The sequence below is a fragment of the Hyperolius riggenbachi genome, chromosome 3, assembly GCF_040937935.1.
Source record: "Hyperolius riggenbachi isolate aHypRig1 chromosome 3, aHypRig1.pri, whole genome shotgun sequence".
Classification (NCBI taxonomy): domain Eukaryota; kingdom Metazoa; phylum Chordata; class Amphibia; order Anura; family Hyperoliidae; genus Hyperolius; species Hyperolius riggenbachi.
In genome coordinates, this window is record NC_090648.1 from 147295278 (window position 1) to 147433724 (window position 138447).

Consider the following 138447-nt stretch of genomic DNA (forward strand, 5'->3'; position numbering starts at 1 on the left):
GTTTGGTTTTTTTTGGCCCCTGCAGTATTCCGTATCCAGCTATGGTGGAAAGTGGGCGGGTGCATACGTTATATGTCAGTCCGAGGCCCATGAACTGTGGTCAGTGGTCGGGCTGGCAGCTACTTGTAGCCTGCTCGCTATCTGCACACTACACTGGGCCAACGTGGATTATATCAAAAGCACCAGCCAATGAGATCTATGCCTCCTCTGTAAGCTGCTCCCTGATTACTGAGGGAACTGCCTGTCATCTGTGACTCGCTTGTGCATGGCTGCAATGCTACAGTATCATCCAGGCTGCACAGAAATGTGGACAGAGGAGGATGCTATCAGTATTGTATCTGCAATAACTGATTAGCAATTCTTCCTGAGCAAGCTGTTATGCAATTATTGCATACAAATCCCTGTATATTGAGCACTGTGCATTTTAATCTAACTTACATACTTTCTGTGCTCACGAAAAAATGACTCCAAATTATTAACTGAATTAAAATACAGTACTACAGTATACCTTATGTGCTTAAGTATGCCAATTTCTGATATAGTAAACTTCTGATATAGTAAACCTCTTGTTCCTGTGCCTTGGAGTTTAATATATAGGGATTCTTCTGTACTGTTCACACTAGAGCGTTTTGCCGTGATTTCGGCAAAACGCTCAAACGCTAGCGCTTTTTAAAAACGCTAGCGTAATGAAACCCTATGGGCCCGTTCTTACTTGGGCGATTTGCGCTAATCGCCGCAAATTGCCCAAAAACGGGCAAAAACGCCAAACGCAAACACGTAGCCTGCACAATTTTCAGGCGATTTCCAGGCGATCGCGTTTTAGTGCTATAGAAGCGCAAAACGCAATCGCGCCAAAATCGCCGCAGGGTTCAGTGATTTTTCCGGGTGAAATCGTGGAAAAATCGCTCCTGCAAAACGCTGGCAAAAATTGCCGGCGTTTTGAAAACGCAGGTTTGAATAGAGCCTCATGGTAACATTCTCTCCGAAAGGCAGGATTCTTTGCAGAGGATATTCTCAACAAGCACTTAGAGTCAAGTGATTTTTAATCATTTATTTTTTAACAAAATAGTGCATAGAAATGAATATAGAAAAATGACAAAAAATATCAAACAGTAGAATGAGATTTGCTATAGTAAAATAACAAGAATTAAAAGTTGAAATATTAACTGGATAAAGTCTGAGCAGTCCATGGAATTACTGCGTCTTTTTGGAAATGATCCAAAGAATCCAAGAATGTTGGTAGATAGTTTGTTGTTAATAGTCCAAAGTACAAAGGAGTTGAGCTGGGTCCAATCGACTAGCAGATGGATCCAGGGATGGTTGGATCAGAATTGAAGGATATAACAGTTTGTGTGTCCAGACTTTTAACCCCTTCTCTCCTGGGGTGGAGATTGTAATGAGAGATGGGTAGACTCTGATAGCTGATACAGTTCGGCCCCTCTCATTAGAGGGAGAAAGTGATATGAAATGTCTGTAAGTATCATATCTGTAGCAATACATCATATGAATAATTTTGGATTCATCAGGTTCTCTGGTGTTCATATACTGTATACCAAACAAACAATTATTTTCCAATCAAAATTTGATGATTTGTATGCATCCTTAGTTGTAATCTTTATGGTAAACTTCCTATAGAAGGGTCTTGAGATTGTCATTCCTGACAGAAATACCCTCTTTCTAAGTAAAACTCAAACTCTGGGAAACTCTGCGCTACTTTCAGGCAAACAGCGAATCCGCAAATGGCAGATGTGGTAACGTACTGCATGCAGTGTGTTGGAACACTGCAGTGCATTGGATCCCAACAAACCACATTAATTCTGTAAGCTGCATAAACATACCATTGCAGTGTGACTTTCTATATTAACCACTTCGCATCCAGATCTTGTTTTCCACTTTTGGACCAGAGCATTTCTGACAGTTTAGCTATGTCCCTATTTAATCAGCAACAACTTTATCCCTACTTATGACACCTAACTGAAATATATTTCATTTTTTTTTCAAGACAAACTAGACTTTCTTTGTATGGTATATTTCCCCTCAAACCATTTTGTTTTCTATGAATCTTATTGGGGAAAATAGAAAAAAAATAGAAAAAAACACATTATTTCTTATTTTGTTATTTTTTTACCAACTCGGTTTAAAAATAAAAAATGCTACTGTAAATAAAAAAGACAAACTTTGGCTATTTCTGCCGTTTATCAAAAAACTTTGATTGTGTTCCTGTCACAATTTATGGTGAAGATATTTCAGTCTGAAATAATATTAGAGTGTGTATTTTTCACTATGAACTGAGAAAATAAAAGTATTTTTAATGGTAAAAATGAACATTATTGGCTCAGGGAACATACTGTATATTAACTTTCACATTTAGTGCGGCATCAGATAGTGCTGGAGGTTCGCACAGGAGCAAGCCCAATCATGCACAGTTGTGCTTCAGCTACAAAACATATATTTACGCCCTTGTGGCTTAGATGAAGTCACAGAGGACGAAGATATACTGTAGTGGTGGATAAAGTGGTTAAGATGCCCCACACAAAGTCACAACACACCACTGTGAACACAGTGTGCTAGGAGCCCAAGAGTTTTAGGCTAATTGCGTTGCATTCTGTCACAAATTCCACAATATCATCACATCCCAGCATAAAACAATGAAATTCCTATGGGGCTATCACACTGATTACAGCGTAACGTGCGCATTCACAGTGCTGTGAAGCATCTATTTAATGGTACATATGCATCACTGTATTTGCCGTTAATGTGTCATATTGCTGCTCTAACGTGCAACTTTTTTTTGCATTGTGATTCTATCACAATGCAATGTGCATAGTGTGCAAGGAGCCTTTAAACCTCCTGCTCACTTGAAAGGGCAAAACGCCGGTGCTTACTGAACACTGCGGCGATTTTTCCCCGATCGCTTTTAGCGCTTCTATAGCACTGAAATGCGATCGCCGGGAAATCACCTGAGAATGGTGCAGGCGATGCATTTGCGTTTCGCAATTTTGGGCGATTTGCGGCGATTACCGCAAATCACCCAAGTAAGAACGGGCCCATAGGGTTTAATTACACTAGCGCTTTCAAAAGCGCTAGCGTTTGAGCGTTTTGCCTTTGAGCGTTTTGCTGAAATCGCAGGTAAAACGCTCAAGTGTGAATGGGCCCTCAGGCCATTGATTTGGGTGAACGAGTATCTGATTTTACTATTATGTAGGACTATTTCACTGTCTGTTGTTTGGTTTACCTTGAAAAAGGAATGCTCCATGGTTTTGAAACATGCTGATTAATAAGTTATGTTTCTTCACCTAACACATATAGTGCTTTCTTATACGTATTTTGAACTACTGGATGGCATCATCCATCCTCAAGTTCACAGCACCTTCATCATGGGTTTCTTTACTGATTGGTGCAATGTTCTACCACATTCCAATTCCAATCACACCTTCCCCACACCTACTGTTACATGTGCAAAAGATTAATTTCTCAAAGTACAACTGCCATTTTCTTCTATCGCTAATTTTTCCTTTATATCAGCATTTGGAAAAGAAAGACAATATGGGTTGGACATGGACATTTAGCACATGAGTTTTCTCCTAGATGATTTTTTCATATCTTGTCAACAAAATGCCTTTCAGATCGCCAGCAAGCAAGAAAATACTCAGAATAATGTTGATAGTACTTTTTCAGCTACTTTTTAAATTGCAAAGCGCTGAAAAGTTATTTTAAAGAAAAGATTAAAAATTATCTCCTAGGTGAAAACTCAGGAGAAAAAGTTAAAGGAATAGAACTTAACCCGGGGCTTCTAACGGTCCCCCTGCAGACGTCCTGTGCCTGCGCTGTGACAAAACTATCCTCCGGGCCCCGCCACGGCTCACTTCCTGGCTTTTGCGATTTTAAAGTCTCAAGCCACTGCGCCTGCGCAGAAAGCTCCCGACGACGTCAGCGGGAGCGAGGACACGTGCAGGCGCAGTGACTTGCGACATTAAAGTGTAACTGTCGGGCATAAAATCAAAAATCAATTCTTTATTTTTATCTGGTAAACAAGTAATAAGGATGCTAATCAGGCAATCCAAAATTTTAAATCTCTATTACGTTTCTTGTTTATAAATGATCATTCCCCAGTTTACATGACTCTTATTTGGTACGTTGCCGCAAAAGGAAGTTGCAGGGCATGCTGGGTTGTCCTTACTTACTTCTGTACATTAGTTAAGTCTGAGGGAAAATAAAGAAGCAAAAAAAAAAGACAACCCAGAATGCCCTGCAACTTCCTTTGTGCAGCAACGTACCAAATAAGGCCCGGTTCACACTTGCGGTTTTGCAAAAACCGCACCGGATGTCCGGACCGCACCGGAGCCGGATCGGACCTGAACCGTACGGTTCCTGTCCGGATCCGGTCCGGTTGCATACGGTTTCCGTGCGGTATGAACACGGTTGCGGTCCGGATCCGGATTCTTAAAGAGATAACAACCTGTAATTAAAACAAAAAAAAATGTTGGGGTCTGGGAGGTCAGCAGAAGGGGGACCTGTGGAATCAGGCCCTCCGCTGTTTAGCACTCACCTCCACCTCCAACATGCTGCCAACATCTCCAGCTCGTGCTGCTCCACTCCAAAATGGTTGCCCATGTGTCCCCGATACAATATCGCCGCAACAATCCTCATAGGAAGTGGGGTAGAACATCCGGATTTTTTGCCAGTGTGTTGTGCGCTCTCCGGTTCTCATTGGTTTCCATTGGCCGGATGGTGCAGTCCGGCTCCGCCCCGGATACGGCTGCAGGAGGAGCCGGACCAAAAAATAGCGCATGTTGGAACGGACACCGGAGTCCGGATCCGGTCCGGCTCCGGTCCGGACGAAACGGACACATGTGAACCCTGGCATAGACTTACATTGCTATGCCGTGCGTCCGTTTCGTCCGGCCAGCATGCGGTGCGGCTCCGGCACGGCTATTCCGGATAGCCACCGCTAATGTGAACCGGGCCTAAGGGTCAGGTAAACTAGGGAATGATCATTTATAAACAAGAAAAGTAATAGAGATTTTAACTTTTGGGTTGCATGGTTAGCATCTGTATTACTTGTTTACCAGATAAAAATAATGAAGTGATTTTTTATTTTATGCCCGACAGTTACACTTTAAAGTTACAAAAACCAAGAAGTGAGCCGCAGCAGGGACTGGAGGATGATTTTGTCTCGGCGTGGGGGGTCATTAGAAACCCCAGGCAAATGCAACCCCGACCCCCCTCTCCTTACAATACTCCTTGAATTGCATATTGGTAAAAACGTATCACAAGCAGCCCAGATAAGTAAGCACAATCGTTTATGTAAATACATATGTGAGACCAATAAGAGGTAAGTGATTTTAATTCCGAAAAGAGACAGTTTCGGCCTACAATACTGCTATTCTTTAGGTTTAGGAGGACACGTAAGAATCACTGACTAGGATCCAATCAGACATTACATTTACTAGACTAGAGAATAACTGCAGTCAGTCTGCAGTGGGGCGGGCTGGTTTAGCCTCAGCCTGTAGGACGTGACGTACCGGAAGTGAAGTGTGAGGCCTTGCAGAAGTGCCCGGAAGGCGGCATTTGGTGATTGTGGACGACTCGTGGAGTGGCAATATGGTGAAACTCACAGCTGATCTGATCGAGCAGGCGGCGCAGTACACGAATGCAGTGCGGGACCGGGAGCTGGACCTGCGGGGTAAGGAGCGGAGGGATGAGGGGAGGGAGGTGAGCTTGGTACAGGGAGACAGCAGCTTGAAGGAAGCCATGGAGTATTGTGCAGGGGGAGCTCCATACACGGAGCATCAGCCATCTGTTAAACAATCATCTAATAGTTTACATTGGTTCCCTTCTGCAGCCTGAGCGTTGTGGTGCACTACAGCTGCCAGCAGGCATCATATAGCATTCTAAATATGTGAGGCCAGCAATCATCCATGGTTTCCCCAAAATCTTCCGACCAGCTGTGACATGAAAATGGTCTGTTCAATTAGATTTGGAAACTAGTGATCACAACTATCGGTTAGGTTAGTGGGCATCAGTCTGCCGATTATGATAGTTGTATGGTATGTGCAAGTTCAGCACAGCATAGTTGACATGTTGAAAAGTTAAATAATCTGCGTTTAGTATTACATAATCAGTGGCGTAGCTAAGGAGCTGTGGGCCCCGATGCAAGTTTTACATGGGGGCCCCCAAGCACTCTATACGTAACAATTGATACGGAGCACCAAAATCTGCCAATGGCTACTACAGTGTCAGAGGTGCAAGCAGGAGATGGGGAACAGTTTGTTAATGATTACCACCATTCAAAGTATCTATAGAAGTGATTATTATGAGCACAGGACCAATAGAGAGCTAATACTGCAGTTGAGGGAGGGCCCTATGGGGCCCCTCTGGCCCAAGGGCCCCGATGCGGTCGCAACCTCTGCAACCCCTATTGCTACGCCCCTGTACATAATACAAATCTTTACTACTGATTAGTCTATGAATGTTGCAGACTGTTTAGGGTGTAACACGGGTAGCTGAAGCTTAGTACACTACACGCATCCAATTTTGATTGTTCCGTGACAGGCAAATTTAACCACTTGAGGACCCAGCCTTTACCCCCCCCCCTCCCCCCCTTAGGGCTCTTTCACATCAGAGCTTGCGTTGGAGAACGCTCAAAGCATGCGTTTTTAATATGCAATAGTTGCACTGCAGTGAGTGTGCGTTTTAATCCGTTTTCAATGCGTTACAGCACATAGGAAAACGCAGGTAATTTTTTTCTTTAGTTTTCAACTTTCTACATTGTTCCTCTGTTGCATTCTGGGACTGATTGCCTGCGTTAACGGATTAAAAACGCATAGTGTGCGTTTTACATTGACTAACATTGTAACGCATAAAGCTAGCGTCGGCCGAAAAACTGCGCCTGGGTGCAGTGCAACGCAACGCACAAAAGGCTGCGTTATATGTGAAAGCTAAAATGAAAGTCTATGGACTTTCATTTCACCTTGGGTAACGCAAACTTTACCCATTGCGTTGAAACGCAGAAAATCTGCCCTAATGTGAAAGAGCCCTTAGGGACCAGCGCTGATTTAGAAGATCTGTGCTGGGTGGGCTCTACAGCCCCCAGCACAGATCAAATAGCAGGCAGAGCGACCAGATGGCCCCCCTTTTTTCCCCCACTAGGGGGATGATGTGCTGGGGGAAGTCTGATCGCTCCTGACAGCGCGGGGGGGGGGGGAGGGGGGGCCTCAAAGCCCCCTCCACCACAGGATTCCCCCTCTCCTCCCTCCCTGCCCCAGAGATCGGAGGCTGCACAGGAACGGATCTGTCCTGTGCAGCCTCTAACAGGCTCCTGCCTGTCATGTGACAGCGATCCCTGGCCGCTGATTGGCCGGGGATCGCTGATCTAGTACAACGCTGCTGCTATAGCAGCTTTGTAAAAATGTAAACAAAGCGGATTATTTCCGCTTGTGTTTACATTTAGCCTGCAAGCCGCGATTGGCGGCCCGCAGGCTATTCACGGAGCCCCCCGCCGTGAATTGACAGGAAGCAGCCGCTCGCGCGAGCGGCTGTTCCCTGATTAATTAGCCTGCAGCCGGTGACGCAGATGTGCGTTGCTGGTCCTGCAGCTACCACTTTGCCGACGCGCGTTATGAGTGCGCGGTCGGCAAGTGGTTAAAAGGGAATCCGAGGCGAAAGACATATTGAGGCTGATAAATGTATTTCCTTTTAAAGTGAGTCTGAAGTGATTGGAAAAATAAAAAACAGAAACCTAATGGATAGGGAAGGCTCTGTTACCTGGTCCTATAGAGCCGGGGTCCCCAACCTTTTTAAACCCGGAGCACACTATCCTGATTAAAAATTTCTCGTCGGGGGGGCGTGGTTAGTGGCGGCAGAAGCCCCCCCCTTTTTTCCACGATTTTGAATGTAGTATGTAGCTAAGTAGGTATCTAGGTATAGTTGCCTCCAGTATAGGTAGCTAACACAGTTGCCCTTGTATAAGGACTATAGTTGCCCCAGTATAGTTAGTTAGGTAGTATAGTTAGCCCAGCATAGCAAGTACAGTTAGCCCAGTATAGCTAGTAGTTACCCCAGTATAGCTGCCCCAGTGTAGCTAGGAGAGGTGCCTCCCCTTCGATTGCTGGAGGCCGAATTGTGTTTTTTAAGCAACCTCGGCTCAGTCTTCTGACGGAGCCGACGTTACTCATTGAGCGCTGCAATAGGAGTGATTCCTATTGTAGTCTATGGAGGCGCCGGCTGCGCCCAAACCTAGCAGCGCTGAAAAGCACTGCTCCGATTTTGGGTACCCGGAGTTGGAGTCGGTGGTTTCATAAACCGAGGATTTGGAGTCAGAAGATTTTTGTACAGACTCCACAGCAAGTGTACTGGTTAAGGGCTCTCCCTTTGACATGGGGGACCAGAGTTTGAATCCTGGCTAGGGTCAGCACCTATTCAGTAAGAAGTACTTGGGCAAGACTTCCTAACTCTGCAGGGTGGCCTCTTGAGTGTGCCCTTAGTGGCTGCAGCTCTTGAGCGCTTTGAGTCCAACAGGAGAAAAGCGCTATACAAATGTTAGAAATATTATAGGACCTCTCCTTAGGTGAGTATCTGTTTTTTAGTTTGCTTTTTTCTTTAAAGAGGAGCTGTCAGCCATACTATGCCAGATAAAAAAAAGACGTATATAAGTAGATAGCCCGGGATGCTACAGGGTTGATTGTAAATGCAGGGAATCCCTAAGAAAATTGTAGCAGGAACGGGGGTCCCCATGGATGTGATGAGGTGGTGGCGGCCACTGCCCACATGAATCGGCAAGGATGCCCGTCGGGCTGGGGTATGGGGAGGGGGCAGACACGGACAGTCATGGGAGGCAGCCAATGAGAGGAAAAGGAGTGAGAGTGACACAGGCTGCAGCCAATCAGGCCTGCACTGCAACTTATTTTTTGCTGCCGATTACTGGCTGCATACTAAGGAGCTGGGGACATGTGGATTAATCTCTGCAATAAAAGTGTAAGATTGATTTTAAAGTTATGAAATTGCCTTTTTTAGCATTCCTTTTATATGATCAACAGATAGAAATAGAGAATTGATTTTGTTTTTCATGCCTAACAGTTACTCTTTAAACAATGCACATTGCCTGCCTCTAATGCTTTTAGCTACAGACCCTTAACAGGGCTGTGGAGTCAGTCTGGGAGTCAGAGCAATTTTGGGAACTTGGAGTTGGTGGTTTCATATACTGAGGAGTTGGAGTCGGATTATTTTTGTACCGAATCCACAGCCCTGCTGAACAAGCATGCACATCAGATGTTTCTGACAAGATTGACTGCATGCTTGTTTCAGGTGTGAGTCAGACACTACTGCAGCTAACGGCTCCATTCGCACTTAAAGGGAAGGTTCAGGGAGGGTGGGTTAAAAATAAAAATCAAATTCCACTTACCTGGGGCTTCCTCCAGCCCGTGGCAGGCAGGAGGTGCCCTCGCGCCACTCCGCAGGCTCCCGGTGGTCTCCGGTGGCGCGCCCGACCTGGCCAGGCCGGCTGCCAGGTCGGGCTCTTCTGCGCTCCAAGGCCCGGAACTTCTGCGGCCCACGCCGGCGCTCTGACGTCATCGGACGTCCTCCGGGCTCTACTGCGCATGCGCAGAACTACTGCGCATGCGCAGTAGAGCACGGAGGACGTCCGATGACGTCAGAGCGCCGGCGTGGGCCGCAGAAGTTCCGGGCCTTGGAGCGCAGAAGAGCCCGACCTGGCAGCCGGCCTGGCCAGGTCGGGCGCGCCACCGGAGACCACCGGGAGCCTGCGGAGCGGCGGCGAGGGCACCTCCTGCCTGCCACGGGCTGGAGGAAGCCCCAGGTAAGTGGAATTTGATTTTTATTTTTAACCCACCCTCCCTGAACCTTCCCTTTAAAGGGACACTTAAGTCAAACAAAAAAAAAATGAGTTTTACTCACCTAGGGCTTTCAATAGCCCCCTGCAGCTGTCCGGTGCCCTCGCCGTCTCCCTCTGATCCTCCTGGCCCCGCCGACAGCCACTTCCTGTTTCGGTGACAGGAGCTGACAGGCTGGGGACGCGAGTTATTCTTCGTGTTCCTAGACACATTAGCACCCTCTATGCTGCTATATGGTATATGATATATGCTATAGCAGCATAGATGGCGCTATTGTGGCCAGGAACGCGAAGAATAACTCGCGTCCCCAGCCTATTAGCTCCTGTCACCGAAACAGGAAGTGGCTGACGGCGGGGCTAGGAGGATCGGAGGGAGACGGCGAGGGCACCGGACAGCTGCAGGGGGCTATTGGAAGCCCCAGGTGAGTACAACTCATTTTTTTTGTTTGACTTAAGTGTCCCTTTAAGCGTTTTAGTGTTTTCAGCAGCACTTTAACTCGCTGGTGATTGCCAGTGTTTGGAAAAGTGCTTCTGTAGTGTAAAGTGTATGGCAGTGCTCTCACTGTACCGATCACCAGAGATTGGCAATTTGTTGAAATTGCAAATGTGTAAGCATAATTTTTTAGCAATTTGAGAGCGATTACTTTTTAATGGTAAAGAATCACACTGCCCTTGCTCATGCAAAGCAGAAATACTTTACCAAGCTCATCGGAGCACAAGCTTCCAATCCCTGGCGACTTATTGGCACCTTCAATTCTCTGCTTAAATCCACCCCCCCACCTTCTGTTTCCTCCCTCTCTGCCACAGATTTAGCCACCCACTTCACCAACAAAATAGTCTCCATCCGTCAGGAAATATTCAATCTTCACCTCCCACCCCCTCCCAACCAGCTCCTCCTCCACCCTATCCTCCCCTCACATCCTTCACTCCTACTACCACCGAGGAAGTCAACCACCTACTGCAGACTTCCCATACCACTACCTCCCCCCCCCCCTTGACCCTATCCCTTCTGATCTACTTCAGCCTCACTTCACGGATCTGGCCCCAGTCCTCACTACCCTGTTTAACCTCTCCCTATCCACAGGCACCTTCCCATCAGACTTCAATTTGGCCACAGTACTGCCCTAGCTCAAGAAACCCTCCCTCGACCCCGCGCTACCCTCCAACTACCGCCCGATCTCCCTCCTCCCCTTCGCCTCAAAACACCTTGAGCGTCTGGTTCACAAACGCCTGACCCAGTACCTAAATGCCAACTCACTACCAGACCCACTGCAATCTGGATTTCGGCCTGCCCACTCAACCGAAACGGCTCTCACCAAAGTGGTCAATGACCTTGCCTTAGCTAAAGCTGAAGGTAAATACTCCATCCTCCTTCTCCTTGACCTTTCAGCAGCTTTTGATGCAGTAGATCATCCCCTACTCCTCCAGTCCCTCCAATCCATGGGAATTCACGATCTCGCCCTGACCTGGCTTTCATCCTACCTCTCCAACCGCTCCTTCACGACCGCCTTCAATGAGTCCTTGTCCACCCCCAACCACCTCTCAGTGGAAGTCCCCGAAGGCTCGGTCCTTGGCCCCCTACTGTTCTCCCTATACACATCCTCCATTGGCAAGGTTATCTCCTCCATGGGTTTTCTTAACTATCATCTGTATGCAGATGACACCCAAATCTACCTCCACACCCCTGACATATCTACCACTACCATGGACAAGGTCTCCTCCTGGATGTCCGCTAGGTTCCTGAAACTAAATCTAGACAAAATGGAATTTATGATCCTCCCACCCCGGTCATCCCTGGACCTCCCAGATGTGCAGGTCACTGTTAACCACACTACCATTCGCCCTACCTCTCAAGCCCGCTGTCTGGGTGTCACCCTGGACTCCGCACTCTCCTTCACGCCCCACATCCAAAACCTCACAAAGTCCTGCAATTTCCACCTTCGTAACATCTGTAAGATTCGCCCTTTCCTGACCTCTGCCACCACCAAACTCCTCATCCATGCCCTCATAATTTCCCGCCTCGACTACTGCAATGCCCTTCTGTCTGGTCTCCCTATGACCCAAATAGCCCCACTGCAGTCCATCATGAATTCGGCAGCCAGAATTATCCACTGCTCCCATCGCTCCACCAGGGCGGCTCCCCACCGTGAATCCCTCCACTGGCTTCCTATCCAGTCCAGAATCAGATTCAAGATATTGTGTCTGACCTACAAATGTATCCACAAAACCTGTCCAACCTACATTTCTGATCTTACTCAGAGATGCACACCAAGCCGCTCACTCCGCTCCAATGAACTTCGCCTGTCCCTCCCCCGCATCACCCAGTCCCATGCACGCCTCCAAGACTTCTCAAAAGCCGCTCCAACACTATGGAACTCCCTACCTCCACCCATTAGGGCAGCCCCCTCCTTCAACACCTTCAAGAAGGCCCTCAAAACTCACCTTTTCACTATGGCCTACCACCCCTCACAATTGCTCTTAAAGGGAATGTCCAAGCAAAATAAAAAAATGAGTTTCACTTACCTGGGGCTTCTACCAGCCCCATGCAGCCATCCTGTGCCATCATTGTCACTCACTGCTGCTCCAGTCCCCCACTGGCAGCTTGCCGACCTCGGAGGTCGGCGGGACGCATTGCGTACATTTTTACGCATTCCCGCTAGTGCAGGAACATTAACGCATACATTTTTACGCATTACTGGTTCAATGCGTAAAAATGTACGCATTAAACCAGTAACGCGTAAAAATGTACGTGTTAATGTTCTTGCACTGGCGGGAATGCGTAAAAATGTACGCAATGCGTCCTGCCGACCTCCGAGGTCGGTAAGCTGCCAGCGGGGGACTGGAGTGGCAGTGAGTGACTACGAGGGCACAGGATGGCTGCATGGGGCTGGTAGAAGCCCCAGGTAAGTGAAATTCATTTTTTTATTTTGCTTGAACCTTCCCTTTAAAAGTCTAAACCCACAGCTGAACTCTGGTCCCCTACCTCTCGTGTCTCTACCTCTCCCTCTAGATTGTAAGCCTTTGGGCAGGGTCCTCCTCCTTTTGTGTCCTACCTGATCATGCACCTCCATTACTGTGCACCCATGCTATGCATCTGAGTGAACCTAACTTGCCTAATCTCCATGCTTCATCCAGTGACTAAGCATTACCTGGTACTCATACTGTGCTGTGTGGTCTGGTTTTCTTGTATTCCTGTATTGTCATATTGCTGTTTGTCACCCCTAAATATTGTCTGTAACCTAAATTAATGTCCAGCGCTGCATAATATGTTGGCGCTTTATAAATAATAATAATAATAATAAAATGCAATTGCTCCAAAATCACTTTACATACAGCGAAAAATAGTGGTTAAGTCGCTTCACAGAATGCCAGAAACTTGTAATTCCAGGCAGGATCACGTGTGTGCGCACTGTGATGCATTCTGGAAGATGCGGGTACAGCTCTGTACTCTTTACAGACGCGAGGTGTCAGCCCCAGTGCGGTAGAGTGTACTCTGTCTGGCTCAGCTATTTCCACCAGAGCCTGAAGGGAAGCTGATACTGCGCCCGACAAGCAGATCTTCGCGGGTGCCAGCGCTGGTTCCCCTCTGCTGAGGGATCTTTAGGATCCAGAGGCTTCCCCCTCCTGAGAGAAGTACCCCCTGGGGCACTTTTTTCCATTTAGGTACTCTTTCAATTTATATACAAAAAAGTTAGATACTTACCCATGGACAGGGAAGGCTCTGCCTCACTTTAATGTAACTGAAAGTTCTGAAAGAATTGGCAGGTTAAGACTCCACCAGCTTGCACCGTAAATCATGTCAGGTTTCCCTGGGAGGCGCAGTTTCTCAGGGCTGTGGAGTCGTGGAGTCGGGCAATTTTGGGTGCCTGGAGTCGGAGTCGGGAAAAAATGCTCCGACTCCTAATGAATTTGTAACTGTAATTAAAATAGAAAATATGATAAAATGTTCTATTTCTCAGATAATAGTCATTAAAAATAATGTATATATACAGTAATAGCTGTGCTTAGTCCACAAAAATGAAATAAACCAATCAAAATTAGTTACTTGTGCTGCTTCAATAAAGCAGTCCCCGTATTTTTAAGGTCAGATATACATATCTGATTGTGACTGTATATATGATGCGTACACAGGAATCTCTTATATATACTAAATAACATCTATGCTGTAAGAATAAAGCCTGATGTGTAGCTGTGTCACTAATAGAGATGGTCAATGAGATGGAAATAATTCTGCACTGATGCTGATTTATGCAAATGTATGCACTCCCTTTGCTGATGAAATCAAATAATTTGATATGTTATTAAAATTTGGTTTGGTGACTACAAATTAAAGGGTACCTGAGACGGATGAAAAGTAAAGTTTTATACATACCTGGGGCTTCCTCCAGCCCCCTTCAGGCTAATCAGTCCCTCACTGTCCTCCACCACCCGGATCTTCTGCTATGAGTCCTGGTAATTCAGCCAGTCAGCGCAGTCCGGCCGCATGCCACTCCCACAGCCAGGAACATTCTGCACCTGCGCAATAGTGCTGCACAGGTGTAGTATGCTCCTAGCGGTGGAGTGTGTTCATGCGCACTACGCCCGACTGGCTCAAGTACCTGGACTCATAGCAGAAGATCCAGGTGGTGGAGGAGGACAACGAGGGACTGATTATCCTGAAGGCGGCTGGATGAAGCCCCAGGTATGTATAAAACTTTAATTTCATCTGTCTCAGGTTTACTTTGTTACACAGTAGTACTATACTCTACATATGCACTCCTCACAGAGCTGCAGGGAATCCACTGAGAATGCTGTGCACATTGAACACAGAGGTGTTGTCTGTTTACAATCTCCTCATTCCCCTGCAGAGTACCTGCACATCATTCTTACATGTACCCACACTTACATTGCCTAGGGCCTGATAGATGTTCTTTGTTCCGGTTTGTACCTTTTACAAGTACTATTACTAAGGACTAGTTTTAGTCTAAAGGGAATAAATATAGTAGTCTACATATCCTTCTCACTTCAGTTGTCTTGTAAAATTCCTAAGCGTTGGCAGTTATGAGACGAATTTCATGTTACATACTTTTAATCAACAAAATTGTAATATGCAAATTAGAGGAGTCGGAGTCGGTGGAATCCTAAACTGAGGAGTCGGAGTCGGTGGATTTTTGGACCGACTCCACAGCCCTGGTTTCTGACTTGATCTACAGGCGAGTGGGTGAGTTATTAACCCTGGCACATGCTGATTCCTTCCGAACTTGAGGTTTACATTAAGTGCTCTTCATATTACAGTTTTGGTACCCTTTAACCACTTCCCGACCGCCTAACGCACAGAGGCGGCCGGGAAGTGGAGCCCTGAAGGACCGGCTCACCCACAGAGGCGGCGGTCCTTCTAAGGGCATGGGCGGAGCGATCGCGTCATCCGTGACGCGATCCTCCGCCGGCGCCTGTCACCGTTCGCCCGCCGCAACATCCCGCCGGCTATACGGAAGCGCCGGCGGGATGTTAACCCCGCGATCGCCGCATACAAAGTGTATAATACACTTTGTAATGTTTACAAAGTGTATTATACAGGCTGCCTCCTGCCCTGGTGGTCCCAGTGTCCGAGGGACCACCAGGGCAGGCTGCAGCCACCCTAGTCTGCACCCAAGCACACTGATTTCTCCCCCCCCTGCCCCAGATCGCCCACAGCACCCATCAGACCCCCCCCAGACCCCTGTTTGCACCCAATCACCCCCCTAATCACCCATCAATCACTCCCTGTCACTATCTGTCAACGCTATTTTTTTTTATCCCCCCCTGCTCCCTGCCCCCTCCTGATCACCCCCCACCCCTCAGATTCTCCCCAGACCCCCCCCTGTTTACTGTATGCATCTATCCCCCTGATCACCCGTCAATCACCCGTCAATCACCCCCTGTCACTGCCACCCATCAATCAGCCCCTAACCTGCCCCTTGCGGGCAATCTGATCACCCCCCCCCCCCACCCCACACCAATAGATCGCCCGCAGATCCGACATCAGATCACCTCCCAAATCCATTGTTTACATCTATTCTCTCCTCTAAACACCCACTAATTACCCATCAATCACCCCCTATCACCACCTGTCACTTTTACTTATCAGATCAGACCCTAATCTGCCCCTTGCGGGCACCCAATCACCCGCTCAGATTGCCCTCTGACCCCCCCTTATCAATTCACCAGTGCATTAATTACATCTGTTCTTCCCTGTAATAACCCACTGATCACCTGTCAATCACCTACCAATCACCTATCACCCATCAATCACCCCCTGTCACTGCCACCCATCAATCAGCCCCTAACCTGCCCCTTGCAGGCAATCTGATCACCCACCCACACCATTAGATCGCCCGCAAACCCGCCGTCAGATTACCTCCCAAATGTATCGTTTACATCTGTTATCTTCTCTAAACACCCACTAATTACCCATCAATCACCCATCAATCACCCCCTATCACCACCTGTCACTGTTACCTATCAGATCAGACCCTAATCTGCCCCTTGCGGGCACCCAATCACCCGCCTACACGCTCAGATTGCCCTCAGACCCCCCCTTATCAATTCGCCAGTGCAATATTTACATCTGTCCTTCCCTGTAATAACCCACTGATCACCTGCCAATCACCTATCACCCATCAATCACCCCCTGTCACTGCCACCCAACAATCAGCCCCTAACCGGCCCCTTGCGGGCAAACTGATCACCCACCCACACCAATAGATCGCCCGCAGATCCGACATCAGATCACCACCCAAGCGCAGTGTTTCCATCTATTCTCTCCTCTAAACACCCACTAATTACCCATCAATCACCCCCTATCACCACCTGTCACTGTTATCCATCAGATCAGACCCTAATCTGCCCCTTGCGGGCACCCAATCGCCCGCCTACACGCTCAGATTGCCCTCAGACCCCCCCCTTATCAATTCGCCAGTGCAATATTTACATCTGTTCTCCCCTGTAATAACCCACTGATTACCTGTCAATCACCTATCAATCACCCATCAATCACCCCCTGTCACTGCCACCCATCAATCACCCCCTGTCACTGCCACCCATCAATCACCCGCTGTCACTTCCACCCATCAATCAGCCCCTAACCTGCCCCTTGCGGGCAAACTGATCACCCACCCACACCAATAGATCGCCCGCAGATCCGACATCAGATCACCACCCAAGCGCAGTGTTTCCATCTATTCTCTACCCTAAACACCCACTAATTACCCATCAATCACCCCCTGTCACTGCTACCTATCAGATTAGACCCCTATCTGCCCCTAGGGCACCCAATCACCCGCCCACACCCTCAGAATGCCCTCAGACCCCAGCCCTGATCACCTTGCCAATGCATTGCTTGCATCTATTCCCCCCTCTAATCACACCTTGAGACACCCATCAATCACCTCCTGTCACCCCCTAGCACACCTACCCATCAGATCAGGCCCCAATTTGCCCCGTGTGGGCTCCTGATCACTCGGCCAAACCCTCAGATCCCCCTCAGACCCCCTTCCGATCACCTCCCCAGTGCATTGATTGCATCTATTTTCCCCTCGAACCACCCCCTGAGACACCCATCAATCACCTCCTGTCACCCCCCTAGCACTCCTATCCATCAGATCAGGCCCAATACAACCTGTCATCTAAAAGGCCACCCTGCTTATGACCAGTTCCACAAAATTCGCCCCCTCATAGACCACCTGTCATCAAAATTTGCAGATGCTTATACCCCTGAACAGTCATTTTGAGACATTTGGTTTCCAGACTACTCACAGTTTTGGGCCTGTAAAATGCCAGGGCGGTATAGGAACCCCACAAGTGACCCCATTTTAGAAAAAAAGACACCCCAAGGTATTCTGTTAGGTGTATGACGAGTTCATAGAAGATTTTATTTTTTGTCAAAAGTTAGCGGAAATTAATTTTTATTGGTTTTTTTTTTCACAGTGTCATTTTTCACTAACTTGTGACAAAAAATAAAATCTTCTATGAACTCGCCATACACCTAACGGAATACCTTGGGGTGTCTTCTTTCTAAAATGGGGTCACTTGTGGGGTTCCTATACTGCCCTGGCATTTTAGGGGCCCTAAACCGCGAGGAGTAGTCTAGAAAACAAATGCTTCAAAATGATCTGTGAATAGGACGTTGGGCCCCTTAGCGCACCTAGGCTGCAAAAAAGTGTCACACATGTGGTACCGCCGTACTCAGGAAAAGTAGTATAATGTGTTTTGGAGTGTATTTTTACACATACCCATCCTGGGTGGGAGAAATTTCTATGTAAATGGACAATTGTGTGTAAAAAAAATCAAACAATTGTCATTTACAGAGATATTTCTCCCACTTAGCATGGGTATGTGTAAAAATACACCCCAAAACGCATTATACTACTTCTCCTGAGTACGGCGGTACCACATGTGTGGCACTTTTTTACACCCTAAGTACGCTAAGGGGCCCAAAGTCCAATGAGTACCTTTAGGATTTCACAGGTCATTTTGCGACATTTGGTTTCAAGACTACTCCTCACGGTTTAGGGCCCCTAAAATGCCAGGGCAGTATAGGAACCCCACAAATGACCCCATTCTAGAAAGAAGACACCCAAAGGTATTCCTTACGGAGTATGGTGAGTTCATAGAAGATTTTATTTTTTGTCACAAGTTAGCGGAAAATGACACTTTGTGAAAAAAAACTGTTAAAATCAATTTCCGCTAACTTGTGACAAAAAAATAAAAACTTCTATTAACTCACCATACTCCTAACGGAATACCTTGGGGTGTCTTCTTTCTAAAATGGGGTCATTAGTGGGGTTCCTATACTGCCCTGGCATTTTAGGGGCCCTAAACCGTGAGGAGTAGTCTTGAAACAAAAATGACCTGTGAAATCCTAAAGGTACTCATTGGACTTTGGGCCCCTTAGTGCAGTTAGGGTGCAAAAAAGTGCCACACATGTGGTATCGCCGTACTCGGGAGAAGTAGTACAATGTGTTTTGGGGTGTATTTTTACACATACCCATGCTGGGTGGGAGAAATACCTCTGTAAATGACAATCTTTTGATTTTTTTTTTACACACAATTGTCCATTTACAGAGGTATTTCTCCCACCCAGCATGGGTATGTGTAAAAATACACCCCAAAACACATTGTACTACTTCTCCCGAGTATGGCGATACCACATGTGTGGCACTTTTTTGCACCCTAACTGCGCTAAAGGGCCCAAAGTCCAATGAGTACCTTTAGGATTTCACAGGTCATTTTGAGAAATTTCGTTTCAAGACTACTCCTCACGGTTTAGGGCCCCTAAAATGCCAGGGCAGTATAGGAACCCCACAAATGACCCCATTTTAGAAAGAAGACACCCCAAGGTATTCCGTTAGGAGTATGGTGAGTTCATAGATTTTATTTTTTGTCACAAGTTAGCGGAAATTGATTTTAATTGTGTTTTTTCACAAAGTGTCATTTTCCGCTAACTTTTGACAAAAAATAAAATCTTCTATGAACTCACCATACTCCTAACGGAATACCTTGGGGTGTCTTCTTTCTAAAATGGGGTCATTTGTGGGGTTCCTATACTGCCCTGGCATTTTAGGGGCCCTAAACCGTGAGGAGTAGTCTTGAAACGAAATTTCTCAAAATGACCTGTGAAATCCTAAAGGTACTCATTGGACTTTGGGCCCCTTAGCGCAGTTAGGGTGCAAAAAAGTGCCACACGTGGTATCGCCGTACTCAGGAGAGGTAGTATAATGTGTTTCGTGATGTATTTTTACACATACCCATGCTGAGTGGGAGAAATATCTCTGTAAATGGACAATTGTGTGTAAAAAAAAATTAACAAATTGTCATTTACAGAGATATTTCTCCCACCCAGCATGGGTATGTGTAAAAATACACCCCAAAACACATTATACTACTTCTCCTGAGTACGGCAATACCACATGTGTGGCACTTTTTTGCAGCCTAACTGCGCTAAGGGGTCCAAAGTCCAATGAGCACCTTTAGGCTCTACAGAGGTGCTTACAATTTAGCACCCCCCAAAATGTCAGGACAGTAAACACCCCACAATTGACCCCATTTTGGAAAGTAGACCCTTCAAGGTATTCAGAGAGGGGCATGGTGAGTCCGTGGCAGATTTCTTTTTTTTTTGTCGCAAGTTAGAAGAAATGGAAACCTTTTTTTTTTTTTTTTTTCTCACAAAGTGTCATTTTCCGCTTACTTGTGACAAAAAATAATATCTTCTATGAACTCACCATGCCTCTCAGTGAATACTTTGGGATGTCTTCTTTCCAAAATGGGGTCATTTGGGGGGTATTTATACTATCCTGGAATTCTAACCCCTCATGAAACATGACAGGGGGTCAGAAAAGTCAGAGATGCTTGAAAATGGGAAAATTCACTTTTTGCACCATAGTTTGTAAACGCTATAACTTTTACCCAAACCAATAAATATACACTGGGTTTTTTTTTATCAAAAACATGTTTGTCCACATTTTTCGCGCTGCATGTATACAGAAATTTTACTTTATTTGAAAAATGTCAGCACAAAGTAAAAAAAAATCATTTTTTTGCCAAAGTTCATGTCTTTTTTTGATGAATATAATAAAAAGTAAAAATCGCAGGAGCAATCAAATAGCACCAAAAGAAAGCTTTATTAGTGACAAGAAAAGGAGCCAAAATTCATTTAGGTGGTAGGTTGTATGACCGAGCAATAAACCGTGAAAGCTGCAGTGGTCTGAATGGAAAAAAAGTTGCCGCACCTTAAGGGGTAGAAAGCCCTAGGTCCTCAAGTGGTTAATAGGCTGCTAGATTTAGCCTGTCCACTTTCTAAAGGGGTTCTCCGGTACCTATAAAATAGCTAAAACTGACACTTACCTGGGGCTTCCATCGCCCCCCCCCCCCCCCCCCCCCTGCAGCTGTCATGTCCCGAGCCGTCCTCCTCCAATGCTCTGTTCCCTGCTGCCGATAATCTGCTAATTATTTGTTTAGATGAATAGAACTGCGGCTGCGCAGTAAGCCCCCAATTACGCGCTCAGCCGCAGTTCTATTTGTCTAGTTACACGAATAAATAGCAGAATACCAGCGACGGGGAACGGAGCATCTTAGGAGGATGGCGCAGGACATTAAAGCTGCAGGAGGGGGGGGGGGGTGGATAGAAGCCCCAGGTAAGTGTCAGTTTTAGCTTTTTTTTTTTTTTTTTTTTTTTTTTTTTTTTTTTTTATAGGTACCGGAGGATACCTTTTTTAAAGCTGGAATGTCCCACTTCTGAGACTGGAGTCACATTTGAATATAAGAATAATAGTAGCCACAAGCTATTTTCAGAAGTCTTTGCAATAACTGTTAATGTCTGTGCTCTTTCATTATAGGCTACAAAATCCCTGTTATTGAGAACCTTGGGGCCACACTGGATCAGTTTGATACAATTGACTTTTCAGACAATGAGATTAGGAAAGTAGATGGGTTTCCTTTACTGAAAAGACTGAAGACGTTACTACTGAACAATAACAGAATTTGGTAAGTTTCTGCTTTTGTTGTCTGTCACCTGGCGGATCAAATGGGAACAGACAAAGCTTGTGAGTAAAGGTAGCAATGCACATCGACTTTTCCCATCAATATCTGGCAGATTCGATCACTGTGATCGAATCTGCCACAAAATGATGCCTGATCGATTTTTTTTTTTTCTAAAATTGGTGGATTTGGTCAATTGTACCAGGGGGAAGGGTCGGCAGGCAGGCGATTTCTCTATTGAAAGTGTGTGTGTGTGTGTGTGTGTGTGTGTGTGTGTGTGTGTGTGTGTGTGTGTGTGTGTGTGTGTGTGTGTGTGTGTGTGTGTGTGTGTGTGTGTGTGTGTGTGTGTGTGTAAGGATTCCATTACTCTCAGATTAGATATATGAGAGGGATCGATATGCTGATTGAATCACGTTACCATCTATTAGTGTATGTCCACCTTAACGCTGCCTTTATTTTCCATGTTTATCATGAAAGCTGAATGCGCTTAAAGGGAAGGTTCAGGGACGCTGTGAAAAAAATAAAAATCCAAATCCACTTACCTGGGGCTTCCTCCAGCCCGTGGCAGGCAGGAGGTGCCCTAGGCGCGGCTCCGCAGGCTCCCGGTCTCCTCGGGTGGCGCACCCGACCTGGCCTCCAATGTGCGCCTCACTGGTGCACGCTGACGTCATCGGACGTCCTCCGGGCTGTACTGCGCAGGCTCAGTAGTTCTTTAAGCGTCCCTTTTAACATGTTTAGATGTAGCTTTTTTTATTTTATTTTTTTAAATAATTTTTATTAGTTTCAAGTATTAACCACTTAAGCCCGAAGGGTTGAAATTTTTTTACATCCGAGCAACTTTCACCCCCCATTCATTTGCCAATAACTTTATCACTACTCATCACAATTAATTGATCTATATCTTGTTTTTTCCGCCACCAATTAGGCTTTCTGTGGGTGGTACATTTTGCTAAGAGCCACTTTACTGTAAATGCATTTTAACAGGAAGAATAAGAAAAAAATGGAAAAAATTCATTATTTCTCAGTTTTCAGCCATTATAGTTTTAAAATAATACATGCCTCCATAATTAAAACTCATGTATTGTATTTGCCCATATGCCCCGGGTATTTCACCGTTAAAATTATATCCCTATCACACTGTATGGCGACAATATTTTGTTTGGAAATAAAGGTGCATTTTTTCCGTTTTGCGTCCATCACTGTTTAGAAGCCCATAATTTATTAAATAATATTGGTATACTCCTTTGACATGCATATTTAAAAAGTTTAGACCCTTAGGTAACTATTTGTTTTTTTTTTTTTTTATTATTGTAATTTTTTTTTTTTTTTTTTAATTTAAACTTGTATGTGGGTATTTTTTGGTGTGGGAGGTAAACAGGGTTTTTTTTAATATATTTATATGTTTATTTTTAAAACTGTTTTTTTTTTGGGTGTAATTTGCTATTTGGCCACAAGATGGCCAGAATCAAAAAGTCCTGGGAGCGATCGATCTCGCTCCCAGGCAGAAGAAAGGAGCCCAGAGCTCAGAAAAGCCGCAGCGTCTGAAGAGACGCTGTCGGCTTTTCTGCGGGGGGGGTCCGATCAGCGAAAGGGATTTATAATCCCTTTCACTGATCGGTGGGCTAGCGGCCAGCAGCGGGGGCGCGCACGGGGGGGCCCGCGACCCGCGGGAGTGCGCGCAGCCCAACTGGACGAGAAATCTCGTCCAGTTGGGCTTAAGTGGTTAAAAAACAGTAATACAGTAGAACATAAGGTACGTTTTCATAATAACAAAGGAAGTCAAAACGACCTTAAAATTGCAACTTGATTACATACAGATAAACATAACGGTATATATCCAATAGAATAAGATAGAATGACAACATTTTTAGGCCTACAGGGAAGGTCTTTATATAGAGTAATACTAGAAAACAGAACTCGTGAGGACAACATCCACCCATTAACTAGACCAATTATGGTTGGGTAGAGTTATTCTGTACTGAATGATTCGAGAAGCTTGTGAGATCAAATCTCCAGCGAGGTTGGAACTGGATGACGAACTGGAATGGGCTAAACTGACAGGGTCAGAGAAAATAAAAACCTTGTCTGCAAGATTTAAGCCAATTCTATCAATCGCAATAGAGGCACAGTAAAGGCCTATACCTGTCTTTCACGATATATGTATAGTAGCAAAGATCAAAAGGTAAAAGAAAAGGAAGAGAAGGAAGGAGAGAAGACCACCATGGGAGCGAGGAGCCTGTTAGTGTCTACTTAAGATAAAGAGACTTATCCTTTGCCCAGGTTAAAGGTGTCTTAGTTATGCACTTACATCTCTACCCAATATATAATTGGACAGCGGAGACCAAATTTTGTCAAATTTTTTTTATAGTCTGTAAGCCTGGCTTTCAATTTTTCAAATAAGATGTGGCAAAGTCTGCGTTTGACATGTTCGAAAGAGAGTATGGCGAAGCGCCAAGAGGCCGCTATTAACTTAGTAGCGGTGAAGATATAATTGACAAAAGCGGTTTGTGTGGATGACAGGTGTGGGTAGATGTAGCTTTTTTACTAGAATGAGCAGTCATTACAAACCCTTATTGGTATGTTCTGTAAGTATTTAATGCTGGGCATACACGGCACGTTTTATATTATCAATCGAGCCGCTGATGGCTCGATTGATAATATTCAACCTGTCCGATACCCCGCCGGATCGATACTGCGCTCGATACCGGCGGGGAGAACAATGGGAAGAAACGAGCGGCTGATTAGCAGCGCCCGTGGGGACGAGCGAGAATCGATCCATGCGCGGCGAGCGGTGACGCGCCGGCATTGAGCCGCTGGCTCAATACCGGCGCATAAACTGTCCGTGTATGCCCAGCATTAGACATATCAGTTGTTTTACTTCCCTGCATTGCTTGATACTGATTGGAATACAGATAGCTTTGTACCAAATGCCTTGCAAAGCTGTGTGATTATTGATCAGAGCGGTTTTTCCTCTATTAATGTATAATTGAATTTCCAGTCTAAACTAATCAAGAAAGGCCCAAGTTGTAATAAACATTTGCTAAATACAGTCTTTATTTTCACTATAGTTCCTCTTTAAAGGACTACTGAAGCAAGAGGGATATGGAAGCTGCCATGTTTAATTGCTTTTAAAAGAACCTGAGGTGGGGATCTTAGAATGAAATCTATACACAGAGGCTGGGTCTGGCTATAGTGCCCAGCCTCTGTTGCTATTTGAATCCGCCTTAAGTCCCCCCTGCGCTCCGTTCTAGCCCATAAATTACAGCCGCGCTGTCGGGCAATGTTTACCTAGCTAATGTCACTCACGCCACTCCCCCGCCTCCTGCAGAGCGCAGAGCCCTGCCCGCGTCCCTTCACTCCAATCAGCGATGAGGGAAGGGACGTGGGCGGGGACTGGCGCTTTGCAGGAGGCGGGGGAGTGGCGTGAGTGACACTAGGGAGGTAAATACAGCCCGCTGCGTGTCGCCAGCGCGGCTGTAATTTATGGGGGAGAGCGGAGCGCAGGGGGGGACTTAGGGGGGATTCAAATAGCAACAGAGGCTGAGCACTATAGCCAGACCCAGCCTCTGTGTATAGAGTTCGTTCTAAGATCCCCACCTTGGGTTCTCTTTAAGCAATACCAGTTGCCTGGCAGTCCTGTTGATGCTCTGCCTCGAATACTTTCAGCCATAAACCATGAACAAGCATGCAGAAAATCCGGCGTTTCTGACATCGTCAGATCTGTAAAGATTAGCTGCATTCTTGTTTCTGGTGTGTGATTCAGACACTACTGCAGCCAAATAGATCACAAGGGCTGCCAGGCAACTGGTATTGTTTAAAAGGAAATATATATGGCAGCCTCTATTGTCTTCTCACTGCACTTGTCCTTTAAGTATAACTATATTAAAAGATACCTGAATTGGGGGGGGGGGGGGGGATATGGAGGCTGACATTTATTTAATTTAAGAAAAAATGCAAATTGCTTGGCTGCTCTTCTGAACTTCTGCCTTCAACCTGCCTGGCGGTAGCCACTGCAGAGAATCGCATGGCCCCGGGAGGAATTTTTTAAAATGTGTTGTATATGCTTAAGCTAGCTCTTGGCTAGCTAACTGTCCCCCAAGTTTTGCCGCTTTCCACCAATTCACCCCCGATCGCCGCCGTAATACGTACCCCCAGGGATCCCGCCATGGCGCAGCCTCCCAATCAGCTCCAGGCTTCGCTATGGGGAGGATCTGGACTGCGCATGACGTCAGACGTCATGTCCGATTGTCTCCATAGCGACGAGTGAAGCTGCGGCTCTCGCGGGATCGCAGAGGGGTAAATATTGCCGGCGGCGATCGGGGGGTTTAGTTAGGTGCAGCAGGGCTTGGGGGACATAGTTAGGTAGCGAACTGCTAGCTAAAACATAAAAAAAGCATTTTTTTTTTTTTTTAAATCCTCCCGCGGACGCAGCCTCTGAAACTGCGTACCGACAGGGCGGTTAATATGTTTGGCCATGGGCCCTGAACAAACCTGTAGATTAGATGTTTGACTGGATTTGCTGCATGCTTGTTTCAGGGGTGTGATTCAGACACTATTGATGCATGATGCCAGGCAAGTGGTATTGTTTGAAAGAAAATAAATATGGCAGCCTCTGCGTCCCTTTCACTACAGATGTCCTTTAAAGACCAGTACTAACGCTAGACTGCTTGGCTAAGGCAAATTGGTCGGGGCCATCTCTTTCGAGAATCCAGCGTTATTACAAGTGTCCGCCAAAGTTGCTTAAAGGGACACAGAGCTGAACATGGTAAAAAGATTTCTACATACCTGAGGCTTCCTCCAGCCCCATCTGCTCAGATCGCTTCCACGCCGCCATCCTCCGCTACCTGCAGCTTCGGGAACCGGGTCCCCTCATTTCCGGTTCCCGACTGCAAAACACGAAAAACAAATGCACACTCCCAGCTAACGCTTACCTACCTTTATCTGATCAGCAGGCAGCCTGTCAGCCAATCAGGTGCAATGGTATACACCCTTTGTCTGCCGTATTAAATCTAGCAGGAATTGCATAATTGTAGCAGCGTTCAGGTGGGAGGCTTTGGTTGGACATAACCTTGCATTATGTCACTTAGCAGGGACACCACGTGCAGATTTGATACGGCAGACAAGGGGTGTATACCATTGCACCTGATTGTCTTAGGGCCCGTTTCCACTATTGCGAATCTGCAAGCGTTTCCTGCATGCAGATTCGCACAGCCAATACAAGTGGATGGGCCTGTTTCCACTTGTCAGTTTTCCTGAGCGTTTTTCTGTGCAGGATTTTTCTGCACGGTAGAGCCCTCAGAATTCGCCTGCGTGTGGAATGCATGCGAATCGCCGCTAATGTATTTAATAGGGAAATCGCCTGCGGCTTTGGCATGCGAATGTTCATGCGAAATCGCATGCGAATTCGCATGGAAATCAATGGAAAAGCACACCGGCACTGCCATGGTTAAATTCGCATACAACCGCATGCGAGATTCGCATCTGCATGCGAATTTTTACCGCGGCGATTCGCACCGCACAAGTGGAAACGGGCCCTGACAGGCTTCCTGCTAATCAGATAAAGGTAGGTATGTGCTAGCTGGGAGTGTGCTTTTGTGTTTTGCAGTCCCCATTATTAGTCTATGGTAGCAACCCCTATTATAGTAAACCAAATATAATAAAACTTTTATAGTAAACATGTTGTTCTTATAATAAACCACTTTTCCTGGTCTTTTGGAGTTTACTCTAACGATATTACTGTATTGCAATGATTCCTGTGTCCTCTCTAGCTTTGTGTTCCCATCTCTGATCGCACATAAACAATCTCACAATGGGGCTCTCTGCAGCGAGTCCTGGAAAAGGCATTACTGTATCTGTAATCTGTTTCCACTTTATTTTTAATTAGATGCCTGCTGTGTGTAATCACATTGCCAGGCATAGCCTAAAATGCAAATACAGGCGTGTGGAAGGAAAACAAGTTATGAATTCTGTGTATATCAGTTATGTCATATGTGGGGGCAGAAATAAATGAAACTCTAACATCCTGAAGATGGAAAATCTCATACTTTTCTATTACAGCTGTATAATTCATCTGTATCCCTTAGCTGTCATTCCAAGATATTGCAAATGAAATTTCAGTTTACAGTGCTACTTTTGAATACCTTTGGCAAAATAGTAGCGAATGTTGTAGTATCTGTGTGACTATAAAATTGTGAAAGCTGAATTCCAGAGATGGAGGGCTTAGTATGCAGCCCACCTAATGTACACTCTAGACGTTAAACATGCTGTGTACATTTACTGGGAAAAGTCCTTAACAGATTTCTCTACAAAAAAAAAAAGTCATTCCCCCCCCCCCCCCCTTTGATTGTTGGCTTAAAGGATACCAGAGATGAAAAATATAGGGGGAGGGGGGCATGTATGGCGAGCTGTCCTGAGGCCCTCTGCTCCTCCAATTTTGATAATTGCCCTCCGGCACCCTCTTCCGGGTCACAAACGCCGGTTATCACTACGCCTGTGCTGGCCTGGCTGCTTGCATCCCACAGCGAACAACCGGGAGTGCTCTGCTCATGCATGTGACGTCATGCGCAAAGTGCATGATAGAATTTAAATGCATCTCGTGGGGCCGGCCTGCTTCTAAAGGAGGCTCCTTTGGACGCGGGCCGGACCCGTGAGATGCGATAAGGCGACCGGTGGTTGGTATTCTTTTCATCATCCTTCTCTTTCTCACGTAAGTGTTCCATGGTCTTGCATGCATTCTCTTATGCCACCTTCACTACTTAAAGTGGACCCAAATTAAAAATACAAGATTTCAGAAATCTATTTTCTAAAAATAGGGGGGGCGCGGCAGCTTCACAGATGGTGAATAGATTTCTTGCTGAAATAGATTCACAATCTGTTTGCAGTAAAGGCAGCCATACGATCCCTCTCTGAACACATTCGATCAGAGAGGGATCTATCTGTTGGTCGATCTGATGGCAAATCGAACAGTGTATGGCCATCTTTAAAATGCATTAGATTTACGAGGTGTGAAAATATAACCATGGCGAAAACTCAGGAGAAAAAAATTGAATAGGGGCCATATTCTTTCTCTGACATAGGACGTGGAGCAGGAGGAATAGCAGATAAAATTCTAGAGCATGTCTAGGCGGCATGCTTACTGCCTACTGAGATTGTAAGGGGGGGAGAGACTTCTTAATTTGTATTCATTTATCTTAGGAAAATGTTTTTTTATATTTGTTTTGTTTTTTTGCACCTGAACAATAAATGTAGCGCTTAATAAAAAATGTTCATGATTTTTTATGGCTTGTTTCTTCTACTTTCAGTCGTATAGGGGAAGGTCTAGAGCTGGTACTGCCTAATTTGAAGGAACTAATTATCACAAATAACAGTATTATGGAATTGGTAAGTTTCCATCTACAAAGTACTTGCAATCTGACTTCCTTCATGTTTTATTAGACTATCTTGCTATTAGTTCTAACTTGTCATCTAACAGCATTGTTCTTCTTCCTGTGCATAGGGTGATCTGGACAATCTTTCAACTCTCAAAAACCTCACCTACCTCAGGTAAATATCCATCAATATCTTACACGTTGAAAGATAACTAGCCTGAAACCTGCATAGCAAAATCTATCATAAAGCAAACAATCATGCTAACAAGAATGCTCCCAGGATGACGCAGGGCAGTTAGTTTTTATCTATCCTATATAATAAACCCTATCTAGTGATAGTATCTCACCTTCTGCCATATGTGCAACTGAGTTTCAGCATTGCTGCTAATTTTTATACTACAGTAAATGTGGCTGATAAGGAAATGTAAAATACAATGTAATCACCACCTTATTATTGAAACTAAGCATTTCACTGAAGAAGAAAATGCTGTTTAACTGTTTGAATATAGTTCTTCTTCCAATTTTTTTTCTGGTAGGTTTTATGCTGTAAATTTTAGACCAAAGAAGAAATGCTGAGTTTCATAACATTTAAAATTTTACTGTATTTTTATATTTTAGTCTGTTAAGAAATCCAGTCATTAACAAGCGGCATTACAGACTCTATGTGATCTTCAAAGTTCCGCAAGTCCGTGTTTTGGACTTCCAGAAAGTCAAACTGAAAGTGAGTTCCCATTGTTTACGGATATTACTAGCTTCTTAATTCATATTCTATGTGGCACGAATCACTAAAAGCTGCATTGCTCTGTGCAGATTAATATTCTAATTGATGTATTTATCTTAAAGCTCCATTGCAGGAAGAATTTTTATATTGGATTTGAATTGTAATAAGGGATTAGAGCCTGTTGGATTTTTATTCCATTTTCCATCTATAGGAATTTTCACACAAGAAATTGAGAAATCAGTCTGAAAGAGACACAAATCAAAAATCTCCTGGAATGGAGCTTGCCATTTATGCTGTCATCTAGGCCTGACCGATTTTTGGAAAAAATTAAATTGAGCGATTTCTGTCTGAAATTGCGATTTCAATTTGATTCACGATTTCCTTCAAATCGAGCTTTGTTCCCCCTCTGTAACCCCGTCTCTTTGTGCCCCCCTTTGCCTCTTTATGCCTCCTCTGGATCTCTTTCCTCCTCTGGATCTCTTTCCTCCTTTGTGTCTCTGTGCCCACTCTGTTTCTCTGTCTCTCTCTGTGCCTCCTCTGTCCCCCAAGTTGCATCAGTTCTGGACATAGCTTCAAGCACGAGTCCAGTGATGCCCGTCTATCCACTTCGCCTCCTGCAGGCTCTAATGCACGGAATACTTCCTGTGTGTCATGTGACATACAGGAACCCGGAGTTTTGCCAAGCACAAGAGCCAGCAGACGGCGATAGAGGATGGACAGCATTAGACTCATGCGGAAGGTAACGTTTAAAGCTACTTCTTCAAACTTCCCCATGTGAAAATGACGTGATCGCGATAATTGCCGTTTTGACAATTCCGAAATTGTGATCTTGGTGATCACGATTTCTGTTTAAATTCGATTTATCTTTCAGGCCTACTGTCCTCTGTTGTGAAGGTGTTTTAGCTTGTGTGGTTTGTAGTAGTGTTGTGGAATATGCACTTTTGTAGGGTAATAAGGTTTTTCATGGATCCTAGTTTGACAGTTCAGTTAATGTTTTAAATGAGAACTCCAGGAGGCAATAAATAAAATTGATTCCATTAGCTACAATGGTTCTTTTTTTCCATTGATTAAAATGTATCTTTAAAGCCGGACACAAGCAGCTCTTCTGGACAAGATGTCTGGGCTGACACTCCTCAGTTTGTTTGGTTCGGCAGGCTGGAAAGTGCTGTGGTGGGACCCGGGGGAAGCAAATGAGCAAAAATTGCCTAGTCATGGCCAGCCTCAGTTTGGGTGCAGAAAACTGGGGTCCCTGTACAGACATCAGTTGTCTAAAACCATTATCTGTCATTCTGGCTATGAGTTTAGATGTCTGTGATGATCTCAGATTATTGGAGTTAAAGATCTTATCTGTATCATACTGCGTTTTTAAAGCGGTATTGTCACCATAAGAATCAAATTTCAACAGCAACTGGTCTGAGTGTATTAAGTGATACAGATCCTAATCCTGCATTCAAAACTTGCAAAACTTTTTCTGCTGTGCACATACTTTATGAGCATTGGCCCTAGTGCCAAACAGTGCCAAAGAGTTGAATGCTGGGAGTTCTTTTTATCTATAATATATTCCTCCTCTTCCATTTATTTCCCTACCTAGCTCCTTATCAGAAAAACCCTCTGATTACTTGTGTTTACAAGCAAGCCTGAGGTGACTCAGTGATTGGATGTGTAAATAAAAAAGACAGTGCACTTCCTAGTATACACATCAGTGGGAGTGTCTGAAGACTCTTGGAGGAGGGCAGCTAATGAATATACAATGAGCAAGAGATGGGAGGGGGGAAAACAAGAGTCAGGGAGGATATGATCTCAGCATTAGCTTGGCAAGATGGCCACTACCTAGAATAGGATTTTCTGCTTTTCCTTTATAAAATTCACAGGTATCATTATGTGGATAGCACAACACATCTGTTATGCAAGTAGAAGTAGTATTTATCTACTTATATATGTGTTTTTTATTTGTTCTTTAACTAACCCTGAAGTGGCTTATAGCATGAGAGAGATGTATGTGTCTGACTATAATGTACTAATTTATATAACTTGCCTGATTTTCACATTTTTATTTTGATTGTGTTAAAAGAGAACTCCAAGATGTTCAATTATCCCCCTAGTTATCTGTTCTTGCATTTAATATTTCAATGTGGTTTTTCTTTGCTTATAAGCTTGGACAGATTGCTGAAAACACAACGCACCAACCAATAAATGTGTAGGTGAACTTTCCAACTGCCCTGATGTATTAACAGTGAGGAGCACCTTCTGTGTCTAAAGTCAACTGAATTGTCTTTACAGTTGTAAATATTCTATCTCCAGACTCATGTTAATAGGCAAGTTGGCCAGCTGAGAATTGTATAAGATACATTTCAAATCTTCCTACATAGTTACCACTCCAGTCACAGTTCATGGAGTTCTGCTATCATAAACCTGCGCCATAATTCCAGGTCTTTCTCCAGTTGGACTCTAGTATGTCTGCAGTGCTATTCATCCCTTATTCATTTTCTGAAGTCACGAAACATCTGTGCTGCTGTGAGAAGAACTTTTTACTGTGGGGAAGGAGCAGTGTCTACAGTTGTCTAGATTCTAGACATAACTGTAGACACTGTTTCTGCCCTCTAGACTCTAGATGTTTAACCACTTGAGGACTGCAGTGCACACCCCCCCCCCCCCCCCCTAGTGACCAGGCCATTTTTAGCAAAAGAGCCCACTGCAGCTTTAAGGCTAAGCTGCAGGGCCGCACAACACATCACACAAGTGATTTCCCCTCCCCCCCCCCCCCCCTTTCTCCCCACCAACAGAGCTCTCTGTTGGTGGGGTCTGATCGCTCCCCCCCCTTTTTTTTTGTGTTTGTTTTATAAACCCTGTTTCTTTAAATTTCTTCCCTCCCTTCCCACAGCCAGCCAATTATGGCGATCAACTGTCATAGGCTTCTGCTATGAGAGCCGATCGCTCTCTTGTCCCCCAGGGGGACAGCCGTGTCACACGGCTGTCCACAGTGCAGCGCTGCACCAAGTAAATAGACGGCGATCACGCCGTCTAACAGTCTCCCGAGCGGCAATAGATGGGGTGGAGCTCCGCCCCCCCCAAGCAGGAGATGCGCGCACAGCCTGCGCGCGATCTCCTGCAAAACAGAGTCCCAGGACTTTACGCCAATCGCCGTTAGGCGGCCCTGGGGCTGCCGCCGTGGCCACGCCCATTGGCGTGCCGCGGTCAGCAGAAGGTTAAACAAACTTAAATACGGATGACACTTAATGTCTAATTTGCATACTTTTAATTTCATGATTTTCTTGATTGGTTCAAGCCAGTGAGCTTGCTCCTAGAGTAACAATAAGCACATGAAGTGCTATTTGTGAAAAGGTTTTTTTTTTTTTTTGTTTCCTCCCCTATGTGGCATAGAAGCCTAATTGTGTTTTAAAAGGTCTACATGTGGCCATACAGCAGGTAATTTGACGGCCATCCAACCATGCAATTTGGTGCACGGCGCGTGATAATCGCAAACTACAGATGCAACGGAACCCCCTGCTGCTGTCCCCCTCTATTGTAAATGTGCCCCCTCATGCATAGAAATGTCACCTGTCTGCTGTCACCCGCTACAGTGCCCATACATCTTCCGCGACCGCATTGCTTCCCCATGTGGCTCCCAGCTTGTAGTACAGGGAGGCGGATGCGGCGCCACAGTCTGCAGTGTATTTTAAAGACACAAATTACATGTTACTCTCATTCAATGTCCATCGAATTGACATGTCATGGAGTTCTCCTTTTTGTGTGTGAGTCCAGGAGCCAGTATGAGGTTTATCTGTATAAGACCGGCCAGAAGTCTGTACCCAGTGTTCACTTTGCTCTGTCTGATTCTCTTATTAACTGTGTATGTGATATCGCTTCAGGAGCGAGAGGAAGCAGCGAGTATGTTCAAGGGCAAGCGGGGTGCGCAACTTGTAAAGGATATTGCCAAGAGATCGAAAACGTAAGATACAAATTTCTTTTTGAAAACAAAAGGCTTTTTTGACCAGCACCTTTGCACAGAAACATGACCTGCTGTAGAAAGCAGATATTGGCTTGTAAAATTGTTAGCATTGTGCTGCTTTTTTGCTCACATTGTAAACTTCTGTTATAGTGGTGTATATGGCCAGCCGTTTGCGTCATGCTAGCACAAGTCTTCTAAATAATAATAATTTTATTGAATTGCAATAGAGAATAAACAAAACTGTAATTGTTAATTACATATAGAGAATGCTAGGCGACTATTTTCCTGTGCTCGTTTTTATAGAATTTCCTAATTTTCTGTGCAATGCTTAGTGCTTGTGAAGAAGCCTTTGTGTTTAAATTCTTTTTGTTGTATCAGTTATTAACCAAGATAAGATACTACACTGGTTTTAAATCGCTTTCACAGTGCTACCTGTGAAAGTTGAGAAGCTGATACTGGCATGTAAAATATTAAGGACACCACTGGATTTTTTTGCTTGTCTGCTTTCAGATTCACACCTGGTGCAGGTTTGGTAGAGAAGAAGAAGGCTGGACCTTCTCCTGGTGACGTAGAAGCTATTAAGGTATTGAAATGTTGTTCTGGAGACTGAAAATGTCCTCAGGCTGTACTAGAATGTGCTCAGTATGCAATATTTATGTAAATTTCTACAGAAACAACCATGTGTTACTATAACTAAGGGGTTGTAATTAGTGGGATTTAAGGATGTCTTTAAAGAGAATCCGAGGCTATATAAAACTACAGAAAAAGCATGCCACCTAAGGGGGGGGGGGAATCAACTTTCTCTTCTGTGACCTCTGGGGTCAAGATGCTGCAGAAGTACCTCTGTGTGACGGAGAGCGGTGATTGTCATGGGGGGGGGGGGGGGGGGGGGGGGGGGGCAGGGAGCACACAATGGAGAACCAGTGACAAGGCTCTGATAGGCGGGGAAGGGGCGTTCCTCTCCTGCAAAGGACTATCCTTCCCCATGGATTTGCTGATGTTCTGCATGTCTGCAAATTCCAGGGGGACTAGCGGGGCACATGGGAGTCAGAGAGCCGCATGGAGGGCACACAGGCATGTTCTGGAGACAGGAACATGCCTCTGTGTCCCTTTTCTACATTTAAAAACCACCTCTGGTACACTTTAATATCTGTGCACATATAGGATCTTATTCTTCTAGGTCAGGGGTCGGGAACCTATGGCTCACGAGCCACATATGGCTCTCTGGCTCGCTAAAAAAACGTGTGACAGTGCGGCCAGAGAGACTGTGGTTAATTTTAAAATCAGTGCGCCACCGCCTCCTCCGTGCCCGGCCTTCATCTTCACATGTCCGCCTCCTACTTCATCAGCACCGCCTCCCCTCACATTGCCCGTGCTGTGCGCCACCTCCTCCAGCCGTCGCGGCCAGCGTGCTGTAAGCTCCACCCCCATTGCAACGCAGCGTGCAGGGACTGGTGGCCTGAGTGTTGCGGCCAGTGATGACGTCAGCTTAGCCCGCGCTGTGGAACTCCGCGGGGAAGCTGACTGGAAGCTGCCTGGCCTGGTGAGTGTGCGCTATTAGCATTATAAAGCCTGCCACCCAGCACCTCCCTTGTTTCCCCCCCCCCCACCAAGCAATATCTCGCCTGCCCACCCAGCACCTCATCTGTTTCCTCCCCCCACCAAGCAATATCTCGCCTGCCCACCAGCACCTCACCTGTTTCCCCCACCAAGCAATATCTCGCCTGCCCACCCAGCACCTCATCTGTTTCCTCCCCCACCAAGCAATATCTCGTCTGCCCGCCCAGCACCTCACCTGTTTCCCCCCGACCAAGCAATATCTCGCCTGCCCACCCAGCACCTCACCTGTTTCCCCCACCAAGCAATATCTCATCTGCCCACCCAGCACCTCATCTGTTTCCTCCCCACCAAGCAATATCTCGTCTGCCCACCCAGCACCTCACCTGTTCCTCCCCCCCCACCAAGCAATATCTCGTCTGCCCACCCAGCACCTCCCTTGTTTCCCCCCCCAACAAGCAATATCTCGCCTGCCCACCCAGCACCTCATCTGCTTCCTCCCCCCACCAAGCAATATCTCGCCTGCCCACCCAGCACCTCACCTGTTTCCACCACCAAGCAATATCTCGCCTGCCCACCCAGCACCTCACCTGTGTCCCCCCCCCCCCCCCCCCACCAAGCAATATCTCGCCTGCCCACCCAGCACCTCACCTGTTTCCCCCACCAAGCAATATCTCGCCTGCCCACCCAGCACCTCACCTGTTTCCCCCACCAAGCAATATCTCGCCTGCCCACCCAGCACCTGACCTGTTTCCCCCCTCCCCCCCCACCAAGCAATATTTCGCCTGCCCACTAAGCACCTCACCTGTTTCCCCCACCAAGCAATATCTCGCCTGCCCACCCAGCACCTCATCTGTTCCTCCCCCACCAAGCAATATCTCGCCTGCCCACCCAGCACCTCACCTGTTTCCCCCACTAAGCAATATCTCGCCTGCCCACCCAGCACCTCACCTGTTTCCCCCCACCAAGCAATATCTCGCCTGCCCACCCTGCACCTCACCTGTTCTCCCCCCCCCCCCCACCAAGCAATATCTGCCTGCCCACCCAGCACCTCACCTGTTTCCCCCACCAAGCAATATCTCGCCTGCCCACCCAGCACCTCACCTGTCCCCCCCCCCCCCCACCAAGCAATATCTCGCCTGCCCACCCAGCAACTCACCTGTTTCCCCCACCAAGCAATATCTCGCCTGCCCACCCAGCACCTCACCCATTCCCCCTCCACCAAGCAATATCTCGCCTGCCCACTAAGCACCTCACCTGTTACCCCCACCAAGCAATATCTCGCCTGCCACCCAGCACCTCATCTGTTTCCTCCCCCACCAAGCAATATCTCGCCTGCCCACCCAGCACCTCACCTGTTTCCCCCACACCAAGCAATATCTTGCCTGCCCACCCAGCACCTCACCTGTCCCCCCCCCCCCCCCCCCCCCACCACCAAGCAATATCTCGCCTGCCCACCCAGCACCTCACCTGTTTCCCCCACCAAGCAATATCTCGCCTGCCCACCCAGCACCTCACCTGTTTTCTCCCCCCTCCCCCCACCAATATCTCGCCTGCCCACCCAGCACCTCACCTGTTTCTCCCCCCTCCCCCCACCAATATCTCGCCTGCCCACCCAGCACCTCACCTGTTCCCCCCCCCCCCCCCCCCGCAAGCAATATCTCGCCTGCCCACCCAGCACCTCACCTGTTTCCCCCACCAGCAATATCTCGCCTGCCCACCCAGCACCTCAACCTGTTACCCCCACCAAGCAATATCTCGCCTGCCCACCCAGCACCTCGTCTGTTTCCCCCACCAAGCAATATCTCGCCTGCCCACCCAGCACCTCACCTGTTCCTCCCCCCCCCCCCCCCCCCCACCAAGCAATATCTCGCCTGCCCACCCTGCACCTCACCTGTTTCCCCCCACCAAGCAATATCTCGCCTGCCCACCCAGCACCTCACCTGTTTCCCCCCCCACCCCCCACCAAGCAATAGCTCACCTACCCACCCAGCACCTCACCTGTCCCCCCCCCCCCCCCCCACCAAGCAATATCTCGCCTGCCCACCCAGCACCTCACCTTTTTCCCCCACCAAGCAATATCTCGCCTGCCCACCCAGCACCTCACCTGTTTCCCCCCACCAAGCAATATCTCGCCTGCCCACCCAGCACCTCACCTGTCCCCCCCCCCCCCCCCCCCACCAAGCAATATCTCGCCTGCCCACCCAGCACCTCATCTGTTTCCCCCACCAAGCAATATCTCGCCTGCCCCACCCAGCACCTCACCTGTCCCCTCCGACCAAGCAATATCTCGCCTGCCCACCCAGCACCTCACCTGTTTCCCCCACCAAGCAATATCTCGCCTGCCCACCCAGCACCTCACCTGTTTCCCCCACCAAGCAATATCTCGCCTGCCCACCCAGCACCTCACCCATTCCCCCTCCACCAAGCAATATCTCGCCTGCCCACTAAGCACCTCACCTGTTTCCCCCACCAAGCAATATCTCGCCTGCCCACCCAGCACCTCACCAGTTTCCCCCACCAAGCAATATCTCGCCTGCCCACCCAGCACCTCACCTGTTTCCCCCACACCAAGCAATATCTTGCCTGCCCACCCAGCACCTCACCTGTCCCCCCCCCCCCCCCCACCAAGCAATATCTCGCCTGCCCACCCAGCACCTCACCTGTTTCCCCCACCAAGCAATATCTCGCCTGCCCACCCAGCACCTCACCCATTCCCCCTCCACCAAGCAATATCTCGCCTGCCCACCCAGCACCTCACCTGTTTCTCCCCCCCCACCAAGCAATATCTCGCCTGCCCACCCAGCACCTCACCTGTTTCCCCCCCCCCCCCCCCCACCAATATCTCGCCTGCCCACCCAGCTCCTCACCTTCTCCCCCCCCCCCCCCCCGCAAGCAATATCTCGCCTGCCCACCCAGCACCTCACCTGTTTCCCCCACCCAGCAATATCTCGCCTGCCCACCCAGCACCTCACCTGTTTCCCCCCCACCAAGCAATATCTCGCCTGCCCACCCAGCACCCTCACCGGTTACCCCCACCAAGCAATATCTCACCTGCCCACCCAGCACCTCACCTGTTCCTCCCCCCCCCACCACCAAGCAATATCTCACCTGCCCACCCAGCACCTCACCTGTTTCCCCCCACCAAGCAATATCTCGCCTGCCCACCCAGCACCTCACCTGTCCCCCCCCCCCCACCACCAAGCAATATCTCGCCTGCCCACCCAGCACCTCACCTGTCCCCCCCCGACCAAGCAATATCTCGCCTGCCCACCCAGCACCTCACCTGTTTCCCCCCCACCAAGCAATATCTCGCCTGCCCACCCAGCACCTCACCTGTTTCCCCCACCAAGCAATATCTCGCCTGCCCACCCAGCACCTCACCTGTTCCCCCCCCCCACCAAGCAATATCTCGCCTGCCCACCCAGCACCTCACCTGTTTCCCCCCCCCCACCAAGCAATGTTTCGCCTGCCCACCCAGCACCTCACCTGTTTCCCCCACCAAGCAATATCTCGCCTGCCCACCCAGCACCTCACCTGTTCCCCCCCCACCAAGCAATATCTCGCCTGCCCACCCAGCACCTCACCTGTCCCCCCCCCCACCAAGCAATATCTCGCCTGCCCACCCAGCACCTCACCTGTTTCCCCCCCACTAAGCAATATTTCGCCTGCCCACCCAGCACCTCACCTGTTTCCCCCCACCAAGCAATATCTCGCCTGCCCACCCAGCACCTCACCTGTCCCCCCCCCCACCACCAAGCAATATCTCGCCTGCCCACCCAGCACCTCACCTGTCCCCCCCGACCAAGCAATATCTCGCCTGCCCACCCAGCACCTCACCTGTTTCCCCCCCACCAAGCAATATCTCGCCTGCCCACCCAGCACCTCACCTGTTTCCCCCACCAAGCAATATCTCACCTGCCCACCCAGCACCTCACCTGTCCCCCCCCCCCCCCCCCCCCACCAAGCAATATCTCGCCTGCCCACCCAGCACCTCATCTGTTTCCCCCACCAAGCAATATCTCGCCTGCCCACCCAACACCTCACCTGTTTCCCCCCCCGACCAAGCAATATCTCGCCTGCCCACCCAGCACCTCACCTGTTTCCCCCCCCCCCCACCAAGCAATGTTTCGCCTGCCCACCCAGCACCTCACCTGTTTCCCCCACCAAGCAATATCTCGCCTGCCCACCCAGCACCTCACCTGTTCCCCCCCCCCCCCCCACCAAGCAATATCTCGCCTGCCCACCCAGCACCTCACCTGTCCCCCCCCCCCCCCCCACCAAGCAATATCTCGCCTGCCCACCCAGCACCTCACCTGTTTCCCCCCCACTAAGCAATATTTCGCCTGCCCACCCAGCACCTCACCTGTTTCCCCCCACCAAGCAATATCTCGCCTGCCCACCCAGCACCTCACCTGTTTCCCCCCACCAAGCAATATCTCGCCTGCCCACCCTGCACCTCACCTGTTCTCCCCCCCCCCCCCCCCCCCCACCAAGCAATATCTGCCTGCCCACCCAGCACCTCACCTGTTTCCCCCACCAAGCAATATCTCGCCTGCCCACCCAGCACCTCATCTGTTTCCCCCACCCAGCAATATCTCGCCTGCCCACCCAGCACCTCATCTGTTTCCTCCCCCACCAAGCAATATCTCGCCTGCCCACCCAGCACCTCACCTGTTTCCCCCCCACCCCCCACCAAGCAATATCTCGCCTGCCCACCCAGCACCTCATCTGTTTCCCCCACCAAGCAATATCTCGCCTGCCCACCCAGCACCTCACCTGTTCCTCCCCCCCACCAAGCAATATCTCGCCTGCCCACCCAGCACCTCACCTGTTACCCCCACCAAGCAATATCTCGCCTGCCCACCCAGCACCTCATCTGTTTCCCCCACCAAGAAATATCTCGCCTGCCCACCCAGCACCTCACCTGTTCCCCCCCCCCCCCCCCCCCACCAAGCAATATCTCGCCTGCCCACCCAGCACCTCATCTGTTTCCCCCACCAAGCAATATCTCGCCTGCCCACCCAGCACCTCACCTGTTCCCCCACCAAGCAATATCTCGCCTGCCCACCCAGTACCTCACCTGTTTCCCCCACCAAGCAATATCTCGCCTGCCCACCCAGCCCCTCACCTGTTTCCCCCACCAAGCAATATCTCGCCTGCCCACCCAGCCCCTCACCTGTCCCCCCCCCCCCCCCCACCAAGCAATATCTCGCCTGCCCACCCAGCAACTCGCCTGTTTCCCCCCCACCCACCCACCAATCAATATCGCCTACCCACCCAGCACCTCATGATCCCCCCCTCCCCCCAAACTAGCAATACCACCTAACCACCCAGCACCTCACTTGTTTCCCCCCCGCCCACCAAGCAATATCATGAAACGTTATTAAAAATCAGACACTTATTGTTCTTTAAAGTGTTGGTTTTGCATAAAATGCACACATTTCCTTGTATTTAGTTATTGTATGGCTCTCACGGAATTACATTTTGAAATATGTCGTGTTCATGGCTCTCTCATCCAAAAAGGTTCCCTACCCCTGTTCTAGGTGATATTTTTCTGCTTTATCAGTAAAATGCCTTTTAAGCCACCAGCAAGCAAGAAAATAATTTTGACAGGTCTTTTTCACCTACTTTCTGGTACGTTTTCAATTGCAGAGAGCTGAAAAGTTATTTGAAACAGAAGATATAGATATAGATATAGATATATATAACTCCTAGGAGAAAAAGTGATGGAATAAGGGCTGTAAAGTCTGTTAACCTCCTTGATGGTAACCCTAAGCCAGGCTCTGGGTGAAAAAAAGATGCTAGGTGCGGTAATCCCAAACTCTGGCATGGGGTAGCAGTTGAGAGGTATAGAGACAGTTATAACTCACGCAATAAGTACAGTAAAGATAGGCCGGGCACTGTCTCTTTAACTTGCTTCTTAATTCCGTTTTGCCAAAGGTAGTATTAACACAAGGAACAGCAAACCTTACATCAGTTGCGGTGCTCGGATGGGTGCGGGAAGGGTGTCCAGGGGATGGGTGGACTGCACGACAGCAGTTTCGCGCTATGCCAGCGCTTGCTCACGTGTTGTCAAGGGTCAGCGGCGTGCGTTCAGGCAGGATGCTCGCAAGCCCCGCCCTCCCTGCACGCTGTTGGTTCCAAGTGCCATGACGAGAGAGGGTGAGAGGTAAGTGGTTGGGGAAGTGGTTATGAGGCAGTGCAGTAACCAAAATATGTGCAGAAGTGACAAGACATGTATAATGCATGACAGAACAATGCACCATTTGTAAAACAGGTGCATTACATTGCATATTGTGTAGCGGGCTTATGCAACAATTGTGCTGCAAGAGGGAAGCACGTCCCTCTTGCAGCAATTTCCGCCATTGATGTATGTGCATGGATGGGGTCTTTTTGACAAACCGTTACTGGATGTCGGTCTAGGCTTCCTTTCCATTCAGCCGAGGTGCCGAGAATTCTTTTGTTTCTCTTTTCGTACGGTTATAACTCTCCTCCCCCAGGGTCTGGACACTCGCTCGCTGGCTGCCTTCTTCTGCTTCTCTGAGGCTCTCAATCCCTTGGGTGAAATGGTTTGTCGCATGACAGGCTGCGATCTCACTATAGGAGTAGAGCTCCCCCCAGAGGAAAGGAGGAAGAATTGCAGTGGTGGATCCCAGGGAGGTGAGTAATGTGTAGGACTGCTACAGATCTCACTACAGTATGATTCCTTAGTCTAAAAGCTAATGAGAAAATAGAACTGCTTTTAGACCCTAAAATAGGGAAAGAATCATACTGCCAGGGAGGTTAAACTGCTTGAGAACCACAGGCTTCACACCCACCCTAGTGACCAGGCCATTTTTTACAATTCAGCACACTGCAGCTTTAATAGTGTGCTGCACGGCCACACAACTTACCACCCCAATGAATCTTGCCTCCTTTGCTTGCTGCTGTCTGTTGGTGGCATCTGATTGCTATTGCGGTTTTTTTTTTTTTTTGCTTTATCCAATCATTATGATCTCCTCTTATAGGCATCAGCCTATGAGAGATCAGATTTTAAGCCTCTCCTGCGGACAGCTCAGTGACAGAGCTGTCCCCCTGCTCTGGTCGTGGCTGGCAGGCGCTCTGTAACTCAGTGAGGATGCGCGCGCAATCCCTGCTAATCTCCACCCCCGGGACTTGATGCCGATCGGCGTTAGGCTCCCTGCACACTGCAAATCCGATTTGCGATTCCGATTTTACCTGAATGCTATCAACAGAAAAACGCAACATGCTGTAACGATTAAAAAACAGAAATCAGAATCTCATGTAAAAAAATGATTAAAAATTGGATTCGCATGCATGCAGGGGGCCTTAGGCGGTCCTGGGGGAGGCACTCTGCGCCTGCCGATCGGTGTTATGCGATCGTAGAGTGGTTAAGTACCTGAGAGCATTCATGAATTCTTAGCTGGGTCTCTGTTACTGTTTTTAAGCAATAATTGTCTTGTGTGTCTACAGAATGCCATAGCCAATGCCACAACCCTGGCAGAAGTAGAGCGACTCAAAGGCATGCTGCAGTCTGGTCAGATCCCCGGCAAGGACCGTACAACTGGTAAGAGGGACAGGTTTTTCTTTATCTAATTCACTTTAATAAAATGCTAAGTGTGTAGTGGATAGAACCTTGCAGCGCTGGGTTCCTGGTTAGAATCCCAGCCAGGGCACTGGCATATGTAGATACAAAATAATTAGTGCTCTTAGGGCAGTTTTCCCATTTTGCACCATGCGTTTTTGTGCGTTTCGATATTTATGGTCAATAAGTTGTTTTTTTCGCAGATGCGGTTTTCTATCAACAATACCAATTGCCTGGCTGTCCTGCTGATCTCTGCCTCTAATACTTTCAGCCATAGACCCTGAACAAGCATACAGTAGATCAGGTGTTTCTGATATTGTCAGATCTGACAAGATTAGCAGCATGTTTTCTGGTGATATTCAGACACTACTGCAGCCAAAGAAATCAGCAGAATAGCCAGGCAACTGGTATTGTTAAAAAGTAAATTAATATGGCCGCCTCCATAGCTCTCTCATTAGTTGTCCTTCAAGAGAAACTCGTGAAAATCTTAAAATTTAGAACACCTACAAATAAGTACATTTCTTCCAGAGTAAAATGAGCCATGAATGTCTTTTCTCCTATGTTGCTGTCACTTACAGTAGCATTACCGACAGGTTTTAGGTTAGTCCATCTGTTCATGGGGGATTCTCAGATTGGCCTTTATTCTTTATAAAGACATTCCCTGAAAAAAGATTTATACGATGCTGGACAGCCTCCCTGCTCACCGTACACTTTTTTGGCAGTTGGACAGAGAAACCGCCATTCGCTAAGTGCTTTTAAAAATGAAAAAAACCCTGAAAACCCCCTATAAGAAGATGGGTTAGTCCAAAATCTGCCGGTAATGTCAGATTTCTACTACTTACTGTAAGTGACAACAACATAGAAGAGTAATTTATGGATGATTTAACTCAGGAAGAAACGTTCTTCTTAATTGTATATGTTAATGTAACGAATGGTGTCAGCAAGAACAGATTTTCTGATTATTGGTGATCTGCAGTATCACCAATAATACAGATGTTATACCTGATTATGTGGTGATCTGCAGAATCACCAATAATGCGAGTATAGCAAGGCACAGGACAACCAGGTGTAAGATAAGTGTTTGGTGCAACAGTAAATATAGATAGAGATACTCACTTTCCCAGAGGAGCTGGTAGAAGGGGGTATCTCTGAGGAACACAGTAATCAGTACTCCAGCAGGCTGGAGACACAGAGCAATAGTGATAGTTTCACCCGAGGAGCGGGTGATGCACAGTGAGACAATGTAGAGTGATCACTCGAGGGGTGAGTGATTCAGACTGTACTGCAGCAGGTGATTCCCTGAGGGGCAGGGAATCCCGACTGTGCTGCATTAGCTAGTCACCTGAGAAGCAGGTGATTAAGACTATACTGCAGCTATCAACCTGAGGAGCAGGTGATTCAGACTATACTGCAGCTATCAACCTGAGGAGCAGGTAATTAAGACTGTACAGCAGCTATCAACCTGAGGAGCAGGTGATTCAGACTATACTGCAGCTATCAACCTGAGGAGCAGGTGATTCAGACTATACTGCAGCTATCAACCTGAGGAGCAGGTGATTCAGACTAAACTGCAGCTATCTACCTGAGGAGCAGGTAATAACTAAACTGAGTCTCTCACCAGGACTAAGCTCCCTGGTGAGGGCAGAAGAGTCAGACAAGCAGGTAACACACAGACAGATACGGTACAGAGAGAGGAAGCTAAATCAGAGTAGTAGTTAAGGCAGAGTCGGCAACTTATACCAGATAGGCAAAGGTACCGAATCAGAGAGCAGAAGAATAGTCAAACTAGCAGGTGGTCATAACAAATAATACAATTCAATTAGTACTTTAAGCTATCAACAGAATCTGGCTAAGTGTGGATCCCCAGCTCCAGCTGGTTCTAGCACACTTTGGGATCTGACTAGGTCTGAGTGCTAACACATACCATATGCAACAGCAGACGCGGAACAAGTGACAGTCAGGTCCTATATATACTAAACGCACTCTATAGCGCCGCCCCAGTCACTCAGCCAATCCAGAGCATAGCTGGAGTCAGGTGACCGAGTGATCAGCTGACTCCCCTTCTAGATGCATAAAGGTCCTTTTGCTCAGCGTGCACGCGCGTAGCCCTTAGTCTATGAGCAATAGGACCAGGCAAAGCACCAGCATGTAACTGTGCGGCGGAAACCGCCGGCTGTGACGCGGAGATAGCTGCCATGCTGCTTGCTGTTGCGGCGGTATCTCCGCTATCCATTACAGTTAACATGTATTTTAAATTTGAAGATTTTCGCGACAGAGGTCCTTTAACATCCTGTGCGTTACGCATGGCGGAGGGTTTGCAGCCGACAGTCCCCCGTTATAATTTTAAGCGATCGGATAGCTGTAATAGCTTCAGCTAGCGCCAGGCTAGCTAGTAGTGGTGGTCGGCATCCTCAGATTACTTTTGATTTCCCCCTAAACAACCCCCCCCCCCCCCCCCCCCCCCGATCACCGCTAAATAAATTACCCAACTTGGATCCAGCAATCGGTGCTGCCTCCCCGGACAGCTCCGCTCTTCTCTATGGGGAGGATTGCACAGGACGTCGGAGACGTCATGCGCAGACCCGATCCTCCCCATAGAGGACCAGAGCTGCACCGATGGCTGGATCCAGGCTGGGTAATTTATTTAGCGGTGATCGGGGGGGGGGGGGGGGAGGAATCAAAAGTAATCTGAGGATGCCGGCCACCACTGCTAGCTAGCCTAGCGCTAGCTGAAGCTATTACAGCTATCCGATCGCTTAAATGTATAATGGGGGACTACTGGGGACAGCCGACAGTGTTGGGCATACCGCTGAGGAGGTTAAAGCTAGATAACATTAATGTGGATATTTTTACCCGCTTACCGCCAGTCTCCTTATTAGTATATCTCTGTTGAAATGCGGATAACATCTGCAAACACACTTAAAGTGTACCAGAGACGAGAAGCGTCTCTGGTACAATACTTATCGGGGGCTTCCTTAAGCCTCCTTAGAACAGGGGTGAGGACAAATGTGGGTGACAGAAGTCACGAGCAGCGTTAACAGGACTTAAAGGAGTTATCCGGGCATTATAAAGAAAATAAAGGCTACTTACCGGGGGCTTCCTCCAGCCCCAAGCTCCCGGGACCTCGTTCGCCGGAGCTCCGTCCTGGTCCCCGGCGACGTCAGAGCAACCTCCAGGTCGCTCTGTACTGTGCCTGCGCGTGCAGCGCTGTCAATCACCGCCACGTGGGCTGGAGCGGACTGCGCAGGCGCAGTGGTTTTGCGCCTGCGCAGTCCGCTCCGGCCCACGTGGCGGTGATTGACAGCGCCGCTCGCGCAGGCGCAATACAGAGCGACCTGGAGGTCGCTCTGTCATCGCCGGGGACCGGGACGGAGCTCCGGCGAACGGCTGCACGCAGAGGTGCGGCGAGGGAGGTCCTGGGAGCTTGGGGCTGGAGGAAGCCCCCGGTAAGTAGCCTTTATTTTCTTTATAATGCCCGGATAACTCCTTTTAAGGAAGCCCCTGGTAAGTATGGAACCTGAGACACTTCTCTTCTCAGGTTCACTTGGACATGAACTCTTGCACAGGACAGAAAGAAAACAGAGAAATGCACCCTGTATGGATTTAGAGAGTTCAGCATGTTTAATTCCACCTCATTTGTGTCTAATCACAACTATCATTTGATCTGTCAGCTTCCACAGAGCAACTAGTTTGTAGATACAGGATGTTAAAGCGGACCTGAACTCAGAACTCCTCTCTGCTGCTCTAGAAGATAAACAGCATAATAACCTTTAAACAAAAAACATGTATTTTGTTACAGCCGATACAAATCCTAAAATAAATCTGCAGTTTCTACTTCCTAATTCATGGAAACAGACATATCGATTACAGCCTGTGCTTTTGAAAGAGGCTTATCTGCCATAGGCAGTCATGTGACACAGGGAGGATTAAATTATAACTTGTGATTAGACACACATGAGGGGTGATTAGACTGGCTAAACTCTAAATACATTCAGCGTGCATTTCTCTGTTTTGCTTCTGCCCTGTGCAAGAGTTCAGGTCCACTTTAACCTTGTCTGCTTCCATGAAAGCAGGAAATCACCAGGCAGATTTATTGCAGGATTTGTATCAGCTGTAACAAAGAAATGTTCATGTGAACTGACACTTAAAAGTACACCTGAAGTGAGGTACATAACTGCTATATTTAATGCTATTTAAACAGTACCAGTTGCCTGGCGGTCCTGCTCATTTCTTTGGCATCAGTAGTATCTGACTTACACACCTGAAATGAGCATGCAGCTAATCCAGTCAGACTTTAGTCAGAATCACCTGATCTGCATTCTTGTTCAGGGTCTATGGCTAAAATTACTAGATGCTCTTCAGGAGTACTTTTAAAGCGATCCAGAGCAAAAGCGTGGGATCCAAATTAGATACTCACCTAAAGAGAGGCAAGCCTCAGGATCCTAAGGCGGCTTCCATTGGTGATCCAGTGTCCCTCTCCACATCGGGGCCGCGCAGCTCCTCTTAGCGTGGCCGCGCAGTAGATAGCGGCTCTGGTTTGCTGCGCATGGGCGGGCTCGCTCGCATGGCCACACTGCAAGAAGAGGAGCTGAGCGATCTGATTAGTGATAATGCTTTGACGCTTATCTTCCGGGGGGCGCGCTCAGCGACTGGGGACATCAGAGCAGGTAGGGAAGCCTTAATAGGATCCTGAGTATTTCCATTTGTACCTGAGCTTTGTGTAATCCATGATAGTTAAAGGAGGTATAACTTGTTCTTATACAATCCTGCTGGCTGTTTCTTCTAAACCCTGTTTTCAGCTTCTACCCCCTGCCCTGATACTACATGTACTGGAAGCTTAGGGCTCTTTCACAGTAGGAGCTGATCCGTGCGTTTTGACGGATCGCTCCTAGGATGTGGTTAGAAAGGTAATATGAAAGTCCATTTTACTTTCATGTTACCTTTCACATTAAAAGCGTTCTGGGAGCTTTTATCCGCCCAGCGCCGGCGGTTTCCCGTCGGGTGAATTAGAACTAGCGTCGCTGATCAGTGTCGAACCGCAACCTCCCGACGTCACGCCGTAGGTCATAACACGTGCGAGAAATCTGGTTCCTACACAAGTTATCTAATGTGAAAGATCCCTTAGGCCACATACACACATCAGACTATAGTCTTTTGAAAATGAAAGATCACAGACCAATTTTACCCCCTTCCATGTAGTATGAGAGCCATACTCTACACAGTCTATTCTATGGATCTGAACTCCCCATCAGACAGGAATCTTTGCAAGATGCTGCACATAAAGATGCTGTAGACATTCAAAAGATCAGTATCTGCAAAAGATCCGTTCCTGCAAAATGCATTCATAGTCTATGATATCTGCAGATCATCATACACACCTTGTTTAACAGACATTCATCTGCAGATCAGATCCACCAGGATGGATTTTCAGATCTGCAGATGATTGTCTGATCTGCAGATGAATGTCAGTTAAACAAGGTGTGTATGATGATCTGCAGATCTCATAGACTATGAATGCAATTTGCAGGAACGGATCTTTGGCAGGAACTGATCTTTTGCAGATACTGATCTTTTGTGTCTGTACAGCATCTGTGTGTGCAGCATCTGTGTGTGCAGCATCTTGCAAAGATTTTTTTTCTGATGGGGAGTTCAGCTCCATAGAATAGACTGTGAAGGTATGGCTCTCATACTACATGAAGGGTGGCAAGGTTGGTCTGTGATCTTTTATTTTCCAAAGACTAAAGTCTGATGTGTGTATGAGCCTTTAGATTAGCTAACAGATCAGCTATTCCTTCTACACCGTTCTGTAGCAGCTGGGAAAACTAAGTAGGCAGATTCAGAACATAGAAGCAGCATGCAAACAGAACACTGTTACTGAATTACACATTCTCCTCTTTCACCTTCGTGTTAGAGTAGTGTATAGGGAAGGACCGAGGGTGCCAACAAAACTCACTGCAGATAAGCTGCATAAAAACGAAATCTGCTGCTTCTGGCTAATGTTATCTTTCTAGAGCAAAATTAACCGTATATTTACGGACTGCCTTTTCTAGCTTTTTGTAATGAAAGCATATGTAGTTGTCTGTCCTGTCTACCATTTCTGTTTACATCTCTCGACAACGCAGTAAGGTAATGGGCTGATATGATCGTAAAAATATATAATGTAAATACATAATTTTTCATGTTTTAATGACTTGTTTGTTCACTATGTACAGGAAACGAGGTGTACATTTCGGAGGAGGCTGATGACGATATGGAGGAAGAGATGGCTGCAAATGGGTCCTAAACTGTTTCTCGGATTTTGTATTCATGCCTGACCATTGTACATGTTCTTTTGTAAATTTGTTTCTATAATAAAGATTTTTTTTCTAAACCTATGAGCATTCTTTACATAAACTACTGACACAGGTATTGGAGGATATTTTGTCCCAGCAAATACTCTGCAATCCAATTATTCACATACAGCCAAGCTGCCTTATGTACTCTAGGTTCTCAGTTGTTTTTTTTTGTGTTTTTTTTTTTAAACTTGATGGTGAAAAATTCACTGAGGCATCTTTCAGGCGGGAGGCTGAGCTTGTGGCTTGCTGAGCAGTTCAGCATCCCGCCTGACCCCACTAGTGCAGTTTAAATGCAGCTGAATTGCAGCAGTTGTAACACTACGAGTGTCAAGTGCTGACAAGCGGTGTTGTTACCATGCGGCAGAGGGCCGCGAAATATCTCAGCTGTGGCCCTGATTAGGTCTGACTCTGGGGGTTGCCTGACTAGCGCTGGTACCGATTGCTAACAAGTGCCTGGACGGTGCAGGAGAGCAGCTGAAAAGCAGTGAATTCACCGCCTGTTAGTTGCACGTATGAAAGAGACCTAAAAGTAACAAACATGACATTTCGCTAAATGAGCCCTGCGAGGCTCTATTTACAGTAGGACAAGCATTTCTGAAAAAAATGGCACTTTTTCACATTTATGAAAGGGGAGATCAGCTGAAAGGGGCACAGTCCTGCCATTTTCAGAATTTATAAAGTGATGGCGATTGCCATATTGGTAGAGGTGTATCCGTTGGTAATAGTGTGGAGCTCAGTGGTTGAGTCCCCTTTAACACCTGGCACATTGCTGCAGGGTAACTACAGCAATGCAAGTTTGTAGGGAATTTCTTACATGATGTGATACTCCCCAAGTCAATAATTTGATGCATGAGCAATAGTGCGTTTGGGGGCTGGCTTGCGCGGTGATGTGCAGCGACCGTAAGTCATGTAAGTCTGTGGCGATGTATCTTTTTTAATTTTTCGGTGTTAGCGTTGCAGCACACGTGCAGAAGTGTATTTTACCAATACACTTCTACGCACTTCTAATTCGGCCAACAGGAAGTGAGCGCTGGAGAGCCTGACCTCCTGCTTGGTTTGCAGCCAGGAGGGCAATTGCGGTGGTAATCTCCGAAAGTTATTTTTAGCATTGCGATCATCACACCGCAGCACTCCTACAATGCCGGTTGCCACGTCTGAAACCGGGCTCAGGCTCTCTTTCCACCTGCTTTTGCTGCAACTTACCACTTTTAGAAAGTAGTGGTAAGTTGCATCCACACGTGAAAGGGCTTCTGACCCTTGCATACAGACACATGGCTTGACTCTGCTGAGCAGTCTGCTCTATAAAGATGAAAGGACAAGCACCTTGTAATGGGAGACCACAATAAGGGTGCATACGCTCATCCAACTGGTACATACACAATGGGTCGATTCATAAAGCATTACCGCATTTGGTGTTAGTAGATTGAAGTCTGCACACTTCCTTGTTAGAAAAGTCCAAAGGATTTTTATTATACAAAACATAGGTACAGCAAAACGGCTAGTCGTTTTGCTGTACCTGTGTTTTGTATAATAAAACTCCTTTGGACTTTTCTAACCAGGAAGTGTGTGGACTTCAATCTACTAACACTTTAGTTTGCGGCCTGGTTTACAGCACCTTCTTTTGGTGGAGAGGTGGAGTGGTAATTTCTCCTTTTATGCTTCATTACCGCATTTGGTAATGCAGAAAACAGCTGACTTTACCGAGCACTTAGCAAAATGTCAATTCATAAAAGCAGTTGCCGCATGACGAGCTGAAATTCCTGAGCAGTGAGATAAATGTTGGTACCTCAATACATGTCAGTAAATGTGAATTCATAAAGATTAGAGCAGGCGGTAATGGCACGAAGAATACCGCCTGCTTTGAAGAGGTGATGAGAGCGAAGTTAATGGAGACTCACTAGCAGAAGCAATGAGATCTCCCCCAGGCAGCAGCAGCGAGAGCAGAACAAACAAGGCTTCCCCTAAATACCTTAGGCTGTGTGTTTAAAGGGAACCTTAACCGTGGAGCAAAAAAAAGTTTTCACATCAGAAAGCCTGGCATGTGTAAAGTTTCTTGTTCTTCTAAGCTGTGGCAAGTAGATTGTTTAGAAAGACTTGGGGCCCATTCACACTTACTGATTGCAAAACACTAGCAATTTTGCTCTGGCGTTTAACGCCAAAAAATCACCATTCACACCTGGCGCTTTTTTTTAGCGATCGCGTTTTGCGCTTCTATAGCACTAAAACGTGATCACCGGGAAATCGCCTGAAAATGGTGCAGGCTACGCATTTGCGTTTTGGGCGATTTTGCTGTGATTAGCGCAAATCGCCCAAGTAAGAACAGCCCCATAGGGTTTCATTGCACTAGCACTTTTAAAAAGCGCTAGCGTTTGAGCGTTTTGCCGAAATCGTGGCAAAATGCTTAAGTGTGAATGGGCCCTAATAGACAGATTCAGGGCAAGGAGAGGCAGTATAACAAAACATGCACATCTAAATTGAACTTGGGATGCCTCTTTTATTGTAATGTTGTCTCTGCACGGTGAACAGCAAATGTAACAACTCAGCCAGCTACTCTTCTCATGTTACCGACAGTTTAGTTTGGTAAATTCCCGCATTTCTATCACAGCTGTGAAAATGTTTTTTGGAATAACAATGCAAAATCGTGATTGCTGTTCCGCGTGTGCACTGGCCCTATGTGGTTTTGGAGAAAACTCTGCAGTTAGCTCTGCCCACACCCTGCCAAGGGAGAGCGCCGCACTTTTTTGGAGGGAGGTGTCTAAATTATCAGCACCGGGTGCCAAATAAGGTATGCTACTGACGAGCACCTCTATTAAATGTATGCATATAACCATGGCTCACATTGACCTCAATTCACTAAGATCATGCTGCAGATAATAAGGCAAGAGAAAACTTACCTCCACACGTGAGTTATCTTACCTCTTCATTCCTTAAGTTACCTCCTCTGTAGTTATTTACCTCCTCTGTAGTTATTTTCACATGCAGCTAATTAACAGCCTGTCTTTAACTCTGGAGTTATTTTAAGGATTGGAGAGTTAATTTAAAGACAGAAGAGTTAACTTTAGGTTTGCCTGAGGTAAAATGTTTCCTGAATACTACATGCCTTATCACCATGGTAACAACTCTAGAAGAGTTATTAAAGACAGGAGATAAGTTTAGTGAATTGAGGCCATTGTGTGGTGACAGATGATATCGCCTATACAACACCTTTGACAAGTCTGATGCGGAGATGGAATTACTGTATTGGAAAAGGTAATGCAGGTCATCAAGAGCTGGTTTCTGCCACAATGTTGTGGTACCCACAAACGTGGCATCCCAAAGTTTCTATTTTCTAATAAACTGGTGGAATTGACTGAAAATTCACAGCTTTTTTTTTTATTATATATAGCGTTTCTCTTTTTAAACCTTTTATCCAAGTAGCAAAATAATAGAGAGCGGCAGTTGGGGGACACAGAGCCATGTCATTAGGCAGAGAACATAGCGCTGTGTCCCATCTGTCCCCGAAGATCCACCACTGGTTCTCTTTAACCACTTCAGGACCACAGTGCTAAAGACCAGGCTATGTTTAGTTAAATTGGCCACTGCAGCTTTAAGGCCAAGCTGCAGAGCCGCACAACATAGCACACTAGTGATTCCCCCCCCCCCCCCCCTTCCCTCTCCCCACCAACAGAGCTGTCTGTTGGTGGGGTCTGATCGCCCCCCCCCCCCCCGTGTTTATTTTATTTTTTATCAATATTTATAGTATTTTTTTTATTTTTTTTATAAAATGCCTATATTTTTTTATCTTGATTACCCTGCTTCCCCCCCCCCCCAAAATCAGCGTGATCAGCTGTCATAGGCTTCAGCCTATGACAGCTGATCACTCCCCAGCCCTCAGGACTATTGGGGGCACTGGATTATTTAAACTGGTGCATTGTAAAAATGTGTAAGCTATGATTAAGGGGCCATGAGCTCCGATACGCGTGAGCTTTTTTAACTTTTTGTACCCACTGATGTAACAATAAACGGAGAACTTTTTTCACCCAGCCATAAGTGCAGCGGAATTTTCTTTTCTACAGTCTGACTGCATTGTCATGTAGAGCCCTGGATTCTTTCATAGGGGGAAAAAAGGGAGCCACGCCCTAGTTGATATTGTACATATCTCATGTCACTTCCGGTATCCTTCAGGCAGTTTTCACACGTATACTTGGGAAATCTGGACGTGTTTTTTTTCCCCATTTACGCAATACTTAATTTTATGTTTTATTGGTTTGTTTTTGGGGGTTTTTTTATGCTAATTTTCAGTCATCCATCTCAGCAAACCTCAGGACCCATTCGCTCTATACGCAATTTGGTTATGTTTATTCAGAACACATCCATTACAGTCTGCATAGTCCTGTCTTTACCCACAGGAAGCCCATGTTACAGTTTCCAGACCGCATTAGCTAACAAATGCAATAATAACTGATAATTCATTGGGCTTAAAAACCTCTCTTCAGCAGACCTAAACGCAGAACTTCCTCTCTGCTCTAAAAGATAAGCAACAGCATCATAACATTTAAAGAAAAAACATTTCATGGTTGCAGCTAATACAAATCCTGCAATAAATCTGCAGTATGTCTACTTCCTGCTTTCATGGAAGAAGCAGACATAAGGTTAACATCCCGTTTACAAATTAGCTGCTCTGCTGAAGCAGCCAGCTGACACAACTGAGAGATCAAATTACATGGGTGATTAGTTTCAAGGGAAGTAGACAGGCTAAACTCTATAAATACATACAGGGTGCATTTCTCTCTGTTTTCCTTCTGTCCTGTGCAAGAGTCCAGGGCCCATATGCAATTAACTTTTTCTTTCGAGTTTTCTCCTAGGTAATATTTTCAAACTTGCCAATAAAATGCATTTTAAATCACCAGCAAGCAAAATAATACTCAATATAATTAACAGTATTTGTTCACCTACTTTTTCCATTGGAAAGTGGCATTGCTGAAAAGTTATTGTAAATTGCAGATGACAAATTATAGGAGAAAATTCAGGAGAAAAAGTTAATTGAATATGGGGCCAGGTACTTCTGTTGAGAGGAAACCCCCTGAAACATGAGTAGATCACACAAACCGTGCCGATAGCATCCTGTCTGGGAACCAAACCTGGGGCTCGCTAGTGCAATGGTATAGACCACTGCTGTCCACTCTAGGTGGATCATAAAAAGTATTACGTAGCCCCTTTACCTGCCCAATCAACATTTTGCTGAAAAACCATAGCCTCCAGTTGTCCCTTTTACGGTATATTTACTCAGTTTGGCCATATAAACGCCGTCTTTCGATTGTCTCATGAGTCTTATTTCGAATCCCTTAGCATCTATTCTTCCGCCACCTGCATAACTAACTAACCAATCACTGCGAAGGGATAATTTTCAAAGCGAGTCTTGGAACGCTGCACTGATGCGGATTTTGATTGGCTGGAATTCTGCGCTTCACACACGCAATTTGGGACACGTCATTTGAACAGCAAAGTTCCGGATTTGGCCGCTGAAAGAAGCGGATCTGGTACCGGTATGGAGCTGGGGGACCGGGAGATCCCGGCTGCCGCCGCTGCTGCTGCTAAACCAAACATAGAAGTGGAATGGAGCGCCTTCCTGCAGGAGACAGGTGACAGCCGGATGTGTGCGGCAGAGCTGCCAGTGACAAGGCGGAACTTGTGCCTAAGGGATGACTGGAGTGACAGAGCAGTCAGTCTGTACCTCTGTATTGGGGCTAACCGCAGCTCTAACGCTGCAAATTCACCCAGCTGTTCCTGTAGCCAGCTGTTGCCTTACAGAGCCTCCTAGAAATACACTACCCTTAAAATCATATCTCTTGATCTTATAAAATGAACTGATTTTTAATATATCTATTTGACATTGTCATCTGCGTATATTGTTTGGTATGATCAATCAAAATACAGTCTGTATTCAAAATAGGTGCCTAGTGAACCCCTTCTCTATGCATTATACCCCAGTATGAAGAAGCCTAATAGAGTATAGCCGCTCCATCTTCTGTACCATATTTATGACCCTATTTATGGATTTTGTGATGACATTGGTACATGGCTGTTTAGGTCCATCTCTTTATACCTTGGTGCAGAAGAAAGGAATAAACAACAATTTTATCCAAGTGGCTCAAGGTGCATTAGTCAACTTTAGGGGACCCAGCATGAAACCTCAAAGGGAAATTCAGCTAATGTGATTGGATGGACAACACCCTCTTGAACTGCTAGGTTTCCAGTAGATTGTAGTAAACTAAACCTATGCTATTTGGCCAATCACAATGCTTTGTGCTGAAAGAGTGTGCTGTGATTGGAGAACTGCTACCTAATGAGGTTTCCTGCTGAGTCTCCTAACGTAGACTAGTGCCTATCAAAATATTACCATCCTATTGTCGACCACCTTCTGCCTCCATTTGTCATCTTCACATTGCTGCTTCTATTGCTGCCGGCGACAAGCACCGCAATACCAATGGGAGCCTAAGCAGAGGCAGAAGCATACTGCTGAAGCTCCCCATTGAGTTGAAAGAAACCAATAGGAAGCCTCCCTCCCTTGGGAGTGTTCACATTAGCCCACCACTTAGCCCTTGCATATGTTTATACATGAAACTTAGATCACCTTTAAGGGTTTGTATACACCTTCAACGAGTATCACCTGTCAGGAGTTCTGTCACTAATCTACTTTAGGGGACCCAGCAGGAAACCCCATAGGGAACAACGAACTGTTGGAGGTGCCCCAAAATATATTCTAATCTCTAGATTATACTGTATAGGAGTAGATAAATCTTACCTCCAGAAAAGAACAAACCACATGGGTAGATATGATTTAATGGTGCACAATAAACAACGCGTTTCACGGGTGCTTGCCCGCCTCCCCAGGTCAATAACAAGTGCCTAAGTTTGCAGCAGTCACGGGTGTGGGCGCCCACATTGGTCCTACCAGTACTTGCTCAGCAGACCTGGGATACTGAGCGGGAACAGTCAATTTCCCGTAGGCGCTGTCCGTGGTTGCATGAGTACAACCCACCCTTGTGAGTATAAGTTACTACATTATCCTCGGCCATATATCCTAACGATACTGCACTATTGGGCTCCTAGGCTCTCTCATTGCAGAATCTTGGTGGTTGGAATCTCAACCACCAAGAATCACCTCGAATCCCCATATGGAACAGTTCTTCAATCACAGATAGGGATGAGATGCAAATATTTCAGAATTCATGCAAGATTATGTACATTTTTATGCAAATGTATACAACTTAAAAATGGACCAATTAGTTTAAACCTTGGTGGGAGTTGATTGGTCTATTTTCATGCTTCATATATTTGCATAAATAATGATGGGTAATTAGGACAGTTTCTTCAAAGAGATTATCTAGAGTAAGGGCTCGTTTCCACTAGTGCGGCGTGCGTCTCGTAGACGCACGCCGGCACTGAGCGGGTGGGCGGGATCGCAGGCGATTCCCATCAGCCGTGCCATGCACGGCTATGGGAATCGCAGCCTCCGCCGCGAATTCTGTGGGGGTTTCCGGCCGAATCGCTACTGCAAGCGATTCGGCCGGCGGCGCCGTTATCCTCTATGGCAGAGTTTCCCCGCGCGATTTGCCTGCGGGGAAACTGCGGATTCGCGGCCGTTTCCGCGAGAGTGGAAACGGGCCCTGAATGTGTCAAGATGGCATCTCTGACTTCTATAAATAAGGACTGTGAGAAGGGGAGAGGTGAACATGGCAGCTTCTATTCCAGGAGAAATTCCAATGAAAGAAAGCCTGGTGCACACTTTCAATTATTATTGGCTAATTACTGACCAATCGTACCACCTCCATGTAGTATGAGGGTCAAGAGATATTGAATACTATCAGCATATTGTGTACTTAAGGCTCATACACATGCTCAACAAAAGTCTTTTAAAGAGGAACTCCTGTGAAAATAATGTAATAAAAAAAAGTGCTTCATTTTTTACAATAATTATGTATAAATGATCAGTGTTTGCACATTGTAAAAAATTTTAAATCCCTGATTTACATTCTGACATTTATTACATGGTGACACTTTTACTGTTGGCAGGTGATGTAGCTGCTGCATGTTTTTTTGGCAGTTGGAAACAGCTGTAAACAGCTATTCCCACAATGCGGCAAGGTTCACAGACAGGAAACTGCCAGGAGTACATACTCAAGAGTTTCTTGTGGGAGGAGTTTTACCACAATATCAGTCATACAGAGCCCCCTGATGGTCTGTTTGTGAAAAGGAATAGATTTCTTATGTATAAGGGGGTATCAGCTACTGAGTGGGATAAAGTTTAATTCTTGGTCAGAGTTTCTCTTTAAAGAATACCTGATGTGACATGATGAGATAGACATGTGTATGTACAGTGCCTAGCACACAAATAACTATGCTGTGTTCCTTTTTTTTCCTTCTCTGTCTGAAACAGTTAAATATCAGTTATGTAAATGGCTGACAGGAAGTGACTACAGTGTGACCCTCACTGATAAGACATTTCAACTGTAAAACACTTTCTTAGCAGAAAATGGCTTTTGAGAGCAGGAAAGAGATACAGTGGTATGCAAAAGTTTGGGCAACCTTGTTAATTGTCATGATTTTCCTGTATAAATCGTTGGTTGTTACAATAAAAGAATGTCAGTTAAATATATCATATAGGAGACACACACAGTGATATTTGAGAAGTGAAATTAAGTTTATTGGATTCACAGAAAGTGTGCAATAATTGTTTAAATAAAATTAGTCATTTTATTGATTCTAAACCTTTAGAACTAATTCTTGGAATTCAAATAAGCTCAGTGACCCCTGACCTACATACACAGGTGAATCCAATTATGAGAAAGAGTATTTAAGGGGGTCAATTGTAAGTTTCCATCCTCTGTTCATTTTCTCTGAAGAGTAGTAACACGGGGGCCCCAAAACAACTCTCAAATGACCTGAAGACAAAGATTGTTCACCATCATGGTTTAGGGGAAGGATACAGACAGCTGTCTCAGAGATTTCAGCTGTCTGTTTCCACAGTTAGGAACATATTGATAAAATGGAAGACCACAGGCTCAGTTCAAGTTAAGGCTCGAAGTGGCAGACCAAGAAAAATCTTGCATAGACAGAAGTGACGAATGGTGAGAACAGTCAGTCAACCTACAGACCAGCACCAAAGACCTACAACATAATCTTGCAGCAGATGGAGTCACTGTGCATCAATCAACCATTTGGCGCACTTAACATAAGGAGATGCTGTATGTGAGAGTGATGCAGAGGAAGCCTATTCTCTGCCCACAGCACAAGCCGCTTGAGGTATGCTAAAGCACATTTGGACAAGTAAAATTGAGTTATTTGGGCATAACAAGGGGAGTTCTACATTGGGGAAAAAATAACACAGCATTCCAAGAAAAACACCTGCTACCTACAGTAAAATATGGTGGTGGTTCCATCATGCTGTGGGGCTGTGTGGCCAGTGCAGGGACTGGGAATCTTGTCAAAGTTGACGGACGCATGGATTCCACTCGGTATCAGCAGATTCTGGAGACCAATATCCAGGAATTTGTGACAAAGCTGAAGCTGCACCATGGCTGGAACTTTCAACAAGACAACCCTAAACACTGCTCAAAACCCACTAAGGCAATTCATGCAGAGGAACAAGTACAATGTTCTGGAATGGCCATCTCAGTCCCCAGACCTTCATATACAGTGGTTTGAAAAAGTATTCGGCCCCCTTGAAGTTTTCCACATTTTGTCATATTACTGCCACAAACATGAATACATTTTATTGGAATTCCACATGAAAGACCAATACAAAGTGGTGTACACGTGAGAAGTGGAACGAAAATCATACATGATTCCAAACATTTTTTACAAATAAATAACTGCAAAGTGGGGTGTGCGTAATTATTCAGCCCCCTGAGTCAATACTTTGTAGAACCACCTTTTGCTGCAATTACAGCTGCCAGTCTTTTAGGGTATGTCTCTACCAGCTTTGCACATCTAGGGCTTGATTCACAAAGCGGTGCAAAGTGTTTGCACGCCAGTGAAAAGCCCCTTATCACGCCTAAACTCACTTTAGGCATGATAAGAAGCAACTCGCGCGAATTTTCCGCGCGCAAAGTTTTGCGCGCGCTTCGCGCGAAGCTCCCATTAAGCCCTATGGGACTTTGCACGCGCGTACGCGCGGAAACTTCGCGCGAGTTAGAGCAAAAATCGGTGATAACTCAGTGGTGCAAAGGTTATCACGCCTAAAGTCTTTTAGGCGTGATAACTGAGTTATCACCGCTTTGTGAATCAGGCCCCTAGAGACTGAAATCCTTGCCCTTTCTTCTTTGCAAAACAGCTCCAGCTCAGTCAGATTACATGGACAGCGTGTGTGAACAGCAGTTTTCAGATCTTGCCACAGATTCTCAATTGGATTTAGATCTGGACTTTGACTGGGCCATTCTAACACATGGATATGTTTTGTTTTAAACTATTCCATTGTTGCCCTGGCTTTATGTTTAGGATCGTTGTCCTGCTGGAAGGTGAACCTCTGCCACAGTCTCAAGTCTTTTGCAGACTCCAAGAGGTTTTCTTCCAAGATTGCCCTGTATTTGACTCCATCCATCTTCCCATCAACTCTGACCAGCTTCCCTGTCCCTGCTGAAGAGAAGCACTCCCAGAGCATGATCACCGGTGGCGATCGGAGGTGTGGGAGGGATGGAGAAGGGAGGGGGAAGCATGTAGCTAGCGCTAGGCTAGCTACATGCTTTAGGCTCCGCCCACCCGCGACGTCAACCCGCCGGCCAATCAGAAGCGCCGGCGGGTTGTTAACCCGACGATCGCCGGATAGGAAGCGTATAATACACTTTGTAATGTTTACAAAGTGTATTATACAGACTGCCTCCTGCCCTGGTGGTCCCAGTGTCCGAGGGACCACCAGGGCAGGATGCAGCCACCCTAGTCTGCACCCAAACACACTGATCTGCCCCCTGATTGCCCACAGCACCCCTCAGACCCCCCCCCCAGACCACTGTTTGCACACAATCACCCCCCTAATCACCCATCAATCACTCCCTGTCACTATCTGTCAACGCTATTTTTTTTTAGACCCTAAACTGCCCCCTGGGTACTCCTGATCACCCCCCCCCCACCCCTCAGATTCTCACCAGACCCCCCCCTGTGTACTGTATGCATCTATCCCCCCTGATCACCTGTCAATCACCCGTCAATCACCCATCAATCACCCCCTGTCACTGCCACCCATCAATCAGCCCCTAACCTGCCCCTTGCGGGCAATCTGATCACCCACCCCCACCAATAGATCACTCGCAGATCCGACATCAGATCACCTCCCAAGTGCAGTGTTTACATCTGTTCTCTCCTGTAAAAACCCACTAATTACCCATCAATCACCCCCTATCACCACCTGTCACTGTTACCCATCAGAATAGACCCTAATCTGCCCCTTGCGGGCACCCAATCACCCGCCCCACACGCTCAGATTGCCCTCAGACCCCCCCCCCCCTTATCAATTCGCCAGTGCAATATTTACATCTGTTCTTCCCTGTAATAACCCACTGATCACCTGTCAATCACCCATCAATCACCCCCTGTCACTGCCACCCATCAATCACCCCCTGTCACTGCCACCCATTGATCAGCCCCTAACCTGCCCCTTGCGGGCAATCTGATCACCCACCCACACCATCAGATTGCCCCAGACCTACCCTCAGATCACCTCCAAAGTGCATTGTTTACATCTGTTCTGCCATCTAATCACCCACTGATCACCCATCAATCAGCCCCTGTCACTGCTACCCATCAGATTAGACCCCTATCTGCCCCTAGGGCACCCAATCACCCGCCCACACCCTCAGAACGCCCTCAGACCCCAGCCCTGATCACCTCGCCAGTGCATTGCTTGCATCTATTCCCCCCACTAATCACACCTTGAGACACCCATCAATCACCTCCTGTCACCCCCTAACACACCTACCCATCAAATCAGGCCCTAATTTGCCCCGTGTGGGCTCCTGATCACTCGGCCAAACCCTCAGATCCCCCTCAGACCCCCTTCCGATCACCTCCCCAGTGCATTGATTGCATCTATTTTCCCCTCTAACCACCCCCTGAGACACCCATCAATCACCTCCTGTCACCCCCCCTAGCACTCCTATCCATCAGATCAGGCCCAATACAACCTGTCATGTAAGAGGCCACCCTGCTTATGACCGGTTCCACAAAATTCACCCCCTCATAGACCACCTGCCATCAAAATTTGCAGATGCTTATACCCCTGAACAGTCATTTTGAGACATTTGGTTTCCAGACTACTCACGGTTTTGGGCCCGTAAAATGCCAGGGCAGTATAGGAACTCCACAAGTGACACCTTTTTAGAAAAAAGACACCCCAAGGTATTCTGTTAGGTGTATAAAGCGTTCATAGAAGATTTTATTTTTTGTCAAAAGTTAGCGGAACTTGATTTTTATTGTTTTTTTCACAAAGTTTCATTTTTCACTAACTTGTGACAAAAAATAAGATCTTCTATGAACTCACCATACACCTAACGGAATACCTTGGGGTGTCTTCTTTCTAAAATGGGGTCACTTGTGGCGTTCCTATACTGCCCTGGCATTTTAGGGTCCCTAAACCGTGAGGAGTAGTCTAGAAAACAAATGCCTCAAAATGACCTGTGAATAGGACGTTGGGCCCCTTAGCGCACCTCAGCTGCAAAAAAGTGTCACACATGTCGTATCGCCGTACTCAGGAGAAGTAGTATAATGTGTTTTGGGGTGTATTTTTACACATACCCATGCTGGGTGGGAGAAATCTCTCTGTAAATGGACAATTGTGTGTAAAAAAAATAAATAAAAAGATTGTCATTTACAGAGATCTTTCTCCCACCCAGCATGGGTATGTGTAAAAATACACCACAAAACACATTATACTACTTCTGAGCATGGCAGTACCACATGTGTGGCACTTTTTTGCAGCCTAACTGCGCTAAAGGGCACAAAGTCCAATGAGTATCTTTAGGATTTCACAGGTCATTTTGCGACATTTGGGTTCAAGACTCCTCCTCACAGTTTAGGGCCCCTAAAATGCCAGGGCAGTATAGGAACCCCACAAGTGACCCCATTTTAGAAAGAAGACACCCCAAGGTATTCTGTTAGGTGTATGACGAGTTCATAGAAGATTTTATTTTTTGTCACGTTAGCGGAAATTGATTTGTATTGTTTTGTTTTTTTCACAAAGTGTCAATTTCCGCTAACTTTTGACAAAAAAAAATCTTCTATGAACTCACCATACTCCTAACGGAATACCTTGGGGTGTCTTCTTTCTAAAATAGGGTCATTTGTGGAGTTCCTATACTGCCCTGGCATTTTAGGGGCCCTAAACCGTGAGGAGTAGTCTTGAAACCAAATGTCGCAAAATGACCTGTGAAATCCTAAAGGTACTCATTGGACTTTGGGCCCCTTAGCGCAGTTAGGGTGCAAAAAAGTGCCACACGTGGTATCGCCGTACTCAGGAGAAGTAGTATAATGTGTTTTGGGGTGTATTTTTACACATACCCATGCTGAGTGGGAGAAATATCTCTGTAAATGGACAATTGTGTGTAAAAAAAATTTAAAAAATTGTCCTTTACAGAGATATTTCTCCCACCCAGCATGGGTATGTGTAAAAATACACCCCAAAACACATTATACTACTTCTCCTGAGTACGGCAATACCACGTGTGGCACTTTTTTGCAGCCTAACTGCGCTAAGGGGCCCTAAGTCCAATGAGCACCTTTAGGCTTTACAGGGGTGCTTACAATTTAGCACCCCCCAAAATGCCAGGACAGTAAACACACCCCACAAATGAGTCCGTGGCAGATTTCATTTTTTTTGTCACCAGTTAGCAGAAATGGAAACTTGTTTTTTTTTTGTTTTGTTTTTTTTTTTTGTCACAAAGTGTCATTTTCCGCTAACTTGTGACAAAAGATAAAATCTTCTATGAACTCACCATGCCTCTTAGTGAATACTTTGGGGTGTCTTCTTTCCAAAATGGGGTCATTTGGGGGGTATTTATACTATCCTGGAATTCTAGCACCTCATGACACCTGACAGGTGCTCAGAAATGAGAGAGATGCTTCAAAATGGGAAAATTCAATTTTTGCACCATAGTTTGTAAATGCTATAACTTTTACCCAAACCAATAAATATACACTGAATGGGTTTTTTTTTATCAAAAACATGTTTGTCCACATTTTTCGCGCTGCATGTATACAGAAATTTTACTTTATTTGAAAAATGTCAGCACAAAAAAAATCTTTTTTTTTGCCAAAATTCATGTCTTTTTTGATGAATATAATAAAAAGTAAAAATCGCAGCAGCAATCAATTAGCACCAAAAGAAAGCTGTATTAGTGACAAGAAAAGGAGGTAAAATTCATTTAGATGGTAGCTTGTATGACTGAGAAGTCCGTGGCAGATTTCATTTTTTTTTTGTCGCAAGTTAGAAAAAATGGAAACTTTTTTTTTCCCTTTTTTTTTTTTTTTTTTTTGTCACAAAGTGTCATTTTCCGCTAACTTGTGACAAAAAATAAAATATTCATTGAACTCACCATGCCTCTCAGTGAATACTTTGGGATGTCTTCTTTCCAAAATGGGGTCATTTGGGGGGTATTTATACTATCCTGGAATTTTAGCACCTCATGAAACATGACAGGTGCTCAGAAAAGTAGGAGATGCTTCAAAATGGGAAAATTCACTTTTTGCACCATAGATTGTAAACGCTATAACTTTTACCCAAACTAATAAATATACACTGAATGGTTTTTTTTTTTTATCAAAGACATGTAGCAGAATAACTTTCGCGCTCAAATGTATAGGAAATTTTACTTTAGGGCTGGTTCAGACGGGCGTTTTTGTGGCGTTTAACGCAGCGTTTCAGACGCAGCGTTTTTTGGGATCTACTGCCATCCCATGCAAGTGAATGGGAGCGTTTAGAGCTGGCTTTTGCAGGCTTTCATGAAAGCCTGGCAGTAGATCCCAGCGTTGCGTCTAGTCTCAAAAGCAACATGCTGCTTTCAGAGGCAGTAAACGCGAGGAAACAATAGCAGAGACCAGAACTGCTAGCCTTGTAACGCTTTTCAAAAGCTAGCTTTTAAACGCTGGCGTTTGAACGCAATGCCAAGCAAAAGCTCAGCAGACGCCCGTGTGAACCAGCCCTTATTTGAAAAATGTCAGCACAGAAAGTAAAAAAAGTCATTTTTTTTGACAAAATTCATGTCTTTTTTTTTGATGAATATAATAAAAACTAAAACTCGCAGCAGCAATCAAATAGCACCAAAAGAAAGCTGTATTAGTGACAAGAAAAGGAGGTAAAATTCATTTAGGTGGTAGGTTGTATGACCGAGCAATAAACCGCTAAAGCTGCAGTGGTCTGAATGGAAAAAAAGGCTCTGGTCCTTAAGGGGTTTTATGACTGCAGTCCTTAAAGTGAATGTTTACCAGATTAAAAAAGAAAAAGTCAGATACTCACCTAAGGAGAGGGAAGGCTCAGTCCTAATGAGCCTTCCCCCTCCTCTCCCGGTGCCCGGTCCCGCGCAGGATCCCCCGTGGCAGTATTCGACCAGTTCGGTCAAATACTGCTACTTCCACATGCCTTCGGCAGCTTTCGGAAGCCTTCCGGAGCACTCTGTCTCCCGATGACGCGGCCACTCCATACTACGCGTGCGCGAGCGCCCTCTATGACGCACTCGCGCGTACGTAGTATGGAGCGGCCCGTCTTCGGAAGCCCGAGTGCTCCCGAAGACCTCCCTGCGGCAGCGGACGCGAACGGGGGAGCCAGCGCAGCACCGGGGGCACCGGGAGAGGAGAGGGAAGGCTTAATAGGACGGAGCCTTCCCTCTTCTTAGGTGAGTATCTGACTTTTTCTTTTTTAAATAGGTACCCATTGGCTTTAAGTGGTTACATGCACGATTATCAAACAACTTGAAGAAGTTGGACAACTTTTGTCAAGTAAAAGAAGTGAAAACGACAAGGCGTTATCACTGATGAGAGGCGACCAACGACTGATAAGATGCAGCTCAAGTCAATCCAACTGTTGGATTTTGTCAGTGATTGGTCAATCATAGTTGAAAGTGTGTACTAGGCTTTAGGCTCCTATACAATTTTATACAATCAGGTTTGTGCTACTGTGCACAAGTGCCTATTTAGACTACTTTTTTTATCTAAAGGTCCGTACACACATCCACTTATCTGCAGATGACTGGCCAATTTTACCACTGCCATGTAGTATGAGGACCAACAGTTTTTGAATGCTATGAACAGTCTGTGTAGGTATGATCTCATACTACATGGCAAAATTGGCCAGTCATCTGCAGATAAGAAGTGGATGTGTGCACGGACCTTTAGATTAAAAAAAAGTCGTCTATATAGGCACTTGTGCGCAGTAGCACAAACCTGATTGTATGCAAATATATGCAGCTTGAAAGTGGACCAATCAATTTGAGGGCTCTTTTCCACGAGCAGTTGATTGGCAGTGAAAAGACTGTCGAACTCTCACAACTGCTTACTGCTGCCTGAGAGCTGCTTGTTGTTGCTGCTTGGCAACTGCTCGCTGCTGCTTGGCAACTGCTTACTGAGTTTGCAGTTCAGCTACCTGTGGAAAAGGAGCAGAAAACAATTAACCCTTTGCACACTCGCATGCAAATGTTCAAACAAATTCATTCACAGATTCACTCATCTAGGCACCACTGTTATCCCTACAGCTAAGTTAAAAGCCGGGGTCTTAGTTTGTAAATGAATGCATTCCCTTGCTTAACCTCCTTAGCGGTGTTGACTTATACAAAACATGCTGTGAACAGTATTGACGTGCATACACAAAAAAGGTTATGAAAATTAATTGGATCACTTTTTGCACAGAAATCCTGGGGAAATTGAACGCCAGGGAGGTTAATCACCTACACTGCGCAGAAGTACCCAGGTAATCGTAGGTGTCCTAACTCTGGCCCTGTAACATGCATAGTGCAGACATGCTAACATTCATTGCATCAAACCTATCTAGGGATTAGTAGCACACATCCTTATGTCCTCTCCTGGGACAGATAGCGCATCATACCAATCGCACAAGGGAGCTAACGTAATGTATCCATTCGCACCATGCACACACACCAGCATAAGCTGTGTGCATGCTGACAAAAAACACAGACAGAGGAAGGTGGGAGTGCACTGGATTAAAACCCTGGCCACATGTATTTGCATACAAAATTTACACAATCTTGTATGTACTCAAAACTTTTTGAACCTTATTTATCATCCCTAGCAGGAACGTGTGATTGAGCCGGAGTAGTAAAATGTACACCGCTATAGATTTACTGCGTGTGGCCCTGAAAGAGTTAGTAAAGGCAGTTTTGTTCCTGCAACGTAAACACAAAAAGTTAGTGCAAAGAAACCCAAAGATCACAGAATTGCGAGAGGCCCATAGCAAAACATTGCATGTGTGTCTCTTGCGTTTGGCACAAAAAGCTCACAGTGGGCACGCAGGTTTCAGAATGAATCCTAATATCTTTGGCCTCAAAATTACCCAGATATCAATCAGACTGATAATCTGTGGGATGTGCCGAAACAACAAGTCAGTTTAGAAGAGGCTCCATCTTGCAACATAAAGAATGTGATGTGACTGTCTTGGTGACAGATACAACGGGACATCTTCAGAGGTCCGTGTACGCATGTTGGAGACAGCAGTTGTTATCAGCCGCCTCAGTCGAGTTTCATCTGGCATGTGTATGGAGCTTAAAGTGTACCTGAGACAGGAAGGATTAGAGGATTTTTACCTTCCTGGGGCTTACGACCATTTGCCGCTGTCAGCCCCGGTAAAGTCCGTGACTGGCTGCAGTTAGTACAGACTTGTAACTGCGCATGCACAGAACGCTTCTGACCACGAGAGTGCGATTGAGGCAACACACTTCCGGGTGCAGCGCATGCACAGTAGTCCCTGGGTGGCAGACTTTAATTTAGCTGCAGCACTGTAACAGATCGTACCTGGAGGACACAGACGGGGCTAACTTACTACAGCCCCAGGTACATAAATTATTTTGTCCCCTCCATCTCACTTTAAAGGACCACTATCGCGAAAAATTTTAAAATTTAAAATACATGTAAACACATACAAATAAGAAATATGTTTCTTCCACATTAACCACTTAAGCCTATCTGGACGAACATTTTTGTCCAGATAGGCTGCGTGCACTCCCGCGGGCCGCGCGTGCTCCCGCTGCTGGCTATTAGGGATTATAGATCCCATTCACTGATCAATGTCCCCCGCAGAAAATCCGACAGCCTCTTATTAGAGACTGCAGTTTTTCTAAGTGAAAAAAAGTGTCCCGTCTTCATTCTTCTTCCTGGGAGTGAGATCGATCACTCCCAGGACTTTTTAACTATGGCCATCTTGTGGCCAAATAGTAAAACTACACCCACATCCATGTTTTATAAAAGAAATAAATTATTTTACATGTAAAATCCCCTGTTTACCTCCCCACACCAAAAATTTCCCAAGTAAATTTTTGAATAAAAAAAATAAATTTCAATTAAAAAAAAAAAAACATAAATCGTTACCTAAGGGTCTGAACTTTTTAAATATGCATGTCAAATGAGTGTATTAATATAATTTTTTTTAAATTATGGGCTTGTAAATAGTGATGGACGCAAATGGAAAAAATGCACCTTTATTTCCAAATAAAATATCGGCGCCATACGTTGTGATAGAGACGTAATAAGCGGGACAAATGGGCAAATAAAATACATGGGTTTTAATTACCGTAGCATGTATGAATTTCAAACTATAATGGCCGAAAACTGAGAAATAATCAAACAAAATTTCCATTTTTCTTAATATTCCTGTTAAAGAGAACCCGAGGTGGGTTTGAAGAATATTATCTGCATACAGAGGCTGGATCTGCCTATACAGCCCAGCCTCTGTTGCTATCCCAAATCCCCCTAAGCTCCCCCTGCACTCTGCAATCCCTCATAAATCACAGCCGTGCTGCTGACAAACAGCTTGTCAGAGCTGGCTGTGTTTATCTCTATAGTGTCAGTCTGCTGCTCTCCCCGCCTCCTGCAGAACCCCAGTCCCCGCCTGCATCCCTTCCCTCCCTGCTGATTGGAGGGAAGGGACGGGGGCAGGGACTGGAGCTCTGCAGGAGGCGGGGGAGCAGCCGAGACTGACACTACAGATGTAAACACAGCCTCACAGCACGGCTGTGATTTATGTCTGATTGCAGAGTGCAGGGGGACCTTAGTGGGGTTTGGGATAGCAACAGAGGCTGGGCTGTATAGGCAGATCCAGCCTCTGTATGCAGATAACATTCTTTAAACACACCTCGGGTTCTCTTTAAAATGGATTTAGAATAAATTAATTCTTAGCAAAATGTATCACCCAAAGAAAGCCTAATTGGTGGCGGAAAAAACAAGATATAGATCAATTCATTGTGAAACAAACCCTGCGCGCTTTAAGCTGGCCACTAACGGTCCAATTTCTAGCGAAAAATCGTTCGAGCGATCAGAAATTCTGATCGGATTGGTTGTAAATAATCTCCATTGGTGGACACAATCGATTATGAACGAGTGAAAAAAATGTCGCCCGAATGAATTTTCGTCGAACGAAAATTTGGATTTTCTTGGTGGTCGTGATAGATAGGAAGCAATGATTGGTTAGTTGATGGTGTAGTGAACGATTTTTCGTCCGATCAGAATTTCTGATCGCTCGAATGATTTTTCGCTAGAAATTGGACAGTTAGTGGCCAGCTTAAGTGGTTAAAATGAGCCATAAATTACTTTTCTCCCATCTTGCTGTCACAGTAGGTAGTAGAAATCTGACAGAACCGACAGGTTTTGGTCTAGTCAGTTAGTCTGGTCTAGGTCAGGGTTGCGGTTAGAATAACAGGCTTGCATGAAAAACAGCGTCATATCAGAGTTATGAGAATATCCGTAATCTCACGCCCAAACCTACTGCAAGGAAGAATAAAATCTAACATAGTGGATGGGAGAGGCTCCTCACGGCTCAGAGCAGTGGAAAAATATTTATAGACTAAACTATTTGATTTCATCTGTAGAATGAAGTGTAATATTGTTCATTGCAGCTTGACAATATTATCTTGAATAGCCTATTCATTTCTGTAAAGTCTTCTGCCAGTATAAATAGGTGTGTGACAGTTTTCTACATACTCAACTCTTCTTTTAGTGATGTAATTTCCTCACTAGAGGGCAATCTTGTATTAGTAGTTGTAGATCTGGTGAAAAAGCTGTAGACTTCATGACAGAATGTGAGGATGGCCTTCAGTATGAAATATATATATATATATATATATATATATATATATATATATATATATATATATATATATATATATATATATATATATATATATATATAGTGGTTTGCAAAAGTATTCAGCCCCCTTGCATATTTCCACATTTTGTTATATTACTGCCACAAACATAAATCAATTTTATTGGAATTCCACGTGAACTACCAATACAAAGTGGTATAATAAAAGATCTAGGCACAACAATCTGACCAATAACTTTGCCAAAGAGTATAAATTGGTGCAAAGAATTTCTCAACTTTATTAATACAAAATTGTAAATAGGTGCTCGGATGGAAAAGCGACAAACCCAGCCCCCCCCCCCCCCCCCCCCCCCCAAAATCACACCATTAAAACTCTAAAACAAGAAAAGTGGTGTACATGTGAGAAGTGGTACGAAAATCATACATGATTCCAAACATTTTTTACAAATAACTGCAAAGTGAGGTGTGAGTAATTATTCAGCCCCCTTTGGTCTGAGTGCAGTCGTTTGGTCTGAGTGCAGTCAATTGCCCATAGACATTGCCTGATGAGTGCTAATGACTAAATAGAGTGCACCTGTGTGTAATCTAATGTCAGTACAAGTACAGCTGCTCTGTGACGGCCTCAGAGGTTGTCTAAGAGAATATTGGGAGCAACAACACCATGAAGTCCAAAGAACACACCAGACAGGTCAGGGATAAAGTTATTGAGAAATTTAAAGAAATGGAAGGAGTATGGCACAACTGTAAACCAACCAAGACAAGGCCATCCACCTAAACTCACAGGCTGAACAAGGAGAGCGCTGATCAGAAATTCAGTCAAGAGGCCCATGGTGACTCTGGACAAGCTGCAGAGATCTACAGCTCAGGTGGGGGAATCTGTCCATAGGACAACTATTAGTCATGCACTGCACAAAGTTGGCCTTTATGGAAGAATGGCAAGAAGAAAGCCGTTGTTAACAGAAAAGCATAAGAAGATATGTTTGCAGTTTGCCACAAGCCATGTGGGGGACACAGCAAACATGTGGAAGAAGGTGCTCTGGTCAGATGATACCAAAATGGAACTTTTTGGCCAAAATGCAAAACGCTATGTGCACATCACTCTGAACACACCATCCCCACTGTCAAATATGGTGGTGCAGCATCATGCTCTGGGGGTGCTTCTCTTCAGCAGGGACAGGGAAGCTGGTCAGAGCTGATGAGTAGATGGATGGAGCCAAATATAGGGCAATATTGGAAGAAAACCTCTTGGAGTCTGCAAAAGACTTTAGACTAAGGCGGAGGTTCACCTTCCAGCAGGACAACGATCCTAAACCTGAAGCCAGGGCAACAATGGAATGGTACAAAACAAAACATATCCATGTGTTAGAATGGCACAGTCAAAGTCCAGATCTAAATCCAATCGAGAATCTGTGGCAGGATCTAAAAACTGCTGTTCACAAACACTGTCCATCTAATCTGACTGAGCTGGAGCTGTTTTGCAAAGAAGAATGGGCAAGGATTTCAGTCTCTAGATGTGAAAAGCTGGTAGAGACATACCTTAAAAGACTGGCAGCTGTAATTGCAGCAAAAGATGGTTGTGCAAAGTATTAACTCAGGGGGCTGAACAATTACGCACACCCCACTTTGCAGTTATTTTTATTTTTTAAATGTTTGGAATCATGTATGATTTTCGTTCCACTTCTCACGTGTACACCACGTTGTGTTGGTCTTTCATGTGGAATTCCAATAAAATTGAATCATGTTTGTGGCAGTAATATGACAAAATGTGGAAAACTTCAAGGGGGCCAAATACTTTTGCCAACCACTGTGTACATATGTTACGGCCAGAACCTGAAGTGTGGCCACTTCTAGTTCTGGCCGGCCACTTCGGGTTCTGGCCGGCCAATATGCGAAGTGGCCGCAGCGCAGCGGCCAATGTGAGAAATTTAATGTTTACGCCGTCTCGCTGCGGCCAAATTGATGACAAAACTTGCTTAATTGAATGAAATATAGCCGGCGGCAATGTAATAGATGAAGCCGCCGGCTTTCGCACTGCCTCTCCCCGATTTCCCCCCTCCCTCCTCTCCCCGCCTCCCATACAATACGTAGCAGCCGGCAGGGACATGCAGCCGGAGAGTCGTTCGTCGCAGCAGGGGCAACAGAGCGGGGGAGGCTGCAGACATCGCTTCTGCCAGCACCCGCTCTGCAGGAACGGCAGGATTCCCCTGCCGCGACGAACGACTCTCCGGCTGCATGTCCCTGCCGGCTGCTACGTATTGTATGGGAGGCGGGGAGAGGAGGGAGGGGGGGGGGATCGGGGAGAGGCAGTGCGAAAGCCGGCGGCTTCATCTATTACATTGCCGCCGGCGATATTTCATTCAATTAACCACTTGAGGACCCACCCTTTACCCCCCCTTAAGGACCAGCGCTGTTTTAGGTGATCTGTGCTGGGTGGGCTCTGCAGCCCCCAGCACAGATCAAAGGGCACTCAGAGCGATCAGATCGCCCCCCTTTTTTCCCCACTAGGGGGATGATGTGCAGGGGGGGTCTGATCGCTCCTCCTGGCTGGCATTTTGCGGGGGGGGGGCACCTCAAAGCCCCCCTCCGCGGCGAAATCCTCCCCCTCCCTCTCCTACCTGCCACCCCCGGGAGATCTGGGCTGCACAGGACGCTATCCGTCCTGTGCAGCCAGTGACAGGACGTCCCCTGTCACATGGCGGCGATCCCCGGCCGCTGATTGGCCGGGGATCGCCTATCTGCCTTACGGCGCTGCTGCGCAGCAGCGCCGTACAAATGTAAACAAAGCGGATTATTTCCGCTTGTGTTTACATTTAGCCTGCGAGCCGCCATCGGCGGCCCGCAGGCTATTCACGGAGCCCCCCGCCGTGAATTGACAGGAAGCAGCCGCTCGTACGAGCGGCTGCTTCCTGATTAATTAGGCTGCAGCTGGCGACACAATACTGCGTCGCTGGTCCTGCAGCTGCCACTTTGCCGACGCACGGTATAAGCGTGCGGTCGGCAAGTGGTTAAGCAAGTTTTGTCATCAATTTGGCCGCAGCGAGACGGCGTAAACAAAACATTTCTCACATTGGCCGCTGCGCTGCGGCCACTTCGCATATTGGCCGGCCAGAACCCGAAGTGGCCGGCCAGAACTAGAAGTGGCCACACTGCGGGTTCTGGCCGTAACATATATACAGTACAGACCAAAAGTTTGGACACACCTTCTCATTCAAAGAGTTTTCTTTATTTTCATGACTATGAACATTGTAGATTCATACTGAATGCATCTAAACTATGAATTAACACATGTGGAAGTATAGTACATAACCAAAAAGTGTGAAACAACTGAAAATATGTCATATTCTAGGTTCTTCAAAGTAGCCACCTTTTGCTTTGATTACTGCTTTGCACACTCTTGGCATTCTCTTGATGAGCTGCAAGAGGTAGTCACCTGAAATGGTTTTCACTTCACAAGTGTGCCCTGTCAAGTTTAATAAGTGGCATTTCTTGCCTTATAAATGGGGTTGGGAATATCAGTTACGTTGTGGAGAAGTCAGATGGATATACTGCTGATAGTCCTACTGAAAAGACTGTTAGAATTTGTATTATGGCAAGAAAAAAGCAGTTAAGTAAAGAAAAGCAAGTGGCCATCATTACTTTAAGAAATGAAGGTCAGCCAGTCTGAAAAATGGGGAAAACTTTGAAAGTATCCCCAAGTGCAGTCTCAAAAACCATCAAACACTACAAAGAAACTGGCTCACATGCGAACCGCCCCAGGAAAGGAAGACCAAGAGTCACCTCTGCTGCGGAGGATAAGTTCATCCGAGTCACCAGCCTCAGAAATTGCAGGTTAACAGCAGCTCAGATTAGAGACCAGGTCAATGCCACACATTGTTCTAGCAGCAGACACATCTCTAGAACAGCTGTTAAGAGGAGACTGTGTGAATCAGGCCTTCATGGTAGAATATCTGCTAGAAAACCACTGCTAAGGACAGGCAACAAGCAGAAGAGACTTGTTTGGGCTAAAGAACACAAGGAATGGACATTAGACCAGTGGAAATCTGTGCTTTGGTCTGATGAGTCCAAATTTGAGATTTTTGGTTCCAACCACCGTGTCTTTGTGCGACACAGAAAAGGTGAACGGATGGACTCTACATGCCTGGTTCCCACCGTGAAGCATGGAGGAGGAGGTGTGATGGTGTGGGGGTGCTTTGCTGGTGACACAGTTGGGGATTTATTCAAAATTGAAGGCATACTGAACCAGCATGGCTACTACAGCATCTTGCAGCGGCATGCTATTCCATCCGGTTTGCGTTTATTTGGACCATCATTTATTTTTCCACAGGACAATGACCCCAAACACACCTCCAGGCTGTGTAAGGGCTATTTGACCAGGAAGGAGAGTGATGGGGTGCTGCGCCAGATGACCTGGCCTCCACAGTCACCAGACCTTAACCCAATCGAGATGGTTTGGGGTGAGCTGGACCGCAGAGTGAAGGCAAAAGGACCAACAAGTGCTAAGCATCTCTGGGAATTCCTTTAAAACTGTTGGAAGACTATTTCAGGTGACTACCTCTTGAAGCTCATCAAGAGAGTGCCAAGAATGTGCAAAGCAGTAATCAAAGCAAAAGGTGGCTACTTTGAAGAACCTATAATATGACATATTTTCAGTTGTTTCACACTTTTTGGTTATGTTCTATACTTCCACATGTGTTAATTCATAGTTTGGATGCCTTCAGTGTGAATCTGCAATGTTCATAGTCCTGAAAATGAAGAAAACTCTTTGAATGAGAAGGTGTGTCCAAACTTTTGATCTGTGTGTGTGTGTGTGTGTGTGTGTGTGTGTGTATATATATGTAGATAGATAGATAAAAATATATTAACCCTTCGCACTCTCACATGCAAATGTTCAAACAAATGCATTCACAGATTTACTAATTCAGGCACAACTGTTATCCCTACAGCTAAGTTAAAAGCCGGGGTCTTAGTTCACAGAAGAATGCATTCTTGTGCTTAGTCACCTATACTGCGCAGAAGTACCCAGGTAAACATAGGTGTCCTAATTCTAGCCCTGTAACATGCAGGAGAGTCCCAGGAGAGGACGTTAGGATGTGTGCTCATAATCCATTGATAGGTTTGATGCAATGAATGTGTTTGCATGTCTGTACTATGCATGTTACAGGGCTAGCGTTAGGACACCTATGTTTACCTGGGTACTTCTGCGCAGTATAGGTGACTAAGCATAAGAATGCATTCTTCTGTGAACTAAGACCCCGGCTTTTAACTTAGCTGTAGGGATAACAGTTGTGCCTGGATGAGTAAATCTGTGAATGCATTTGTTTGAACATTTGCATGTGAGAGTGCGAAGGGTTAATATATTTTTGCTGTTTTCTAGCCACACCCCCTTCAGCACCTCCCTTTCCTTAACTTATTTAATGTCCTAACTAGATGTGATGTGCCTGGATATATGTATTTTAGATAGATAGATAGATAGATAGATAGATAGATAGATAGATAGATAGATAGATATGTATATATACGTTGACAATATTTTAATTGTTTTTTTTTTTTTTTTTCATTGTACTCTATAAATAATTATAGGCCTTTCTATGTAAAAATAAGAGGAATATACTCTCATGGCATACATACATTAAAAGCTAAGTCATACCATAACAATTTATGTATTTGCTTTTAAATTCTGTCACTTTGAATCTTTTTCTTTTTTTTTTTTTCCCCCCATGTTTTTTTTATTTTGGTAACTATGGGGGTGGGGAGGGGAAAGAAGGAGTTAATCTGCTTTTTATTAATACGATTTTTTTTGTAATACAATATTAAATACGTCCACTAAATGTCTCCTGTGTGCTTAATACGCTGAGGCCTCTTGCACGCTGCTTCGCAATGCGTTACTCTTCCTCTCCACAAGAGCCATGCAAGTCTATGGAGACTTGCACACTACACGCAATGCAGTGTGCTGGAAGTATCCAAATTGTTGCAATGCCGACGCAAAGGCTGCAGGGCGTTACCACATGATCTGTATGATCCGTAGCTACTGTACAAATCATGCAGTAATGCAAGTCAATGGGCAACTCAGTAAAGGTGCATGACAGGCGCATGTTGGGACACGGCGTGCATGCATTGACCAACTGGAATCCCAGGGACGTACTTGCCGCCCAGCAGGGAGTATGATACTAGCCGAGGGGTGGCACTATGCATATGACCCTGTTGCCGCCCCATGGCACAGGGTCATGTGAAGGTTGATTTCTGCGCACCGCTAACATTAGGTGTGCAACAAGCATCAATCACAGGATTCTAAGTTATCAGGAAAGTGAAAGTTTGCATGTTTTCACAGTTTCAATGAATGATCACTGCTATTGTTTGCAGCAGTGATCCTTCTTGGATCAGGCACTTTGGCTTTCACCAATCAGTGCTCTAACAGGCGATGATGGGGGCACGCATAGAAATGAACAGACGAGTATCTACACACCTGGGACTTTAGCTGAAGTTTCAGGGTGTACTGCCGCACGTGCGGTAGGTAAAGATGCACACAGACCTGAACAGCTAAGTTTGGAGACAGTTCTCACACCACTAGTAGTTTTGTTTTTTTATGGAAAGTAAAATCCATCTGTGAAAGACTTCCTCAATATTATTGTAAGAAAGTTGTGCATTCTCCTTCTTTTAACCTTGTATGTAATATTTACTCTGATGCCTTTCCTCCTGCAGTTGGCACAGCTCTATCCACCTACGGATGGTTCATCTTGTTTGGCTGCATCCTTTTGTATATTGTGAAACAGAAATATTCAGCCAGTGTCAGCTCTCTACTTGCAACAGCTACAACAACACAGAGACCGGCAGCAGGTATTTACTGAAGCCTTGCTTTAAAGCGAATCCAAGATGAAAAACTAACTATAACAAGTAACTTGTCTATATATCTTATCTAAAGTTTAGATAGTTTACACAGCATATCTAGCTGCAAACAGCTTCAACATTTTATGACTATTTATTCCAGTGATATTATGAGGGCAGCCATGTTCTGTTTGTCACATTGTCACAGGCTGAGAGCTGGAGATGCTATCAGCTTGCCTGTGTGTAAACTCAGTCCCCTCTCCTCCTCCCCTCTGCCTCTGAAATCTCTGGCTAGCAGGGATGCTCTCAAATTCGAATTCGGATGAAATTCGAATAGGGTTATTCCAATTTCATCCTACTAATTACTGCAGCTGAGCGGGTGGCCTGGGGGGGGGTTAATCTTACCCATCAGGCGTCTTCTTGCTCCGTCCCTCAGCGCCTCCCACTCTGCGTTCCAATCCGGCGGTCACGTGCTTACATACACCTCCTCCTTCCAGGTTGAAGGAGGAAGTGTATAGTCACGTGATGCCGGAATGGAACGCAGCATGAGAGGCGCCGAGGGACGGAGCAAGAAGACGCCTGATGGGTAAGATTAACCCCCCCTCGGCCACCTGCACAGCTGCAGTAATTAGTAGGATGAAATTCAAATAACCCCATTCAAATTTCATCCAAATTCGAATTTGAGAGCATCCCTGCTAGCTAGTAACAACCCCCTCCCCCACTGCCTAGACTGAGCTTCTATAAGCTCTTGCTACTGTCTGCAAATGCCAAGGCACTGTGGAAAGCTGTGGTCGTGGCTTGTTTAGTTTATAGGGAATTAGAGTATTAAAACAAAACAAAAAAAGTATTTGGCTTGAGGAATGCCCTGTAAACTATATGAAAGGAACACAATCGTGCAACGAGTAAAAGTTTATCTCGTGATCCACTTTAACTTTGCTGTATAATAGACTTTGAATATACAGTATTTGATATGTTTTGTGCTTTGTTACATAATTTTGGTTCAGTGGAACTGATGAATAAACAGGTTGCCTTGAAGTGATTTCCTTGAAGACCTTTTTTCATCATTAAAGTGGAACTAAAATTAGAAGTTCCTCTCTGCTTTAAAAGATTAGACACAGCATGAGCAGCTTTATAGGGGGAAAAAAGTATTTTTTTAGTTTATGGAAATCGTAAAAAAAAGTTCCTCAAGTTTGACTTGGTTTCACTTTTGCAGAAGGCCCTGAGAGAGAGGCCCAGTGCACACCAAAAACCTCTAGCACAGTGGTTCCCAACCTTTTCCGGCGTCGACGGGCGGAGTTGCGGCTGCATAGCTAGCATAGTTGCCCCAGTGTAGGGAGTTTAGTTGCCTCAGTATAGCCAGTATAGTGCCCCAGTATAGCCAGAATAGTGCCCCAGTATAGCCAGCATAGTGCCCCAGTATAGCCAGCATAGTGCCCCAGTATAGCCAGCATAGTGCCCCAGTATAGCCAGTATAGTGCCCCAGTATAGCTAGTATAGTGCCCCAGTATAGCCAGAATAGTGCCCCAGTATAGCCAGCATAGTGCCCCAGTATAGTGCCCCAGTATAGCCAGTATAGTGCCCCAGTATAGCCAGCATAGTGCCCCAGTATAGCCAGCATAGTGCCCCAGTATAGCTAGTATAGTGCCCCAGTATAGCCAGAATAGTGCCCCAGTATAGCCAGCATAGTGCCCCAGTATAGCCCCCCAGTATAGCTAGTATAGTGCCCCAGTATAGTGCCCCAGTATAGCCAGTATAGTGCCCCAGTATAGCCAGAATAGTGCCCCAGTATAGCCAGCATAGTGCCCCAGTATAGCCCCCCAGTATAGCTAGTATAGTGCCCCAGTATAGCCAGTATAGTGCCCCAGTATAGTGCCCAAGTATAGCTAGTATAGTGCCCCAGTATAGCCAGAATAGTACCCCAGTATAGTGCCCCAGTATAGCTAGTATAGTGCCCCAGTATAGCCAGAATAGTGCCCCAGTATAGCTAGTATAGTGCCCCAGAATAGTGCCCCAGTATAGCCAGCATAGTGCCCCAGTATAGCCCCCCAGTATAGCTAGTATAGTGCCCCAGTATAGCCCCCCAGTATAGTGCCCCAGTATAGCCAGTATAGTGCCCCAGTATAGCCCCCCAGTATAGTGCCCCAGTATAGCCAGTATAGTGCCCCAGTATAGCCAGCATAGTGCCCCAGTATAGCCCCCCAGTATAGCTAGTATAGTGCCCCAGTATAGCCAGTATAGTGCCCCAGTATAGTGCCCAAGTATAGCTAGTATAGTGCCCCAGTATAGCCAGAATAGTACCCCAGTATAGTGCCCCAGTATAGCTAGTATAGTGCCCCAGTATAGCCAGAATAGTGCCCCAGTATAGCTAGTATAGTGCCCCAGAATAGTGCCCCAGGATAGCCAGTATAGTGCCTCCCGCCCGTCCCCACGGCCAACGCTGTTATTACCTTAACAGCTGCCGCTCTCCCCTCTCCAGCGCGTGTATATTCTAGCAGCGTATCTCCGGCTGCTCTGTCTGTGTGATGCGGAAGGAAGCATCCGGGCAGCGGCTTCCTGTAACGGCGATATGTATCGCCGTTACTATGGGAACCGAGCCCTCCCTCCTTCCGCATCACACAGACAGAGCAGCCGGAGATACGCTGCTAGAATATACAGGCGCCGGAGAGGGGAGAGCGGCCGCTGCTATGCTAATAACAGCGGCGGCACGGGCGGGAGGGGGAGAAGAGGACGGCACACCAGGCAACACTGGTTGAAAAACACTGCTCTAGCAGATCTGCAAAATGCTAGAGGTCTTTGGAGCAGATTTCAGAGCAATTCTAGGCATGTTTAGAGACGATTTCTAAACATGCCTAGCGGTTTTGGGGGCGTTTTTGTGTAGCAGATTACAAATATTGTTACAATAAATGCTGTCACTGAACAGCTTCTGTAACAAAAACGCCTGGAAAACCGCTCTGGTCTAGTGTTTTTCAGAGCGGTTTTCCACTTTCCTATACTTTAACATTGAGGCAGAAATGCCTCAGAAATCTAAAAAATGCTGCAGCCCCCGAGTTTGCGTCTGTGGAAAAAACGAACCGCTCTGGTGTGCACCATCCCATTCACTTTCAATAGCCAAGCGGTTTCCCCCCTGCAAGCGTTTTAAAAAACGCTCCAGAACCGCTTTGGTATGCACCAGCCCTCAAAGGGAACCTAAACTGAGAAGGATATGGATTTTTCCCTTTAAAATAATACCAGTTGCCTGAATCGCCTGCTGATCCTGAGTCTCTAATACTTTTAGCCACAGCCCCTCAACAAGAATGCAGATCAGGTGCTCTGACTGAATTAGCTGCATGCTTGTTTCTGGTGTGATTCAGCCACTACTGCAACCAATAGACAAGCAGGACTGCCAGGCAACTTGTATTGGTTAAAAGGAAACATCCATATACCTCTCAGTTAAGGTTCCCTTTAACCACCCTGGCGTTCTGATAAGATCGCCAGGGAGGCTGCGGGAGGGTTTTTTTTAAATTAAAAAAAAAACTATTTCATGCAGCCAACTGAAAGTTGGCTGCATGAAAGCCCACTAGAGGGCGCTCCGGAGGCGTTCTTCCGATCGCCTCCGGCGCCCAGAATAAACAAGGAAGGCCGCAATGAGCGGCCTTCCTTGTTTTGCTTACACCGTCGCCATAGCGACGAGCGGAGTGACGTCATGGACGTCAGCCGACGTCCTGACGTCAGACGCCTCCGATCCAGCCCTTAGCGCTGGCCGGAACTTTTTGTTCCGGCTGCGCAGGGCTCAGGCGGCTGGGGGGACCCTCTTTCGCCGCTGCTCGCGGCGAATCGCCGCAGAGCGGCGGCGATCGGGCAGCACACGCGGCTGGCAAAGTGCCGGCTGCGTGTGCTGCTCTTTATTTGGCGCAAATCGGCCCAGCAGGGCCTGAGCGGCAGCCTCCGGCGGTGATGGACGAGCTGAGCTCGTCCATACCGCCCAGGTGGTTAATGGCCCGTACTCATGGGCTGCAAAAGTGGCTTGTCGCCAGCACACGAGAGCGTGTGGGCGACAGGCCGGCGACAGCTCCTCGCCAGGTCCCTCCGCGTACACACGCGGAAGAGGGACCAGCGGTGCGACGGAAGCTGTCGCCGACGTTCCTCCTCCCCACGCCGGAAGCTCCGTATACCTCAATGGAGGTTGCTGTCGCTAGTCCGCGTACTCACGCGGACTAGCGACAGTTGCGGCGGAGTTGCTGCGGCGACTGTCGCCAGGCGATTGACCGCGCCAATCGCCTGGCGACATCAGCGACGGGTGACAGTTCGGGGTGCGCGCCCGTGCGATGGCGCATACTCACGGGCGTGTTGCGGCAACAATTGTAGCCCGTGAGTATGGGCCATAATGGCCCGTACTCACGGGCTGCAGAAGTGGCCTGTCGCCAGCACACGTGAGCGTGTGGGCGACAGGCCGGCGACAGCTCCTCGCCAGGTCCCTCCGCGTACACACGCGGAAGAGGGACCAGCGGCGAGACGGAAGCTGTCGCCGACGTTCCTCCTCCCCCCGCCGGAAGCTCCATTTACCACAATGGAGGTTGCTTTCGCTAGTCCGCGTACTCACGCGGACTAGCGACAGTTGCGGGGGAGGTGCGGCGGCGACTGTCGCCATGCGATTGAAACTTTCAATCGCATGGCGACATGAGCGACGGGCGACAGTTCGGGGTGCGCGCGCGCGACGGCCCATACTCACGGGCGACCTGTCGCCGCAACACGCGCGCGCCGCGTGTTGAGGCGACAAAAGTCCCTCGTGAGTATGGGCCATAAGCCTCAGTGTTTACTTAGTGGAGAGCTGCCCTGGCAGAGCTCTCCTGCAGTTGGTTTACAGTTGCTAATGAGAACTATTTAGACAGGTTGATCCGCCTAAACAAACAAAACACAGATAAGTAAATTTCTTCAGCAACTATTTGTGGAATAAAGACTTTCCATTGTGTGCTTTGGAAGAGTTTGGTCCACTTCAAATCTAGCTACAGGCATGTGAAGGGAACACACATGCATGCTGTGGCCCTGCAGCAAACATATAAGCACATTGTGCTCTTCTATCCCCTGCACTGGTGACTGCTGCTCCTGTATTCACTGCCCATCAAACCCTCTACCTTCCCCCTCCATAGAACAGTTCACACTAATTTGGCTATAGTGAAAAACATGACTTTGGAGGGCTCCCTCCCACAACTATCACCCTAATAAAAGGGCAATAGCAACTGTGTGCGTGTGAATGAGGCTATAAATGGGCCTGCTACAAATCAATCATACTAACTGCGTATTATGGTACCTAATGGCATAACTGTCATGCGATCAAACACAAAATTGTCACAGGACTTCCTATCTAGCAAGACCACCATTATTCTGAAGCAGTAACAAATACAGCAATACGCTATAGTATAATTGCTCTTATAGCAATTGTATAACAGCTGTCAAATATCTTCTCCCATTTCTTCTGTTTTATTTAGGGAATGTTTCCACTAGGAGTTTGGAATTTGCAAATTCATTTGATGTGTGTGTGTGTGTGTGTGTGTGTGTGTGTGTGTGTGTGTGTGTGTGTGTGTGTGTGTGTGTGTGTGTGTGTGTGTATATATATATATATATATATATATATATATATATATATATATATATATATATATATATATATATATATATATATATATATATATATATATATATATATTTAATTTTTTTTTTTTTTTACCATCTCCATTTCACTACAAAGCGATCCTGGAAGGAAGTCTTATTGACTTTATTGATTGCAAAAATGCAGAAAAAACGCAAATGCAAAACCAGCATTCAGTCTGAAAAATAGTAAGGCCCCATTCACACTAGAGCGGTTTGCCGCGATTTCGGCCAAACGCTAGCGCTTTTTAAAAGCACTAGCGTAATGAAACCCTATGGGCCCGTTCTTACTTGGGCAATTTGCGCTAATTGCTGCAAATCGCCCAAAACCAGGCAAAAACGCGAAAAGCAAACGCGTCGCCTGCACCATTTTCAGCCAATTTCCTGGCGATCGCGTTTCAGTGCTATAGAAGCGCTAAACGCGATCCTTGCAAAAACGCCGCAGCATTCAGTGATTTTTTTTTTCTGCGTGAAATCGCGGAAAAATCAATCCTGCAAAACGCCGCAAAAAAACTCTGGCGTTTTGCGTGTGAATGAGGCCTTACACTTCTGTCCATTTTTTTTTTTCTTCTGGATTTGAATTTAGCATCTAATGGATGCAGGCAAATAGGAATTCATTGGGGTGCGAATTATTGTGCAAAAAACAAAAACTCACACCTAGTGGAAATGGGCCCTTAGAAATGTTCATACCACAAGGCTCCATTGCAGCTGCCCTATGTTCTATGACCTAGGTTCTCAACATGTGGTACATGTACACCAGGGGGTACTTCTGATGGTTTCAGGGTTTACTCGAGCTTGATATACGCGTGCAGGAAAAAAGGGCTTGGCTTGTTAACAAAATGGCGCGGGTGGATAACTAAATCTGATAACAATAAACATCGTTGTCCAACTTGGTTAACGATATATACCATTTTAATTACAGACTGGAAATAATAATGAAAAGATATTAACGTTAAAAATCTTTCCGTAATTCAACAATACAGCTTAACCCAACTACTCTCACACAGAACACTCTCTTCTGATGGTGCCTACCCCGAATTACTCCCCCAGGGGTGCCTAACCCTAACCACCCCCCTGGTGGTGCCTAACCCTAATTCCCCCCCCCCCCATTACCCCCCAGGGGTGCCTAACCCTAACCACCCCCCTCGTGGTGCGTAACCCTAATTCCCCCCCCCCCCCCCCCCGCGGTGGTGCCTAACCCTAACTACCCCCCAGGGGTGCCTAACCCTTATTCCACCCAACCCCCCCCCCCCCTCCGGTGGTGCCTAACCACTCCCCCTGGTTTTGCCTAACCCTAAACACTCCCTCTGCAGAAACTCCCTTTTACACATAAACGATAATATCTTTGATAATGTAAAATCTGTACATATAAACGAAATATGACAAAAACTATAACATAGTAAGCTTCTAAAAAGATAACTACTTCAAAACTATAATGTTCTAATGTTGTTAACCATATTTTTTTCGCGACAACCTTTTCTCTGCTTTTTTTCGCCGTATTAACAATAATTGCATTAAAGTCTATGGCGGCACCCTTTTCGCCCACCCTCGTTCAGCGCCCTTTTTCCTTAACCAAGAAAAACAAATTTAGAGTTTTAGACAATGATAAATCTTATTTAAACAACACCAAATTAGTGTTTTAGCTAATTAAAAGCAATAGTAAATGCTTGGAATTTGTTTAGAACCAATTATCATGTACTACAGTTAAGTATATATATTTGTCAAGGGGTACTTGTGATAATGTTTACTATGCTAGGGGGTACTTGGTGAGCACAGGGTTTCGAAAGGGGTACATACCAATACAATGCTGAGAAACACTGCTCTATGACTATATAGTTCTGCCCTTGTGTCTGATCTCAGAAGCACTTCTGATACTCAAGGTAATGAAAGTACCCATCCCCCCCCCCCCCCCCCCCCTCCATTTTCCTGCAAACAAGGGAGAGTGAACTGAACCATTCATCTCCCTCCATTCTCTCCTCCCAGTGTTTGAGAGCACTCAGGGGGGCTGAGAGCACTGGCCAGGTGCTCCCCCACCTGTTTCAGCTTATGGGATTCCTGTCACATGCCTGCTAATTAGACACAGGAAGCTTTCAGGTGTCATTTCACTGCCCATGTAGGTAAATGATCTGTATTACTACTGTTTATTTAGCTGTTTGACCTCATTACAGACTTTAAAAAAGTACAATTCAAAGCAAAGGAGTTGCAGTCATCCTCAGTGTGGTCTCAGCTGATGGTTGAGGATTGTGCTGTGGCTAGTTTAACTTGCTGTAGAATAGTATTTTCAACTGATTTTAAAGTACTACTTCTTTTTCTTTAAACACAGTGTTTGCCCAGTACCCCCTGGTATCAGTCTTATGGCTGTATGTAAGTCATTCTTTTTTTCTCCTTAGTTTTCTTGTAGGTGATATTTTTACACCTAGTCATCAGCAAGCAACATGCTAAATCCATTTTGACAGCACTCTTTCAGCTATTTTTTTTTAGTACTTTTTCAAGTGTAGATTGCTAAAAAAAAGTTATTTTAAACAGGAGATGAAAAATTATCTCCTTGGAGAAAACTTAGACCATGTGAATTGCATTTGCCTCTTATAGTCCCAAGGCCTCATTGACATGTAAACTAGTTATACCAATCCACTTTTTCCATAAAAATACTTCCCAGATAGCCCATTAAAGGGAATGTCCAAGCAAAATAAAAAAATGAGTTTCACTTACCTGGGGCTTCTACCAGCCCCATGCAGCCCTCGTAGTCACTTACTGCTGCTCCAGTCATATTATAATATGATTTTCTAAACTTTTTTTAAATCTGTTTTGAGGATTGTGGCAGCAGATTTACACCCAAAACCCATCCATCGTGTCCACCAAAGCCTAAAAATATTACACTGTGGATGACTAAAGTCTTACTGTTAATTGCTATTACTCAAACCCAGTAAAGAAAGTTTTCAGTCACTTTATTTTCCTTCAGTTTTTCTAGAAAAAAGGCAAACAGATTGCAAAAGACAGTGCTTCTTCTCACTATAGAAGTTACTGAAAAAAAATGAAGACCAAATAACCAATTAAACATTTTCTCATTTTATGGAGTGGAATCCCAAGTCAGGGTTTTATTCCTGTCCCTGGACCACCAGGGCATGTTTTACATCCTTTGAGGTCCCTTGACCAATGCTTAGGAGAACTCAAATGAAGAAACATTTTATCAGTTTGATCAGCTGATAGATTTTTAAAGTGCCGATTTGCTGATCATGATCATATGCTACCAGGAAATCATCACAGCAAATCCGACCCTTACAAATCTATCAGCTGATCAAACTGGTCACATGCTTCTCCGTGAGTTCTCCTAAACATTGTCATCCCTATTGTCCAGTGGGGTCAGTTGAGACAGGATAATAGTTTTTTTTTTTTTTTTTTTAATATATAATGTAAAAGGCCCTGCTGTGGTTTTTTTTTTTTTTTGCACGCTTCAGAACCAAGGAGGCCATTTGGATTAGTAGTGAAATGTCTTCTAGATTACTCAAAGTCCAGCTATATAGTACTTGTTTTCCCTCAGAATGGCACTGACCTGGGTATGCTGTTTAGTAATTATAGGTAAAGCGCTTCTTGAAAACCAAACCCAACTTCACAGTGCTGATTTCTCCATAGATCCAGATGAAGTGGTAAGAAGACAGGAAGCAGTGGCTGCAGCCAGATTGAGGATGCAGGAGGAGCTTAATGCACAGGCTGAGAAATATAAAGAAAAGCAGAAACAGGTGAGTAGCAATGCTGGAGAGGTGTGCTGATTGCAATGTGCTGTATGACATTATCCTGTCAGTCCAGTTACACCATGACCCAGCTGTACTCTGCTGTTTAGCTGACCATTTGCTGTTCAAATCCAATAAATATTCTCATCTGTAAAGTCTGTGCAGACAGATTGTTTTGGCTGGGCGTGGAGGTAAGTATTGCATGGTGGTGTTTTACAGCAGTAAATGAAGAATCACCTTTCTCTTCTGCACCTGAAAACTTTCAACCATTATTTGTTTCAAAGTCCCTGTTTCAGCAGGCATTAACATAGTCATACACTACAGTATTTTTTTAACAGAGTAATCATTTTATTTGAATGTAAACATTGAATCTAAAGGTCCGTACACCCGCCGGGCAGATCGCTCAGAAACAGCCGTATCAGTCTGCAGACAGACTGTACACACGCCGGACTGTCGGTGGAACGCCCACCCAGTGGGAGGTGACGACGGACCCGTCATTGCCTCCAGTCCGGCGTGTGTACGGACCTGAATGGTAATCCGGTACTTATCCGTTAGCCGGGCGCATCCGGCAGGTGGCGACAAAACTCTACCAGAGTTACATCTTTCCCTACTATCCATGGCGGCCTGGAGGGGGAATAGTAATTAGCGCCACCTGCCGGATGCGCCCGGGTAACGGATAAGTACCGGTAATCCATTTACAATTTTTGTCTATAAACATCTGATGTGGCCGGTTTATTCTTTGTGGTATCAAGTGTAACAGGAGTGTAGAAGGGAAAGGAAAGATTGAGCAGTGCAAAATCAAGGTTCCAATAGCCATACAATACTAGTGGCAGTGTGAACAGTATTCAATCAGATTTCTTTTGATGTCTGAATAGCAGTGAGTGGTGCAAGGTGGTCAAATAATTTTGCCTGATCCATCCTGCGGATCAACGCACACGACTGTCGGGCTGATATCGTGCAGTTGGGGTGAGTCGAGGAGTCGGAGCAATTTTGGGTATTTGGAATCGGTGGTTTCAGTTAACCGAGGAGTGGGATGATTTTTGAACTAAATGCATAGCCTTTGTAAAAATTAGACTAAGGAGTTGTGGAGTTGGAGCAATTTTGGGTACCTGGAGTTGGAGTCGGGGGTTTCATAAACTGAGGAGTAGGAAGATTTTTGTACCGACGCCACAGACCTGGTGTTTACATCGTTGTTTGGTGCGGCCATGTCATGTATTCCGTCATTGCGCTTGCACGCACAATATGTAAATGAGTTGGTTGTTCAGTTGGTGCACATATAATACAAGTTGTGTAAACGGCTTGTCATGGGGTTGTTCATGTCATGGTGTTGGTCATGCACTTTGTTGGATGTGTGTACAAGCCTTTAGGGTTAGGAATTGGTAGAGGGAGGGCTCAGTGTGAGAGTAGGGCAAGGTTAGGTCATAGTAAAATATTTAATATTACCTACATTTTACTATATGAATTAAAAAAGAAATATCGGTGATTTTACAGATATTCTACTATCTGCTATTTCTTGCACCCTTTTCAACAGGCACCCTTATTTAGTGTATGGGGGGTGAAAGGGGGGCACAAATTGTATTTTATTTTTTATTTTTTTCTCCCCTTCTCATAGTGTTTTGGACAGCACCTGATGTGCTTTTTCATTGCCATTATCTTCTTTAGTAACAAGGCACTGATGAGAGGGATCTCCTGATCGTGTTGCTCGAGGCACTGATGAGGAGGATCTCCTGGTAGCTCGAGGCACTGATGAGCTGGATCTCCTGGTAGCTCGAGGCACTGATGAGCCGGATCTCCTGGTAGCTCGAGGCACTGATGAGCCAGATCTCCTGGTAGCTCGAGGCACTGATGAGCCGGATCTCCTGGTAGCTCGAGGCACTGATGAGGGGGATCTACTGGTAGCTCGAGGCACTGATGAGGGGATCTCCTGGTAGCTTGAGGCACTGATGAGGGGGATCTCCTGGTAGCTCGAGGCACTGATGAGGGGGATCTCCTGGTAGCTCGAGGCACTGATGAGGGGAATCTGCTGGTAGTGCTGCTCGAAGCACTGATGAGGTGGCTCTCCTGGTAGTGCTGCTTGAGGCACTGATGAGGGGATCTCCTGGTTGTGCTGCTCGAGGCACTGATGAGGGAGATCTCCTGGTCGTGCTGCTCAAGGCACTGATGAGAGGGATCTCCTGGTAGCTCGAGGCACTGATGAGGGGCATCTCCTGGTAGTGGCGCTTGAGGCACTGATGAGGGGGATCTCCTGGTAGAGCTGCTCGCATTTCATCACAATAGTCATGTTAGCAGTGAAAAAGACTGCCTCTTACTCCAGAGTAAATACTGTCAGGCAGATGCTGGCAGTTTCTCCCTGGTGAAGCAGCCAGGACTGTGGGAAAGTGATGAGCGGAGAGCTGTGTACCAGATACAGTACATCATATCTCAGCATGATTCATAGGAGGCAGCTGATATTACAGAGCCGATACTTGCACATTGCACTTGTGATTGTAATGAATGATATCTGGAGGCTATTGATAAAAATGAAGAATATAGTTTTGTTATTTAGAAGATAATGGCTTTTTATCTTTTTGCAGTACAGATTAGGAAAATGAATGAAGACATCTGACCCATTCATTGCTAGACTTGACTTTCCTCTGTTTTATCAAGTTCATGCAATAAGCTGTGGCTAAAAAAATCAAATTAATATGAAGTGCATATGCAGTGTCTAAGTTTTTCCACATCTCCTTTTCTCCTTGTAAAAAAAAGACTATTATAGCTTATTTCAGAAAAAAAACTCTATACTAAATTGTTGCTATGTGATCTCAGCAAAGCTTCTGTTTCAGTGGCCCAACATCCAGTACTCCAGAATACCCTCCCCCTTTCCACATCCATTGCCAACCTTTTTATGGAGACTTCTTCAAAAGGCAATTGTAAACACAGCCACAGGAGATGAGCAGAATCCAGTGGGCCTTCCTTTGAGAGGATGCATATTGGAACAAGGCTTAAAGCAGTAGGATTAGCCATACTATGCCAGAGAAAAAAATACACATATGTAAGTAGATAAATACTTGATCTACTTGCATAACACATGTATTGTACTGTCCATGTTTTGATTTCAGTTAATTTTATATAGTAAATGAAGAGAATTTTGTTCCTGATGGGAACCATGTCTTTTGCCCACAGTTTGAGGCTAAATCATAATGTCATTTCTTCCCTTAATTTTTTTTCTTTTCTCCTCCAGTGGCTGAGTCACCTCAGCCTTGCTTGTCAACACAAATAAGCAGAGGATAATGTTACAGCTAGACAGCTTAAAGTGAACCTCCAGACTAAACATCTATTCAGCAGCACTGAAAATGCTTGGTGCTTCTTTAACAGTTTCACAGCATCAGAACTTTGTTTTTCTTACCAAAGCCTAATTTTTAGCTGAACAGAAGTTAACCTCCGCCCCATCAATGAAAACTGCCCATGCATTTTTCCCCTGATGCTGTGCAAAGCATGATGGGATTTCTGATGTTGTTGTTCTCGTTGCTAAGCAACTGGGAGGACACAGGACAGTTGGAACTATGTCTCATGCTTCTTTCCACCTCCTTTCAACCAAAAAGATGTTTGCCCTCGTGAAATCACAGACATTTGCCTGTTCTTTTAAGACAGGGTGGGTAATGTAACTTAATGACAGTATGTTTGTTTAGGCTAAAGTTCCTCTTTAAAACACTGCAGTCTGCTCAGCCAATCAGTGAGAAGCAGGAAGGTGGGAGAGTCATTGGCAATGGCACAGAAAAGAGCCTAGGGGACTGAGAAAATATAATAACAGCAGAGAGATTCGTGAATAGATTGAAGAGTTTGTACTTGCAGGGAGAGATTTCTGGCGGCGTTCTAAACACACTGCAATGTTTAAATAGAATTTGGCTTTGTGACTGACACTGCCCGCTTTAAGTGAAAGTAATATAGAGGCTGCCATATTTATTTTCATGTATTAGTAGTGTCTGAAGCACCCACCAGAAACAAGAATGCTGCAAATCTAGTCAAGACACCTGATATGCTTGTTCGGGGTCTATGGCTAAAAGTATTGGAGGCAGAGGATAAGCAGGGCAGTCAATGTGCATTGTTTGAAAGGAAATAAATATGTCAGCCTCCATATACTTCACACTTTAGATGTAGAGGGGTTTGCATTACAGTAGCAGAATTTACATTTAAAAATATATAAATAATGAGGATTGATTGTCCAAAAAATATAAGCCATTTACATTTATCTGTCCCGCAAAGTAATCTTTCAAATTACTTTTAGCTTGCATCTGTCAGGTTAATATCTTTCCTCTTTAACCACTTGTCACATGACTGCAGAACACAAGTAACTGTTTGTTCAGCAGCATTAACATGAAGTCTCCTTAATTCCTCTAACCCATACAACAAGGGGTAGTAAGTGAAGGTGAAAATAAACTTATGAGATAAACAATTGTATCTATCCTTTTTACTTCTAAAAATTACCGGTTTTGGAATTTTTTTAAATGAATTCATTGTTTTATTTTACGTTAAAAAAAACTTGGGCTCGGTTCACATTGAGCCCGCATCCGCTCCTGCGCTGCATTCCGGGAACGTCCGCTCCGACGAGCGGAATGCAGGGAGCAGAACTAAGCAGAACGTAGCAATGTGAACTTTCCCATCGGGAAAGCATTGCTTCCACTGCTGCGTTCCGCTCATCGGAGCGGAACGTAAACTATTTTAGGCTCAATGGGAACCGAGCCTTAAAAAGTTGATCTAATTGTAACGGTTGGGTGCTACAACTCAGACGTCTGATTATTAGGTGATCTGCAGTATCGCCAATAATACAGACACTATACCTGATTATGTGGTGATTTGCAGAATCACCAATAATACAAGTATAGCTGGTCAAGATACTGAGAGAGTAGTGTATTGGTGCAACCGTAACTTTAATAGTTTAGTGAGACCTTACCAGAGGAGCTGGTAAGGTACTATCAGTACACTGACTGTATATAATAGCACAGAGCTTTCCAGAGGGCTGGAACAGGTACAAACAGAGAGAGAGAATACAAATATACAGACTAGTCCTTCACCAGAGGAGCTGGCAAGGTACTAATAGAATAAGTGACTGTATAGACTTGATCAGACCTTTTCCAGAGGATCTGAAAAGGTGCTATCAGTCACTAAAAGAGCAATAAGAAACTATCTCACCAGAGAAGCTGGTGAGCCAATAGTACCTCACCAGTGGCGAGGGCCCACTGGTGAGTAGAGCGGTCAGACAGGCTAGGTTCGGCAACAGAGAGGTAAGTATCAGTACAGAATCGTAAGGCAGAAGGATAACGAGTAAACAGGCAAAGGTTCAGCAACTAGTCAGATAGGCAGAAGTACAGAAGCGTTAAGCAGAAGCAAGGTCAGAGGTCTAGCCAGAATCATACACAGGTAATCAAATACAATATCACAATAATCCTAGCCTTGGTGTGAAGTCCTTGGTTTCAACACCTGGCACTAACAACAAACAAACACAGAACACTTATATCGCGCTTTTCTCCTGGCGGACTCAAAGCGCCAGAGCTGCAGCCACTAGGACGCGCTCTATAGGCAGTAGCAGTGTTAGGGAGACTTGCCAAAGGTCTCCTACTGAATAGGTGCTGGCTTACTGAACAGGAAGAGCCGAGATTCGAACCCAGGTCTCCTGTGTCAGAGGCAGAGCCCTTAACCATTACTCCATTCAGCCACTGTTTTACTCCATTCAGCCACTGTTTTACTCCATTCAGCCACTAGTCTAAGGTCTGAGCGCTAACACAAAGTATTCACGACAGCAGACAGGGAATGAATGAAGACTGGAGGCTTAAGAAGCGGAGGTACGCTTCCAGCCACTCCCACCACGGAATCCGCCAATCCAAGCGGCGAGAGTCACCGGAGACGTCAGCCGACCGGCAGGTCAGCTGACGCGCCTTCTGCCCGCATAAAGGTCCAGTCTCTGCGTGCGCGAGACAGAAACCCTATGAGCTGGAGATAACACCGTTCCCGGCGTGCTAGACGCCAAGGGAATGGATAAAACTTGAGAGCCAGGGAGAGCGGCGGCTGCAGACGCCCCCTGCGAGTCAGCAGCCGCCAGGTCCATGCTTGTTACACTAATGTTTTGTTGTCTCTGCTCAATGACACAGACTTGCAAGAGTGTCCCAGTGCTAAAATATATGAACCATTAACCTTTTTATTTAAGCCACCCCTGCACTCAGAAGCTGTTCTCTACCAGGAAAGCGTTGTATGGCTGCCCTTTATGTCCCACTCAACCTAGTGATTTCAGTACAATATGTGTATCTAATAACGGGCATCTTCCAGAAAAGCGACATTTTAAGAACAAGCAAGCGTATTAACGGCTTAAGAGCATGAATGCCAAAACAAGTAATTCCCATTACATCAGGGTAACAATGGCTGACTGAGTGTAATTTATAAAGATTGAATGAGACCATTATAACTATTCTCTAGTAAGGAAAGCTAATTTTGCAGAACTAATGCAATGATGTAATTACACAAGATGAGTTGATTAATTCTGGTGTATGAATAGCTGCCTCCAGGGTTCCCATTGCCAATGCAGGGTGGCCATTCAGAGAGGGTCACACATTTGCATTGGGTCTGTATAGGTCTGCAGTGGCATAGCCCATGTGTACATACATTGTGAGGCTATTGTAATCTCTTATCAGCCGTATCAGACTCTGAAGGACTTCCTGCTGTGTGTCTTGCTTTGTAGTTCAGAGCCACATAAGCTAAAATCTATAGCCTGAAGGATCTCCCAGATAAGACTGTCAGGAACTAATATCGTCAGATTAGGCTAGATTAGCATGTTTTAAAGATTGCTGTACTGGATGTATCCTGATTTACTGTTTTGGCTCTTAATGCCAGGAATACATGGTTCGTTCCTGCCGTGTGTTTCTGCTCTCGATCGTTTTTGCTGCTCGATTCTGCAGTCGATTCTCTTATCTTCCGCTCGATTTTTGTTATCTATTTCCATTCACTTCTATCAAAAATCGAGCAGCAAAAGAATCGAAAGGGAGATCGAACAGGTTGGAAATGATCTATCGAACCATCTAATCGCCTAAAAAACCGAACCGTGTATTCCCAGCATTACTGACTTTTTTTTTGTTTTTAGCAGAAATTGTAAGCTAAAAGGCATACAGTGCACATTAAAAAAATAAAATAAAATGGCATTAAGGTACCCATACATCCCTCAACTTGGCAGCCGATTGACCATTCGATTCAATTAATGAATCAGATGAAAATCTGTACTGCCAAAAGCATGCCCGATGGACGATGTGACCAATACAGATAATGTATAAATGCTCACACAGGTGGCACATTTATACTTGTAGTAACTGGATAGTGTAATGGTTAAGGGCTCTGCCTCTGATACAGGCGACCTGGGTTCGAATCTCGGCTCTGCCAGTTCAGTAAGCCAGCACCTATTCAGTAGGAGCCCTTGGGCAAGTCTCCCTAACACTGCTACTGCCTATAGAGCGCGTCCTAGTGGCTGCAGCTCTGGCGCTTTGAGTCCGCCAGGAGAAAAGCGCGATATAAATGTTCTGCGTTTGTTGTTTGTTTGTATACACTAGGGTGGCAGTGGCAGACTCGGCCGCTTCCTGAGAGATTGCATGTTGAATTAGATCAGGAATCCGCCTGCAGTGTATGGGCAGATCACAGGTCCACAGGTTCAGTTTCCAGTGTCATCCCACCTTAATGCCTGGTACACACAATGCAATTTCCTGTCAGATTCACAGTTGCATCGATAATTTCCAACAGGTCTGATCTGATTTCCGATCGTTTTCCTGATCAATTTTTTTTATAGACGTGATCAGAAATTTGATCAGAAAAACTATTGAAAATCAGATTGCAAAAAAATTGCATCGTGTATACTAGGCATTAAAGTGGGATGACACTAGAAATTGAAAATTCTTGTACCTATTGCTAGTTTAGGGAAGGAGAGCATAAAAGATAGGCAGTGGACCTCTTGCTGTGAGGAGCACAGTAGCACTCATCTGGGAAAATCAAACCCAGAGGATTACTGGGAAACCAGACCACATACTAACCATGTCACACTTAAGCCTTGTACACACGCCTGACTAAAGTCGACTGAGGCCGATAATGACCACCTCAGCTGATAGTCAGGCGTGCGTACAGCGGCCCATGACCAGCGACAGCCGCATGGCAAACGATCCGCTCAACAGATCAACTTAGCCGAGCGAATGGCCAACTTCTATAAAGACACCGCTCTCCTGCCCACTGCATGACATCACACATGTGCCGCTCTGTCATCCGTTGCATACATTACCTGATCTGGCCGGCACGAGTCCCCCAGTCTCCGCTGTCTCTTCTCCGCTCTGGGCTTCAGCTTCACTTTACTTCCTGCCGGGGGAAGTTTAAACAGTAGAGGGCGCTCTACTGTTTAAACTTCCTGTCTGGACAGGAAGTAAGTGAAGCCAGCTGGTGCCCAGTGCGAGAAGGGACCGCGGATAGAGCGGGGACACGCGCCGGCGGAACAGGTAATGTATTGCCGCTAGCGTCGGTCATCGGACATTCGAGCACCACTATCGACGCACTCCCAAGCAGGCGGCGATCGAGCAAAATCCTCCGCACGGACGGAGCGATGGGAACGATCGATTTCGGACGGAGAACGAACGATTTCGGACGGAAAACGATCGTTTGGTCAGCGTTCACAGTAATCAAATCTGCTGTATATCGGCGGGAAAATCGTTAAGTGTATGGGCCCCTTTAGGGGATCTGGTCCCGATCCCAGACAGGCGGCATCAGTTGTTAGGTGGATACACACCTTGTTTACACTACAAGCTAGTGATTTTGACAAGCTCTTACTAATGCAATGCTATGGGGGATTTTTACAAAATCCCATCGCTCCAGTGAGAACACACTCCCAGGATAACATTAGCAAGAGCTTTTAAAATCACAATGCTCTTATTAGCTCTTGTAGTGTGAACAATCCCTTATGTTATCTACACACGATAAGATTTTCTGGCAGATTTACTGTCAGATCGATTATTTCCAACATGTCCGATCTGATCTCCAAGCGTTTCCGATAGGAATAAACGGAAAACAAACGGAAATCGATCGGAAAATGATCTGAAATTAGATTGTACATGTTGGAAATAATCGATCTGGCAGGTAAATCTGCCAGAAAATTGTATGGTGTGTACCTAGCATTAAGCTAACTTACAGATTGCCACCTGATGTGACAAAACGATCAATCCCTCTCTGATCAGAGCCTGATCACACACACACTGCACATCAATATTTTTTTCTTCTCAATAGATTTCAGCAGAAAATCCTATTGAAATTCAATGAAACTACAGCACTTCACTGCTTCATGTTTTGCAACACTATGGACCGTTTGACAACCCCTCTCCCAATTGACAGAGATTTTCCATCTTGTCCAAAACATAGTAAGGGCCAGTTCACACTGGGTGCTTTGGTAGCTTTTTGCTGATCGCCGGCGATCAGCAAAAAGCTATTTTTTTTCACTGTACAGGAAAGCGATGTAGGAGTGATTGGCTTTTGTGATTCTATAACCTTGAAATGCAATTGCTCCAAAAATGCTGCATGCACCACCAGCAAATTGCTAATCACTGGTGATCGCTACAGTGTGAACTCTACTATTGACTTGCATTAGCAGCAGCATTTTTCTGGTCGCCAGTGATCAGCAAATCGCTGAAAAATCGCCCAGTGTGAACTAACCGTTACAGTTAATTTGCAGTCAAAATCGGTTTTCACTCGGGCATGTTGGGACATAGTATTTTGGCAGATTGGATCCGAGTGATCAAATCTGCCAGGAATCAAATGGAATACATGTATGGCCACCATAAGTCCCAGGTTTTGCTTCCAATACATTTGTATGTTATCCCAAGGTTTGTGTGCGTTGCTTGGTCAGGTGTACGGCGGCCAATTTATTTCGGAACGAACGACGAAACCCTCGCCGCTGCAATGTATAAATGTGCCCAGTGTGTGCATTTATACATTACCTGTCCGGTGTCAGCCTCCACGCTGTGACAGTCCTTCCTGCCAGGTTCCGCGTACACGCTAGCTGACGTCAGATGCTATGCGCTGCTAGCGTGTACGCGGCTATGTGGCTGCCCGGCAAGATGGACTGTCACCGCTTGGAGGCTGCTACCGGACAGGTAATGTATAAATGCACACACACTAGGGGGGCAGATTTATACATTAGGGGGGCAGACACAGCGGGCTCAGATGATTCCCTGAAGAATTCATGCTGGAATCGGCCTGTAGAGTATGGGCAGCTTCAACCAATAGACAAATTTATCTCTAATCAGATTCAGTTACAGATAAATTTGTCTTTGTTGAATCTGCCCATAATCGTCAGGTCCATGGCCACCTTATAGGGTACATACACACGTCTGATTTTCGCAAACGACCCGTCGTTTGGACGTCCAAACGACCGTTCGGACCGGACGTCAAATCAGGTGTGTGTACAGTCTGTCGTTCAGCTGATAAGACTGGACTTGAGCAATCCACCATGCAGATCGCTCAAGTCCAGCAGAATGACAGACTGTACACACGCCCGATTTGACGTCCAAACGACGGGTCGCTTGTGAAAATCAGACGTGTGTACGAGCCTTTAGTGAATGTCTCCCTTTATTGTGATTCAGCATTTCCATACAGTATGCAGTGTTTGCCCTCATAGATTGTGCTGTATCTCCTGGTTATCACTGCATTGTCAGCAGAGAATGGAAGGAGTCACTTGACCTTTTTCACCCAGAGCAGACAGTTTGAATTATTGTGCTGCTGTTATCTGTGTACTGACAAGGATGAGTCATATAAACTGAATGTGATGTGTTGAAAGAAGTGACTGTCAAGTCATTCTGATTCTGATTCTGTCTATCTACTGTACAAATATAACCTTGAGAAGTTGCAGACGTCTTTAGTTGTATTGTGTAAAGGGTTGTCTCTATCTCCGAAACCCAAAAAGTAAATTGCAGGTATACGTGTCCCAGGCTGCTTGTTTTCCATTTTGGTACCAATTGCATGCTCATCAAGTAAAATTGGGTGTGATGCACAAAAGCCCAATAAATTTACTATGTGCAGGCAGCACATGGGAATTTTACAACTACTGTACTAACACCAGGTTACCATAGCAATTAATGTGTTACCTCAGTAACGCTTGTGGCACTATTAGCCTAATGGGCCCTGCCTCCCTGGCATTAGTACAGGTATAATAGCTGTAAGACACCTGCACATGGTAGATTTACTGGCCTTCTGTGCATCGGGTCCAGTTTTTAAGCCTCTTATTTCTGCTAGGGCTTAGATTTCAGTCTCCCATCCACCACGGTCACCTCTCAGTCGCTGCTGAACTCTGTAATGGCACTCTGCTCATTGTGCCAGTCAGGAGTCGGTGACCCTGTGATCACTGTGAGCCAATAGCACTGATCACAAAAAAGAACTGAGGAAAAATAGTCTCTGGTCTTTATAGAGTCGCATATCCTGAGAAGGTGAAAGGGAACCCGATGTGAGAGGTATATGGGGGCTGCCATATTTATTTCCTTTTAAGCTATACCATTTTCCTGGCTGTACTGCTGATCTTTGCCTCCAATACTTATAGCGTAGACCCTGAACACGCATGTAGTAGATTAGAGGTTTCTGACATTATTGTCAGATCTGACAGGATTACCTGCATGCTTAATCCTGGTGTTATTCAGACACTACTGCAGCCAAGTAGGGCTGCCAGGCTACTAGGGCTGCACGATATATTGTTTTAAAATCGATATCACGATTTGTGGCAAAACTATTTTCTAATCCTCAAAGTGCAGGCTTTTTACGCGTACTATTTTAAGCGTTCCAAGCGTAAAATTGTTTGTGTTCGACATGCGGCATGCTTCCTCCTTGCGGCCGGAAGGAGTCAGAGCGGTAGTAAGTAATGTAATGCAGCCAGCACGTTGCTTGTGGAGGAGAAGGATCCTCACATAAGGCACTCCTGTTCTGCACCCTGTACCCTGTCTCCCGTGGTCACACAGTGTACTGTACATCTGCTTACTGCCCAGGATCTGTTATCTCTCCACTATCCTGCAGAGCAAACAACTTGGATCACCACCCACTGCCCAAGATCTGCTGTGGTACTCAGCTCTGCATTTATTTATAGCTGCTATTTGTTTTGATAAATTCACAACACATAATGCAGTAACATTTATAAACATGACAGAAAATGACATCATACTATCAATTTCATAGTATGATGTCATTTTATGTCAATGCATGTTTGTAAATGTTACTGTACATTGTGAATTTAATGCTAAAGCTTGATTTGAAGAAAATCGTGAAAAAAATCGAAATCACAATATTGACAGAAAAAAAATCGCAATTCAATTTTTTCCTAAAAAAATTCGTACAGGCCTACAGGCTACTGGTATCGGTTAAAAAGGAATAAATATGGCAGCCTCCATATTCTTCTCAATTCATGTGTCCTTTAAGCTAAGTACACCTGCTAGATTACAGTTGTTGCAATGTAATGATGTCCTATGAATGACCGTTCTCTGGAAATTGTGACAAGAAGCAGATCTGTACATACGGCATCGATATGGTCGCTCATAACACTGTACAGCCTGTGGAGAAACATGCATGTGGCATTGGTAGCAGCCCGTGCATAGGGACATTCTATAGGTGGCCATACACTGGTCAATTTGCCACCAGATCGACCAACAGATAGATCCCTCTGTGATCGAATCTGATCAGAGAGGGATCGTATGGCTGCCTTTACTGCAAACAGATTGTGAATCCATTTCAGCATGAAATCGATTCCCCATTTGTGAAGCTGCCGCCGCCCCCCGGGCCTCCGCATACATTACCTGATCCGGCCGACGCGAGTCACCCGGTCTCCGCTGTCTTCTTCTCCGCTCTGGGCTCCAGCTTCACTGTACTTCCTGTCCGGGGAAGTTTAAACAGTAGAGGGCGCTCTACAGTAAGAAGTGAAGCATGCCGGACTCGGAGCCCAGCGCGGAGAAGAAGCAGCGGTGACAGCTGGGACTCACGCTGGCCGGATCAGGTAATGTATTACCGCTAGCGTCGGTCGTCGGGCATTCGAACACCGCTTTCGACGCACTCCCGACCCATGGGCGATCGAGCGAAATCTTCCGGACGCGAATCAACAGGACTGATTGATTTCGGACAGAAATCGATCGTTTGGTCAGCGTTTGCGCAACAATGTCACAGCCGATTCGATCACAGTGATCGAATCGGCTGTATATCGGCGGGAAAATCGGTAAGTGTATGGGCCCCTTATGGTCATACAGACAAGCTATGCAGGTTACCTGGTCATTTGTGAACTGACAATGTTTGTGCATGCAGTCTCACATGAGCAATCTTGAGAATTGATCTTACAGGATAGCTTGTCCTAGGGTTTGTTTTCAATGCATTACTGTCTTTCAACTGCTTGTGGGATTAATTTTACCTAGTTTATGTGTAATAGGCTTTAATGTGAGAGGGTATGCACACCAAGCTCAGCTGACTACCTGAAAGATACTGGCGACTTCTGCGACTTGATGTTCAGTATAATTCTGGCTGCCTCTAATGCTTTGCATTTTCTGTCTTGTAACTGTAGCTGGATGAAGAGAAGAGACGTCAGAAAATCGAGAGCTGGGAGAGCATGAAGGAAGGGAAGAGTTACAAAGCAGTCTCTCGTATCAGTCAGGTAAAGCTATAATTAATGGATTCTGCTGTGACCTGAGAGATGTACTGGTGTCACTGCTGGTAGTCATGTGCAGAGTGTGGGCTCCCTGCCTTCAGCTTTGTATCACAGAAAGCCAAGCATGGTATCCATTTAGATGTAAATGCTTTTTAATGTGGCTCACAACTTCCTGGAGGGAGGGAGTATACAAATCTAGAGAGATGGCAGGGTGCCTTTTTTTCCTTCATAGAGGAGCTACTAGCAGAGCACTATCCGTTCTCTCCCCAACCTGTTCACATCCCTTTTTACATTTCCTCTCCTATTGTTGTACTAGTAGTATATTGTGACTATACATGCTGTTTTATGAGATGGGGGTGGGGTGTAATGGAGGGGTAGGGGAGGGTCCCTAGGGCTGGAGGCCCATGAATATTTTGCTATGAGGCCTCCCTGATTTGTAGTTAAGTTTATATACTGTATGTCTAAACAGTGTGTTGCCTCGTTGCATTTCTCCTATTGCTCTACTCAATATATTAGCTTCAGGAGGCTTTCAAAGGACAACCGAGGTGACCTGTGACATGAGATAGACATGTGTATGTATAGTGCCAAGCACACAATATACCTAGGCTGTGTTCCTTTTTTTTTTCTCTTTCTCTGCCTGAAAGAGTTAATCAGGTATGGAAGTGACAGTTTCTGCCTGGGTCAGACTATATCGTAACCCTCACTGATAAGTAATTACAGCCATAAAACACTTTCCTGTCAGTAAATGGCTTCTGAGAGCAGGAAAGAGATAAATAGGGTGAATTAATAGATTTGAGCTCTGGCATACTTCAATAAAAGTGTCATTGAGCAGAGACAATGAAACCATAAAAACTAGTTTTAAATATAAAATAAAACTGGGTTATCTTTAAAAAAAAAAAAAAAAAAAAAAAAAAAAAAAAAAAAGCCATTTTTAGGAGAAGGAGGATAGATAGAATTGTTTTTCTCATCAGTTTATTTTCACCTCGGATGTCCTTTAACCACCTTGGCGGTAATGACGAGATCAGCTCGTCCACTACTGCCGCGGTGGATTTCTTAGGCCCTGGAGGGTCTTTTTTTTTTTTTTTTTTTTACCAAGTTTTCGGACGGGGTGTAGCTAGCACTTGGCTAGCTACATCACCCCTCCGATCGCCGCTCTTTTATACATAACACCACCACCCCATCCGGCCAGCCAAGTGCTAGCTACACTAAGTTAAACCAATTTAACACACACACACACACACACACACACACACACACACACACACACACACACACACACACACACACACACACACACGTGTAAATTGAAGAAGAAAGAGCTAGTGGCACTAGACGAAAAAGTCAGGAGGATGGCTAATACTGGAGTATGACCTAGAGTTACGTGCACATCTTGAAGCTTGCTTAATGTGTCATAAAAAGAAAAAGGATAGAGGCACTGTAACTTGCAAAGGTACTTTTACTCACAGTTTACAGACAGCGGAACATGCGGTGGGGGTGACAAGGCCTGACAGCTGTTTCGCTTAGAATAAGCTTCCTCAGAGGCCAAAGGTATAGCACTTGGCTAGCTACATCACCCCTCCGATCGCCGCTCTTTTATACATAACACCACCACCCCATCCGGCCAGCCAAGTGCTAGCTACACTAAGTTAAACCAATTTAACACACACACACACACACACACACACACACACACACACACACACACTACGTACACACTACGTACACACACACACACACTACGTACACACACACACACACACACACTACGTACACACACACACACACACACACACACACACACACACACACTACGTACACACACACACACTACGTGTACACACACACACACCCACACACCCACACACACTACGTACACACTACGTACACACTACGTACACACACACACACACACACACACACACACTACGTACACACACACACTCACACACACACACACACACTACGTACACACACACACACACACACACACTACGTACACACACACACTACGTACACACACACACACACACACACACACACACACTACGTACACACACACACACACACACACTACGTACACACACACACACACACACACACACACACTACGTACACACACACACTACGTACACACACACACACTACGTACACACACACACACACTACGTACACACACACACACACACACACACACTACGTACACACACACACACACACACACACACTACGTACACACACACACACACACACACACACACACATACACACACACACACCACACACACACACACACACTACGTACACACACACACACACACACACACACACACTACGTACACACACACACACACACACACACACACACTACGTACACACACACACACACACACACACTACGTACACACACACACACACACACACACACACACACACACACACACACACACTACGTACACACACACACACACACACACACACACACACACACACACACACACACTACGTACACACACACACACACACACACACACACTACGTACACACACACACACTACGTACACACACACACACACACACACACACACACACTACGTACACACACACACACACACACACACACACACACACTACGTACACACACACACACACACACACTACGTACACACACACACACACACACACACACACACACACACACACACACACACACACACACACACTACGTACACACACACACACACACACACACACTACGTACACACACACACACACACACACACTACGTACACACACACACACACACACCACGTACACACACACACGAACATCTCTCACCTGTGGCTTGTTGCGTCATAGATAACTGGCAGACTCAGAGTGAGTGATTCTGACGGTAAAAATCGATGCATATATAGCCAGATTTATTATGTAGAATTGTATTTTTATTTTAAAGATGATTTAGAAGAGCAGTGTGAACATGGTTTATATTTATGGTCAAAGGTGCACTTATACCTGAAGCCATAAGAAAAAAAACATACTAAAGCGATAGAAACTAAAGATAAAAACAGACCACTAAAGCGAGAGTTATATGGAAGCTGCCATATTTATTTCCTTTTAAGCAGTACCAGTTGCCTGGCTGTTTTGATGATCCTCTGCCTTTAATACTTTCAGCCATAGCCCTGAACAAGCATATTCAGATCTGACAAGTTTAAAGGTGGCCATACATCAGGTGACTTTGCTGCCGATTGACCATCCGATTTGATTATTACAATCAAATTGGATGAAAATCTGTTCCGCTAAGTGCATGCCTGCTTGACAATGCAACCAGTTTGAAAAAAAAAAAAAGAAAAGAAAATTTGAAAAAGATTAGCTGCATGCTTGTTTCTGGTGTTATTCAGACTCTAATGCAGCCAAATAGATCAGCAGGATTGCCAGGCAACTGGTATTGTTTAAAAAAACATGGCAGCCTCCATATCTCTCTCACTTAGTCACTGAATTTGTCCAACTCAGTAGTGGGAAACCTCTCAATAGTACAGAGTCTTTCCCAATCTTTTTACACACCTCACTTCCAGAGCTGGGTCCCTCTAAACCTATTCAACAAAATTGTTAAATAAATGTTTCCAGCGGTGGCACTCTTGTTTGTACACAAAACAATACCTCCGGAATAGTGTGTATGATGGCTTTTCCAGCTGATCCTTTTCTTTTTTTTGTTATACTTTTGTTTATTGAAAGATTTTTTAACATACAGAAATTAAACATTATTTGACACCAAGCATATAGTAAAAGTTCCATTAATAGACAGGACCATGAGCATCAATTATCACTGGTTTGATTGCAGACAGGCAGTAGTCAGTTATTGGAAGAAAGAGGGCTTCATATGATTCAGGAGTCTATTTGAATGGATTTAAAGGATGTAGGTATCCTGATCGATATCGAGATACCAGGACGATCCTGTCCTATTTGTGCAGCTGATCCTTTTCTAACACCAAGTTTGGGTTCTCGTATCTATCAGATGGTATTCTGTACATGTACCCCGGAGTGACATGTACAGGACCAAGCTACATTTTCCAGCATGTCCAATTTCAAAATGACTGAGAAAACGATCATCTGTTGCTAATTTCTGAATGATCTGTAAAGGTTCTTACACCCCTACCAACTATCTGTCCAACTATCTGCCAAACTTGTCTGTTAAGCCTTATACACACGCTCAACAGCGGTCTTTTATGCAGCACAATTGTCAAACAGCCTTTGTTGTGAAGCAAGTTGAAACAACTAAAAAAAAGTATTTTGCTATTGTTCAAAAAGCTGGTAAGACTGATAAGAAGTCAATCCAACAGTTGGATTGACATCTTATCAGCTGTTTGAACAATAGAAAAATACTTTTTTAGTTGTCTCAACTTGTTTCACATCAAAAGTTGTATGGGGCTCAACAGACAAGTTTAGCAGATAGTTGGACAGATAGTTGGTAGGTGTGTATGAACCTTAACAGTAACTTAATTAACTCCAATCAATTGACAATATGATCATTAGAGGAGGAGGGGGGGGGGGGGGGGTTGACACATGTTCTCTAATTTAGTTTTATTAACAAAACTAAATTTAAAGACAACCTGAGGGGTCAAAAAGCAAGTACTTTCCTTAAGGCACGTACACACGCCATATTTCCACAAACAACGGGTCTGACAGACCCTCCCGCTGAGCGGACGTTTTGCCGGCAGTAGCACGTGTGTACGCGTACACACGAGCTACTGTCGGCAGAACGTCCGCCCAGCGGGAGGGTCTGGAGGACCCGTCGTTTGCGGCAGTATGGCGTGTACGCGCCTTAAAGAGAATGTGGAGCCATTCCTGCACAAGCGGCTTTGGCTAACTGCGCAGGTGCAGCCGTACTCACACAGATGCAGTACGGCCACACTCGTGCCCGAGAAGGAGCGCGGCCCGGATGGTCAGCAGTGGGGTACTGGAAGACTGCATAAAGCCACAGGTGTCGAACTCCAGGACTGGAGAGCCAGATCCATGCCAGTGTTTAGGCTGGACTGAGAAAGAGAGGAATGTGTTCTACATTCCTTTCCTGAATCAGACCCATCAATTAATTTGAGCTGTGTCAAAAATGTGTGAGGCCCTTGGGCCTCGAAGGACTGGTTTGACATCCCTGCTCTATAGGATCCAGAGGTCTTGGGTAAAGATGTGTTTTTGTAGCCAAGGTTTGTCTTGGGTAGACTTTAAAGCAGATTGTGCATTTATAATGGTCTCTGTGATTCTCTCTGTACAGCCACAGGAGCCGGCTCCCAGCACCTCTGCATCCTCCACTGCCCCAAAGCCCAAGCCAGACCGGAGACCACTCAGGAACGCTGGTCAGTATGCAGTGTCTGTTCTCTGGGGGACATTATGATGATAAACATGTAAAGATGTCAGGTATTTAGCGAATGTATGTATGCACAGTATGCATATTGTTTGAGCTGCCAATTTTACTACAGGGGGCCGCCAGCGGTGGTAGACTTAATCTCCATGTTACATTGGCGTGCCACAAGCATGTGTTAGGTGGCATTATACCAGCACCCTCCCCTCTGGCTGGTTCACAATGCTGAGCTCTGAGCTGCGTACATACTGTACATACAGAGAAATAGTGAGCATAATTGTATAGCACTGCGTTCTGGGAGCCTCTGTGAGCACGGAAGATGGATATCGCTGAACTGCACTTGTCCAGACTTCTCAGATAGCCCTGTCACAGGATATCCATGAACAATTCTGATAAAGTAGGATTTTTAATTTCAAGCTTCATACAGAAATTAGACTTTGTCACCTAATATTATAGTTATTGTTGTCTGTATTCAGCTGCTTGCTACTGTATTCCCCCACAGTTGGAGAGAGACAAGACATGTTTATATTGCACTTTCTTCCTGGTGGACTCAGAGCTGGAGCCATTAGGGCGCGCTCAGTAGGCAGTAGCAGTATTAGGGAGTCCTGCCCCTCACTGAATAGGTGCTGGCTTACTAAACAAGATTTGAACCCTGGTCTCCTGTGTCAGAGGCAGAGCCCTTAACCAGAACACTATCCAGACCTCCCACTCCTTTCTCTGTGCCTCTTCTTTCTATAGAACAATACAGGAGTCACGGCTACGTAGTTGCTAGAATAGTCAGATCATTTCTTGCCTGGCCCAACTATTGCTTAGTCATGTGTATAGACAGGTTCCCCGCATAAACTGGAAGTTCTGATAGATGCACAGTATTTAATATGGTGACTTCCCAGCCAGCTATGTGGCTCTATTGGTATCTCCAAAGAGAGGCCAGGACTTTCACTCATTTTGCTGGATCTTTAGCAGTGTTCCAAGCTTTTACTCAGCCTGACAGAAGGCACTGTGTTGTGTGCCACACTGTCATCCCTCCTCCCTTCCCCACAGTAGTAATACACATTGCTTGGCTGTAGGATGGCTCTGTATGCACTCATGTGTGCCACTGTTGCCATAATGATCAGATCCAGATCCCAACCGTTATTGAAATTGGGTGTAAATGACATGTGATGCTCTAGTTCGGTGCCCAGTACAGGGAAGTGGCATAGAATTGACTTTTAAGGACAATGCATAGAACAGTTTAATAGGCCATTCAGCTACGCAGATATAAAGAAATTCTAATAGCAACAGTAAGCTAGTATTCCATGTTTTCAGTGTCTATGGTTTGGAGGTCAGTTTGCTGATTTCATAGCACTTTTGTATTTTTATTGGTTCATTTGTAACATTCACCGAGTTACACAAGCTAAAAACTTTCATTTTTAATGTCATTTGAATGCATGACTGAATAGTACAGATTACAACATAGACCTGTGTTTTTTTTTCTTGCTCTTTCAGGCTATAATCCCCTGACAGGTGATGGAGGAGGTACCTGCGCCTGGAGACCTGGAAGAAGAGGCCCCTCAGCAGGGGGATGAGGTTAAGCTGCCTTGCTGGTGTTTTTTCAGTAACAAATACCAGCAAGGTGATCGGACTGTGCCGCCTGCAAAAGTAGCGTCTTGTCTCTGCCCTGAAGAGTCTTGTGTCGGCATCATCTGGTGTAGATCTGCGTCATGCAGAGCGTTGTCCTTCATCTGCTCTGAGATGCACACCAGCAAGACTGACCTGTGTCTTAACTGGAATGCTGAATTTCAGGAAAACCCAGCGACATGTCAGGTCATCAGATGATGCTTCTCGCTGCAGTCTGATGCTCTTCATGACGTCATCCTTACAAATGGTTTGCAGCCAATAAGGTTGACTGATGTTGCGTGGCGGATAGCCCTGTGTACGTCCTTTTTGTATTGTCGTATCAGCAGTTCGAATAGAAAAATAGATCTCCTGGACCTCCAGACAAAATGGGAACTCCTGTGTCTTGGAGGGACGTAAGGATCTTCCGTAATAATTCAAGGTTCAACACTTTTTACAGCAGTTACGTCCATTATTAACTCATTCATGCTTCACGAAAGTCTATAAAAATTTGATGTCTGTAATCAGTCTGTGAATGTTGTTTTTTTTAAAGAAAAAAAAAACCGTGCTTTTAAATACAACGTGGAACCAAGTTGTTGACGTTTTGGATATTGTGGTCAAAGAAAAATAATCTTACACTTTAAGGTAGCCATACATCTAGCGATTTTGGTGGCCGATTGACCAAGAGACAGATCTCTCTCTGATCAAATCTGTTGCAGCCATAAACTGCAAGCCAATTCCTACTCGATTTCAGCATGAAATCTTGCAGGAATCGGCCTTGTGACAATGTGTTGCCATCCCCAGACGCTGCTTCCCCTAATGTTTTATGCCCTTCCCCCTGCTGCCCATGCCCGCTGTCGTCCTTGCTGAGTGTCCTCGTGCTATATGCCGGTTGGCACCCTGGGACCCTAATGCAGAAATAGGGCACAGACACTTAGCCCGGGCGGCGTGACAAGTGAAGTATAACTGCAGGTGGGACAGCATTATCACATGCCATTACCGCCGCACACCTGATTGAGCATGTTTGCTCAAGATTTTCCAGCATGTCCGATCGATGCGACCAATTACGACGCAAAACTGGACGAATTTTTTATTTCATGCTCTTGACTGCACCGATTTTCTTCAGATTTGATAATTTTCCAATCAGATGGTCATATGGCCGCCAAGTCTGTAGACATATGGCCACCTTTTAACGTTCTAATTAGTCTTGCAGCATGCCGTTCCAAGGGAGAAACCTGGAGATCAGGTCAGTCCTAACATAGGCCACTATTCAATTCACTTTTCTCTTCAGTTTTCTCCCAGGAGATATTTTCACGCCTTATTAATAAAATGCCTTTTAAGCCCTCCTCAAACTTATTTAGAGTATTTTCTTGCTTGCTACTAGAGTTTTTACCCACGGTTTAGTACTTTTTCAGTTGCTATGTGGGGAAAAAAATATTTTAGAAATGAGATGAAAAACTCCTGATAGAAAGCTCGAACTATAGAGCAAAATATGAAAGTGAGAGTGAGTCATATTCATTTTAAGATTCATAGCAAACATTGCAAATTCCTATAAAACCCACACATAAAAAAATTAGCAAAATTAATATACTTAAACACAAGACACACACAGAACATTTATAGCGCGCTTTTCTCCTGCGAAATAAAAAAAAATGTAAGTGTGTGTGTGTGTGTGTGTGTATATATGATTTGATGTACATTCTAATCACTTTGTGAAATTGATTGTTCTTGTCACTAAAGCTAGCCATAGCCTATTCAACCGCAGCGCTGATCGGTCAATAGTGATGTCCATACTCAGTCTTTTTCTGCACCCTGTACTGTGTTGTGCACAGCAGTGTCACTGCAGTATGTACAAGGTTGTTGCACTAGTCCCTAAATGAAGACTACCATATATTCTTGAAAAAGACAGAAATGAAACAGAGAGCCCAATATGGTGCAGTATCTCAAACAGTTGTTGGTACAATTTAGGACAGTATAATATTATACTCACAAACACAGGTCGCCGCAAAGGCAACCACTGGATAGGCAGGTGGGGAGAATTTTAACCTGACCCGACTCAGGTAATAAAAAGTCGCTTTCTGTAGACCGGAAGAAAAATGGGCATACACCCCTCCACCCAGGGTAGACTAGATCAATCGCAAGATAGGTATAACCGAGGCGCCAAACAAGAGTAAAATAATTAAAATCCGTTTAAAAGGGGGAAGTTGGTAGACTCGCCTCCCTCTGGTAGACAAGAACCAGACAATGAGACGTTACTGTAAATTACGGTAACAATTTATTAAGGAGCTTCTTAATAAATTGTTACTGTAATTTATAGTAACGTCTCATTGTCTGGTTCTTGTCTACCAGAGGGAGGCGAGTCTACCAACTTCCCCCTTTTAAACAGATTTTAATTATTTTACTCTTGTTTGGCGCCTCTGTTATACCTGTCTTACCATATATTCTTGGCATCCTTATGTACCTGGGCAGCACGGTGGCGTAGTGGTTAGCACTCTCGTCTCGCAGCGCTGGGGCCCTGGTTTGAATCCCAGCCAGGGCGTGGTCTGCAAGGCTTTTGTATGGTCTCCCTGTGTCTACATGGGTTTCCTCGGGGCACTCCAGTTTCCTCCCACATCGCAAAAACATACAGATATGTTGATTGGCTTTCGCCTAAAAAATTGGCCCTCTACTACGATGCACATATAACTATGGTAGAGATTAGATTGTGAGTTTTTCTGAGGCTCAGTGACAAGACTATATACTCTGTACACTGCTGCAGAAGATGTCAGCGCTACATAAACACTATATTATAATAATACCTGCAGCTGCAGTCTGTGAAGATGGAATTTTCTCTGCAGTAAAGCTAAGGGCTCTTTTCCACTATGAAATGCGATCGCGATTCCGATCGCAATCGCGTTTCAATTTTCATATTGCGATTGCGATTGAGCTACTATACTCATTATAGTCCAGCTCAATCGCATACAAAACGCGGCAGGACAACGATTGCGCTTTGACCAAAATCGCATCGCAATCGGATCGCACTAATGGAATTTGCTGCTGCAGTTTCCATTAGTTTAATGTACCTTGCGATCAGAAGCAAATCGCAGGCTAGTGGAAAAAGACCCTAAAGGCTGTTGGGAGAGTCCAACATTTTTGTTTCTAGCCCCATGTGTGATTCTGGCTTTTAATGAGCTTTCTGGAAAGGCCTGTACTGCTGCCAGTAAAAGAAAATCATAGCTAGCTCATGATTGAAAGGGAAACAACATTAAAATGCCCTCTGTCAAATATAGATTGTGTTTTTGTTGAAAGTGGGCGTTTTTACTATGAAAACTGTTTGTTTTTCTTTTTACTCTGCAGAAGAGATGGAAACGGGAAGTCCACTTTTAGTAGAGTCCGCCTTGTAAATTATTGTATTATTTTTAACTACCAGTACCAATAAAAACAGCGCTGATGCTGGTGTGCTTTAGCAGCTGGTCAAATATTTTTGTTTGACCTACCCAGGAAACAGAGTTTAGGGACGGACAGGTGGCACAGCAGTGCAAATCCTTTTTATTACAAGAATCTGCAAGTGGGTGAAATGTTAAGGTTTTTTTTTTTTTTTTTAGGCTGCTAATTTGAAACTGTGGTACTTTGAGTAGTTTAGTGGCGCGGGTGATGATGTGCAGATTGGAGTTCCTCTGGAATTTGCAATGTCTCCCCATCACCAGAGTCTACTTTGTTATGTTGAGGGAACTGTTGATCTTATCAATTTAGCCAGGATGCCTGGGAAAGCCTCCTGAGTTAAGCCTCATACACACGAGGCACCGTTGTAGCTGTTGCTAGCACACAGGAGAGGTGTGCGCAACAGCTCGGCGACCGCTCCGCCTGAGCGACAGCTGTATACACGACAGGCAGAGACGCGGCGGAAGCTGTCGCTCGAAGGTTTGGCCCCCCGCCGGAAGCTCCCTTCTAGCTGTGGGTAGCTGTCACATGTCCGCACATACACACGCAGTACGCGTGGCGGACTAGCGATGGTTGCTGCGGCGACAGCTGTTGCCGGCGATTGGCCAAGTCAATCGCCTGGCGACAGCTCTGAGTAGCGACAGTTTGTGGCGCACGCCTCATACACACGGAGGACCTCCGTGTGTTGTGCCCCGTGTGTATGAGCCAGTTAAGGCATCTAATTACATTTATGCCTGCTAAAGAATGTTTCTCCTCTGTATGTCAGTGTATATAAGCTGTGTTTTTCAGTTTTTGTCAGGAACCAGTCCGACGAAGGCTTGTTACAAGCCGAAAGTTCACTGTTTTTTCATCTCTAAGTTAGCTAATAAATGTTATCATCCTGATTCAAAACTCCTTGCCATTTCAAATAATTAAGATATAAACAAACCCAATGGTACTACAAGTACCACCCCAGTACAGCAAGGGAAATAAGTATTTGATCCCCTGCTGATTTTACTTGGTTCCCTCTCTGACCCAGAAATCACCTGTCTGAAATTGTAATGGAAGGTTTATTGTAGCCGTGAGAGATAGAATAACAAAAGAACCTGCAAAAGCCCAGTGCCTCAAAGTCAGAGCTTGATGTGCATTGTAAAGAGAGAAATAAGTATTTGATCCCCTATTAATTATGCTAGGTACACACCATACAATTTTCTGTTAGATTTTCTCTTAGATTTACCTGCCAAATAGCTTTTTTCCATGTTGTAGGTAAATCTAACAGAAGAATCTAACGGAAAATTGTATGGTGTGTACCTACACACCATACAATTTTCTGTAATTAGATTATTTTCTGTAAAGTACTGGTAGAGACTGGTCATTATCTCTGGTGCATTGTCTTCTGGTTATCTCCTGCTGAGTTGAACAATTCCAACATGTTGGAAATTATCTATCTGGCAGGTAAATCTTACAGAAAATTGTTTGGTGTGTACTAGGCATTATGCTGGGGATACATGGTACGTTTCCCCTTATCAATCGAGCCGATGATGGCTCGTTTGATAATTTCCGACAGGTCCGATGACCCGCCGGATCGATACCCCGCTCGATCCTCGCGGGTGGACAATAGCGGGGAATCGAGCGGAAGATAAGGAGCGCCCGCGGGGACGAGCGGGGATCGATCCAGGCGCCGGCGTGGAACAAGTGGGGACAAGCAGGGATGCGCCGGGATCGAGCCAGTGTATTCCCAGCATAAGTGGCAAAACCCTTGTCAATTACAGATGCCAGATGTTTCTTGTAGTTGGCCACCAGGTTTGCACACATCTCAAGAGGCATTTTGGCCCACTCTCCTTTGCAGATCTTCTCCAAATCTGTAAGGTTTTCGAGGCTATTTGGCAACGGGAACCCTAAGCTGCCTCCACAATTCTCTACTGGATTAAGGTCAGGAGACTGTCAAGGCCACTCCAGGACCTGCCTGTGTGTTTTGAATCCTTGTCATGCTGGAATACCCATCCATGACCCATTTTCAATGTCCTGTCTAGCGGTGCTCATCCAAGATTTAACAATAGATGGCCCTGTGCATTGTCCCTCCGGTGCGGTGTCTGCTCCATCCACCAATGCCATGTTGCACCACAGACTGTCCAGGAGTTGGTGGATGCTTTGAAGGACAACTGAAGCGAGAGGGATATGGAAGCTGCCATAGTTATTTTCTTATAAATAATACTAGTTGCCTTGTTGCCCTGCTGATCCTATGCCTCTAATACTTTCAGCCATAGACCCTGAACTAGCATATGCAGATTAGGTGTTTCTGACATTGTCCGATCTGGCAAGATTAGCTGCATGCTTGTTTCTGGTGTGTGATTCAGACACTACTGCAGCCAAATAGACCAGCAGGACTACCAGGCAACTAGTATTGTTTAAAACGCCATAAATATGGCAGCCTCGATATACCTCTCACTTCAGTTCTCCTTTAATCCAGGTCTGGGAGGAGATCCCTCAGGAGACCATCTGTTTAGGGTGCTTGGACAGCTGTGCCTATAGGCTCCTGTGATGTAAATCCGGGCCTGCTCTGCGGCACTAGGTTTTTGAGGGTTCTTTTGTTCTGTCTCTCATAGCTACAATAAACCTACCATTACAATTATAGACTGGTTAATTCTTGGTCAGAGGGCAAAAGAGCAAAATCAGCATGGGATCAAATGCTTTTTTCCCCCTAACTGTAAATCCATTCATGGCTACTGATTGTTATGCTAATATGCACCATTTGATTTCAACAAGATTCTATTGGTTGATTGGATTTCTGCCACTGGTCGCTTTGTACTAACTAAAGAATTCACCCCTGTTTTATCAACAGAACTTACTGCTTCTCCTGATCAATAATTGGAATAATTGGTAACTAGTCAACTGAAACCCAATATTTTTGTTTGATTTGATTAATTTTGCAAATGAAACATCTAATCATTAAAGAGAACCAGAGCTAACCTAAAGAATATATTCTATACATACCTGGGGCTTCCTCCAGCCCCATATGCACCGATCGCTCCCAGGCCGCCATCGACCGATCTAGGAGAACCGGGACCCCGCTCTGCCGCCAGTCGGAGCCAGTCTTAGCAGAGGTGCGATCTTGGCGTATCTCTGCAGCAGTGTATGGAGAGATACGTAGAGGCGCACTTCTCCTGCGTAGCGTGGCTCTGATGATGTCACTGCCGGGAGCCGGTTCTCCTAGATGCGGGCAGCGGTGGATGGCGGCGTGGGATCGATCAGCGCGTATGGGGCTGGAGGAAGCCCCAGGTATGTATAGAATCTTTTCTTTAGGTTCGCTCTGGTTCCCATTAAGGGTAGGAACACACTAGACAGAATCACATATGCGTTTTCCATAACACATAGTGGAAAGTGCATATGCAATTTTGCCTAGTGTTTTTCTACCCTAAGGGCCCGTTCACATCTATGGAGTTTTCAGCCTTTGTTCAAGTACAGGAAATTTTCAAAATCGCCCACAAAACGCTTGTGCAATGATTTTCTATGAAAAGGTTCAAATCTGCGTTTCGTGCCCTTCGCAAATTGGTGCCTGTACCATTTTCGGGGCGATTTTGCTCTAATGGAAGGCATAGGAAGAGTGCTAAACACTCACACAATCGCTTTATGCGGTGATGTGTTCGCGTTTTTAAGAATAAATACATTGTATTTATTCTTTTCCGGGTCAAAGAGTTCACTTCCTGACGTCAGGAAGTGACAAAACTGAATCGCTCTGCAAAAGTGCTTTGCACAAAATACTAAAGAAATCGAAAATCGCTGCCGCAAGCGATTTCGATTTTAGATGTGAACAAAGCCTTAGGCCTCTTTTTCAACACTGTGTGTTCAGCAAGCAATTACCAGGCAGCAGTGAGCAGTTACCAGGCAGCAGTGAGCAGTTGTGAGAGTTTTAGCGGCATTTCACTGTCTATCAACTGCCCATGGAAAACAGGGCTTAAACGTTGTAGTCTGCTATTGTGTATCTGTGCAGCACTGACATCTTCCACAATGCTGTACATACAATAGGATACTGTGTGTATGTGTGTGTACATGTGTTACATACACTGTATATAGTAAGAGTATGTATGTATATGAATGTATATGGTTAATTTGCATATATTCAGCAGTGTTGCTCTGGGAGACATCTCAAGCTCACTCCAACCTGAATTATCGCAAATTCTTTCTGTTTTAGGAAAGCAAACTTTTGTTTTTCTTAACATCTTAGTAAAGGGGCTTTTAGGACCATTGTAGTCCCTTACACACTCCAATGAGTTCTGGGTCACCATGAGCTTGCTGGTTAGTCAGTGCCTCTCGGATTCACAAGCCCTACTCCATAGAGCCAAATTAATCCATGCCATGCACTGATGAGGATCAAACAATCTGAAACAGTCTGTATGCATGTTGGATTATTATGGCTCTGTACAAATTAACAAGATATTATATATATATATATATAATAATAATCATTTGATCATTTTCGACATGTCTGATCTACTCTTGATCGATAACTGTAACGATTTTCAGATCACTACTGCACAAAATCGATCCGGTTATCGATCGGGAGCAAATCGAACATGTTGGATATTATCAATTTGACCCACCGATTTTTGACGGTAAATTGCATCATGTATACCTAGCATAACTGTCCCTCAGAGAAACTCACAATCTATTCGCTACCTCAGTCTTTTGTCCCCATCATTGGTTGAGGGAGGGGGGGGGGGGGGGCTAAATAGCTTACCTGAATGTTTTTGGGATGTGGGAAAGGACTGGATTACTTGAAGGAAGCCTGAGCAGAGATGAAAACAAATTGCTAACTCAATGCAGATATGCAGATAGTGTCATTTAAAGTAAATGGGAATCATTATATATAAAAAAAAAAAAAAAAAGATACTTCCCTAAGCAAAGGGAAGGCTCTGGGTCCTAGAGCCTTTCTGGCTCCTCTCTCTGTCCCCGTTCCAGTGCTGGCTCCCCTGTAGCAATATTTGACAATTTGGTCAAGTAATGCTCTCTCTTTCCCGCCTAAGGAGGCTTCAGAATTTTTCGGGAACATAAGTGCTCCCAAAGACGGGCCGCTCCATACTGCGCATGCGCGAGAGCCCTCCCTCGGTGTATGGAGCCGTCTGTCTTCAGGAGGACTCTGCTCCTGAAGACTTCCAGAGTCCCCGCGCGGGGGGGGGGGCGGGATTCAAACAGAGGAGCTGCCGCTGCAAAGAGGGCACCGGGAGAGGAAAGTCTCTACAGGACCCAGAGCCTATCCCCTTAGGTAACTATCTGTTTTTTTTTAATGCGATTTCCAAATGCCTCAAATGCTGCAAGGCGAGACCGCTATCCACGACTACACCACCATCTTATGCCATTTTGTCTCTGGAGGATTTTAGATTAGTGCAGGCACCCCCAGCTAATCTGTATGTTGGATTAGCATAGTCTATATTGTTTTCACAAAATGAAGCTAGCTTAGGCAAGATCAGCTTTATCCATTGAGATAAAAGCCTTGTACAATGTAAGCTTGCATGTCTTGGCACTTATGTCTGAAATAAATGCTCAGCAGTCAATAGTGTTCATTCCATGGTCAGCAGCAAACATTAGGAGTCAGATGTTTGTACATGCAGTAGTCAGATAGTGGCCATTCAGTAGAGATGGGATGTGTATTCTGACTGTACCCAGTACATTCCATTGGCCAGACCACTTGAATACACAAGAATTTTGGCTGAGCCTTCCATTTTGTGCACTGTAGTAAAAAGGAGGCGGCCCACTTAAACTGAAAACAGATTCTAGATTTTTGTCATTAACCACTTAACGACAGTCTAACGCCAATAGGCGTCGGCAGGTCGAAGTGGTGTTTCCATGGAAACGATCCATGTCAGTTCACGGAGGGTGTCTCCGTGAACAACCTGCGAGCCGCTAATTGTAAACACGCGGGGAAGAAATACCCGCTGTTTACATCAAGCCTATCCTAGGCGGCGAAGCCTATCCTAGGCGGCGCAGGACGGATTTCCGTCCTGCGCAGCCCATAGAGATGAGCAGATGTAGGGAGGGAGACGGAGGGAGGAAAATCGCTGCGGATGGGGGGCTTTGAGGAGCCCCCCCCCCCCCCCGCAAGGCCACAAGGAGCGGCGGCGATCAGACCCCCCCAGCAGGACATCCCTCTAGTTCGGAAAAAAAGGGGGGGGGAAGTCTGATCGCCCTGCCTTTTACCCGATCGGTGCTGTGGGCTGGAGAGCCCGCGCAGCACCGCTCACTCAAAAATCCCCTGGTCCTTAAGTGGTTAAGGCTGGTACACACAATGCAATATCCTGTCAGGATCAATGGGGCAAATTCATATTTTCTGGCATGTCTAATCTGCTCCTGATTAATAATGGGATCGATTCTCAGATCAGTACTGCACAAAATCAATCCTGTACTTGATCAGAAGCAGATCGGACTTGCAGGAAATTATCGATTTGACCCGTCGATCTGACAGAAAATGGCATTGTGTGTACCAGGCATTATGTTGCTCTCAGGCAAATTTACTTCCTGTCCAGCTGTCCCACTATGTAAAAAAAAAAGTGGCCATTAGTAACAAATCACTAAGCGTCCTTTTACACATGGTGAAGGGTGGTGCAATTTGGAACATTCCCACTGCAGCTGAAAAGCTGCACCTTGTGCTATAGCCGCGGTGCAACCCAAGAAAAAAAAATGACTTTGAACTTCTGTTGCACTTCTGGGATTACAGCGGAAGACACACAATAATGCACTGCAGCTGCTGCATTACCCAGAGCACTTCCAGTGCACTGCATCACAGGCAGTGTGTCATGTATCATTCCCTGTTCTGGCCAATGCAACAAAATCTAGCCTGCATGCTAATCTGATTAGAGTTAAATTTGTCTCTTGGTTGAAGCTGCCCACACACTACAGGCCGACTCCCGTCCGATTTCAGCATGAAATCTTCAGGGAATGGTCTGAGACCAATGCGTCTGCCCAGCTGCTGCCCCCCTAATGTATAAGTGTGCCCCCCCCATGTGTGTGCATTTATACATTACCTGTCCGGTGTCAGCCTCCGTGTGATGACTGTCCATCTTGCCGGGCAGCCATGTACACACTAGCGTCTGACTTCAGACGCTATGTGCAGCTTGCGTGTATGCTGAACCCGGCGAGATGGTCGGTCACCGCATGGAGGCTGACCCCGGAAAGGTAATGTATAAATGCACACACCGGGCACATTTATACATTGCAGCGGTGAGGATTTTGTAATTTTGGCCGCCGTACCACCGCACACCCGACCAACCAATTTCGGCCCGACATTTTGCAGCATGCGCAATCAACAATGCGACAAATTTCCATCCGGAAATTGGTCACTTTGTCGGTCGGCATGCACTTAGTGGCACCAATTTTCATCCAATTTGATTATAATAATCGAATTGGATGGTCGATCGGCTGCCAAGTCGCCTGATGTATGGCCACCTTAAGGCTCTGATGCAGGGAAATGCTGCATATACATATGTAGTGAAAATGGTTCCTGAGGGCTGGTTCACACTGTAAGAACTTTTTCCAAGCGTTTGTGATTTTAAAAGCCCTTGGTAATATAATGCTATGTGTGTGTTCCCACTTGAGGGATGTGATTTTTTATAAATCCCCCTTAGCACTGCATTAGCGAGAGCTTTTCAAATCATGAGCGCTAAAAAAAAAAAAAAAAAGCTCTTGCAGTGTCCACCAGGCCTAAGTGTCCTACTTGTTCCCTGTGCTGTGCCACCATCACCACATGCGCTGTCTCAGCCACATGCAGTGGTGTAACAATAGGGGATGCAGAGGTAGCGACCGCAGAGGGGCCCTCCTTCAGCAACTTTATTAGCTCTTTATTGAGGTTACGCTGGTTATGATTACCTCTATATGGGGTTGATTCATTATTGGTAACGTGCTGAGACAGCGCGAGTTAACTTTCCTTACGCACACTAATGAAAGTAGTGTGACTTAATGATATCACAGGAACGCTACACGGCTGCTAGTGACCCGATCTCTGTGTGCATTAGTGTAGCTTGACTTCCTTGGCAACGGCCGCTCCTTGTAATTGCTGCACCATAGTGACATCGCTGCCGCGATACTTCACTAGTGTGGCCGCTACTACATGTACTAATGTAGTGATAACTGTGGTAGCAATACGTCGCTATCGCGTGGCACTTAAAAGGAACGCCTGTTGCTAAGAAACACATGCTAGTAGCGTACCGTGATATTGTTAAGTCGTGCTACTTTGATTAGACTGCGTAAGGAGAGTTAACTCGTGCTGTTTCAGTGCGTTACCAATAACAAATCAACTCTCATGTGCTTTAATTACTTGTAAGCATTTATAGACTTTTCTCTTCCCCTACTTACTCCTCCCTGATACTGCAGCTGTCCTTTGCAGGTTTTGGTGCTCCATATCAATTGCTATGTATAGAGCACTTGAAGGGGCCCACAGCTCATAAGCTATTCCCCTGGACTCATGCATCTCCTTGATTGTGCTTCTGTGGCCAGCAGCGTTCTGTGCATGCGCAGTTCATAAAACCTGCAACTGTGCACGCCCACCTATAACGTACATATAACACTGCTCCGATTCTGTTTTTACCGGCCCCAACCTAGTGTGAACCAAGCTTTAAGGCTAGAAACCCACTAGGAGAGCTTTTCTGAGCGCTTTGTGATTTGAAAAGCTCTAGCTAAGGTAATGCTATGGGTGTGATCCCACTTGAGTGATGTGATTTTATAAAAATCCCCCATAGCATTGCATTTCCAAGAGCTTTTTCAAATCACTCACGCTTACAAAGCGCTCCTAGTGGGTTTCTAGCCTAATAGTATGTTGCACAGATATGATCACGTTTTAAACATATACTGGTATTGAGAAACATTTGGATGACTCCCTTTATGTTTACATGAACGAGAAGAAAACTGTGTGAAAGAGGTGCGTTCTAAACGCAGAATAAATATGTAGAAATGCTTTTACTGCCAGTAATGGCTTCCTGGGATGATGGGAATTGTGCACACAGAGATCAGGTCGCTTTACTCCTCAATAGTGTGTTTGATAGTATTTGCTACCTTTTTTTTTGTATTTGATTAATTATCTTTTGCCTTGACACAAGTATGTTTTTGTTTGTTTTACTATTGACTCTCGTGCTTTTTGACCTACCAACAATTGGCATGAAGTGGGCTTCTTGAATTATACTTTCACAATTAGCAGGGTTGTTCCTGGACATAAAGCTAGGATCCTAGTAACATACCTCTCAACTTTTTGAGAGGAGAAAGAGGGACACTTAAGCCACGCCCCTGTCACACCCCTGATCAGGCCCCCATCACACCCTGAGTCACGCATACCATAAAGATTTCATAAGAAAAATATGTTGTTTTATAACCACACTGGTCCTTTCTATTCTGGGTCATTTTCCTTTATTTTAACATTTTAAAATTAAGTAATATATCAATTTAAAGGATGGGAATAAAGTTTAGAGTCAATCAAAGACATTTTTTTAGTAAAGAAATATATATATTTACATAGAAAGAGGGACAAAGTCCCTAAAGAGGGACAAATGAGGAGGAAACAGAGATAGAGGGACAGGGCTCCCAAAGAGGGACTGACAGTTGGGAGCTATGTATAAGAGTTCCGTTCCTCCAACGACCTTCGTCTCACCAGCCCACGCATTTCACACTCCCATGCCCGCCTGCAGGATTTTTCAAGAGCTGCCCCCACCCTCTGGAATGCCCTTCCACCACCCATCAGACTTGCTCCCTCTTTCAACACATAAGCAAGCCCTCAAAACTCACCTCTTTATGATGGCCTACCCACCTCCTACCACACAGTAATTCTCTGGATACACACGTTGCGTTTCCGCGTTCGATGCGGCGTTCGATTCACGTCGATTCGATTATTTCCGAGCATTTCCGAGCGCATTTCGATTATTTTTAGGTCGAATGCCATGTAAAGTATGGCAAATCGACCTAACGATCCATCGACCTGCGAATCGGACATGTTGGAAATAATCGAATCGACGCGAATCGAACGCCGCATCGACGCGGAAATGCAACGTGTGTATCCAGCATAAGGAATATTTAACAGCCCCCCCTAGTGTTTCCACCCCTCCCTTTAGATTGTAAGCCTCTGGCAGGGTCCTCCACTCCCTAGTGTAATCTACAGGATTGTGTGCTCCTGTCCTATGACAGCCTGTACTTGTATTACTGGGCCTACCTAACCAGCCCATATCACACGATCATGTAATTTGTACAATTTGTATGTATAACTTTGTTCTATGTGTATAACCCTATGTATGTCATCCTTGTATCGTTGTATATATTTATTGTCCAGCGCTGCGTAATATGTTGGCGCTTTATAAATATTATAATAATAATAATAAAGAGTTGCCACCCTGGCAACTGGTCTGGCGTTTAAAGAGCATCTGAATATTGAGCACTATGGAGGTTGCTCAGCTTTTTGGTCAGCTGAACATTGATCAGAGAAGGCCTTTTCTCAGTAGATGGAGTAGAAGGGTGGGGGCTGGCATGTGCAGCAGCAGCAGCACAAGAGCAAGGGTACCTACCTTCAGGGCCGGCGCTACCATAGAGGCAAAGGAGGCAAATGCCCCAGGGCCCCAGAGCCTGTAGGGGCCCCCAGTGGCTACAAAAGGAAACAACTTTTTTCAAAAAAGACCTTATAGTTTTTGAGAAAATCGATTTTAAAGTTTCAAAGGGAAAAAAAATACACATTTAAAAACCCGACGACTTTAACGGTTAATACCAAATCTACCTTAAATGCTAGAAACCCTAAATTTGCAGGATATGTTAAGAAGATCATTGGGAATAAGAGGAAAAAACAATTTATTTAAAGACCTTATAGTTTTTGCGAAAATCGATTTTAAAGTTTCGAAGGAAAAAAGTATACTTTTAAATGCGGTAAATGTCACTTTTAGTAGCAAACCTAACGGTAGTGTAATTTTACATGTATCAAAAGAAAGAGCAATGAATTTCCTGATGGGGTTTCCAGGGGGTCCATACGCAGCCGCAGTGCTTTGGCCAGGGATCGCTATACAGCCGCAATATGGCTGTATGAAGATCCATGACATTTTTTCCTATTTTCCCAATTATTATTATTATTATTATTTTTTATGTTTATGAGTGTGGGAATTTGTTTTTAAAAAAATTATGTGGGGTCCCCCCTCTTGAAACTTTTTAACCCCTTGTCCCCCATGCAGGCTGGGATAGCCAGCCGATTGGGGCTTCACACCCTGACTATACCAGCTGCAAAAAAGGTCTCTTAGACCTAGTGCACACCAGAGCGTTTCGGCTGCGGTTTGCGATCCGCTTGCGGGTGCGGATTCGCTAGGGTAATGTATTTCAATGGGCTGGTGCACACCAGAGCGGGAGGCGTTTTGCAGAAACGCATACTCCCGGGCTGCTGCAGATTTTGGATTGCGGAGGCGTTTCTGCCTCAATGTTAAGTATAGGAAAAACGCAAACCGCTCTGAAAAACGGCACTTTACTGTAACAATACATGAAATCTAATACACCAAAAACGCTTCACAAAACCGCAAAATGCTAGCTGAAACGCTACAGAAAAAGAAGAAAAAGCGTTTCAAAATCTGCTAGCATTTTGCGGATCTGCTAGCGGTTTTTGGTGTGCACTAGGCCTCAATGCCGATTTTTGTTCCGCGGTATCTGTTGGGAGGGCCCCCCAGGTTTATTTTGCCCTGGGGCTTCATTGTTGCTAAAACTGGCCCTGCCTACCTTTGTACTGCAGCAAAGACTGCAAAGCTTGTGGCTGGGAGAGGGATATAACGAAGGTTTTCTGGAAAGTAACAGTTGTTTTCATCTCATCAATGAAAGTAAATCTGACTAAAGCTTCATACACACGCCTGACTTAAGTCGGCTGAGGTGGCCGTACAAATGGCTCAGCCGTCAATCAGGCATGTTTACCACAACCCGCAAGCAATCTGCCTCATGGATTTACTCAACCCCAGCACCGCTGATTCCCCCCGACGATCCCATTGTTTGCGCTGCTTCCCCTATAAAAATATTTTAGAAACCTCACTTGACTGGATGCAAGATGAATTTTGCACAATTATAATCCAGTGTAAAAAGTGACTTTATGACATTCTATTACTTAAAAATTTTACGCTTTTATTTTTCAAAGTGAGGTATTTTTAAACACACACTGTCTATTTTGAGAAGTTGGAAAATCATTTGTGCCATTATCTAAAAAAAAATGTTGCATGTAGCCATGTTGTAAGCATGTGAATTTGCTGCGGGCCTATCTGCTCATCATCAATAGTTCTGAGAACAAATCTATTTTTAGACATAGCAGCTCAGACATGAAGGAGCGTTTCCTGCTTGCAGAGGTATGACTGGCTGGATGGTGTAATGGTTAAGAGCTCTGCCTCTGACACAGGAGACCAGGGTTCGAATCTCAGCTCTGCCTGTTCAGTAGGCCAGCACCTATTCAGTAGGTGACCTTGGGCAAGACTCCCTAAAGGCTCATACACACATCAGACTATAGTCTTTGGAAAGTGAAAGATCACAGACCAATCTTACCACCCTTCATGTAGTATGAGAGCCATACTCTACACAGTCTTTTCTATTGAGCTGAACTCCACATCAGAAAAAAATGTTTACAAGATGCTGCACACACAGATGCTGTACAGCCACAAAAGATCAGTATCTGCAAAAGATCTGTTCCTGCCAAAAATCCATTCCTGCAAATTGCAATGATAGTCTATGAGATCTGCAGATCATCATACACACATGATTTAACTGACATTCATCTGCAGATCAAGCAATCATCTGCAGATCTGAAAATCCATCCTGGTGGATCTGATCTGCAGATGAATGTCAGTTAAATCATGTGTGTATGATGATCTGCAGATCTCATAGACTATCATTGCAATTTGCAGGAATGGATTTTTGGCAGGAACAGATCTTTTGCAGATACTGATCTTTTGTGTCTGTACAGCATCTGTGTGTGCAGCATCTTGCAAAGATTTTTTTCTGATGTGGAGTTCAGCTCCATAGAATAGACTGTGTAGGTACGGCTCTCATACTACATGGAAGGGGGTAAGATTGGTCTGTGATCTTGCCTTTTCCAAAGACTATGGTCTGATGTGTGTATGTGGCCTAACACTGCTACTGCCTATAGAGCACGTCCTAGTGGCTGCAGCTCTGGTGCTTTGAGTCCACCAGGAGAAAAGCGCGATATAAATGTTATTTGTCTTGTCTTGTTTCAATGACAAACAGATTATTTGAAAGGGTGGCAGAAAGCAATATTTTTCCAGGGCCTGAAATGGAAATTTGCCATAGCAGTCAAAATGTGAACATTACCCATTTCCTTTCCGACAATATTTTCCATACCGCCCTGGAACACGAGGCAGAGGATCAACAGAATAGCCAGGTAAGTTGTATTGCTTAAAAGGAAATAAATATGGCAGCCTACATTTACCTTTCACTTCAGTTGTCCTCTAAACTTCAATCCTGTTGTGCAGGTAGTGTGCATGGCACAGGAGAAGGACATGTCTGACTGTTAATGAGCACCACTCGAGCAGCAGTAAGGCTGTGCTCCCACTTGAGTGGAGAACAAACATTTTTAGTCCATTCTCCGCTCAACGTTAAACAGACAGTGAACAGCTGTTTTATAAGTAGGAGCTGTTCACAATTTGGCACGTTGCAATACATGATCAGTGGGATCTGTTGCAGTAAGCGGACCGTGTATGCAGTCCGTGATAAACCCGGGTAGGCGGATGCAGTGGGGTAGCTAAGGAGCTATGGCCCCAATGCACGTTTTAAATTGCCCCCCCCCCAAGCACTCTATACATAACAATTGATACAGTGCACCAAAACCTGCCAATGGCAACCACAGTGTCAGAGGTGCAAGAAGCGGATGAAGAACAGTTTGGTAATGATTACTACCATTCTCAGTATCTATAGAAGTGATTATTACCAGCACAGGCCCAATAGAGAGCTAATACTGCGGTTGAGGGAGGGCCCCTCTAGCCCAAGGGCCTCAATGTGGTCGCAATCTCTGCACCTCCAATTGCTACGCCACTGGGCGGATGCATTCCCCCATATGGATGTCCGCTAGGTTACTGAAACTGAACCTGGACAAAACGGAATTGATCTTTCCTCCCCGGCCATCCCTGTCCCTCCCAGATGTGCATGTCACTCACTGTTAACCACACTACCATTCGCCCTACCTCTCAAGCCCACTGTCTGGGTCTCACCCTGGACTCCCTACTCTCCTTCACCCCCCACTTCCAAAACATCACAAAGTCCTGCAACTTCCACCTCTGTAACATCTGCAAGATCTGCCCTTTTCTGACTTCTGTCACCACCAAACTCCTCATCCATGCCTTCATATTTTCCCACCTTGACTACTGCAATGCCCTTCTGGCTGGTCTCCCTATGACTCGAATTGCCCCGCTGCAGTCTGTCATGGATGCAGCAGCCACCATAGCGGCTCCCCTCCCCATTGCTCCACCACAGCGGCTCCCCCCTGTAAATCCCTCCACTGGCTTCCTATCCAGTCCATAATCAGATTCAAGATACTGTGCCTGGCCCACAAATCTGTCCACAAAGCCTGCCTTCGCCTAGTCGCTTAATGCTCACTCCGCTCCTCCAATGAACTTTGCCTGACTGCGCATCCCCCACCACCCAATCCCATGCACACCTCCAGGACTTCTCAAGAGCTGCTCCAACACAATGGAACTCCCTACCTCTCCCCAATAGGGTTTCCTCTCCTTCAACATCTTCAAGAAGGCCCTCAAAACTCACCTTTTCACTCTGCCCCCCCCCCCCCCCCCCCACTAGTGCTCTAAACCCACAGCTGAACTCTGGTCCCCTACTATTCGTGTCCCCACCTTTCCCTCCAGGATAGATTGTAAGCCTTTGGGCAGGATCCTCCTCCTTATGCATTCTACCTGTTCATGCACCTCCATTACTGTACACCTATCCAATGGATCTGAGTAAACTTGACTTGCCTAATCTCCATCCACCATCCAGTGACTGACTAAGCATTACCTTGTACTCATATTGTGCTGCGTGATCTGGTTTTCTTGTTTTCCTGTATTGTCATATTGCTGTATGTCACCCCTAAATATTGTATATAACCTGAACTAATGTACAGCGCTGCATTACATTTTGGAGCTTTATAAATACAATAAATAAATATTGTCTTTGGGGAGGGGTAACACATCTGGCTCGTGCTACAGCCAGACCATCGGAGCGGACACTACACTGTCAGCTCCCGCTGGCCGCACGTGTTCTGGTACTAGTGGGAACACAGCCTTAAAGAGACTCTGAAGCGAGAATAAATCTTGCTTCAGAGCTCATAGTTAGCAGGGGCATATGTGCCCCTGCTAAAACGCCGCTATCCCGCGGCTAAACGGGGGTCCCTTCACCCCCAAACCCCCCCTGCAAAATCAACGACCAACTTGGTCGTAAATTTTGCTCTTCCTGGAGGCAGGGCTAACGGCTGCAGCCCTGCCTCTCAGCGCGTCTATCAGACGCGCATCGCCGCCTCTCCCCCGCCCCTCTCAGTGAAGGAAGACTGAGAGGGGCGGGGGAGAGGCGGAGGTACGCGTCTGATAGACGCGCAGGAGGCAGGGCTGCGGCGGTTAGCCCTGCCCCAATGCGGAAGCGCTCCCTCGCTGCAAGGAGGGGATTTGGGGGTGAAGGGACCCCCGTTAAGCCGCGGGATAGCTGCGTTTTAGCAGGGGCACACATGCCCCTGCTATCTATGAGGTCTGAAGCGAGATTTATTCTCGCTTCAGACTCTCTTTAAGGTGCCCATTAACGGTACAATTTTTGACTTAATGCGATCGATGTGATTTGAAAGACCATACCTAATCAGAAGACAATCATCGATTGTTTACATTTACTGAACGAGTCTTTCTTCAAATTTGATCATGAAATCTAACTTGATTTTATCCTATTTAGCAATCAACCAAAGAATTGTTCCTTATCGAGTGCCTTCATATACTGTGAATTTTCTATACAATTCGATCATAAAAAATGCATCAAAAAATTGCATTTGGTGATAAAATTGTACCGTTAATGGGCACCTTTAGTGGAAGGGTGAACTGAGTCATGTGCTGTCTTTGTGGGTATAATGCCATTTCTTATGGAAACAGAATGTTGGGTATGTGCCACACCTCTCATAGAGAGGGAATGGGAAGTGTTTGTGGTAGTTTGTTTTGTTTGTGGCAGTTGGCTGTTGGTGTAATGGTTAAGGGCTCTGCCTCTGACACAGGAGACCAGGGTTCGAATCTCGGCTCTGCCTGTTCAGTAAGCCAGCACTAATTCAGTAGGAGACCTTTGGCAAGTCTCCCTTACACTGCTACTGCCAATAGAGCGCGCCCTAGTGGCTGCTGCTCTGCTCTGGCGCTTTGAGTCCGCAAGGAGAAAAGCGCAATATAAATGTTATTTGTCTTGTCTTGTGGTAATGTCTGTGACTGTGCAGAGATCAGAAGGAATCAGTAGTGATCTGGTTTGATTGGTTTACTCTAGGCCCCCTCTAGCACCAGTCATCTTCTAGCCATATAGAGACTAGATTGTTGGGTAATCATCTGCTCATTCTATTGTCCAACATCTATAGGTTTAATCACAAGCCTTTTGTACAGTTTTGCACAAGCACACAAACTGGTATTTACATAATGGCGAATTGATAATTAATAAGCCAGGCTCCAACAGAATTCCATAGACAACAAAAGGTATTCGTATCTGTGTGTAAAAAGTACAAACACAGATCAAGAGAAACCTAACTACCCATTCTAAACAAAGCAACGGTAAACATTGCCATTTATCCAGGTCATTTTATAACCAAAGAAAAATAAGGTAGATTTAACTAGACAGTCACCTTAAGGGCCCATTCACACTAGAAATCGCTAAACGCTAACGCAAAACGCTGAGCGTTTTTCTGGTGTTTTTTCCTAGCGATTTTTCACTGTATAGAGAGTGTTTTTTCAGCAATTAGCGTTTTGCGATTTCTAGTTCAATTCAAATACTTTTATTGAATCGCTAATCGCTCCAGAATCGCTCATAAAATGCTGCATGCAACGCGTTTGCGTTTCAGCAAATCGCTAAACGCTTAGATGAGAACACTTCCATACACTTTCATTGTGCACACGTTTTTCAAATCGCTAGCGATTTTCAGCAAAGCTGAAATCGCTCTGAAAACGCACAAGTGTGAATGGGCCCTTAGGCTTCTTTCACAGTGGGACGTTGCGTTTGATGCGATGTTAAAGTCGCACAACGTGCCCCTAATGCAGCGCATGTACATTATGAAATTGGACGTTATTTTGCACTGCGTTGTGTGTCTCTTGGTGCGCTGTTTTCTTTGCATACTGATGGAACGAAAACGGCGCATGCGTTACATTTAATAAAAAAAAAACATTACTGAGCATGTGCAACACACATAACACAGCAAATGTATTGCTAAACGCACAGCATGCAGCACTTTCTAAATATTGCTACACGTTACACACAACGCAACGTGTGCACTGTGAATGTCGCACAGACTTTGTATTGCTGTGCATTAGTCTGCGTTATAATTTTTTATAACGTGCCACTTTAATGCCCCACTGTGAAAGAGGCCTAAGGGCTGGAACCCACTAGAGCGCTTTTTTGAGCGTTTAGGGAGTACTTTAAATCGCTAGTGATTTCCCTAAATGCTCTGCCAATGTAAATAAATGTAACAAATTCCACATTAGCGATTGCAATTAACAAAATTGCAATCGCATACTCGCAAATCGCAAATTCCACATTAGCGATTGCAATTAACAAAATTGCAATCGCAGGACATGCAGCATTTTGGGAGCGTTTGCGCTTTAACGTAAAGTATATAAGCACTGGCAAATCGCTCATGAATCGCTACACATAGCGGTTTGTGTGTGATTTTAAATGACTGCAAACTGAAAAAAAAATTAAAATCATTTGAAAGGACCAATCAGAATTAAAATTACAAATCGCTATCACAATCGCTGGCAAAAAATGTACACTTCTTAAAATCGCTACCAAAATTGCCAGAAAGCGCTCATGAAATCGCTTCCAAAACGCTATTGTGAACACAATTGCAATAGCACTTCTCGATTTGTAGTGGGTTTCAGAACTAATGCATGGTACACACGATGCAATTTCCCATCAGATTAAAGGTCAAATCAATAATTTCCAACAGGTCCTATCTGATTTCTGATCGTTTTTCTGATCAATTTTGTATAGAAGTGTTTGGAAAATCAATCAGAAAAATGATCGGAAATCAGAATGGACCTGTTGAAAGTAGATGGTATGCTAATTTTCCAGGACCTCTTCTGACAATTGTTTTATTAATAAAATGATTGATCCCTGATTCTGCGAGGAGTTGTTTATTTATAGATTTTCATTAGATTCAATATTCTTCTGTAGTGTTTGGGTACTTTTGATGAATTTTGTAACAGTTTGTCACTGGCTTACAAAGCCATCCTTGCCCATGTAACATGGGATTTCATCTCGAACTGAAACCTGTCTGCGTGGAGTTTGTATTTTCTACTCATATTTGCATGGACTTTCCCCAGGCAATCCTTTTTCCTCCCACATCTCGAAAAAAATTCTGATAACGTATTCCCCCAAAATTGACGTTAAACTATGATAAGCTGTTCAGTACAGAAGACTATTACTACGGTCACCTCATCCAGGATGTCAGCCAGGTTCCTGTAGTTAAACCTGGTTAAATCAATAATAAAACAGAGCTCTGAATTCTTCCACCCCGTACAATCGCATCCCCCGCGGACATCTATGTCACTGTCAACAGTATAATCATCTGCCAGGCCACACAGGCCCGCTGCCGAGGTGTCACCCTGAACTCGGCCCTCTCCTTCACCCGCCACATCCAATCATTACTAGGGCCTGCAATTCCCACTTAGGGTAGGAACATAACAGGCAGAAACGCTAACGTTGTGGAAAACGCACATGATGCAAGTAAATGGGCCGCATGTAAAAATAGATATGTTTGTATTCTGCAATGTGCGCTTTTAGACTAGGAACACACTAGGCAGAATCACATATGCGTTTTCCATAACAAATAGTGGAAAACGCATATGCGATTCTGCCTAGTGTGTTCCTACCCTCAAAAACATTGGTCTTGCTGCATATTTTTCCAAAATGCATCTAAAACACGCATAATAAAAGTCAATGGTGATGCAGAGGTATTGTGTTTTAGTGCGTTTTTATGCGCTTTGTATGTGTTAAAAAAAAAAGTTTGAAGATGTATTTCCGCTTTCTGTTGACTTCCTAATGATTTTCATAACATGCATAAAAAAAGCGTACAATTGTATATGCGAACTGTTAAAGCATTAAAATGCACGCAAAATGCAAGAAAAACGCAAATGCACTGAAAATGCACAAATGCATATGCAGCAAAATGCTAACTTTCACGCACTGCCTAGTGTGTTCCCACCCTTATGCAGCATCTCCAGGATCCGTCCCTTCCTTATGTTGGACACTGCCAAGTGCCAAACTCCTTATCCATGCCCTCATCATCTCCTGCTTGGACTACTGCAACATCCTCCTGTCAGGCCTCCATCTGAACCGAATCGCCTTCTTACAATCCATCATGAGTGCAGCAGCCAGACTCCTCTACTCCTCCCACCAATCGGTCTCAATGACTCCCCTATGCAAATCCCTACAGTGGCTCTCGATCTGCTTCAGAATTAGCTTGAAGATCCTATGCCTGGCCTACAAATCTAAAGGCGCGTACACACTCCATACTGTAGCTAGCGACAGGTCCGTCAGACCCTCCCACTGGGCGGGCGTTCTGCCGATAGTAGGACATGTGTACACGCTGTCGGCAGCTCAGCAGATCTTTCAGAAACAGTCTTATCAGTCTGCCGACAGTGTGTACACACGTCCTACTATCAGCAGAACGCCCGCTCAGCGGGAGGGTCTGACGGACCTGTTGTTAGCTACAGTATGGGGTGTGTACGCGCCTTAAGTCCTGCTTGACTTATAACTTTGATCAGCTCAGCAGTTACACACCTGGGTGTACACTCCGCTCCTCCAATGACCTTCACAATCCATCCCTTGCATTTTGCACTACAATTCAAACAAGCTCTCAAAACTCACCTCTTCAAGAAGGGCTACCTTACCTTGTCGATGCCCTAAAGCCTTATCTACGTGGTACAATTTTCCATCAGATCCATTAGACAGATCTATTAGATAATTTCCAACCGGTCCAATCAGAGATTTTGCAATAGATGTTGGGTACTTATCAAAGAAAAATCTATCACAAAATTGATCTGAAACAATTTGGACGTCTATGCATAATGCAATTTCTTATTAGATCTATCTAATAGATCTGTCTATCTGATGTAAAATTGTACCGTATAGATGAGGCTTTACTCCCTCTACTGAGAACCTCTTGATGCAGTTCCTCACCTATTGTGTAACCACTAGAGATGGTCCGAACCCCCGATTTTAGGTTAGCGAACCGGGTTTGCAAACCTCCGCAAACGTTCTCGAACTTGCAAACTTCCGCGAACCGCAATAGACTTGAATGGGGAGGCGAACTTTGAAAACTAGAAACACTTATGCTGGCCAGAAAAGTGATGGAAAAGATGTTTCAAGGGGTCCAACATCTGAGTTTTTGCATGGATGAGTGGGATAGATGCCAAAAGTCCCGGGGAAAAATCTGGATTTGACGCAAAGCAGCGTTTTAAGGGCAGAAATCATATTGAATGCTAAATGGCAGGCCTAAAGTGCTTTAAAACCTCTTGCATGTGTATACATCAATCAGGGAGTGTAATTAGAGTGTTTAAACGACTGAACCGAACTCGATTGCTCAATCCTAGGCAAGGAGAGTAAGCGCCGGTGCACTCCTCCATGCAGGTACACCACCTCTGCTACACAACGTGATACTTAAATTCAAGTAGATGACCTGATGAAGGGCGGAGCCCGAAACATGTAGTGTAACGACATGCAATAAACTGAACGCAAGTTCAAGCCTGTGGAGTGCCTCCTTCTACTTGAATATAAGTGTAATTAGAGTACTGCTTCACACTGACAGACCAAATTCACTGTGTAACGCACCGCAAACAGCTGTTTGTGTATTGACAGCCGTGCTAGACTGGTGCGCACCATGACGAGAGTGCAGGTGATGGCGGCTTTCCAGCCCATATGGTCGTCGGGCTGAGGTAGTTGAATGACAGAACAGTGTCTGTCCAGCTGATCGAATTTGGTCTGTCCACAATGAAGTAACAACCTTATTAACATGGGTATGCCCCCCCCCCCCCCCCCGACACACTCATATAGCCGTCGGTCATTGCTTCATTGTGATACGCAAGCCCCTTCACTGCGGCAAGGTAATGATCACGAAGGGGAATTGGCACATGTACATGCCTTTTGTTTTGTTGTCGCAGCTGCAGTGCAGCCAGAAAAATTAGGCAGGCATGTACACGCACCAGAAAAATTATTATAGCGGCTGCTGCTAGCAGCGGCCTTAAAAATTCAGGAATCCACCTGGATTCCTGGACCCTGTTGGTGGTGGCGGAGAAGGCAGTCAACCGGCCTGTGGGCAGAGATGTTGTGTGGGGAGCGACTTAGTCTTGGGGCAGGCAGTCACACGGCGTGCAGGCAGAGATGCTGTGTGTAGGGACTGACTTAGTCTTCGGGCAGGCCTGAGCGTGCTTAGCAGACCAGGTATCCGTGGTCAGATGGACCCTTGACCCAACGCTGTGTGCCAGAGATGTCACCACTTGCCTTTCAACATCACGGTACAGTTTAGGTATCGCCTTTTTTGAGAAAAAATTGCGGCCTGGTATATTCCACTGCGGTGTGTGGCTTTGCTTTTGTGTGCTGCTTTTCCTCAGGTGGTCATCCCATCGCAGTTTGTGCTTTGTAATCATGTGCATTGCTCTCATCTGAGGCAGACACACAAAAAAATGTCCACACTGCTGAGCCCTGGTGTGATGGCTCTTTGGTGGTGGTGGCCGACTAAGTGTTAAGTGGGGTGCCAGAATCAGAGCAGGAGGAGGAAGATATGTCACGCTTCCGTGCGGAAGCTGAGAAAGATGAGGTGTTCTGTGTTAAATAGTCAACTGCGTCCTGACAATATTGGGGGTTGATGGCACGTGCCTTCTTCTGAACACTGTACTTTGGTCAAGGCCAGGGCCACATAAAATCACGACAGCGCGACCTCGAACAGACCTACCAGGTGGCCTGCCGCTGCCTTTTGTTTTGTCCATATTAGGGCGGATTAAGTGAAAGGTATGCACTGACTTGACTAATACAATGTGCAGTCACACAGCTGCAGTTAACTGGTATGCATGGAGTGGTATATCACACTGCATGCACTCACATACTGTAGGTAGGTGGGTGCACTGAACACAACAGGTAGGTATATGCAGTGATGGGTATTACAAATGTGCACCTGTCACACACACATACCGTGAACAGGTACAGTGACTGGTGGTATTAAATATCACTGCATGCGCTCACGTAGGTAGGTGGGTGCACTGAAGTGAACAACAGGTAGGTATATGCAGTGATGGGTATTACAATGTGCACCTGTCACACACACAGGTAGTCACTGAATGTGCTGGGCCTGGCAGTGGCACACACAGTAGGAATTAACAAGGCTGTCTATGCAACACAAGTGTCTGTGGGTCACACACACACACACAAAAAGATCACAAGAACAAGATTAGCTATCAAAAGAGCTGTTCAGGGGTGCTTTTTTAGCAAAAAAGAATCATCAAGGAGCAAGCTAAGAAGCCTACAAGAGCCTAACTAAGCTTTCCCTATAGGTCTCTGGAGGGAGTGTAGCCTGATTGGCTACAATGTGCCTGCTGACTGTGAAGTAGAGGGTCAACGTTGACCCTCATGATGCACTTTGGGGGCGAACCGAACTTCCGGAAAAGTTCCTGGTTCTCCACGAATACGAACCACCGAAATTCGTCGGCGAACAGTTCAGGCCATCTCTAGTAACCACCCCTTCTCATTATGCTGGGTACACACGATACGTTTTTTCCGCTCAATTCTCCGCTTGATCGTTTTTTTCCGCTCAATTCTATTATAGATGAGGCTTTACTCCCTCGACTGAAAACCTCTTGATGCAGCCCATCTCCTATTGTGTAACCACCCCTTCCCTTTATGCTGGGTACACACGATACGTTTTTCCGCTCGATTCTACGCTCAATCAATTTTTTTCATCTCGATTCTCTTATCTTCCACTCGTTTCTCTTATCTTTTTCCATTCACTTCTATGAGAAATCGAGTGGTAAAACGATCAAGAGTAATATCGGAAATGACGGAATTTATCAATCGAACGCATCTATCGAGCAGAAAAATGTAACGTGTGCACATGACATTAGTTTAAAGATCCCCAACCCTGTCCTCAAGGCCCACCAACAGTACATGTTTTGCAGGAAACCACCAACATTCACAGGTGGGGTAATTAGTATCTCACCAGAGCTCATTAACTACCTCTGTGGATTTCCACAAAACATGCACTGTTGGTGCGCCTTGAGGACAGGGTTGGGGAACACTGCATTAGATGATAAGCTTTTGGCAGGGCCCTCCATCCTTGTGTCTTACTGATCATGCATCCTGCCCAAAGAATAATGTGAAACCCTAATATCATTGTCTGTAACCTTATTTATCGTTCAGCGCTGTCCAGGGGCGTAGGAATAGGCCCTGCAGCCCCTGCGCCCGCGGGGGGGCCCGCCCCCCCCCTGGGGCCCGCTTGGGGCCGTTTTGTGGGTGCTGGAGGGGTGGCAGCATGAGGGGAAAGCCTTGCCCACAGTCGGCGGGGAGAGGGGTAGTTCCCCCCTCTCCCTCACCTCGGGGCTCTCCCCTCTGTGCTCCCCTCCAGCTCGTAATTGTCTGTGGGGCTGTGGTGGGCAGCGAGCGGCAGGCAGATACATACCTGCTTCCGTGCGTTCCATCGGAGACTTCTCCCTCTAGCGGCTGACGTCACTTCCGGAAGTGACGTCAGCCGCTAAAGGGAGAAGTCTCCAATGGAACGCACGGAAGCAGGTATGTATCTGCCCGCCGCTCGCTGCCCACCACAGCCCCACATTACTGCTGCCCTCATTACGATTTTCAGGTGTCTGCTGCCCTCATTACGATTTTCAGGTGTCTGCTGCCCACATTACGATTTTCAGGTGTCTGCTGCCCTCATTACGATTTTCTGGTGTCTGCTGCCCTCATAACGATTTTCAGGTGTCTGCTGCCCACATTACGATTTTCAGGTGTCTGCTGCCCTCATTACGATTTTCAGGTGTCTGCTGCCCACATTACGATTTTCAGGTGTCTGCTGCCCACATTACGATTTTCAGGTGTCTGCTGCCCTCATTACGATTTTCAGGTGTCTGCTGCCCTCATTACGATTTTCAGGTGTCTGCTGCCCACATTGTGATTTTCAGGTGTCTGCTGCCCACATTACGATTTTCTGGTGTCTGCTGCCCTCATTACGATTTTCTGGTGTCTGCTGCCCTCATTATGATTTTCTGGTGTCTGCTGCCCACATTACGATTTTCAGGTGTCTGCTGCCCACATTACGATTTTCAGGTGTCTGCTGCCCTCATTACGATTTTCAGGTGTCTGCTGCCCTCATTACGATTTTCAGGTGTCTGCTGCCCACATTACGATTTTCAGGTGTCTGCTGCCCACATTGCGATTTTCAGGTGTCTGCTGCCCACATTGCGATTTTCTGGTGTCTGCTGCCCACATTACGATTTTCTGGTGTATGCTGCCCACATTAGGATTTTCTGGTGACTGCTGCCCACATTGCGATTTTCTGGTGACTGCTGCCCACATTGCGATTTTCTGGTGACTGCTGCCCACATTGCGATTTTCTGGTGACTGCTGCCCACATTAGGATTTTCTGGTGTCTGCTGCCCACATTACGACATTCTGGTGACTGACTGCTGCCCACATTAGGATTTTCTGGTGACTGCTGCCCACATTACGATATTCTGGTGACTGCTGCCCACATTAGGATTTTCTGGTGACTGATGCCCACATTGCAATTTTCTGGTGACTGCTGCCCAGATGGCGATTTTCTGGTGACTGCTGCCCACATTGCGATTTTCTGGCCCACATTACGATTTTCTGGTGAACACTGCCCACGTTACGATTGTCTGGTGAATGCTGTCCACGTTACGATTTTCTGGTGAACGCTGCCCACATTACGATTTTCTGGCCCACATTACGATTTTCTGGTGAACACTGCCCAAGTTACGATTGTCTGGTGAATGCTGTCCATGTTACAATTTTCTGGTGAACTCTGCCCACATTACGATTTTCTGTCCCACATTACGATATTCTGGTGAACGCTGCCCACATTACGATTGTCTGGTAAATGCTGCCCACGTTACAATTTTCTGGTGACTGCTGCTCACGTTACTATTTTCTGGTGACTGGTGCCCACATTACGATTTTCTGGTGAACTCTGCCCACATTATGATTTTCTAAAGGCCCACATTACGATTTTCTGGTGAACTCTGCCCACATTACGATTTTCTGGCCCACATTACGATTGTCTGGTAAAATGCTGCCCACTTTACAATTAATTTACAGTGAAACGCTGCCCCATTACGATTATTTGGCACCTATGGGGGGGGCCCCATCCAAATATTCGCAGGGGGGCCCAGTGATTTCTAGTTACGCCCCTGGCGCTGTCTAATATGTTGGCGCTATATAAATCCAAGAAATAACGAATAATGTAAGAACTAGATTGTAAGCTTCTCTAATTGACAATTAGTGACATAACTATGTACTCTGAAAGCACTATGGGGTGTCAGCTCCTAAATAACTGTTATAGCTTAACCTAATTGGACATTAGATTTGAATTAAGAAATAACTCTAAAGAAAACCACATAAAATTATGCCACCATTGTTTGAAATATCAATTAAAAACTGATTGGACATGGCCATTCTTGGCTGGGGAGAATAAATGGGAGTGGTACATGGGCAGCAACTTCATACATTGTTGAAATCAGGCAGTACTGAGCTGGCGGCAGCAATTGCGGGGCTTGATCAATAGTAGATAGATATCAGTTGTTTACCTGATCTGCCACTAAACTAGTGTTTCTTTACCTTCAAGCTATGTGTACATGCTAGATGAAACTTGTGGCCTCAGCCAGCGATTAACTCACTTGTTAGATTTGACCAAGCATTGGCTGATAGCATTGTTCTCCGCTGCTCCCATGCCCTCTCCCCCCCATTCCCCCACATATCAACGAAATGTGTAGCCTAGCCTTGGCCCTGTAATAACACCCAAGACATTGAGTCCAAATCCCCGCCTGGCACCTTGCCAACTCATGTTAGCCATGATTGATATTTACCTGATTGACACTCAAACCAGAAATATCATTTGTTTAAACTTCTTGAGGCAGGAAATTTGGGCTATTATCATTGGTATAAGTTTGGGTGCTCCATAGGTACCCATTGAAACTATCAATATATGTATGCAATTTGGGCGCCCGCGGCAAATAGCGGTCACCCAAATTGCATACTTATACTGATAATTTCAATAGGCACCTATAAAGCACCCAAACTTGATAAAATATAGAGAGATATGGCTAAGGTTATGCTTGGGGGAGAAGGAGGGAGAAGGGAGGATACTAGGCATGTGGGGGGTAGGAAATCTTAAGCTTAGGCGTGAGGGGAGGGGGGTCTTAAGGTTGGGCATGGGGAGGGGGTCTTAATGTTAGGCATGGGGGGTGGGTGGTTAAGGTTGGCCATGGGGGTGGTTAAGGCTAGGCATCGGTAGAAGGAGGGTTCAGTGTGAGAATTGAGTTAGGTCTAGTTGTAATTAAATGTTGGTATTATTTACCAATATTTTACTATCATAGATGCCAATTTAACAATGTAGAATATCAGTAATCTTACCAAAATTGGGCATCCTAATTTTCCAGCGCCTCCTTTTCATGCAGCCTCCCCGCTTTCTCTGTTCTATGAGGTAAAAAGAATGAACATCTCTGCCCAATGTTTGGTCTATGATTATTTTGAACTGGATGTCTAATCCTATTTAAAAAAAAAAATGCGTAGTGTGCGCCCCACCTAAAGGCTTTGATTACTATGAACTCAAACATACAGAACCAGCATAGGGGATGTATAAAGCTAATTTATTATATTCAGTACTAAACAATTATTATTACATGTATATGATCTAATTTACAGTGAATTCTGAAAGATTTGACTCTCAGGGGAGCATATTTCAGTGTATGTACCAGTAATTGTTATATTTTCATGTTTGCTTTTTATTATTAGCACTCTTCTCACAGATTTGTCCCTTTTTTAGGTATACAGTTCTAATAACTAGTAAACTTTATACTTTACTTCAAATTGAACAGAGATAACTTGTGAATAATTTTAAGCATTAGAAAAACAAAAAATGGGTATTTCTCAGGCTCAGATGAAAAGCCACATTGCTGAGCAATAGATGCGTGCTTTTGTAATTAATTCAGTGGTGTTAAATCATGCAGAGCAGCCAGATTAAAAATGTTTGCAATTCAAATGAAATGAAAAGAGGCAATGTGCTGAACCAATATCATCAATTGTTTAAGTGGTTGGTGTGTAGTGCACCATTTATACCTGTATTGCTAGGAAACAGGCTGTCCAGTGGTCACATGGGCAGAACCTAACCCAGTCTGTATGGTATGCTCCAGTGATATGTGCCTGGGAAGTGGGAATGAATATAAAGTGTAAATAAAATATACCAGAACCTACATTGATTTTGATTTGCTTTGTTCTGGAACTGTTGTTGCACAATTTTACCAGAAGGGGGACTCAGAGGTCTTACTGTACAGAAGGAATATCTCTTTTATTTCTCTGTGAAGTCATTCTGTTCTTATGGTCCACCAAAAACTAGTTTTTATGTATCATCTACTAAAAGTCTATAATGCAGCTTTGACTAATTGTACTCTACAGAACTCCAAGAAGACGTTTAACCACTGAGCTGAAATACAGTACAGTAGACATACAGAAGATTTTTGGTAGCCCTTATACTGGGGGCTACCTGTGGCTACTTATAAATATTGGGGGCTACCTTTGGCTAACTAATACTGGAGGATACATCCAGCCAAGCAGGGGCGTAACTAGACATAATAGGCCCCCCTGCAAAAATTATAGCATGGGGCCCCTTTTGTCCCCGAACCCCACATGATTTTGAGCCGGCGAAGAACAGAGTGTTCTGTTGTGTTGTGAAGCAGCTTCTAGAAGCAGGAAATGATTACACACGCTCCTGCACACGGTTTTTGTGAGTGAATTGAGAGGTTTCTTTGCCAATTGGCTAGACTTGCGGTTGGGGAGAAGGACGTGGATGGGCCTCCAAAGCTTCTGGGCCCCCCTGCGATGGCAGGGGTTGCAGGGGTGATTGCTACACCCATGCAGCCAACTAATTCTAGGGGCTAGCTAATACTGGGGGGCACCTCTGGCTACCGCATCGCAACAGCATGCTCAAGTCTACTTGGAGAGTTAATTTTACACCCTCGCCGTGGGAGCTATGTAGTCTACAAACAGCCTTGTCTGATGGGTCTTTGAGACCTCTTGATCAAATATCACATCTCACCTGCTCCGGCTGCCAGGATTGTCCAGTTGCTTTGGATCTTGTACGCGCTGCTTCTGCATGAGTGCCCCACGTGTTTGCGGCATACAGCACAAGGCGCATGTATGATGTCACAGACGCATCTGCAGAGAAGCAGCGAGTGAGATCGGGAGCAGCTGGAGAGTTGTGGCAGCCGGAGCAGGTGAGATTTGAATACACGGCCACCTTGGGGCACATTGATATTTGGGAGAGCAGCAGCTGGGGGTTCCTTCGCTGTTATCAACATGCACACGATCGACCATGTCAGCCAGAGATTTCCCAGCATTCTCGATCAATACATTCAGTCGAGTTCGACCTGAAATCGGTTAAATCATCAATTGGGCAAGCTTGCTCCCGCACTGGTTTTTATAGGATTCTATACGGTTGATAGGGCATCAAAATGTATAGATGTATGGCTTCCTTTAATGGACAGCAGATCAGATTGTGAGCCTCTAAAGCCTAGTACACACTAGCAATTTTGATAGGCCAATCATTGGTCAATTTTACCACCTCCGTGTAGTATGACCATTTACCTATATAATCTGCATAGAATTGAAAATCTGTTTGGCCCTCATGCTACATGGAG

General features: G+C 45.6%; 2 protein-coding genes across 2 annotated transcripts; both read left to right on the top strand.

Moving 5' to 3' along the window:
- The first annotated feature begins 5540 nt into the window (after positions 1 to 5540).
- SNRPA1 (small nuclear ribonucleoprotein polypeptide A') lies at positions 5541 to 48895 on the top strand. Its single transcript, XM_068275087.1, has 9 exons — positions 5541 to 5686; positions 21202 to 21349; positions 28645 to 28723; positions 28839 to 28885; positions 29329 to 29431; positions 33301 to 33380; positions 33891 to 33963; positions 42414 to 42507; positions 48738 to 48895. The coding sequence occupies exons 1-9, from the start codon at positions 5605 to 5607 to the stop codon at positions 48806 to 48808; spliced, it is 777 nt and encodes a 258-aa protein (XP_068131188.1). The 5' UTR covers positions 5541 to 5604; the 3' UTR covers positions 48809 to 48895.
- A 5408-nt stretch (positions 48896 to 54303) lies between these two features.
- SELENOS (selenoprotein S) lies at positions 54304 to 106449 on the top strand. Its single transcript, XM_068272450.1, has 6 exons — positions 54304 to 54481; positions 75853 to 75987; positions 85231 to 85337; positions 98899 to 98988; positions 104246 to 104327; positions 105818 to 106449. Exons 1-6 carry the CDS (start codon positions 54388 to 54390, stop codon positions 105895 to 105897), a joined length of 588 nt encoding a protein of 195 aa, XP_068128551.1. The 5' UTR covers positions 54304 to 54387; the 3' UTR covers positions 105898 to 106449.
- The last annotated feature ends 31998 nt before the right edge of the window (positions 106450 to 138447 follow it).

Excerpts from the sequence above, each read along its gene's own strand:
- SNRPA1 (XM_068275087.1), top strand. The coding sequence starts at position 5,605 with ATGGTGAAACTCACAGCTGATCTGATCGAGCAGGCGGCGCAGTACACG. Across the intron at positions 5,687-21,201 it reads CCGGGAGCTGGACCTGCGGG|GCTACAAAATCCCTGTTATT; the intron begins GTAAGGAGCGGA and ends CTTTCATTATAG. Across the intron at positions 29,432-33,300 it reads TCCAGAAAGTCAAACTGAAA|GAGCGAGAGGAAGCAGCGAG; the intron begins GTGAGTTCCCAT and ends ATATCGCTTCAG.
- SELENOS (XM_068272450.1), top strand. The coding sequence starts at position 54,388 with ATGGAGCTGGGGGACCGGGAGATCCCGGCTGCCGCCGCTGCTGCTGCT. Across the intron at positions 85,338-98,898 it reads ATAAAGAAAAGCAGAAACAG|CTGGATGAAGAGAAGAGACG; the intron begins GTGAGTAGCAAT and ends TTGTAACTGTAG. Across the intron at positions 104,328-105,817 it reads GAGACCACTCAGGAACGCTG|GCTATAATCCCCTGACAGGT; the intron begins GTCAGTATGCAG and ends TTGCTCTTTCAG.